At 43.4% G+C, this 144,179-nt stretch overlaps 2 protein-coding genes and 1 non-coding gene across 7 annotated transcripts; 1 reads left to right on the top strand and 2 right to left on the bottom strand.

Annotated features, from left to right (window-relative positions):
- Nucleotides 1–23,534: 23,534 nt before the first annotated feature.
- MRPS6 (mitochondrial ribosomal protein S6) lies at nucleotides 23,535–87,857 on the bottom strand. 2 transcript variants are annotated; one of them, XM_025281278.2, is made up of 3 exons: nucleotides 87,730–87,857; nucleotides 39,833–39,972; nucleotides 23,535–24,097 (listed from the first exon to the last, which is right to left on the bottom strand). In XM_025281278.2, the coding sequence occupies exons 1-3, from the start codon at nucleotides 87,772–87,774 to the stop codon at nucleotides 23,908–23,910; spliced, it is 375 nt and encodes a 124-aa protein (XP_025137063.1). In that variant the 5' UTR covers nucleotides 87,775–87,857; the 3' UTR covers nucleotides 23,535–23,907. The 2 variants fall into 2 exon arrangements, with proteins under 2 accessions (XP_025137063.1, XP_044795326.1); XM_044939391.1 differs by lacking the exon at nucleotides 87,730–87,857 and adding an exon at nucleotides 72,995–73,021.
- Nucleotides 54,366–101,136, bottom strand: SLC5A3 (solute carrier family 5 member 3). 4 transcript variants are annotated; one of them, XM_006048220.3, is made up of 2 exons: nucleotides 101,116–101,136; nucleotides 54,366–65,661 (listed from the first exon to the last, which is right to left on the bottom strand). In XM_006048220.3, the coding sequence occupies exon 2, from the start codon at nucleotides 65,319–65,321 to the stop codon at nucleotides 63,165–63,167; it is 2,157 nt and encodes a 718-aa protein (XP_006048282.1). In that variant the 5' UTR covers nucleotides 65,322–65,661; nucleotides 101,116–101,136; the 3' UTR covers nucleotides 54,366–63,164. The 4 variants fall into 4 exon arrangements, with proteins under 4 accessions (XP_006048282.1, XP_025137047.1, XP_044795308.1 ...); XM_025281262.2 differs by lacking the exon at nucleotides 101,116–101,136 and adding an exon at nucleotides 87,730–87,861; XM_044939373.1 differs by lacking the exon at nucleotides 101,116–101,136 and adding an exon at nucleotides 72,995–73,133.
- Nucleotides 101,137–105,851: 4,715 nt separating this feature from the next.
- LOC112587526 lies at nucleotides 105,852–105,958 on the top strand. Its single transcript, XR_003112053.1, has one exon. It is a non-coding gene; the product is annotated as a U6 spliceosomal RNA (small nuclear RNA).
- The last annotated feature ends 38,221 nt before the right edge of the window (nucleotides 105,959–144,179 follow it).

Here is a 144,179-nt window from a genome sequence, read left to right on the forward strand (position 1 = left end):
CAAGAAGTATCTTTAGCATGAAGTCTTTCGGGGGGAGTTGTTAGGGGTAACACACTGACTGAAGCCGCCCACCCTGACCAGGCACCATAGTTACCATCTGCATGAGTTATTTTATGACAGGAGGTCCTGGTAAGGAACATGGAACTAATAAGCCACCACCAACCGGAAGAGTTCAGGAAAGGTCAAAAGGTGACACCACGTGCCCAACCACCTCCCAGAATCCTTCTTGCTGGCATCCATCTTGGCTGAGTAATGCGTGTGCCACCAGGAAGGGCTCTGAATCAGAACAATTGGCCAAAGACAACCTGGAAATTAATCCCATCACCATAAAACCCAAGACTGTGAGCCACACGGCAAAGCAGTTCCCCTGGGTTCCCTTACCCTACTGCTCTCCACCGGGGCTCCCCTTTCCAATAAAATCTCTTGCTTTGTCAGCACATGTGTCTCCTCAGACAATTCATTTCTGAGTGTTAGACAAGAGCCCACTTTTGGGCCCTGGAAGGGATCCCCCTTCCTGCAACAGAAGGATTGACACTGAAGTTGAAGTTCCAATACTTTGGCCACCTGATGCGAAGAGCCAACTCATTGCAAAAGACCCTGATGCTGGGAAAGATTGAGGGCAGGAGGAGAAGGGGACAATAGAGGATGAGATGGTTGGGTGGCATCAGTGACTCAATGAACATGAGTTTGAGCAAAGTCCGGGAAATAGTGAAGGACAGGGGAGCCTGTTATGGGGTCACAAAGAGTCAGACATGACTTAGAGACTGAACAACAACAAAAAAGACAATAAAGAGATAGTTCATATAATTTATCTTAGGAAAGCATTTGCTGTCTTTTGCATTACAATCTGCTTGAAAATGAATATAGGGAAAGAGAACACATTGGGAAACTTTCATTTAGGTACTCAACAAACCTTTACTGAACATCTACTACACACCAAGCCTGCACTAAGCTCCAGGGATATGTGAAGCACTGAACTGTGTGCTCCAAACTCATGTTACAGCCTCAATATTCAATATGTCAGAATGTGATTCTTTAAAGACGTAAATAAGGTTAAATGAGGTCATTAGGGTGGGCCCTGATTCAATCTGATTGGTTCTTTAAAAGAAGAGGAAATTTGGACACACAGAGAGACACCAGGAACATGCACACATGGAGGAAAGATCATGTGAGGGCACAGTAAGAAGATACCATCTGCAAGCCAAGGAGAGAGGCCCCCCAAAACCAGCCCTGCCAACACCTTGATCTTGGACTTCCAGCCTCCATTTGTGAGAAGGTTCTGTTGTTTAAGCCACCTGGTTTGTGGTCCTTTTGGAGAAGGAAATGGCAACCCACTCCAGTACTCTTACCTGGAAAATCCCGTGGATGGAGGAGCCTGGTAGGCTACAGTCCATGGGGTCGCAAAGAGCTGGCCATGACTGAACGACTAATACAGGTGGGAGGTGAATAGAGGTTACAGGATCAAGAGGAAGCTGGCCCTGGGACAAGAGATCACAATACCCAGAATATAGGGTGGGGTGATGACCAAGCCTGTGGGCCCATAAACAGAGCACAGAGGGAGAAAAGACATGATCCCAGGAAATAACTAAGACAATCAAAGAATAAACTCAACTTCAAAACTGTCAACACCACTACCTCCTCTAGAAACTGGATCCATCCTGGGCTTGGTCAGACTGAAAAATGCCATCTGAATCTGAAACTGTCCCCTTGCTGACATAAGTCTCCCAGTCAAGAGGTTTGAGATCCTCTTGCCTTCCAGGTGTAAACCATCCCCAAGCAAGTACTGTAAAAAGTGCTAACAGTTTCTATCCCTCCCCAGCCTTGAACTTTCTCATGGTGATGCCAGTAAACAAGTTGATCTGCATGATCAATAATCTGACTGACCCCAGAACATAGAGCATAAATTCAATAAAATGAGAATCATGAATAAAATACAAGAGCTAGGGAGTATATCCTCAAGAATATTACGTACTGGGAGAATATTGGCAATTGAATATTGGGAATTCCAAAAAAGGAGAGAAAAATAATATGGAGAAGCAAACTTGAAAAACAATTAGAAGAAAACAACTAAATAAAGACCAACTTTTGGGCCAGAATGTAAGTAAACTCTAAGTACCAACTAAGAGAGATAAATAAAAATCACTTGAAAAGCAAAAAAAAAAGAAAAAGAAAGAAAGAATCAAACCTGGGGAAAATCTGGTAAATTCCCAAACTCCAACTACTAGAGAACAAAAATAAATTATTAACATAAGGGAAGTTATGATGCTGAAGCTGAAATTCCAATACTTTGGCCACCTGATGCAAAGAGCTGACTCACTGGATAAGACCCTGATGCTGGGAAAGATTGAGGACAGGAGGAGAAGGGATGAGATGGTTGGATGGCATCATCAACTCAATGGACATGAGTCTGAGCAAAATCTGGGGGATAGTGAAAGACAGGAATGCCCGGCATGCTGCAACCAATGGGGTCCCAAAGAGTCAGAAACGACTTAGTGACTAAACACATAGGGAAGGGAATTTGAATGGTACTGGATCCTCCTGGAAGCAGTTGGAGCCCCAGATAGTGGAGCCAGGCTTACAGCTTTTGAGAGATAAGACTGATCCAGGATACCTCTGCCGGCTAATATCACACATACAGGAAGCCAAGAAAAGAGACTTTGGCACTTTGCAAGGACTTAACAAATATCCACCCATGTCCCATTTTTAAGAAAAGATTATGAGGACTCAGGATTAGGAAAAATCAAATTATCAAAAAAGATACACAGGTGAGCTTCTAATTACCAGTGAGGATGGGGGCAAAATGGGTAGAAGAGCTAAAGAGAAAAGAAACAAAAAAACCTGACTCCTCCAGGAAAAATAAGGAAAGTAAAAATACACAAGAAGCTTTAGCATATGGTTTAAAAAAACAGAGAGAGAGACAAGATGAAAAATAAGACCAAAGACATCAGACATCTTAATAAATGTGACTAAATCCTCCACTAAATGAAATATTCTGAAATAGTTTTTTTAAATAATTTTATTTACCTATTTACCATTATTTTTTGGCTTACTGATTGTTGCTGTGTGAGCTTTTCTCTACTTGCAGCTCCCAGGCTCTAGAGCACAGGATCAATAGTTGTGGTGCTCAGGTTTTTAGTTGCTCTGCAGCACATGGGATCTTCCTGGATCAGGGATTGAACCTGTGTCTCCTGCACTGGCAGGCAGATTCTTCACCACTGAGCCACCAGGGAGGCCCTGAAATAGTTTTAAAGCACTATTTGTTATATGCTCTTTATGAGAAACAGCTAAACAAAATTACAAAGAAAACTTCAAAAGAAAGAGATGGGAAAATATACCAATCAAGACTAAACAAAAGAAGGAGACAACCTGAAGTTTAGATAAAGTGGAATTTAAGACCAACAGCTTTAAAGAGGACAAAATGCAATGTTTTATAATGATAATAGGTATAACTCAGAATGTTATAAGCCATTATACATTCTTTATGACATTATTTCTAAATATATAGGGCAAAACTTTCCCAAAATTAAAAAAAAAAATGGATGAATCCATAGTCCTAGTAGGATATATATATATATTTTTTTTTTTTTTTTTAATGGCTCTCTTCAAAATTACCAGATCAAGTTGTCAAAGTGAAGACGTGGAGACACTGAGTAACCAATAAGCTGCATGTCATCTGCTGAGAAGTTCAGACTAAATTTAGAAAAATTCTTTTCAAACTCTTATAAATGATTTGACAAAAACAGACTGATGAGCATATTAGTTCAGGCTGCTACAACAGAATAGGACAGACTGGGCAGCTTAAACAACAAGCATTCATCTCTCAGTGCTCTGGAGGCTGAAGTCCAAGATCAGAGGGCCAGATGGTCAGGCTCTTGGTAAGAGCTGATTTCTCGTTGTAGGAGGGAGAGAAAGAGGCCAGGGGCTATAGCGGGGGAGGAATAGAGAGGGAGGCCTTTTGTCTCTTATAAACGCACTAACGCCGTTCATGAAGGCTCCATCCTCATGACCTAATCACCTCCCAAACCCCCTTCCCTGGCCCTCCCCGGCCAATTAATAGCATCACACTGGAGATGAGGGCTTCAACATATGAACTTTAAGGGACGCAGACATTCAGTCCGTAACAATTAGGCCACAAAGGAAAAGGTAAAAATAGATAAAAACATCCTGTTCAGTGTGGAAGACTGAGATAATAAGAAAGGATGACCTGCTCCAAATGGATGGAAATACAACTGTATTTTGTTACATAGCTGAGCTCAAAACCGAACAGAGACCGGAACAAAAGGGCGGTGACATAGAACAGTGAGCAGTAGCTAAACTATTAAAGCAGTCCGAGGCCTCACAGAGTCAAACATGGGTCTGAACATCTGGGCTGGGATTGGGGGGCCATGCTGGAGGGTCAGGCGAGGTGGGGAGCCAGAGGAGCCACCGGCATGGAGCCACAAGTTACTAAGAGTGATCTGTCTCCAGAGACCAAACTATTAATAGAAGAACTCTCTACCCATGGATCCAGGAAGCTTATCTCAGGCCCAGACCAAGCCATGGATGGAAAAAGAATGACCCATGAGTAACTGGAATAAATGAATATATGACAAAGTTTCCTCCCGTCCATGAGATCAGAACTGTCCCCACACTCATTATCTGGGTGCAGGAGCAAGACTACTTCTTGGTGCCTAAATCTTTTACCTATTTATCAACTTCAACGGTATGTATCAGAGCTACAGAAACTGCATGTGTCTATGTGTTCTGCTTCTTCACCCGAGGACATAGTTGTTGGAGAAGGTGAAACCACACTGTAACAGGTTCTTTTCATCATTACCCTCACCCGGCTCTGCTAGCTGGAGGTTAAGCGCATCCTTCAGGAGATGAATGCCTCACCACTTCTGCCACTTCTGTGCTCGGCATCTCACGTTTTGGAAACTCTCAGGAGGCAGGGCTTTGGGAACAGAAGAGCTGGGGGCTGCAGAATATATTCTTTAAACCTCAGTTTCCTCATTTGAAAATGGGAATGATAAGAGCTATTTTTGAAGATTATCATGAGAATCAAATGAGATATGTAGAATAACTATAATAAACAAATGAATGCTATCATTATTATTATTTAGATATAAATAGTTTCCTTGATTTGAAGTAAAAATTGCCCCCGATGATTTATTTTTGGTTTACATAGCTTGTTAAAATTCTTTTTTACTGCCAAATTTTATTCCATTGTATGGATGTATCACATGATATTTATTCATTTATCACTTGAAGGACATTTGGGTTGTTTCTACTTTTTGGTTATTATGACTAATGCTGCTATGAACATTTGTGTCCAAGTTTCTGTGTGGACATAAGTTTTTCAGTTCTCTTGGGTAGATTTCTACAAATAGGGTTGCTGAGTTATATGTATGTATGTATATGGTATGGGGCTTCCCTCATAGCTCAGTTGGTAAAGAATCTACCTGCAATGCAGGAGACCCCAGTTCAATTCCTGGGTCAGGAAGATCCCCTGGAGAAGGAATAGGCTACCCACTCCAGTATTCTTGGGCTTCCCTTGTGGCTCAGCTGGTAAAGAATCTGCTGGCAATGCAAGAGACCTGGGTTCAATCCCTGGGTTGGAAAGATCTTCTGGAGAAGGGAAAGGCTACCCACTCCAATATTGTGGCCTGGAGAATTCCATGGACTATGGCTAATTTTTGAGGAACTGCCAGACTCTTTTCCAAAGCAGCTGCAGCAGCTTAAATTCCCACCAGCAGTGTATAAGGGTTCCAATTTCTCCATGTCAGTAGGACACTTTAACCAAGGCACAGCTGAACTACAGAAAAATGGGATATTCAGCATCCCCAACTCTTTCCTAGAGAGCATCACAAGTTGATAAGGATCTGCTTCCCTTTTATTTGTATAAATTGAAGCAGAAACAGTAAAGTTCGATCAAAGTCTTCCTCCTAAATTGTGCAGATTCCAGGCAAGGCAAGCACCCTCCTCTGTGATTCCATTTTCTCTCCCAGAAATGAAGACAGAGGCAGAAGCAGCTCATTAAGTACCTGTTTAGTCCAACACAGTAGAAAACACAGTAGAAAACAGTAAGAAATACGGGTTCAAACCTAAGATTAGAACATGTAACAAGGCTTCCTGTGACATACAGCCAGATCTTCTGCAAGTCTGCCTGAGCAATGAAGGAAGCTTCTTGGTTCCAAGGAGAGAGGTTTTTCTTATTCCCTTTCTAGGACTAAGAAAGCAAACACCAGGGAAGTAAGCTGGAGAGCCAAGGTGGCTATAACCAAAGGGTGGTAGCAAAATGCCTAGTTAAGTAATGTCTTCAACTGGTTTCACTAGAAAGAAAAGCAAAAGGAATAGCAGGTCGAGACTCCTCTTAGCCAAAAAAAAAAAAAAAAAAAAAAAAAAAAAAAAAACCTTCATTCTCTAAACACTGCATCCTTGGAGACTATCATCAACCAAGGAAGAAATGGACTTTGTATGTGATGCATGGGGTCAGCCATACTTTGAACCTTATCTCCACTTGCATTGAATTGAAAGGGTTCATACAGAGAATTCTTTTGAGTGTAAAATGTAATTCCGTTGGTCACAGGCAAAAAACCATCGCAGTACAGAATGACTAATCGGATGCTACACTTTTTTTCTGCAATCAACTACAGGAGGAAAAAAACAAAAAAGACACAATGGAGTATTCTTTGATGCATTCCTTCCCCTGTGCAATTCAAAACACAAGGTGGTACAGTAATAAAATTACAGATGCCATAATGGAAAAAGACATTTCACTATCACGAAGCCGTATTATTCCATCCAAGAGAAAAAACAGGGGGCTAGAGAGCCTGTGCCTCTCCCTTTCAAAACCAAACAGTAATCAAAAGCAAACAGGTTCAAAAACACAACAGAGATAAAACTGGAATTTGCAGCTGTGAAGAGGGATGCCCCTGGGGGTGAAAGAGCCCACACACAACGGATGTGCAGAAGTGTGGCGTTTTGTTTTATTCGAGACACGACTATGAGGGGCTCGGACCCCAAACACTCCACAGTTGGGACCTGCCGTGTGACACGGCATCTGAGCCTTGGACTGGGGTCAGGTGAGCAGCCCCACCGTGGTGGGGGAGCAGAGTGCGGGGTCACTGCATCCTGCGTGACACCCAGCCCTGCAGGTCCGAAGCCCTCAGGAGCTGTGTGTTGCCTTGTAAGGCCTGAAAGGGTGGGTCAGTGTCTCCTTGAGAGAGGGAGGAGGCTGCTTTCTTTTTTTAATTTTGTTAACTTTTAAATTTATTTATTTCAGTTGGAGGATAATTACTCTACAATATTATGATGATTTTTGCCATACATGCATGTCCTCTCTCCTGATCCCTCTCTCACCTCCCTCCCCATCCATTCTTCCAGGTTGTCACAGAGCACCGCCTTTGGGTTCCCTGCGTCATACATCAGACTCCCATTCAGAGAGGCCTCCGTTCAGCCCAGTCACTCAGTCGTGTTCAATTCTTTGCGACCCCATTGCCTGCAGCACGCCAGGCCTCCCTGTCCATCACCAACTCCTGGAGTTTACTCAAACTCATGTCCATTTAGTCGGTGATGCCATCCAACCATCTCATCCTCTGTCGTCCCCTTCTCCTCCCGCCGTCAATCTTTCCCAGCATCAGGGTCTTTTCCAAAGAGTCAGTTTTTCACATCAGGTGGCCAAAGTATTGGAGTTTCAGCATCAACATCAGTCCTTCCAATGAATATTCAGAACTGATTTCATTTAGGATGGACTGGTTGGATGTCCTTGCAGTCCAAGGGACTCTCAAGAGTCTTCTCCAACACCACAGTTCAAAAGCATCCATTTTTTGGCACTCAGCTTTCTTTATAGTCCAACTCTCACATCCATATGTGACCACTGGAAAAACCATAGCTTTGACTAGACGGACCTTTGTCGGTAAAGTAACGTCTCTGCTTTTTTATATGCTGTCTAGGTTGGCTATTGCTTTTCTTCCAAGGAGCAATTGTCTTTTAACTTCATGGCTGCAGTCACCATCTGCAGTGATTTTGAAGCCCAAGAAAAGAGAGGCCTAGAAAGTGAAAATGAGCATGTTAACCGCTCAGTCTCGTCCACTCTTTTGCGACCCCATGGACTATAGCCCGCCAGGCTCCTCTGTCCATGGCTGCAGAGGCCGAGCTGAAGAATAGGATTTCAGAGGCAGAGAGGTTCAGGGGAGGTTAAGGTCCTCATGTGAATGTGGGGGAAGGTGGCTGCCGCTCACTGGGGTGAGGGGGGAGAGCAGAGGGTGGCCAGGAGCCACTTCTCTGTCTCCTCCAGGCACGAATACTGGAGTGGGTGGCCATTCCCTTCTCCAGGGATCTTTCAGACCCAGAGATGGAACCCAGGTCTCCTGGATTGCAGGCAGATTCTTCACTGTCTGAGCCACCAAGGAAGCCTGCTGGCAGTTTCCTGAGAAAAGCCTAGAAGGAGATGTCAATGCCATACAAGGTGGGCTCTAGGTTTGCCTGTGTCTGTGCCTCGGGGCAGGGCAGGCAGGGACCTTCCTCGGACACCCTGCCCCTTGGGTCACCTGAGTAATTTGTACGATGCTTAAGCCTCTCAGGGCTGACCTCCTTCCCTCCTGCCTTCACCCTGGAAGCTGTTGGCACAGCCTGAGTTGTTGGTTCCTCGGCTCACCTGTTCTCTCCTAGACCCTCAATGGCTCCCCTACAGAGCTCTGGTGATAGCCTGCCCCCATGCCAGCCCCACTCTGTTTAAAGGGGCCTTTCCTTGGCCCTCCCCACGGAAGTCATTCTCTGGCCATGGCCGAGGCCTGGCCCTCCTCCAGCCCGGTCCCCTCCAGCACCCCAGGACTGGTGCTCCTGTCGCCACTGCCGGGCTCTGCCACCGTCAGGGAGGAGCCGTCACGGGTAGCTTCTTTGGCTCCTGGCCACCCTCTGCCTTAACCCCTCACCCCAGTGAGCAACAGCCACCTTCTCCCACATCAGGACCTTGACCTCCTCTTTTAACCCCTCTGCCTCTGAAATCCTATTCTCCAGTTTGGCCTCTGCATCCACCAGGGTTCTCACTCCAGAATCCTAATCGTCCTGTCGCTTGGAATTCCCTCCTTTTGATTCCGGCAGCAACAACTTCACCCGCACCCAATCCTACAGACCTCGCTCTCAGCTAGCCTCAGTTAAGGCTGGAAAAAATCCAGTCATCTTTTGCTCACCAAGTATTGGCTCATCATGAATTACACAAGAACTGACGAATCCTTCTCCTTCCAATAATGACCAGAGAAACCTCTATACAGAGAGAATCAGCGTTATGCTCTTAAAGTTGTTCTCCTAGCGGGACTTCTGTTTCCTCTCAAAGTATTCATCTTCAAAAAGCGAAGCCTGTGATTCCCACAAAGACATAAAAGGAACACATGCCCAAGATTTATTTAACTTGTGAAAATGAGCCAATCAGTAGGATAGGAAAGACGGTGCAAAGGTCATTGGTGGACTTTCCTGACCTTTAAAAACAAAACAGAATGCCAGAAGGATGGCTGGATCATTTGATAGATACTCTACCAAACTGATGAATGCCCTAGATGAGAAGAAAACCATAACCTTTGTGGTTTTCATTTCTAAGGGACAGAAATGGACAAGTTAACATGTCCCACTACTGTGTCTGGGTTTCTCAACTAGTAAATGGTGACAGAAGACACAGATAAATTCCCTCAAGAATTAAGTGATTCCTGGGTGAGCCTGTCCAACAATGCCCCTAGTTGACATGGGGAGGGCATGCCCTCTTGCCTTATTTCTGAGTGCTGAGTAATTTTTCTTGACCATCTCTAAAAGAAATTCTGAACTAGTTATGTCAAAATCTCCACATTTATTTCTTCTCGAACATAAGAGAAAAGAAAAAAATCCTAAGTGCATCACTCACACTCCATTGGGCTCTTGATGACCAAACAATGGCTGTCACTTGGTGGCGTTTCCGACGGCGGCTCAGCAGGGTGGCCGCTGGCAGCACTGGCATCACACATGGCCAGCAGCGCCCCAAGACCAGTCCCGGCCAAGAGCACAGACGCTGCACGTCCCAGGGCAGGTTGTTCAGGAATGGACTCAGTAAGCTTATACTTTCATGGAGACATCATAGGACTGGAACTTCAAGGAACCTTCTGGAAAGTCTCCCCCAGATTTTCTAGGACGGATGGTGTTTCCTATATTTAGTTCTCCCGGGACTGAGTGAGCCCACACTCAGGTCAGCCCAGGCCAGGCTCTCAACAGCCTCCCTAGCGAGGATCTCTTCTTCAAACTCTCAACCAATTCCAGGCCATTTCTTCTTCTGCCCTCTGTGCAAATGATTTAGAATTGATCAGTGGCTTCATCTAAAACCTCTTGACTTACTTAAGCTTTTTAAGCCCCAATTTCTTTTATGCTAAATAATCTAAACTGTTATGATCTTCTTAATTCTGTTATTAGCTGTGCTTTGCTGAGCCCTCTTGGGTCTCTTCTAAGACCTGGACGAGCCTAATAAAGCTCCCAGGGACCATGACTTCACAAACCAGGTCTAACATCCCCTGTGACATACGAGCTTTCTCTAAATCACATGTTCGCAGAAAACATGGGAAAGTCGCTGTGATGACCTCTTGGGTTGTTTCTCCTGCTGTTTTGCTTGCTCTTTGTTGTTATTGGTAATATTTCTACTGTGTGCTTCAGCACATGACTGTTTTTTTTTTTTTAATTAGCAATTATAGTTAGCAGAAAGAAGAAAATTAGAAATACCATCATGACACTTCTCAGAGGCACCTGCTGCTGGTAGGTTGGTCCTGAGCACTTCAGGCGTTGTTGTTGTTGTTGTTCAGGCACTCTTCTTGTCAGACTCTTTGCGACCCCATGGACTGCAGCACACCAGGCTGCCCTGTCCTCCACTATCTCCCGGAGTTTGCTCAAATTCATGTCCACTGAGTCAGTGACGCTATCTCACCATCTCATCCTCCGCTGCCCCCTTCTCCTTTTGCTGTCAACCTTCCCCAGCCTCAGGGTCTTTTCCAATGAGTCGGCTCTTTGCATCAGTGACCAAAATATTGGAACTTCAACTTCAGCATCAGTTCTTCCAGTGAATAGTCAAGTCTTTTATCCTGATCTCTTAAGATGAGATCAGACTGGACTAGACTGCTCTTAAGCACCTTTTTTCATCCAGTAACAGCCGGGGTGCTATGCTCACCCCTGGTCGGGGCTGTCTCACTCATTTAGGGCTGTTGAGTCCCCATCGCTACAACCAATTTAAAACAAAAGCAGCTCCTAGTCTCGGAATCAGTCATAGCAGCAGTTCAGATTGGCTTAGGGGTCAAAATAAAATGAATCTACCAACACTGATTTAACCTGAAGAAAAGCCAGCCCAGTAAGTGGGGGAAAACACCAGCAAACACTCAAGACCTGGGCTGACGTATTTATTCAAACCCCAAACTCTCCTTTGTTCTGTCTTCTGAGTCCACCCAGGTTTACATGAGAGACCTTCTCTGGGGCACTGTGGCCCCCACAGTGGGTTTTCTAGGCCACCATGTAAGGGCCCCAACACGAGCACCGGCAGATCATTGCTGTTGTCCTAGACAAGCTTGCCAAATGCCTACCTGGTCCTTCTTTATGGATGACCCCCATGCTGGTTGCTGTTCTTCCAAATTGGTGCCAATCTAATGCCCTTTCTGTGCTCAAAATTATACCAGACACTGATTTCCTATTACATCCATGAGCTCTCATTGATATTATTAATACTGACCCATCCATATATTTATTACTATCTTTGTAAAGCTGTTTCTCTTTTTTGGTACAATTCTACTTTCATGTTAAGCTTCTGTATCTAAGACACCACTTCATTTTACCTTCATTGAGATATCACTAATATTTTCCCATGCTGTTATATGTTTTTAATGGTGGCATAGTAAGTTGATAGGGCCTCCCTGGTGGCTCGGGGGTAAAGAATCCGCCTGCAATACAGGAAACCCATGCAGGAGACGGAGGATGAGATGGTTGGATGGCATCACTGACTGGATGGACATGAGTTTGAGTAAGCTTGAAGAGTTGGTGATGGACAGGGAAGCCAGGTGTGCTGCAGTCCATGGGGTCGCAAAGAGTCGGACACGACTGAACGACTGAACTGAACTGATCCAGGACACGTGGGTTCAATCCTTGGGTCAAGAAGATCCACTGGAGAAGGAAACGGCAACCCACTCCAGTATTCTTGCCTGAAAAATCCCATGGACAGAGGAGCCTGGTGGGCTACAGTCCGTGGGGTCGCAAAAAAGTCAGACACGAGTTAGCAACTAAATGATGAATAAGTTGATACACAATTTAGCAGTATCCTACTGTAGAACATTCAGGTGATTTTCAACATTTTGATTTTATCAAAGAATAATGTGGTGATTCTCTGTGCCAAGCATGATTCAAAGTAAATGCTTACAAGTGGAATTGCTCGGCCACAAGCCATGCATTTATTGGTGGCTTTTGTTACCTACTGCCAACTCACTCTTGGTAGGTCATGATTTTACATCTATTTTGCTGGACTCATCCTTATCCAGTTTTGACCAATCCATTCTTCCCCTGAGACATATGGGTGACAGGGCCATTGAAGCTGGCTCTCGGGATGGGAGGTTTCAAAGTCTAGGACACTAACTTTAGATCCCCATGTTCTCTTGGAAAATTCCTCTTCGTTCATCCAACCGCAATGTTCCAGGCACCACTCCATGAACCAGCCAGATAAAATTCATACCCCAACGGAGCTTACATTCCATCTGGGAGGAGACAGTATGTGTGTGCTCAGTTGCTAGGACTCTTTGTGACCCCATGGACAGTAGCCCACCAGGCTCCTCTGACCATGGGATTCTCCAGGCAAGAAAACTGGAGTGGGTGGCTATTTTCTTCTGGGGATCTTCCTGACCCAAGGATCGAACCTGGGTCTCCTACATTGGCAGGCAGATTCTTTACCATCTGAGCCACCAGGGAAGCCCAAACAATGCGTATATCAGATGGCAAAGTAAACACAGTGGTGAAACATATAGCAGGGGAAGGAGGAGGGGAAAGCAGGGATGTGAGCTGCATTTCAAAGAAAGGTGGTCAGGAAAGAGCCCACAGGAAAGGTGATGCTTGGCCAAGCCCTCAAGGAGAGGGGGTGCTGTGCCCCCATCAGGACTGGGCACTCTGATCATGCACACAAGACAGGTGGTCTTGAGACAGTCGCTTAACTCCTCTGTACCTGCATTGTCTCCACATGGTGTAAGGATGTTAAGAGATCGAAAAGAATGAAGTAATGTTAATGTTCATAAAATACTTGGAACTGGCATATAATGGGGCTTCTCTGGTGGATCAGACAGTAAAGAATCTGCCTGCCAGTGCAGGAGACCTGGGTTCTATCCCTAGGTCAGGAAGATCCCTTGGAGAAGGAAATGGCTATCCACTCAAGTATTCTTGCCTGCCAGCAATTTCACTACAGCTTTGCTTGAAACACTGTAAATTTAGACATGCCCATTAAGAGGAAAGTGGCCACAGTCCTCTGCAGTCACACAAGGCACCTGATATAACATAAGAGATCAATGAACTAGATCTCCATGACAGGGCACAAGATGATACTGTTGAAGGAAAAAGACCATGTTGCTGAAGCCTCCATATCCAGTCAGTTCATTAAAAATCTAGTTGGTTCATTCAAAATCCACAAAGCAGTATTATGAAATTATGATAATATATATGTACATATGGGATTCCCTGGTGGCTCAGAGGGTAAAGACTTTGCCTGCAATGCAGGAGACCAGGGTTCAATCCCTGGGTCAGGAAGATACCCTGGAGAAGTGAATGGCTACCCATTCCACTATTCTTGCCCAGAAAATCCCACTGACAGAGGGTCCTGGCAGGCTACAGTCCATGGGGTCACAGAGTTGGACACAACTGAGCAACTGTGTATATACATATACATATATATATAGTAAAACATAAAAGATGGATATAAATGATACACACTGACTTGAGAATGATGGCTACTTCTTGGGAAGGAAGGAATAGATGAGAAGAGATACAAAAAAAAAAAAAAAGAACTTCAACTATATCTAATATTTTATTTCTTGAAAATAAAAGACCTGAAAGAAATACAACAAAAATACATCTGTTCAATCTGAGTGATAAGGACCTCAAGTCTGTTATAGTATCTTCTGTTCTTTTAGGGATGTTTGAATTTTTTTCAAGTAGACTACTTCTAGTGTATCAGTCCATGTACAAGTTTTAAGAAAGCAAACAGCGTATGGTTGGTGCCATAAAGTGAGGGCAATCATGATTAGAGCATCATGTTTCACTGCAATGGAGATTCAACCCAGAACCATCATGGGATGAGGAGGGATAAGGGAGCATTAAGTAAACAGAGATTCCCTAGCCATTTTGCAAATTAGACTATGTAACTTGTTCCACATTATTATATATACACTTGGAAAGAAATAAATAGAAGGGACTTCTCTGGTGGTCCAGCGGTTAAGAATCTACCTGCCGATGAGGGAGGCACAGGTTTGATCCCTGGTCGGGGAAGATCCCACATGCCTCTGAGCAACTAAGTCTGTGCCCCACAACTACTGAGCCTGTGCTCCAGAGCCCGGGAGCCGCGACTGCTGAGCCTGCGCTCCAGAGCCCGGGAGCCGTGACTTCTGAAGCCCTCACAATCTAGAGCCCGTGCTCCACAATAAGAGGCCTGTGCACCACAGCTAGAGAGGAGGGATTAGGGGGGATAAGGGATAAGGGATAAGGCAAGCTCCCCACTTGCCACAAGGAGAGCAAACCTGCACACAGCCACAAAGACCCAGTGCAGCCAGAAATAAATAAATAAATATATATATATATATATATTTTTTTTTTTTTTTAAAGAAATGAATGGAAGAGGAACAAGCTTTCAGAACACTGGCTGTAACTGCCTACTTTATAAAATCAGCCCCTTTTTGCGGTTGTTTTAAAGGTAATTAAAACATATTTGATTCAGAGCATGTGATGAAAACCCTTGAGATATAGAGCCCAAGGAAGGGGGCAGGGGCTGCTCTACTGCCGATCTAATTATCCCTTTTCATGGCCTTAACTAAACCCACCAAATTGCCTGCTTCTAAGGCTGAGACACAAATGGACAGTGTCCAGGCTTTTGCTGGCCACATCGCCAAACCCTTCTGCCAAGGTTCTTTTAAAGTGTTCCTTTCAAAGAGCGGGTCCCTGGCACACGTAGATGTGTGGCACTCTAGCGGATGGGAGCTGGTGAAGGAGAATGCAAGTGTGATGAGAAGGGAAGGCAGGACAGTGAAAGACGAGCCAGACACACAGAGTAAGAACAAGGGTGGGAATAAAAATCGTCATTGCAGATAAAAGTTGGAGAACTACTGGACGACCAAAGAGGTGCTCAGCAGAAAAAGCACAAACTCGCATCAAATACAGTCCATTCTCATCGTCCATGATATTTCTGTCATATAAAGTAGCTGCTAGTGCTGATTTAGAGAACTGGAGAGCTCTGTTCCTAGGGCAGATGCAGGGCTAGGCTCCTGTGAGCCTTGGGTCACAACAGCCGTGTCACCCACCAATAGATAACCTTGCTTTATGTGTGTTTCATTTTAATAGCATCTTCGTAGGAGTAGTGTTCATCATTCAGTCGTATCAGACTCTTTGCGACCCCACTTACTGTAGCCCGCCAGGCTCCTCTGTCCATGGGATTCTCCAGGCAAGAATACTGGAGTGGGTTGCCATGCCCTTCTCCAGAGGACCTTCCTGACCCAGGGATCAAACCTTGGTCTCCTGAATTGCAGGTAGATTCTTTACTGTCTGAGCTACAAGGAAGTCCCTTAATGACATCTTACTTAATATATGTTGTTGATCCATATATAGGAAAAGAATTCCCCCCCCAAAAAAGTGGATATACAGATACGTATAACTGACTCACTTTGTTGTATACCTGAAACTAACACAACATTTTAAGTCAACTATATGCCAGTAAAAGTTAAAACCAAAAACATTGGACAAAGCCAACAGCACCATAACTTGGGCCTGAACAAAGCCAACCTCACACACACATTTTTTCCATAAGGCACCTCCCAGCCTTTTTGTGCTTAGGGACACTAGACAGCATTTCTGCATTAATGGTGGGTGGAGGGGACATTTTACACAGGAAAATCACCAACAAAAAGCAGGTAAATGCAAGAATCACAACACTAAATTGACTGAGGAAAAGACACTTATTCACAGCATAAGAGCTGAAGCAAGAAGTCACCTGTTCATCCTTGCCTGGGAACAGACACATTGGGAGACTCAAAATTTAAATTCATAAAAACAGAATCTTTGGATAATGAACCCCCTTCCCACCTCCCTCCCCGTCCATTCTTCCAGGTTGTCACAGAGCACCACCTTTGGGCTCCCTGCGTCATACATCAGACTCCCACTCAGAGAGGCCTCGGTTCAGTTCAGTCGCTCAGTCATGTCCAACTCTTTGTGACCCCATGGACTGCAGCATGCCAGGTCTCCCTGTCCATCACCAACTCCTGGAGTTTACTCAAACTCATGTCCATTGAGTCGGTGATGCCATCCAACCATCTCATCTTCTGTCGTCCCCTTCTCCTCCTGCCTTCAATATTTCCCAGTAACAGGGTCTTTTCCAAGAAGTCAGTTCTTCGCATCAGGCGGCCCAAGTAATGGAGCTTCAGCTTCAGCATCGGTCCTATAAATGAATATTCAGGATTGATTTCCTTCAGGATTGACTGGTTTGATCTCCTTGCAGTCCAAGGGACTCTCAAGAGTCTTCTCTAACACAATAGTTCAAAAAGTATCAATTCTTCGGCACTCAGCTTTCTAGGGAGAAGGCAATGGCAACCCACTCTAGTACTCTTGCCTGGAGAATCCCAGGGACAGAGGAGCCTGTGGGCTGTCGTCTATGGGATCGCACAATCGGACATGACTGAAGCGACTTAGCAGCAGCAGCAGTAGCAGCTTTCTTCATGGTCCAACTCTCACATCCATACATGACTACTGGAAAAACCATAGCTTTGACTAGACAGACCTTGGGCGGCAAAGTAAATAGTAGCAGTTACCCTCCATCCAAAAAGCAAAATCTCATCTTCCACAAAGAGGTGCGTACACTTTGGGATCCACAGGGACACACAGTGCTCCACCCAAGTCAGATTAATACGAGTTTATGGACACAGCGGAGTCTCCCACTTGGCATGGAGAGCTCAAGAACCCATTTTGTATTAATACAATCCTCACTTCTGGCATTATCCACTGGACAATGCATCCTTGTCTTTTCCACTCACAAGGCAACCACAGCTTAGGGCGAAATCTCCAGGAAATGAAGTGAAATCACAATTCCCGCCCCAGAAGGGGCAAGCTTAGCCCCAAGTGTTCTGGAGAAAGGGGTTCAATTGCAATATGCAGATGACAACTCTGCTCCCTTGCAGCACCCCAAAGGTCTTGAGGACTCTGGACACGTGGTCTGGCTTCAGGAGCTCCACTTTTGCTAATCTCCCTGTTGGGTCAAGAGGAGCTGGAAGCATACAAGGTTATCAAGCTATTGCTGCTGGTACTATAAACAGGAAATCAACCCTGTATTCATTGGAAGACCTGATGCTGAAGCTGAAGCTCCAATACTTTGGCCACCTGATGCGAAGAGCTGACTCCTCATTGGAAGAGACTCGGATGCTGGGAAAGGCTGAAGGCAAAGGAGACGGGGGCGGCAGAGGATGAGATGGTTCGATAGCATCACTGACTCAGTGGATGTGAATCTAAGTAAACTCTGAGATAGTGAAGGAGAGAGGAGCCTGGTAGGCTGCAGTCCGTGGGGTCACAGAGAGTTGGACACGACTTAGTGACTGAACAACAACAACTATAAATTTAGGGGCTGATATAGGTAGTTATGGGGCAGCTCTCCCAAAACCAGACCTCACCACCACCCAGGGACTTCCTGGTCACACCATTGTCCACCCATGTACTAACGGGATGCCTCGCATTTGTGTTTGGGTCTAAGTCACATGCCTTAAAGCTTTGTTCTCAGAGCCAAAAAGAATGCTGGCAATTCAAGGGCAGCCAATGGCCATGCTGGCCTCAGAGGCTCCCTTGGCTGTTTCCCTGTGGTCAAGTACAGCGCCTATTCTGTCTAGAATTAGAGCGACAGCCCCACCGAACCCCCTGGCAGGCTACGGGAACAACAGGCATCCTTACCCGAAGACGAAGAGTGTGCAAAGAAGAGGCCTCTGAGAAACTCTCCCCATCTCTGCATCCCACCAGTCAGCAGGTTCTCAAGTCACTGACCGAACACCCCAAGCCCCAGCAGACTGTGCAGTGGGACCTGGGCCAGGGCCGGACAAACTTGGAAGGACTCTTCAAAAGCAGCTCATGCAATGGAGGCTGAAAGAAGAAACAGTCCGTGATCACACAGTCCATGCGGGTCTCTAAGCCCAACTGCTACGCTCATTCCACTACTACGTTTGCGTTTTCTCCACAGTGACAGTCTCGCAAACAGACCTGGACACCTGCCACCACCAGCACCACGGCAGCCTGTTCCCAGGTCCACTCTGCTGCTGGAGGACACCCGGAAACCTTGCTCAGCCCTCTTGGTACTTCTCCGTGAGGAACTGGTAGAATCATGTCTTTCTAACCAACGTGTGGGCACCATGTGGGCTGGCCCACCACGAGGCTCATTGCGTAAGAATATGCGCAGGACTCATTCTTGGCTCTTGGAAGTCATCCCTTCAGTTCAAGAGACCCTTGGCAGCCATGAGAGGCCTCTCCACCAGCTGATGGCAACTCGGACCCTCCCTGAATCTGCAGGGTGTCCCACACCCCACGCCTCTCTCGCCATCACACCACACCTGCCCGCTCCCAGGTGTTTCCAAAACACATTTTTGGCACCTCCCATCTCCACCACCCAGGGACTTCCTGGTCACACCATTGTCCACCCATGTACTAACGGGATGCCTTGCATTTGTGTTTGTCCACCCCTGCTCCACACGAGACGTCCCGTGCCTGCTCGAAGGCCGTCTTTGCTGGAAAACTACCCCACCCCCACTCCCTGGACTAAGGAATCCAGTTCTTTGTTCGTATAGCACTCAGTTTGCATCTCATATCAGGGCAGAATAATTTCCACCTTCCCCGATCCGTGACAACCTCGAGGTTAGGGTCACGGCCCACTCATCTTTGTATCCTGCCCAGGGCAGCGCCTGCCCTGCGCGTCGCCCATACACACACCCCTCGGGGAATGCGGAGAGGAAAAAGCTCTGTGGGAAATGACAGAGCAGTTTGGAAAAAAACAGGACAAAAGGAGGCCTGGTCTCCAGGGTACACACTAACTTTGCTTCCGATGCTCTCAGGACTTCCCTTTGAAGACCTGAGATTAAAGCAGGTCCCAGGAGTCCCAGCTCCACTCTCCCTCCTACAGGGATGAAGCCAGGGGCCCTGGTCTGGTGGCGGGATGGGAAGGGCCCGGGGCAGAGGTCATTCAGAGCACAGTCTGGGCTGCAGAGACTGGCAGTGTCTACCTCTGGAAGGGTGTGGCGTGCCCAAAATGGACGTTTAAATGACCAGTCCCAACTCTTCCAGTAATCATCTCGGGGTGTATGTGTGCACACACTTAGCTGCTCAGTTGTCTGATCCCGTGGACTGGAGCCCACCAGGCTCCTCTGTCCATGGAATCTTTCAGGCAAGAATACTGAAGTGGGTTGCTATTTTCTTCTCCAGGGGATCTTTCCCACCCAGGTAATGAATCTGTGTCTCCTGTATTGCAGGCAGTTTCTTAACCTGCTGAGCCTTTGGGTTGCCTTGGAAGAGTCACTTATCTTAGCACTTGGGTGCCCCATCTGCAAAATGGGTATAATATGCGCCTTAGGGTGTTGAGGAGGGTAAAGGAATAATGCCCACACTGAGCTTTTGCTGAAGCTGTGTTTTGTGTCCCTCAGCTGTGTCAGGATGGATGGATCACTGCTCTTCTGGAGTAGCTCATGCTTCCAACACCTCTTATCATCAGCATTTCACCTTCATCAACACAAACCTGGTCTTTCGGCAAAAAGCTCGCTTGGGCTCAGTGGTTCTTACTTGCGGACATTTCAGGGTATAGGACTTGATTGTCTCAAGCTCAGATGCTTGCCCAGTGCTTCCCTGACTCGTGTCTCTGCGAAGCAGCTTCCAGGGCACACCTGGGACTAGCTTTCTGGCCTACAGTCTCCCTTTCATTCTCCGCCTTCGAGCCCACCTCGTGCAAAGAAAACAAAAACAAAAAGCAGTGCTTCTAGAAGTTCAATCCTGTTCAAAGTGGACCACGAATAGGGTGACAAGTGTGAGAAAGAGGCCCCCAGAGGCAGCGCTCCAGAATTGTGGAGTCACCCCAAGGCCTGGCTTCTTTGGCTTCTGCAGTTCACTTCAGATGGCAGACTCCTACCCCTTTGCGTTTATTCTCGAGGGTGTCCCATCAGCCTCCCAGATCTGGCCCGACTCCTCATCACACCCCCTCAGCTCACAGGTCCAGGTGTCTGCAGGCGCTGCGCCCTCTGCCGGAACCACCACATCACGTGACTGGCTCCATATCCCGCGGGTCTCAGCACCCCCCGCCCCCTCCCACCCACATCCTCTGCCCTTTCCCTTCAGGGCAGCGCCCACAGTTCTTTGCCTTCCGAACTATCAGCCCCCAGGACCGTCTTGTTCACAGCTCCATCCCCAGCACGCTGCAAGTCACCATCCACTGAAGGGGGTGGGCCACCCAAACATCACCCCTGCCCACCACCCACCTGAGCAAGAGGACCCCTCCCCCAGCCCAGGGACGACCTGCAAACGAGCCCTGCTGCAACAGGCAAGGGTCGCCCTCAGCGCTGAGAGTCCAGCTATGAATCAGCGTCTGGGGGGGCAGGGGGCGGCAGCAGAGAAGGGACAGTGGCTTCATTCCGGAGCTTCCAAGGAGGGGAACTGGCACACGCACTGCTGTCCTACTTAGCCAGCCTCCTTCCGAACACTCTCTAAACTGTGCCGTGAGATTCCACACACCCAGTGACCTGGAATGCCCAACAGCGTCCATCCATCTTCCTGGGGACCAGCAAGTGCAGGAAAAGGAAGTGGCAGTACCACCCCCAGGCCCCAAGGGTGGCTGCTTACCACCTGCATGGCACGTGGCACACGCTAACCCCAGAGTACCTTGTTTATAACCAGAGAGGACAGACAGCCTCCACGCTACCAGAGGGATAAGACAACATGGTGTCAGGGTCCCCAGCTCAAGATCTGAGCAGTCACTCGGAAGTTGCAGGGTCAAGGTCAAACCTCTTGGGAGTCTTCTTTCCTCATCCAGATAACAAGGGTACTGCTCCTCTTATCACTGAGCTGAAGAGGCTAAATGAGGTACAGACTGTGTGTGTGCAGCATGGCGCACACACGTAACAAACACACTCTAGGAAAACGCAAGCTTGCACCTCAGTCATGAGCACCTGAGTGAAACTGTGAGACCCAGACCATTGGTAGAGAATCTGTGCTCCCTCCAGCCTTGGCTGAGCGCCTGCACTCTCAGGAAATTCCTAATGAAACAGGAAGTAGCCCATTTTCCCAGATAATCTCTACTTTATCCCTTTTATTTCCAGTGTCCAGTTCTTAATGACCCTCTTTACTGAACTATTGCTCTTCAAAGAGACTTTTTTTTATAGCTTTTTATGCCTCTGGAGAAAGTGGAAGTTGGCTCTTTTAAGAGAAAGCAACTTGAGGAATCCGAGGATCCAGGGCAGCATCACGGAGGGAGGCAGCCCCAGGCGAGTTCAGAGCTGGGCGAGTCAGGCACCTGTTTGCTCATCTGTCAGTGCTTCAGCGTCACCGTGGTTAGAAGAGGCAGAGGCCCAGTCTCCGCCCTCTCCACCCCTACCAGGATCTGTCTGTATAATCAGTACAACCGGAGATCTACCTTGGCAACTGACACTTCTCCCAACAACCTAGGTGCAGAAGCTTTGGGTTGTGGGCAAGACACCCTGTGCAGGGCCCTGCTCTGGGAAGATGGAAAGGCTGGGCAACTTCTTCCAATGCACCAGCCGCTGGGAGGAGATACAGAGACTTTTCCATCTTCACCCATCCTCACTCGCCACGGAAGGTATCCCACTGCCAGGGAACCTGGGCCCTCAGCTCGCCAGGCCTGGGGCAGAGACCAAGAAAGTCAAGATGTGAGTTGCTCACACATGTTCTACTCTTTGCGACCCCAGGGACTCTAGCCGGCCAGGCCCCTCCATCCATGGGATTCTCCAGGCAAGAATACTGGAGTGGGTTGCCATTCCTTCTCGAGGGGATCCTTCCTGACCCAGGGATTGAACCCGGTCTCCTGCGTTGCAAGTGAATTTTTTGCCATCTAAGCCACCAGGGACATACATGCAACTTGGTGAAGGAGAATTCTCAGACTGGGGTGTAAATTCAGGCTCAAAGAACAAATTCTCTGGGACTGACCAGACATGAAATCTCAGTTGGTCTCCTGATCGGTTTTCTAGTAGGTTGAGAGAAGAAGGGCTTGAGGCAAATTAGAGCATGCCTGCTGTGTTCTCGTCTGTCATTTGCCTCCCTGCCAATGTAGTCAGCCGAGAAGTCAGAATGCTGGACGCTGACTTCATTTGCTTCTCAGCTTTGCTTTCTCTGGCTTGGTATTGTTTATTCTTTTATGTGAGTTCTACTAAAGCTAACCACACAGAATATACAGGACACCCAGGTAAATCTGAATGTCAAATAGACACAAATAGACAATGCATCATTTTTTTTTGGTATAAGTGTATTACCATGTAATATTGGGGGCATACTTAATGTGAAAGCTGACTTGTCATTTAGCTGAAATTCACATTTAATTGGCCATCCTGCATTTTGATTTGCTAAGTAAATTAATTCAATCAATTTCAAGCAAAGACTGGTTGCTTCTAAGTCTCAAAGTATAACATTTCAAAAACCCAACTTCTCCTCTGCCAACATAAAGAAACTCTTCAAGCTTATGTTTTTACTTCCAGGACGTTTTTTTTTTTTTTAAAAAAAAAAAAAGGTCTATAAGTATCAAATAAAAACAACAACAAAAAAGATGCATCTTCTAATAAGTGCCCCAGACTTAAGAGTTCAGCGTGCCGCCGGCCACAGGCACTGGCACCAGCTAGCACTTCAGGCATCTCCAACTCAACAGCAATCAGCCTCCAGGCCATCAGGGTGGCGGGGAAAAGCGACGGGGTGCAGAATTCAGAGGTGACGACTTCCCCAAAGAGGCCTGTGGGGCTGAGGGGTGGGGAGCGGGCAGTGCTAGTGGCAGAGAAACAACAGGACGCAGGGCCACCGCCAACTGCCACCCGGCACGCGCCCCTTCCCCAAGAGCAGCGCCCGCCGCAAGGATGAGCAGAGGAGCAGGCACTGCCCAGGGGTCAAGGAGCAGACGCACCCTACCTGCCCGCGCCCCGGCTTCTCCCAGGCTTGAACCTGGGCTCCTCCCAACACTACCAGCAGTCTGGGCGGACTGGAGCTGTGTCTGAGGCCTCAGCTGGTGCACAGTGCCATGGAGGGCCAAGAGGCGAAGGGTCTTTAAAAAAATCACACACTTTCACTCAGATCGAAAGTGACACGTATAATACAGTGGTCTTAAAATTTTATTTTGCATGGGTGTATACAGTGTGAATAATGACCATGCAATCCAAAGTAGTTTTTATGAGCTTTGCTCTTCAAACTGGGGTTAGTGTTGCTGTTGGGCAGGAAGTTCTCACTGACAAATTATACTCATGAAGTGAAAGCAAGGAGGACGTGCTGGTGCCAAAGATTACCAAGCGGCCCTAAGGAAGTCAGCCCCCAGTTCTCATAGCAAAGAGGACCAAGAGCTAAAAGTACCTCGGGAAAATCCAACCGTGCCAACAGCACCCTCAGATATAAAGATCAAGCCTGTACATTATCTATCCTTGGTGCTCAAAAGTGAGAGAATTAAACAGGAGGCTAAAGTGTAGTGCCTTCTCACTTCCTCTTCTTGGTGGAATACAGCTTTTCTTCAAGTGGCACCGGGACGATCCCTTCACATTCTTTCACTTCCTGGGTCAGAGGGTGTTTTACAACATTTGGTCTAATCACGTCAATGTCTCTAGACAAGTGCTCCATTATGCTTGCAACAGTTGTTGTTGGTGCATAAAAGTCCACCAAGAAGTACCTGCAATAAAATAAACATGTGTGAACGGCTGCATTCGGAAATACAGCGATTTCACAATCTTGGTCAATGTTTTCATTTTATGTCTCCCCACATAAAGACATCAACTACCCACAGATACCCATCTTTGTCACAAAAGAAACTGCCAGCGGACCAGTTAAACGCAAGTGCAGCAGCATGCCCAACCTCCCTTTCCCATTCACTCTACTGAATTTTCCAAACCATGAGTTGACACTTTTTGTGAAAACATCTACAAGTCTTCTCATTTCCCAAAGAATTTTACAAGTGACTTGATGCACCTATGAGAACCATAAGCCATATTCACAAACAAGGAGAATGATTAAGAGAGGCCTAAGACTCATCTATGGAGAAGGACATGGCAACCCACTCCAGTACTCTTGCCTGGAGAATCCCATGGACGGAGGAGCCTGGTGGGCTACAGTCCATGGGGTCGCTAAGACTTCCCTGGTGGCTCAGATGGTAAAGCGTCCGTCTACAATGTGGGAGACCCAGGTTCGATCCCTGAGTCTCATGGACCCAGGCTACAGTCCATGGGGTCGCAAAGAGTCAGACACGACTGAGCGACTTCACTTATTCACTTACTCACTTAGTACTCATCTAAGGCCATTCGGTACCTTCAAGAACTGACAAGGAACAAAAAGAAAATAACTTGAATCGTGGTGAGAGAAAAGAATTTAACATTCATCTACTCAGACCAGACTAACAACAGATAAGGATCTCTTACAGCTCACTGGTCTTAAAAGATGAATAACTTTATCAGGGGTTGTCTGTACGCGGATACAAAGGAAGAAGCGTCTCTATTCCCTGCCCACCCCACCCCTCAGTTCTAAAAATTTAAGCCTCCCTTGTGCTATTTAGTTTGGACCACAGTGCTGTTAAACGGACAGTTTTCAGGGTGGTATTTCAGAATTCTTCAGTGTTCCAGCTGGCTACGATGACCTCTGACATCACTTACTTGGTTCCGGCCACACTCTCCTCCCAGGCATATTCCTATCCAAGGTCTCTGCAGGCACTGTGCCTCTGCCGGAAATGCTCTTCGCCCAGGTCCACACGGCCCGTCCCTCACTTTCACCGCATCTCGGTCCAAGAGTCACCTTGTCTGAGAGGCCTGCTGCCCCACCCACCCGGCCTCGGTTGCTCTCCCCTCCCTTTCTGACGCTGTGGTTCTGTTACCCCCACCCGCACCTGATCACCACCGATAGTGTGTTTGTTTACAGTCGGGCTCACTGCACTAAAACAGAATGGCCCTAGGAAGGAGGACTTTGTCACTACACCCCCAGCACCCTGAACACAGGCTAACACACGTCAGATCCACAGTGAATACCTCACCGTGATGTGTTAGCCTGAAGGGTGGAATTCTCGCAGAAAGCAGGAAAGACCAAACTGAAAATGAACAAACTCAGCAAGGAAGAAAGTTATTAGACTAACTATGGCATTTTGTGTAATTCTGCACAAACTCAGCGTTCAAAACTTGTAAGGAAACTTCCTAACCTCACATGTGACCATTCACAAGCTTGGTGGGAAAGCCAATCAAGTAAAAATAATTAAAAGTTAAAGGATAGAAAAACATATCATGCAAAAACACTAATCAAAAGAAAGTTCAAGTAGCTACAGTAATATCAGACCAAGGAGACCGCTGAACAACAACAAAAAATTATCAGGGGAAAAAGGAGACAATACAGAAAGATGGGTGCCCCAAGAAGACACAATAACCCTCCATGTGTACGTAGAGGTAACAGTTTCAACATACAGTAAGTAACAACTAACAGAAACGAAGAAAAGAGACAAGTCCACAACTAGAGCTGAAAACTTCTAACATGCCTCTCAGTGACTGACAGATCTAGTACACAGAACATCAGCAAGGATACAGAACAAGCGAACACCACTCAACCAACTGGATCTGATATTTATTGAACCCTCCACCCAACAACAGCAAGATATTACACATACCTGTTCTCAGGGCGTATAAAACATTTACTAAGGATGACCATATTCTGGGCCATAAAATGAGTCTCAGTAAATCTAAAGGGACTTGAGTCATGCAGATCTTGAGAAAAATCCCCCAAACACGTGGAAACTAAACATGCATCTAAACAACCTATGGGTCAGAGAAGAAATCAAAAGGAAAATTACAAAGGACTCTGAATGAAAATAAAACAACACATGAAAATTTGGAGAATGCCACTAAAGTAGTGCTTAGCAATAAATTTACAGCACTAAACGTGTAGGTAAGAAAAGAAAAAAGATCTCAAATTAATGATTTCAGCTTCCACCTTGAGAAAATGGAAAAAGAAGAGCAAATTAAATACAAATAAGACCAAAAAAACAAAATAAAAATCAGAGCAGAAACCTCTGAAACACGAAAGAGAACATCAGTGAAACCAAACACTAGCTCACTGAGAAGATCGATAAAACTGATACAACTCCAATCAGATTGATTAGGAAAAAGAGTTAAGATACAGATCACTGATATTTGGGAATAAGAAAGGTGAAATGACTTGAAAAAATACTATCAAAACTCACTCAAGAAGAAACAGATGACCTGACCAGCCCTGTATCTATCAATGAAATTAAATTTGTAATTTAAAATCTTCCCATAAAGATTACAGGCACAAATAGTTTCACTGGTGAGCTCCACCAAATATTTAAGAAAAAAATATCAATTCTGACACAAACTGACCTGGGAAGTAGGAAAACACTTTTGAACTTGTCCTAAGAAGTCAGCATTACCCTGGAAGCAAGATCAGACAAAGACACTTTTTTAAAAAGAAAAGAAAAACAGACCAGTGTCCCTCATAAACATAAATGAAAAAATTCTAAACAAACCTCTAGCAAATTGACTACTATAATAAATAAAAAGAACAATATATCCTGACCAAGTAGGATTTAGTTCAAGAAGGCAAGATTGGCTTAAACATCTGAACATGAATGAAATCAATCATATTAACAAGCTTAAAAGCCATGTGATCACTCCAATAGATGCAAAAAGGATTTAGCAAAACCCCATATCCATTCCTGATAAAACCCTCAGCACACTACAGAAAGATGGAATCTTCTATGACCTTATATAGAGCATCTGTGGAAAACCCCACATCCAACATCATACTAACTGGTCAAAGTCTAGGTGCCTTCCCCCTAAGAAAGGGAACAAGCAAGAATGTCTACTCTCACTGCTTCCATCCAACATTTTACTGAAGTGCAAAAGAGTAAAAGGCATCTAGATCGATACGGAAAAAGGAAAACCATCTTTTTTGCAGATGTCATAATTATGTATACAGAAAAATCTGAAGCTTATAAAAAAGATATCAAAACTCTAGTTTAGCAAGATACAAGATCAATAAACAAAAATCAACTGTATTTCTATATACTAGCAACAAATAACCAGACCTTGAAATTATAAATGAAATATTTAGCAATAAATCTGACAAAAGATGTGCAAGACTTCTACACTAAAATTACAGAACACTGCTGAAAGAAGTTAAAGAAAATCTACATAAATGGAGAGGTATACTTTGCTCATAGGTAGAAGATTCATTTTATTTAGATGTCTATTCTCCCAAACTGATCTAAAGAGCCAAAAATATCCCAGTCAAAATCCTAAGACTTTTTGTTAGAAATTTACAACTGATTCTTAAGTTCATAAGGAAATTCAAAAGACCAAGAACAGCCAACACAACTTTGATAAAGAATAAAGTTGAAGGACTAACATTACCTGATTTCAAGACTTACTATGAAGCTGTGGTAATCAAGGCAGTAAGGTACCTGCATGAAGATAAGACAAACAGATCAATAGAAAAGAGTTCGGAATTAGATCCATACACGTAAGTATGCTGATTCGTGACAAAGGTGCCAAGGCAACTCAAAAAATAAAGGACAGACCCTTTCAACAAAAGATACAGGAACAATTTGATATCCACAGACCAAAAAATGAACTCTTTGATCCATACTTGTACCATACACAAAAATTAACTCAAAATAGAACACAGATCTAAACATAAAACATAACGTTATAGAACTAGAAGAGAACCTGAGACAAAATCCTTGTGACCCTGGATTAAGCAAAGATTCTTTAGACAAGACACCAAAAGCACAATTTCCATAAAAGAAAAATTTGATATTTTAGGCCTCGGCAAAATTAAAAACTGCTCTTTGAAAGAGACTCTTTAAGATAATAGAAAGATAAGCCATACACTGGGACTTGCAAATCTCATATTTGATAGAGGGCTATTTCTAGAATATTAAAACCTCTCCAAGTTTAATTTAAAATTATTCTAAAAAAATGCACCAACAATTTGAAGAGGCATTTCGCTGAAGATATACAATGGCAAAGAAGTGTATGAAAAGATGCTTAACACCACTACTCATCAGAGAAATACAAACTAAAACTACAAAGAGTTACCTACGAGAATGGCCCAATGGATAAACCACAAAGAATGACCTATTAGAACGACCATAGCAAGTGCTGGTGAGCAGGCAGAGGAATGGGCACGTTCATACACTGCCAGTGGGAATGCAAAATGATGTGACCAACTTCAGAAAACAGCTTGGCATTCTCTTAAAAAATAAAACATATATCTGCCATTATGATCCAGAGAAGGCAATGGCACCCCACTCCAGTACTCTCGGCTGGAAAATCCCATGGATGGAGGAGCCTGGTGGGCTGCAGTCCATGGGGTCGCTAAGAGTCGGACACGACTGAGCGACTTCACTTTCACTTTTCACTTTCCTGCATTGGAGAAGGAAATGGCAACCCACTCCAGTGTTCTTGCCTGGAGAATCCCAGGGACGGGGGAGCCTGGTGGGCTGCCATCTATGGGGTCGCACAGAGTCGGACACGACTGAAGCAACTTAGCAGTAGCAGCAGCAGCCATTATGATCAAGCCATTCCATTCCGAGATTTACATTCCTAGATACACCCAAAGAACAACTCGTATATTGATGTTTATAGCAGCTTAACTTTTAACAACCCCAAACTAGAAATAACACAAATATTCATTAACATGTAAACTGATAAGCAAACTGTGGTATATCCATAAAATGGCATACTACTCGGCAATAAAAAGGAATAAACTGTTCATAAATACCAGTGATGAATCTCATAATAATTTTGCAGAGTAAAAGAAACTACATCTTGATTGTGGAGGTTTCGTGGGTTTACACGTATGCACAGTTCACTGTGTGCCATTTCTACCTCTATAAGGCTGCTGAGTTTTAAACAGTATGCAGAAGTTGAATGAGCAAGATTTGGTGAATGACTTGACGCAGAGTGGTGGGAGTAATAACAGCTGATGAAGATACCAAAGGTTTTTCAAGAAATGAAATATTAATAAAAACACCAATTCCTCCACTACCTGGGCAAACTTCTTGAAGCACTGCATTGCACATTTGCTCAATGAGGAGACCACCATTTGGGCTTCCTCTAAACGTTACACACCAACCTGGCCACACTTTCCAAGGTTTAGCTCTACTTGTTTATTTCTACTCCACATAGCAGGCAACAGTACTGCAATCACCCAACTGAAGAACTGCTCGTTTGTTCAACGGCTAATTACTGATTACTTATCTTGATAAGGCTCTGAATTAGAGCCTAAGAAATAAGTGCGGAAAGAGTTAGTCGCTCAGTCTTTTCCAACTCTCTGCGACCCCATGGACTGGAGCCCACCAGGCTCCTCTGTCCATGGGATTCCCCAGGCAAGAATACTGGAGTGGGGTGCCATTTCCTTCTCCAGGGGATCTTCCTGACCCAGGGATCGAACCTGCATCTCTTGCATTGCAGGTGGATCCTTTACCATCTGAGCCACCAGGGAAGCCCAAAGTAAGTGTGCTAAGTCACTTCAGTCGTATCCGACTCTGTGCGACCCCACAGACGGCAGCCCACCAGGCTCCCCCATCCCTGGGATTCTCCAGGCAAGAACACTGGAGTGGGTTGCCATTTCCTTCTCCAATGCAGGAAAGTGAAAAGTGAAAGTGAAGTCACTCAGTCGTGTCCGGCTCTAGCGACCCCATGGGCTCAAGCAGCCCACCAGGCTCCTTGGGATTTTCCAGGCAACAGTACTGGAGTGGGGTGCCACTGTCTTCTCCAAAAGTAAGTGTAATCGCCCTTAAATTACCTTCTCCTTGTCCACCCCCAGCACAGTACCCACTCCTCCAACCCCCAAATAATTATGCCACCTGGTGGCCAGGGCTGGGAACTCACTCGCTCAGCATGGCCTCCAGCATCTCTCTTCCCTTGTAATCCATTCGTTCTTTCATCCTGTAGTCATCAGAATGCCATGGACAAGCTGTGACCTCACCCTGTGCCAGTCAATATCCCACTGTGCTTAATCCTACAGCAGGGAGTTTTACTTTAAATATATACGCATATGCTCTCTAAGCTCCCTTTTGCTCAGGGTCCCCTAGAAGTGTCCTCTTTTTGCTTTGCTCCACTTAAAGCCCTGATGGCCTGATAAGTGCACTGTGAACTGCCATCTCCTATACGGGGTAATCTATGGAAGGAGATGCTTATGAGCAAGGGACTGACAGGCTCTGGGCACACAGCAACCCCGGCAGCTACCACAACCAGCTCCCAAGTGTCCCAAGTCCCCTCCCTCCAGAAAAGTACACAGAGATCTCTTGCACTAGTGAGTTAAGCCTACCCTTCCTTATGGTCAAGTCATTCAAATACCATATCTGGGGTTCAGAAGTATTGTTTTCTTCCGTTTTCCATTCTACTAGGCGTTTCTGTGGGCTCGCCTCCAAGTCTCAACAGTTTCTGAGAGAGAGTTTGTTTACGACAGCCAGCGACCAGCCCAGCCGCCACCAGTCACTTCTCATGCAGGCTTCCTGGGCAGGGCTCCCCGTCCACCGGCACTCGTCAGATAATGCCGAGAAATAACCCCAGCCTTCGGATGCCACTTTGTGATAAGGGGAAAGACGATCCCCAAGGATGGAAACCAGAGGCCAGATGGATCAGACACCTCTCATTTCAGAAACGGAAAGGAAAACGTCTCAGGTAGAACTTTGTTTTGAACAGCTCCTGAAGAAGAGCTAGGAAGTGGACGCTCCACTCCACGTGGCAACTCAGGGAGTGCGAGCAACGGAAGCGTGCTGTGCATGGCTGGGGCCCACGAGCCTCTCCCCAGCAACAACCAGCGCTCCAGCCTCTCTCAACATGGTTTCCTACGCCATACCCTCCTTTGAATTTCACACCGATTAAGTCATTCATTCAAGGTCACTCAGCTTACTAAGTGGCCACTGCCAGAATTCTAACAGCCACCGAGAGCTCTGGAACCTGAGGGTTAAAGAATCAGAGAACGGAAGGGCTGGAGGAGACCACGGAGACGATGCAGTCCAACCCCTGCCGCTGCTTTCGAGACAGCTGAGCTGCACTGGGTCACAGGGTGAGAGGCAGGCTCCAGACCCCCATGGCTCCCTCTCAGTCCAAATTACAGCAACCAGCCTTTTGGAGGGTTCTCAAGGATAAAGAAAAAGCCCAAGAAAAAGGCCTGGAGAGCCTAAGCTTGGCTTTGTGCGGCAGGGGTGAGGCTCTGTGACTTCCAAACCCCCCAGCCTTCACCTTCTTTTTACCTATTCTGCCTTCCCTCTCCCAGTCACACGCACCCAGCAATCAACTCCAGACAAAAGCACTGGCCAAGATGCAAATGGGCTTGTGCCCACAACCACAGCTGTGACACTCATTTCACGCTTATCACCCTGCTCATCTACGCCCGGGGCCCATGTGGGCAAAGACAGCTTCCACTCCCATGCTCCTCATTACATCATGGAAATTTCCACCAAAAGGAAACACCACCACCACAGGGAAGGGGAGGCGTGGCTCACAGATGGGCAGGTCTTGCTGCAGTCAACACTCCTGGGCCAGAGCTGAACCTCTGATCTCCTCCATCTCCCCCCACCCCGATCCTACCCCCTGGGAACCAAGCTGCCGCTCCCCACCACAAGGGAACCAAGCCAGGGTCCAGAACAATCTCTGTCTGCCTTAGCAGTCCAAGCTCATAAATCAACAGTCCACCGTGGCTTCTCCACACAGGGGTGCCCTGACCAGTTCTGCCAGGACATACTCTTTTTCTCACTGACTTGTCTTGGGCAAACTTAACTTGTCAGTGACCATCGATGATGGACAAAGCTCAGCAGACTAAAAAGATGAGGCACTCATGGCCTTGACCTGAGTCCGACTGGGCACAGAAGTCACAGGACCGCTGTGCTGGCGGAGACCCAGTCTTCCACAACCCGCGCACATCTTCCTGTCCTGCCGAAGGCTGTGGAAGGGACACATCGGTCATGGACACCGACTCCTGGCTGCTGGGGTTTCTAACCACAGGAGACCTGAGGAATGACCGTGGGACTTGCTATACGTGAGGACGTGAGGCTCAGCAACAGCCTACTCAGGGTTGTAGGCCTGGGCAGCTTCTGATGCCTGCAAGGATCCTTCTCCCGTGAAAGCACAGGTCCAGGACAGACCTGTAGAGATGGGAGTGTGGCTAACAAAATGACCTCAGCACACCCTCCCACTGAAATCCGCCATGGAGAGGCCATTCTGAAATTCAGATGAGAAGCTGTTCTCATTCTTGTTCAGTCATATCCATCTCTTTGCGACCCCATGGACTACAGCATGCCAGGCTTCCCTGTCCTTCCCCATCTCCCAGAGTTTGCTCAAACTCATGGCCATTGAGTCGACGATGCCATCCAACCATCTCATCCTCTGTCAGCCTCTTCTGCCCTAATCTTTCCCAGCATCAGAGTCTTTTCCAATGAGTTGGGGTGTTTGCATCAGGTGGCCAAAGTATTGGAGCTTCAGCTTCAGGGCTGTTCTAAGGAAGGCGCCAAAAGAGGGGCTCCATGTCTCCAGAGGAATCTTTGCCCCTCTTTTACCCACAATGAGATTATCCACGTGGGCTACCTGCCCTAAACCAGCTAGGCAGGGTCAGAACGCAGACCCCCAATGTCACATCACATGGTGACTCTTTCGTCACCTCCATTCTCACGATAAACTCCTCGCTCAAGGAAGTTCAGAATTATGACTGTAACTGCCTGGTCTCGACGGGCCCCAAAGCTGACATTTCAATAAGGGGGGAAAAAAGAAATCAAGTTCTCCAAATAGCTAGTTCTCCCTTCTCCCCATTTACTCCAATCAGTGATGAAATCAATAAAATGAATGGATCACTTTGGAAAAATCCAGTGTAGTAATCTGAAGTCTAATCATAGTGCATACTCCCAGGATCTTCAACCATGCTTTCAGTGACACCAGGGAAATGGTTCTGTGTACCAGGTAGGCAGGGTAAGTACTGCCCTTGCCTTCAACACAAAACCCGGTGGTGCTGGCACTTCAAGGTGTGTTTTTCCCACGTGTGGTTCTAATGATAGGATCACTTTATCCGCAAGGCAGACACGAGCTTAATCCCAGCATCTCGCCTTTCCACAGAAAAGCACTAGGGTTTTATGCGGCACCAGCTCTGCAGAAGTAGAGCCAGGAGATGACTGATACCAGACAGGGAGAGAAAGGGGCTTCCCTGGTGGCTCAGACAGCAGAGAATCTGAAATGCAGGAGACCTGGGTTCGATCTCTGGGTTGGGAAGATCCCCTGGAGAAGGGAATGGCCACCCACTCCAGGATTCTGGCCTGGAGAATGCCATGGACAGAGGAGCCTAGTGGGCTAAAGTCTATGGGGTCGCAAAGAGTCAGATACGAGTGAACGATTAACACTTTCACTTTCAAGGAGAGAAAAGGCAAAAAACGGTCCAATACAAGAGTGCATTTCTCATCACAGAGTCCCATGTTCCAAAGCTGGAGAAACGGGGGAGCCGTCTCGTGGGCAGAACTGCCCACATGGTCTTGAAGGTGATAATTCACCCTCCTGTGTATTTCTGAAGACACTCACTACAAAGCTCTCCACTACAAAACCCCACAGAGACCAGAGAAGACCCCATCAACAAGGGCTTCCCCAGGACGGGCTGAGCCCAGCACCACCAGGACGCTCCAGCCCAGCCCGGTTTCTGGAGGGAGCCAGCAGCCCCGAGCATCCTTTCGGCTCCTCCTTTCTATGTGATGAGCCCGGGGACCACTCAGTCGCCTCCTGACACAAGGCTCAGCTGGCTGCCAGCCCCCGGCCCACCCAAGGGGCGGGGGGAAGAAACGTGCCTTCCTGCCATGCTCCTGTATGGAAAGGGTGTATTTGGTTTTCATTTCACTTTTGTCTTCACCCTGCATTTACAAGTTTTCCATAAAAAGTGCCTGCTTGAGTGTGAGTTACGTTCTTTGTCTGTCTCTCTCAGACAGAGCCACACACGCGCTCACGGCCTCCCCTTCCCCCCCGGCAGACGAGTGGAAATTTCCAGTGAAGCGCGCAGCCGCTCACAGCGAGTGGGGTGGGTGAGGGGGTGGGGGGAGGAGAGGGCTCTGCAGCCTAGCCGTGCAGCGTCGTCAAGCCTTTCTGAAGAGAAGAAACAGATCCAAGTGAGCGCCACTGCCTAGACTGCATGGGTTAAGCCTGCCGGATTCAGGCTTCCCTGAGGCAGTGGACTGTTGGCCTTCAAACCACCCTCGGCATGGAAAAGCCCCCGTTTCTTCTGATATCTATTGGGTCTCGTACATTTGAAAAACCACTAAACCTGCTGCAGAACGCTTACACATCTTGGGACACTGCCACCGAAAAAGAGAGCGAGACCAGAACAGTCCTGCCTTGAGACCCCGTCATGAAGCACCTACATGCAAGAACGGGGTCAGGGTGCTGGCCTGGGCCTGATGCTGGCAGCAAAGCACAAGAACAGGGAAACGTTAGCGAACGGAAAAACTACAGGGGAGAATCAATCTCGAGAGAGAGGGTGCCAGCGCTCCTGGAGGACGCTGCAGACGCATTTGGGGAGCGAGTCAGTAAAATTCCACTGATTCACCATAGAGCCAGTTATTTTTATCGTTCTGCTTACCCGTAAATAGAAGGGCATCTTATATGTAGGCCAGAAGATCTCTGCTGTAAGCACCTACTCACCTTTTACAGCAGATGAGAACAGAGAAAGAAGGGACAAAACAGGCCAGGAAAACCCCCTTCACTACTTAAGCATTCATATACACACGTGTTCTGGAGTCAGCCCAGTGGCACTGCAGGAAAATCAGACGCGGTAGAAAACAGTCAAAACCAGCTGGGGCATTGGGGAGAGGGGGGTTCTTTTACACACGAGCTGAGGCCCGACGCTGCCATACGGACCAGGGTTTCTTCTAAGGTTCCCTCTCCCGCATGAGGAATCGCTGAGTCTCAGTCCAGCCCCATCTAGTGGAAAGAGAGCCTTAAGCCAGGCTGTGTGGCCCGGAAGGAAGACGCTGTGAGGCTGCAGGCGGAGGGTGATGGACGCATGCTACGCCTCGGTGCGGTGCCTGACCCTTCTGAACAAGGGTCTAAACGAGCAAGTACTCCCGTGGCTCCCTTCTGAGCATGTCACACTGGACCCTTGTAGACATCAAGGAACACGGGGAAGAATTTTCCGTAACACCAAACTTGCATTTCCCACAAAGTCGACACGGGTACAAAGTTGAGTGTGTAAAGGCACAAAGCAAAGAGAATCTGCGCCCCCCCCATCCCGCCCCGCCCCACCTCCAAGACTCAGGCAAAGCCTAGCTGGGACTAAATCCCAGGCCTTCTCGGACCTTCCTCACCCAGCTCCTAACCACGCTCCCTTCAGAGGTTTCCAGACACTGCCTGGTGAAACAGGGCTGGGGGGCTGGGGGCTGGGGGCTGGTGACTGAGGCTGGAAGCGGCCATCTAGAGAGCTGGCCCAGGAGACCCAAACTCCCCAACCATCCCAACCCGGCCCAAACAGCGACAGGGCGTCTGGTCAACAGCCTCCCAGTTCCTAATGTCACATCACTGGGGGACAAAAGTGATGCGTCCAACTCTACCAACCCTCAGAGATGATGAGTTTAAAAGTAAGTTCCTATGGATCAGCCTAGGGAACTTAACCATCCAGTTGTTCCAGTGAGAAAACAGGTCCCCAGTTATAAACAATAAACACAAATTCCTGGAATGTAACCTGCTCCCAAAGTCAGGACTAAGTTAGTATCTGGAATACAACGATTACATGTTTGGGGGCATAAACTGGTAATAGACTTGCTATAATAATAAACACCGGGTACCACCTCCTCCTTTTGGAAAACTCCCGAAATCACCTAGAGAAGCCCTACGTCTCCCACCTAAGCACTCTCTCATTCTTCTTTCAGGCCTACTTGGCATGTGTGCAGCAGGGGTGCGGATCTGGGGGAAGGAGGTGAGGGTGGCAGGTGATCGCTCAACATGAGGCAAGTAACTGGAAGAGGGACGGCTGGCAGGCAGCCTGGCCGGGAGGACCCTTCCACACCGAGCCCCTGCATCGACGCACCCTTGGCTGGTGCCCAGATTAGCAATAGGCAGACAAGTCCTCAATTCAACTGAAAACTCCCTGAGATGAGGAACCATGACGATCACAAGAACCATCCTGAGACCTAGGAAGACCACTAGGATATTATCACTTCTTCCCATAAAATGTAAAGGCAACAAGCCATTAAGACCCACAGCACCACAACACAACGTGGATTCTTGGGGGCATCAGGGCTCACTTGTCAACCAGCCAAAACCTGGCTCTCACACATCAACTTCAGGATTCAAATCAGCACGTGCATGTTCAGTCGTGTCTGACTCTGTGACCCCATGGACTGTAGCCCGCTAGGCTCCTCTGTCCATGCGATTTCCCAAGCAAGAATGCTGGAGTTGGTTGCCATGTCTTCCTCCTGGAGATCTTCCCAACCCAGGGATCAAACCTGTGTCTCCTGCATCTCCTGCATTGGCAGGCAGATTGCCTACCACTGCGCCACAGGGCCCCAGGAAAATTACAGATCCATTTCACAGCCTCCAGGGCTGTTTGGAGAGAAAAACTTCTGATGCTGATAAACGTGTAACGAACAAGTCTGCTCTGTCTCTTCTCAACCACATCCTAAAAGCAAGCCTTGACTGTACCTAACACACCCTGGCACTCGGTCTGCTAAGCACACATCTGTAACGCCTCCTCTGGCTATGCCAGTGCACAGAAAGAACTCTCCAAGTGAACGTCATGCCCACTACAAGTGTTGCTGGGGTCAAGAACCATGGAGCACAGCAGACCGAAATGAAGCTCCCCACTACAGACATCTGGCACGTCGCTCAATTCTAAATCTCCGACCCGGGGACTCCAGACTACACGAGCCCCCCCATCTCATTACCAAGAGCCACTGTGAAGAGTATCAGCGAGTGTTACAAAAACAAAAGAAACGTGGTCAAGTAAAACTGACAAACGGAGGCATCTTACGAAGGGGACTCTTGCCATTTACACAGTAAGGTATGTTGTCAACCTCCAGGAGGATTAGATCATGCAAGGTTTCCCATCTTTTTTTAAACAAACAAACCAACCTAGTGACATGTGGAATCTTAGTTCCCCGACCAGGGATCAAACCCTTGCCCCTTGCGCTAGAGGCGCAGAGTCTTAACCACTGGACCAGCAGGGAAGCCCCCTAACCCCCTTTCTTTAAGGCTTCCCACATCTGACTGATCACACACAGCCTCCATTTTTTGGCGGAGCGTATCTGTATCACTCGAGTTTCAGAGACCGCACTTTGGAAAATATTACCTCAGACAATTAAACCCCACATACTGCTTTATCCTCAGCAAAGCAAGCTTAAAAAACATGACCCACCCCGCCTTCCCCCGACTGGTGCTGGGCAATGCCTTTCTGTGGAGACGTGAAACAGACACGGCCTGATACACGTCAAGGATGCTACTTCTCCTTTCCTAAGGAGTTTGAAAGTAAAAACAAACACACCCTCAACCCCCACCCCAGAAATAAAGTCCTTAACTGTAAATGACCCCAGAGTCCTCGAGGGGCACAGGCACCTTGACAGGAACCCGGGATGTGCAGCCAGTCTTGTCAGCCCTCTGGCTTAATTTCAGGTGAGCTCTTTTCAGAGCTGAATTTATTCTACCCTTGAAGGAGACAGAGAACCACCCTACCCCAGCACGGCACACAGAGGCCGGGAAACAGTAAGTCAGTGCCGTGGCTCTCAGAACGCGCTCTGCAGCACCCTGAGAAACGCAAATTCTAGGGTGCTGGACGCACCAGCCCTCAACAAGGTCAGAATCCTCTACGTGGAAAGGGGTTTGTGCTGTGCTTAGCTGCTCAGTCTTGTTAAGACTCTTTGCGACCCCATGGACTCTGGCCCGCCAGGCTCCTCTGTCATGGGGACTCTGCAGGCAAGAATACTGGAGTGGGTTGCCATGCCCTCCTCAACAAGGTCAGAATCCTCTACGTAGAAAGGAGTCAGAGGAAAGCATTCCTACTGTACATTCCTGCAAGTAAATAAGGAGGAAACTGGCTTTTCTCCCTGTTCAGTACCTCTCACCACAGAACCTCGCTAGTAAGTCTTGGCCAAGTTTTATCGGCTTCTCTTAAAAAAGAAAAAGTGGGGAGGTGGGCGGTTGGCAAAAGGATTCATAGCCTGGCTATTAAGACCAAACTCCTTTTTGGTTAAGCTAAAAAAAAAAAAAATTCAGACACACAATCTCGATCGCTCACTGCTGTTATGATGGTGGAGAGAATTAAGCCACCCTGCATTTCCTGTTGCCTAGCAACACCTCAGGCACGCTCTTCAGAGGTGTTCTGAACACTAGCACAGAACGAGGGGAAGCAATCAAAAGATGGCACGTGCCGTCCGCGCCACATCTCGGCTGAAGGTTTACAGGCGAGGAAGAACGCCCGAGGTGAGATGAGACTCCGCCTGGGCCGTCACATGCATCGCACCTGCACAAGGCCACATGCCCCACGTGACTAAGGGCAGTGTCATATGACACGCCGTGTGTCCCACAGAGCACGTCCTTCGAGGTCATCTCGTTCCACCCCTGTGGCAGCGTGGATGGGAGAACGACCACCTGAGTTTCTTCCAGAGAAGCTGAGTGGCCTGCTTTAGGCCACACAGCTGGGAGAGCCAGAATCAGGTCTAGTCCAAGGCTTTCCCAGCAAAGCTAAAAACTGATTCCCATGTCTCCATCAACCTACTTCTAGGAAACACAACAATGTAAGATTCCTCCTCCAAACAGAAACCAGGGGCACAACTTTAGAGACGCGTCAAACCAACCCAACAAACAAACTGACCTCAGAGCATTTCTCCAAGACAGTTACTGCTACAAAATTGAACCCTTGACATGTTTGAGGAACTTGCTATATACTATATGGGAAAAAAAAAAAAAAACCCATTACAAAATATTGTGATTAAAATTGGTTGGAGTAGGTAAAACCATTCTTTTGGGGATTTTAAGCTCTAGTTATATACATTGGTATTAAGAAACGCATCTTGCTTGTTATCTGCAATCTTCGTAATTACAAAGGAAGCACTGAGTAGGTGGACAGCATGTTGCTCAATGAGGCGTTTTAAAGGCAAAAGTTAAAGAACTATCAAGGGAAGACAGTGCTTATGCTGACAACAAAGGGCTCCCGCAATCAGAAGCTTATGAACGTCTTTTCCCTGGCATGGCCCCTTTTGGGGCTCTGGTTAGTTCACTGTGAGTGAGCATGCATGCATCCCATTTGCAACAGAACATGCTGGGGTACACAACCTGCACGCCACCTGGCACAGTGGGGTGGGCCTGTGAGCACCTCGTCACCTCTGAGATGAGCTCCACAGTGCTCCTGACGGCGTCAGGCACGGGTCTATGACCCGCGGAGGACTTACCCTCCCCTGGTGTGCCGCTGACTGTGGGCTGACATCTTATAAGGAAGCGTGCGTTCGCCCAGGTTCTCCAGGCTCCTCACCACCGCCCCTCTGTCCATCAGGGCTTCCAGCGTCCGCTTCAAGGCCGCAGCAGTCTCAGGCTGGGTTTTGTTTTGGTTTTTAAAAAGAAGAAGAAGAAAAAAACACATGAGAATCAGTGTAAGAAGCAGAATGATTAAAGTCTGGTCAGTTCCGATCATAACAGCTCTATCGGAAGGGATCTTTGGGTAAAATCAACAGAAACTATTTCTGGCTAATTTAAAGTTTTTTTTTTAAAAAAAAAGAGAGAAAGAAAGACACATTATTGTAAGGATACGAATAGCTCACAGATACGGAGGAAAATCTGGAGAGGCAGGCCTCGGAGAGTTCAGGGACCACAGCAGCTCCAGGGGTCTGGGAGGCAGGGACTAACCAGTGGCTTCTTCAGAGCACCTTGGCCAGGGTGAGTCAGCACCAGTCACTGCCAGTCCTTGCAGCCCAGGACTCAATATTCAAACTCCGGGGAAAGGGCATCCTCTCGGCAGGACGCTTGGACCGGCTGTCCCACCAGAACCATAGACAGCCAGTGGGGAAAGGGGCTGTCTCCCAAAGAAAAAGTAAGAGACTGTAAACCAGGGGAAAGGATGAGTAAGACCCAATCTCTGCCCGCATGGAGCTTACAATCTAATGAAGACATGAACACCAAAAACCCACATTAAGAAGACCAGAGGGCAGGAGGCAGGAAGTGACACGGGGGCCAAAGAGCTTGTGAAAAGAGAAGACACACTCGGCTGGGAGAAGGGCTCCACTGAGGAAGGAGGTCTGGACAGGAGCCCTGAGAAATGGCCATGGGGGACGCAGGAGCACACCACGCGGGCACTGAGGAAAGGAGCAGACAGAAAGAACGAGAGACAGCTCGGAGCCCCACCGGACGAGGTTCAAGACGAGGGAGGGCTGAAAGGCGAAGACTGCCGGCTGCATCCAAGTACAGAAACAACTAAGATCTGTGACCAAGACCCCAAATTGAAATGATAAGAAACTCCATCATCCAGAGATAAAAGATTTTCAACACTGTGATGAATTTTTTTCAGGTTTCTATGCATATGTATATACCAAAAGCTTTTGGAAGAAGAGACACTTCACAGGGGTAAACTTAAGAAGACAACTAAATAAAGGAAGGTGGAAAATGGGGGAGAGATGAGGCCGAAGAGAGGCCCCAGACATGGTAGCTGGGAGAATGGGGTTACTGTTAACAGCTAAGGGAACAGCTGATCTCTCAAGATGCAAGCATTCAGCTGAAAACCACAGGGCAGGCTATAGGGTTATGTTTCAGCGTCATCAGCAGAGAAGGGCTACCTGAGACCCGGGAGCAGGGAGGGCACAAGAGAGGGCGTGGGGCGAGCAGGAGAGACCGAAAGAGCCTCGGGAAGCACAGACACTCGGGGGCTAAGACAAGGATTCCAAGTGAGAGAAGCAAAGAGCAACAGGAAAACCAGACCAGCTTTATCACAGAAACTAAGGGAACAGGCAGCTGCCAGAGAAACAGCATGGAGAAGGAAAGGCCACAGTACGGGGACCACACGGTCACTCAACAATCTTGCCAGAAGCTGTACTGCCAAGGTAGAGACGTGACGGAAAGAGAAAACACCAGAGTCTGAGGTGCAGACAAATCTGACCAGTGTCTAAGGAGAGAAAACAACGAGCAAGTCAGCAGTTAAAGGGGAATGGACCAGCCAAAGGATAACAAGATGGATGTTTTCATACATTGCCAACACAATGTGTTGCATAACTGCTACATGACCTGGTCTAGTGTTTTACTGTTACATATATTTAATTTTCATCAGGACCAAAAAAAAAGGGAGCAAAGAAGGTTTACAGATTTGGCAATTGGGCCTTTGAGAGATGTCATGACTTAGAGACCATGTGGCCATTAACAACTGGAAGAGCCTGATGCGAAGAAAAGGAACACAGAAAAAGCTGAGTCAGGGGAAGAAGGTCAGAGGACGAGGAACATGACAGTCAGACATGACTGAAGGAACGCAAGCAAAGAAATCTTGAAATGCAGGAGTGAACTTCAGAAAAGGCTACCTTCCGGTGGCTTGTTTTGGATCAAATGAAAAGAAAACTGCAAAAAAAAGTTTAAAGTGTACAACCTGAAGAAAACCCACCACGTACCTGTGTAATTTCTTTCTGACAAACACTGCTAAAATGCTGTGAATGCACTAAGTGTTAGCTCAAGGTTTAGAAATAAAAGTTCTACTTGAATTTCATATTGTAGCCCACTAGGGATTTTTTTTTTTAATTCCTACTAATGAAAATTATGTGTATTTACATACTTAACCAACCTTATGATAAACAGAAATTTCCTGGAAAAAAAAAAGGGGGGGCCAAAATCTGCTTGTATTAACACTGGGTAAAAATCTATGGCAATTTCTCCATAGACATTTTTGTATAGCTCTAATCGAGTGGAGCCTAAATTCTTCTCACATTTCATTAGTTCACAGACATTTCCATGTTCTGCAGAAACCTCATATCTAACAGGAGGGGAATATTTCATTTCATTAAAAATGCTATTTCTTGACTTGGTATTACATCAATTAACTTATGATAAGACAGATGAACAGTCTATACAAATTAAGAACGAATAAGGGAAACACACACACACACACACACTCTAATTACAGTCTTCTGACTAGCTCCTCAAATCATAAATTTTAATTCAGCTTTGCCTGATTAGAAAGGAATATATCTCAATGCCTCTTGCCTTGTTTAAACTCCAACTGAAGAGTTTACAGTATGAAACATGGAGCACCTCTTCTGAAGTATGAGCTTGTAAAATCAAAGATTTTCTTCTGTCCAAAAAAGGGGAAAGGCTACCTAACAAGAATGTAGCTCAGGAAAACATCAAAACACACTCTAACTTTGGCACGTCAAGGTCAAATGGCCAAATGGCAGATTGCTTGAATGGCCACATTCATTTCACTGTAATTCATGTTACCAAAAGTTAAAAAAAAAAAAAAAGACAAAGGAGGGGTTTAAAGTCTTGTTTGTGAAGAGAGTTGCTCAATTTGTCCTATATACCTGCCTCATCAACTTGAAGTCTGGGCCTGAGGGCTGAATCTTAGCACGCCAGAATTGCAAATAAAGTTTTAGTGGCACATAGCCAGCTCAGGCATTTTACATAGTGTCCATGGCTGCTTCCACGCTAAAAGCAGCCTTGAAGTTACAGCCGAGACTGTATGACCTGCTAAGTGAAAACTAATCTGGCTGACCCCTGCTCCACTGTTACTGGGTTGAGGGGAAGCGGGCAAGATGGGAAGCGGGCAAGACCTCAACCCACTCTCCCTAAAAAGTGCGGCAGCCAGTATGGTGAGCCTGGGCCGCTGAGCTCCAGACCCCCCAGGATGGGTCCTCAGGTGGACGCACTGGGCACCAACGTGCTGAGGGACATCAGCCTCACCGCACAAGCACGCCGGGATGCAGACGGGTTTCTGCAAAATCCACCACTCTCCATTCACCGGCTCCTTATCTAATCAACCCATGAGCCCAGGCATCCAACTTTCCTCATTTGGTGAAACTCAGAAGTCTATTAAAATAAAAATGTTAGGATTCTTAAAAAAAAAAAAAAAAAGTTCTGTTCAACAAAGCACAATGTTCAATTTGTTAAAAAAAAAAAAAAAAGAAAAAAACACCATATGTCTACAGGAAGCACAGGACCCTGCTGGCGTAATTCTCCTTTACAAGGCTTCTGAACCCTTTAATTCCAACTATTCTGAGAGAGGTTGTGCGCACGTGCTTCTTGCGGGCTTCTCTCACCCTATCTGTAAAGCAGCTCCTTAAGACTTTCCTCCAACCCACCATATGTCAATGAAACACAGTTCTGTTACGGCACAGACTGGGAAGCCGAAAACGTTCACTTGAGAAAAAAAATATGGAAACGAAACAGTGAATGAATGTGAATGGGAACTAGGAAAACTGAATTCCAGTCACAATTCCTTCACCAATACTACACAACTCAGGATAAATTATTAAAATCTATCCATTTTAAAGCTGTGCTTCAGTTTCCTCAGGTGCTAAGTCAGTGGCTCTCAACCACTTTTCTGTCTCTGTTGAGTTTCACACAAACAATACTTATGCCACAATTCTCAAAATATCCTGGGGGCACATAAAAGTTTTGTGTGTGTGTGTGTGTGTTTACCAAGTCTTTTCCCCCAGTGTTCCTCCTTCTGATACCCTATCATCCAGAGGTGCCCATCCCAACCCCAGACTCTTTAAGTCATTCTCCTTCTTGCCTGGAGAACCCCATGGAGCCTGGCAGGCTACAGTCCACGGGGTAGCAAAGAGTGGGACACGACTGAGCGACTATCACTCACTCCACTCACTGATTCAATACAGCAACGTGAGATTCAGGCGAGCATGCACATCTGTCCATCGTGCACACGACTGTTACAACAGTCCGTATCACTAGAACAGGCGCCAGAAACGGGCTGTTAAATTAACTACCGCACCTCCTCCCAAGGGGGCCTCTTGCTTACCTATTCCCAGTTTTACCCCGGAGGGACATGAAGTTTCCTCTTTTCTCTAATACAGTCTGAAGCCGCTTTTCACATACAACACAGCTTACTGTCAGGGCAGTGACTGTAACACCGAAGCAACATTTCAGCGTGGGTGTTTTCTGCACCTGTCTCGTGTATGCCAAAGTGCTGCTAACACTAATACTACAGTTTAAAGGAACCCAGAATTCATTTAATACAAGTGAAACTAAATAGCTCATGTACTTTAGGAATAGAAAGTTCACATGTACATAATCACAAATGTTAAATTTGGACTGTTCTAATAATCTGCTGGTAAGATACAGTATTATCCAAGAAATTTACACTAAACAATACTTTAAAAAATAAAGTTCATCCTAGACAAAATTAAAACTTAAGTTAAAATTTTGAACTATTATTAATTACTGGAACTACTGGTGTTCAGCCTACCGAAGACGACTTAGGGCGAAACTTCAAATATTTACAGGGCTACTATGTAAAAGATAGACATGTTTTGATTGGGCCCCAAGACTTAGACTGGAATCAAAAGATAAAAATTACAGAGAAACAGAGCCTTGATGTATAACAAGAACACATTTCTGAAAATTACAGCCTTGATGTATAAACAAGAACACATTTCTGAAAATTACAGCTACATGAAAGTGAAACAGGCTGCCTTGTGAAGCACTGACCTACCCATCACTCAAAATGCAAAGACATCAGGTGACCAGCAGATCACTCCTTGGACCAGGTGGAAGGTTAGACCTGTCCCAGGCAGGAATCCTAGAGTGGGTTGTCATTTCCTCTTCCAGGGGATCTTCCTGACCCAGGGATGGAACGTGCGTCTCCTGCATCGCCTGGCTGACTCTCTAGCGCTGTTGTCACCTGGGAAGCCCCCTAAAGCCCCTGCTGAGATTAAATTCCACTACTACTCTGGCACCACTAATCATTCTGAAGGACACTAGGAAGTAAAATGGCATTTTTAAAAACACTCCAATTGCATGGTGGTAAGGAATACATTGACTACGAGTAAAGTCTGGTGGTGCCTAGATTTATACTAAGGCAACAGCTGTTTTACCCACTGTTGTCTTTGCACCGATCCCCTGAAAAGGTCCCTGGGAAGCCCAAGGCTCCTCAGATCACAATTTGAAACCTGCAGCTCTAAGGACTCTGATAGGCAAAGCTGCTATAATAAACAAAGAGCAAGGAGATGAGGAAAACAAAGGAAGAGCATCTCCACTTGCCATCAGCAGCGTTATTTAAGCTGAATTCACGGGAGTACCATGAGCAGCACCATCAGTCAATGGCCAGTGTTTAATTGAATGTATTTTCATCCCAAAAGAGAAGCCTGTCAACAAAACTATCTCATAAATTAGATTCTCTGGCAAACATGGCTTTGAATCAGTGGTATACGCAGCTATCACAACAACACCCTCACGTCCCACCAGAAAACCATACAGAAGACACAATATTTCTTTTAAACATTTATTTATTTTGCTGCACCAGGTCTTAGTGGCAGCATGTGGGATCTAGTTCCCTGACCAGGAATGGAACCTGGGCGCTCTGCACCGGGACAGTGGGGTCTTAGCCACTGGACCACCAGAGAAATCCCCAGGAAATCACAATATTTAATGGCATACAGCACCCACTCATATCTCACCTTTCTCACTCTACAAAGAGTAGCCCAATTCCTGGGAGCAAGGAGGATTTAGGGAAGGCAGAGCCAAGTCAGAAAACTGGCAAAACCTGTGAAAATGTAAATGTAAAAAAGCCTTTCCCTATCTTTGCTGCACCTTAATTCCAAGGTTTGTCTCCTTAAAATAATTTCCTTGAAATTTACATTTCCAAATAGAGAGACTTGTGCCTGGAAATTCTGCATTGAGATTCTCACAACAGTTGGAAAAACAAAATCTGTGAGCACCTTCCAACAGAAGAACCAGGTTCCAAGGAAGCTCTGTCACTGGCAATCCTGGGTTAGAAAAGAGAGCAGACACCACTTACCTCCAGCCCTGCCTAGCATCCACAGAGCCCGACTCTGGGTATGAGTCCATGGGAACTGTTTCATCAGATATTTTTTATGACTCAAGAAAATCTCTTTGCCCCACAATTTATTGACTCAAGAGCTGCAGTCCTCACAGTAATTAAGGATTAAAACTGTTAAATACAGAAGCTATTTTAAAAATCTGAATAAAATTCGGTAAGGACAAATGTAAACTAAAAAAAATTTTTTAATGTAAAGATATATAAATATATGCTGGAACATGATTATACTTATCTATAATGGACTATTATACACTATATAACTTGTAGGTTAAAGTGGCTAGAAAAGTAACTCTTGGAGAACTTTTAAAGGTCAAAGACAGAAAACACTTTAGAGATCTTAACTGCTCTACTACTTTGTCCATGAATCATATTTAATAAGACCATTTTAAAAAAATGTAAAATAACTATGAACAAAAGACTCAACAGACTTTAAAAGGCAGAGAAGAGGATGGGAGAAGAGACGGGAACCAAAACACATCAAGTGTAGCAGGAAAGTAACAAATACTGTAACGCTGTGAAAAACTATTTCTTTTTATATGCCTCTGCTGTGTGCTTTGCAAAACCGAAAATACCTCAAAATTTTAAAATATTGGTATTAAATACATTCACAGTTCAGACATTCCAAGTGGTCATTTAGCCATTAAAGCAAAAGCACCCTAAGAGCTGCTGAAGAATGTGCTAAGTGAAAAAGCCTTCGTGATTATGAGATTCAATGTTTTACATAATCATCTTTTATGGTAAACAATTATTGTGGGGGGGGGCATCTAGAAATCTCTACTGGGGAACAACTTCAAGATAATTTTAATGGCATAAATCAGCTGTAAGAGAGAAGGTGTAGACATTCACATCTGGAAATGGAGTGAGAATAAATTGGATAGATCTCCCATACATACAACACTCTGTGGGTATCAGAAATACAGGTTGAACCTTGTGAAACTGCCATTTGGGGAGGATCAAGCAGTCCAAATAGTGACTATTTCCTAAGGTTCAACCTCATATTTACCCACCCACATTCCTCTCCAAGTGCCTCCCTCAGGACAAGGATTTCCAAGTCACTCATCGGGTAATCCACCTCCAAAAGAAATGCCACAGGATAAGAGACACAGAGCCCCCGCCCTTCAGAGGGCTGTGAGGGGGACATGCAGACACACACGAGTAACTAACGAAAGGGGCGCGGTTAGAGCTGGCGGACTTCAGCCAGACTCCGACGGCTGAGCACCTCTTCAAGACGTGGGTGAGGGTTAGCTAGGGTCCTCTCGGAGCACGTGTGGGATAACAGTTCAACAAGCAGCAGCTTCTGATGGAATTTGCATTTGGGACGGAATCCACGTGGGCACTTTACTCAGTACAGGTGGAAGCCTTGCTTTTTTCCACTAATGGCCATTTTTGGCCTAGAACACTTAAGACTTCAGTTTCTTTGAACACACTTTCGGTAAAAACATAAACTTTCTGGAGGGCCATTTTGGCAATATATATTAGTTTAAAATGTGTACACCTTCAATCCTACAGTCACTCCTAGGAAATTACTCTAAGAAAACTACGATACCCATGCACAAGAATTTAGCTACCAAAATACCACAAAATTATTAAGACAGTAAATAGATGAAAACATAGTTGTCCATTAATAGGAGTTTGGTTCAATAAGTTATTTTCATTGATTGAACAAGTACTATGCAGCCATTAAAAAAGTGCTGACCCTAATATCCTTAAATACTGACATAAAAACATTTTAATAAAATAAAGAAAAAAATCAGCATGCAGGGTCAATACACAGCTTCTTCCGGAAGAAAAAAGTACTAAAATATACATATATAGCTTCTGGATGAATATACACCTAAATTGTATTAGTTTTCCTTAAGTAGTAAGATGAGAGCATTCCAGTCTCTCTCTTTTTATATTTCATTATATTACCTAATTCCTTTTAAAATGAAAAGGTGTTTTAAAAACAAACTTTTAGGATGGGGGTGAAGGGCAAATTCAGTTTTAAGAAGAATTTATTCCCCTAAGCCTATGCCAACTACTATCTTCTTAGATGCCATAGTTTGTGAATTCTGTGTCAAAGCCTTGAAACTATGCCTCAACACTGGGAACTCCACCGACTCCATATCCATACAACATTCTAAATATTTTAACAATCAGGGTGGTACAGATAGCTTTTCCGGGTTTACTGAAAGAGTCTTGCAAACTGTACTTCAAGCATCACAAGCGCTTGCAACTGGCTGCTCCGTCTTTGGGGAATGAGAGGGAAAACTGGATCCCTGAGATCTCTGAGTCTAGAATCAGGGCAGACTGAAGAGATGTGATGGGGAAAGGCCAAGTGTGGCCTTGAAAAACACAACAGTCAAGGAAAGCAAGAGAATGAGAGCAGTTAAGACAAGCTGCCCATTCTACAGCCAGGCAGCCAGGGCTGAGATTCTTGAGGATCTGGGAAAGCTAACACCAAAATGTATTCTTTGGACGATATGAGGAAAATAGAAAGAACCCAGGAAAGAATGGAAGAAAAAAAAATCAGAGTGGTCAGTGTCCAATGACTGCCAAGTTCAGCACAGATGAACGCTGTGTCGACAGCAGAGTGCAAATAGTAAAGTCGGGTCACGGTCCGCGGCACGGTCGAACGTGCGGGTATAAAAGGGTTAGCCGCAAGATTGGCGCCATGCCTTTAAATCACAAACTGGACTTACTTTAAATGCAGTGGGCGTCCAAACGACCCCTGCAGCTAGTCTGTGCAGAGACATCAATACCGGCATTGGTGTCAAAGGTTATAAATGAATAAATTTAAAGAACGAGCAAGAAAGAACCTATGATTACAAGACAGCCAGAGAATGGCTACCCACTCCAATATTCCTGCCTGGAGAATCCCATGGACAGAGGAGCCTGGTGGGCTACAGTCCATGGGGTCGCAAAGAGTTGGACACAACTGAGCAAAACACACGAAATGACTAGTTGTCGGCTATTTATGTGCCTGGGTTATCAGTGAACATGGGCTTCCCTGGTGTCTCTGATGGTAAAGAAATCTGCCTGTTATGCAGGAGACCCAAGTTCGATCCCTGGGTTGAGAAGATCCCCTGGAGAAGAGAATAGCTACCCACTCCAGAATTCCTGCCTGGAGAATCCGAACAGAGGAGCCTGGCGGACCCCAGCCCATGGGATCACAGAGAGTTGGACACGATTAAGCAACTAGCACTTTTTTTTTCACTCATCAGGAAACGTGAGTAGTTCAACCGCAATGTACTTTTTGTTCCTTAATAAACCTACTTGTGTCCAAGGTCTCAACTCAAAAAAGAATGTCATTCAGAGGTCACTTAGGGCCAAAGTGGGGGCTCATTTGCCCATAACCAACCATTCCCTTTGTGATTCCGGTTAGTCAAAGGAAAAGGGCGGAATCCCCAAGGCATTGCTCTAGATCTCATCAGAATCATCTGGGGAGTCTTTAAAGGGCACTCCGTTTCACCCTGATATGCTGATTCAGTTAGACTGGGGGTTCAAAACCTTGGGCATTACAATTCTTCAGAGTGCCCCAGGTGTGAACAAAGGTGAGAATGACATTCTAGTAGCAAGTTGGCTGGCTTCTCATCACTCCAAAGATGAATGATCCTGGCTGAACTATAGTTAACAGAGGATTTTCAGCAATGCTCTCCTCCAACTTTAAGAAGCATAAAAGCTCCACTTTTCTCCCAGTAATAATGGAGCCCTCCCTGAATGTGAAATGACAATTTTAATAGGTGACTACTTGTGGTTAATACTACCTGAAAAGGTGGGAAAATGCCAAAATTGAAGTATCCATGTTTGCTATTCTGAGAACATTGAAAACCCACAATCCTTTTAAAACTGGGGGATTTCCATTTCGGTCCTCCTCATTCCCCCTCCAGACGCACTTACAGATGAATAAAAGATGGGAATCAAGAAGACTGGCAGGAGTCCTGGTTACCATGGCAGCAAGCAGATGAGATGCCACAGCTCATGAAACTGATAGTGAGAGCAGGCATCAGGTGGACAGCATGGAGCGGCACCTGGCTTATTGACTGCTCTCCTTCATGCACAATTCAGTGCACGGCCTTCGCCTTATATTTCAACCCATTCAGGGCGCAGGAGGGGACGCAGCACTGGAATGACAGGGAGACCAGGGAGATAAGAATCAGCAAAGGGCTTTGATAGTAGAGAACAAGGGTTATCAGCAGAGTCAGTTTAGCTTCTGTGAATCTTCTAAGTGTCACTGTATGTATGGGTTTAGCAAAAATATCAGCCGACTGGTTTAAGGGAAATTTTTTTAAAATATGCCTCGAAAAGAGGCAGATACGTGGGCTTTGGCAAGAGAGTCAGATTTGTGTTATCTTGGTGAACAGACCCAAACTGTGACTATCCTGCAGGGGTGCTTAATTCAAGCAATGGGAGGAAGGTTCTTACAGGACTACATTGCTCTAAAGAGAAGAGAAAGGGCTTAAAAGCATAGAGGAATTCAAGAAATCAAAACACCCTTCAAGAGTCAGCTACTTCCAAGGAAAAGTGTGCCTCTCCTTCCCTAATCCTGTGTGTGTGTGTCTCACTCCACATGCATCTTGAGAGTGCCATTATTTAGGACACCCTCTTCCCCAACCAAGCCTCTCCAAGTGGCTTTCTGTTCCATCGTCACCAGCTGCTGGAGATCCAAAGAACCTGGAGCACAGGATGCAGCCGACCAAAGTCTGATGAATAAGTGCATCAGAGAGTATGTGGAAAGACAGACGGACGTTACTAACTGTACTTAATTCAACTAGAATGGAAAAAATGGCTTCAACTAAAAAATGAAAATTCAAGGAGAAATAAGATCTTCATTGCAAAAAGGCAAACAGCACACACATACACATATATACAACTACACATTATATATATAATGTATGTATATAAAGGTAGAGACGTGTAAGAAAGTTAAGCATATCTTGTTAGTCAAAATCAGAGACGTACAGTCAAGGAACTAGGAACAAACAGGTGGAGGGTAGAAATAAAGACACAGTGGGAGACTCAAAATGGTGCCTCCAAACTTCTGAAGATTCTTGGGATGCAATAAAACCAGTGGACATTCGACTCGTAGAGTGTACCAGAGAACAGTACAACAAAACTGAGACTCCAAACACCTATCAAAACTTATGTTAATGAGTCAGCAAGCCCCGTGTGAAGACAATAGTATTTTACAGAGAATCTGCTATAGGGCATGACAATAAAATCTCAAATGAGAGCTAGAAGGAGTAAAATCCAAAGTTAACGACAGACCTCATTCTGTTCTATTTCCTTTCCTGTCAGTCTAAAATCAGCAGGATCTACCCTGGAGTACTGCATTCAAACTTGGAGGTCACATATAAAAGTTGTCTAACTCCCAAGGTAAGCAGAATTTCTCAGTTCCCTCTGTGCTTCTGGTTGACAACATGTTCTTTTAGGATAAGGCAGAAATGGGCACCAGGCCCTGAAATTTCAAGCTTCAAAAGCTAAGTGAAGAGTGGATACCACGATTCCCCAGCAAGTTGGGAGGATTCAACAGAAGCATATTTCGCCCCCTCTTGAAAACCTACAAGGACTCCTGTGAAAGTGTTGCTGCTAACACACAACTCTACAAGAATGAGGGAGAGGAGGGGAAAACAGCAGTATGATTTTAAGAAAAAGAAAGCAGGTGGAGAAAAAGCACCAGTGGGGAAAATCAAGAGTCAACCATACTTACACTGTAGAATTCCCAAGACCTGGGGACCGGCAACACGGAGTACACCTTTGAAAATGAGGGTGAGTCAGGAACTAAAATAAAGCTGCTTGAAAGTTTATGGAGTAGTTGGAGCCCTAGATGCATGTTTGGAGGCTGAGTCTCTGGAGTGGATAAAACAGAAATACATGGACTGGAGGGCACAGACACAGCTGTTAAGAGGCGATATCATGCACACTCAGTCATGTCTGACTCTGTGACTCCGTGGCGTGGACTGCAGCTCTCCAGGCACCTCTGTCCACGGGATTCTCCAGGCAAGAATACTGGAGTGGGTTGCCATTTCCTCCTCTAAGAGATCTTCCCAACCCAGGGATCAAACCCACATTCGTGTCTCCTGCATTGTCAGGCAGATTCTTTTACCACTGTGCCAGTAAGTACTCAAGAAACAACGGAACGTGCCACAGAGAACCCAAACTAGCTTGAAGGGACACCTGCTAGCTAAATCTGGAAACATCTGAGCAAAACAATGACAGTAATGAATCATAACCTACTAAATAAGGCAGTACATGAGTTCAAACTGATAGATAAAAGGCAGTACATGAGTTCAAACTGATAGATAAACAGGGAGAAGAGGAAATTCTTGATTTCAGTATAGTAAAAAAAGGAAAAAGAAAGAAAAATCACTGTTTTACACCACCACAGGAATAACTTGCTCAGGCAAGAATTATCAATGGATTCTAAAACTATGGGCTAGTTTGATGAGGAATAATAAGTTATTTATGTGAACTCTGTGAAAGCCACTCAGTCATGTCCAACTCCTTGCAACCCCATGGTCTATACAGTCCATGGAATTCTCCAGGCCAGAATACTTAAGTGGGTAGCCTTTCCCTTCTCCAGGGGATGTTCCCAACCCAGGGATCAAACCCAGGTCTCCCACATTGCAGGTGGATTCTTTACCAGCTGAGCCACAAGGGAAGCCCAAGAATACTGGAGTGGATAGCCTATTCCTTCTCCAGCAAATCTTTCCAACCCAGGAATTGAACTGGGGTCTCCCGCATTGCAGGCGATTCTTTACAAACTGAGCTATCAGGGAAGCCCAAATTAGAGTTTATCAGGGAAAGTGAAAGTTAAGTCGCTCAGTCATGTCCAACTCTTTGCAGCCCCATGGACTGTAGCCCACCAGGCTTCTCTGTCCACGAGACTCTCCAGGCAAGCATACTGGAATGGGTTGCCATTTCCTTCTCCAGGGGATCTTCCTGACCCAGGGATCGAACCCAGGTCTCACGCACTGCAGACAGACACTGTAACCTCTTGTGCCACCAGGGAAGCCCAGGGAGATACACTCAATTATCTCCCCCACAACTTACTTATTACCAAAAGGGAAGATGTTTACTAGATAGTGGAGAGACACAGTACGTACCACTTGAATCAAGTATCAAAGTTAATGTCAACAATAATGAGACAATACATCACACACCTCCCAATGTGAGGCTTTGTGGACCTATTATTATTGTTTATGTTGTAGTCAAAATGTAACCAAAAATGCATACTGAGTCAAGTCATGAGGAGAACAACCCTAAATAGGAGTGGAATTCACAAAATGACTGGCATCTAAACTTCAAAAATATCAGTACTACAAAAGACAAAAAGAACAGCTGGGAAACTATTTCAGACTAAAAAAGATAGACATTAAAGCTAAATGCAGTGAACTGGTTTCCAAACTTAAAAATAAAAAATAAAAAGTTGCTATAAAAGGACATTTAACAGAGTAACATTTGAATAAAAGCTTTAGATTAAAATATTGTACCACTGTTTTCAGATTTTGATAATTATTTTATGCTTATATGGGTGACTGTCCTTGTTTTAAGAACTATACCCCCAAGTACTTAAGAGGGTAAAGGGGAGTGAGGTCTGCAACTTATGTTTTCAAATGGTTCATGAAAGTGTCTGATGAGAGAAATGACAAAGAAGTTGTGGCCAAATGTTAACTACTATAAATCTGGATGAAAACGATTTCTGGGTTCTTCACACTATCCTTACAATTGTCCTACAATCTGCAATTATTTCAGAATCAGAAGTGAAAACACTGAGCATATTTTTATTTACTCTATATTATCAGTTAATACTTGCGAGTCCATGCTTACCAAGGTGAAGAGGAGCAATAAGCGGTAGGGGAAATGCACTGGAACTCTTCATGAGCCAAGAGAAAAGGAACTGAGGCGCAACCTCGAGGACGGGCGTGTGTTCGTACTGAAAATACTCAGTCACAGAAATGTAAATTTTTCATTTTATTCAAAGTTGGTACAGAAGTGCTAACGTTTCCATAAAATAATTACTATACTTCAGTTACAGGACAAAATACCACAGAAAGGAATATACTTTGCAAGAAATGTAGTTCATCTTAAGTTTCCAAATACTTTTAAAGGCTAATGCAGCAGCTGGCAAAATAACACACAGTACACAGAGAACAGTGTATTTTACAGAGTCAGTAATGAAAACTGACAGCTCTTTAGCAGATTTGCTTCATTTTTTTTTTTAAACAATAACACTTTTAAAAACACATTAAACCAAGATCATATATGTCTACAATTTAAAAAATCAGATTGCATACAATAGAAGAGTCAAGTTAGAATTGTCATGTATGGTTAACAATCCTAAATCTACAATTTCAATTGTATTCCTTTCAATATGGAAGTTACCTGGTTTATACCAAATTCTACTTTCTGTTCGCAACTAAAACATTATACAATGAGATGGACTTGGTAAGTCAAACCTTAAAAAAGAAAAAAAAAAAAAAAAACACGCTGCAGACAATGAACGGTACACTGGAAATCAGTTTACAATTCAAAAAACTCACCAATAACTCAACAACTTCATTTAACATCACATTTGGTCTACAATGCATAACTGACAAAACAATCCATGTACACAATACACACCCCAGTGCACAGACTGGTCTCATAGAACGTGTGAACAAAGCTTTAATAGGCAGGACACTGGGAAAAACATTTTTCAATGTAGACATCTGTTAAAAATGCGTTAATACTTACATATCAAAATTACTAGATAGAAGGCAGCAGTACTCTGCTGACATTTGGCTTAAAAATAAAGGAATGAATGAAGCAATTTCACAGGATATTAGAAAAGGAATTGGTTTTCTTCTTGAAGAAGACTACTAACTTTTGCACAGCAACTATTTTTGATATCCACCTTATCAAAAAAAAAAAAAAAAAAAAAGGAGCAGCAGCAGCAGCAGCACTGAGAAACATAGCACAGTTCACATGTGACTGCCAACACAGGCCCAGGCAGCAGAAATGGGACATTCAAGCAAAGAACGGGTAAATCCTCGCTTTCATTTCTGAACTCTGTTGGCAATCCATCAACTGAAGCAATATTGGTGGGGGGAAGCAGGGCAACAGGTTCCATACCATCATCTGACACGAATGTAATATTCATTATTTAAAAAGAAAATAATAAAGCTTTTGCATATTAACAACCCCACAGAAAAGTCCATGAACAAAAAAGACTAGTTGATCTGTTTGCCACTCAAGAGAGATCTCACAGTGAAATGAAAAAGTTCTAACTGTACGTATTTACACCGCGACAGCCACGTGCACCTAGACTAAAGCAATCGTTCATGGAAATTAGAGATGAAAGATACTCTGCCAAAGGCATCTTCAAAAGCATCCTTTAAGTTCTTAAAAACAATTGTAGATTTAAAAACAAAATTTAAAGGTACAGAGCACATTCTATATAGTATATAGAACTAACAGGTTATTACTGCTTTGCCTTATCACACATGGCTAAGCCAAAGATGTTCCTCACACCTCTCCTTTTCCCTGTATTTCTCGTTCCTCTCAACTCCACCAAAGCCTGAGGTGCTACATTCTTAAAAACTGCTGTAGGGACACACCTGCTGGCTTTTTGCTGTGGGCCATACTCTCTCCCTCAAAGTGCTCAGGCTAATTCTTCTAAACCATGTTCCATTAGTCTACACCAGCTTGAATCTTCTTTCCATATTATTATTAAAGTTGACTATCCCTAAGATAAATATATGAAACAGAGGAGAGTGGGAAAAAGGTAGTCACTTGTCTCCATTCTGAGAGTTTTCCTATCTTTTGATGTATAGGCAAGATCCAAGAGAGAGATCTATTTATTCATTGCCGATAAACAGGGGCTAACTATTCAAATGAAGAAAGTGAGGAGTAAAACAAGGGCAATGCCGAGTGCAAGAAAACACATTATTTTTTCTTCTTTTGCAGGCATATTCATAGATTTCATCTAACCTAGTCTTGTAACACAACAGGCAAAAGAATCCTTTAGACCCTTACAATCAATGTGAAAAGCAAAAAGTAGTTGATTTGGCAGATGTCTCACTTTGTTTGATGCTTGTGACACCTGGATCGAATTCTGCTCTATTAAAATGAAGGTAGTCAGGCATATGAAAAAATACCTTCATTAAGCTTATTAAACTTACACAAAGATTAAAGATTAGTATTTGCCCTATTAAAATATGAGATTTCTCCATGCTCTCAGGGTGCTATTGACAGGAGGTAAAATTTCCTACAGATTTATGATTAAAAAAAATAACCCAAAGGCTCTACAGCTTAAAGCATGTTTGTCAAAATGCTCCACCCACAGAAACCTACAAGTCTGTTCCTGTTTCTCCAGTTCAATCGTAGGGAAGAGCCCACAGGCCCCGTTTTAGCTGGTAACCCCCCAGTACAACTGCAGCAGTCCTGACACTAGTATTCTCTCCTCCACCAAAGCAGAACACAGGCCCTCAGACTAGGACACTGACCCTCTTATGACTGAGGACCCCCGATTCAGGTACCTCTCACCGGCCAGGGCTTGCAGCACTGCGGTGCTCATCCCGACAACTCCGGAGACGACCCATGGCGGGCTTCTTATGCTGGGCACTTGCGGGATACTGAGAGTACTGTTAGCCTTGTGCTTTCCACACGTGGAGTTACACACATGAGGGAACATGGTTTTGTGCTTTCTATAAAACTTACTTTAAGCTTTGTTATCATGGAATGTGAAACTCTTGTCACATGTATGCTCTCAGACATGCCTACCCAACCTACACTGGAAAATGATAAAAGTTAAAACATACTCACAGAATAAGTAACCTTAAATCTTTATTTAAGGATATAAAGGAAACAAACACAGATGAATAAATAACATTTAAGCTGCAACACAAGTTAGACCTACCTGGTTCTTTGAACCTAAATAAAGGCTGCATGTAAAATACGTAAATATAAATGTATTTTCTTTACTAGTCATAGCAAAATTTAAAAAGAGGAATTATGTAAGAGTTATGTTTCAAGAAAGGGAAAGGTGTGAACTAGCAGATTAAATATCAGCAACTGAAAGGCGCTAATCAAAACATAAATTTCAGAAGCTGATTATATTAAGGAATACCCTACAGAATGGCCTGTGCCACTTTGGGATTTCAATACTCTACATAGCAATGAGCTTTATTTCAGTTTCCAACTACTAAAACAAAAAAGTGAGTTATTAGTGAACATTCCACTTACAGAGGTATAGGCGACACTGATATACTGAAAAATTATCCAGACAAGTTTCTCCAGAGGCAATAAAAAAAGTAAACACTCCTTTACCCAGCAGCACTTGGGTATACAAGGTGAATTTACCAGGGAAAATACAAGTCTCCAATAAAGATGTGGTTAGCTACTCTCGATCTGTGCTGTTGCCGAAATCACTGAAAAATGTACTTCCCTCACTGATAGAGTTCACTCTCTGTAAACTGTCTGGGGGTGCGGGGGGGGGGGGTGCGGAGGCTCCATTATCGGGGAAACAATTACAATCCAGGGCTTCTCTGAGGAGAGCAGGGCACTGCACCTACACTAACAAGAATCTGAGGCCACTGTGCTTTGTCTGATTTATTCTAGCATCCCTCTACCCAAACACACCATAAATCCAGGTAGCCAAATCGAACCTCAGAAGTCATTACATAAATTAAGGTTACTGGTTTAAGTCAAGTCTCAGATTATGGTCCTCCCTCCAAAAAATAAAGTGCATGAGATGAGAAATGATGCAGATGTATCAAACCTTGGTGTTTACTTCTGAACAAAAGACTACATGCCAATGGTTAAGGCTATTAGTTACCAGATAAATGGGGTGCTTAACCCGAAACAAAAAGCTAAACCCTATCTTTTATAAAGGATTTGAGATGGAAACAAACATATAAAATTATATCAATTCACACAACATTCCTTTAAAGGTGAATCAGTAATTTAAAGCCTTATTCCTGCATTGGAGAGAGAAGTTTAAATAAAAACATTTATATGACAACGTGAATAATGGTGTGAGACTGAGCACTGGCAAAGCCTATCAATTATTTTGAACCTTAGCTAAATTCTGTTCTGCAGTCAAAGTAACTGAAAGTAACTCTTCCATCAGAGGTGAGAGTTTGACCAAAAAAAATACCAAATTAGGAGAAGTTAGCTTAATGGAGGAAAAGGGGGTTGGCAGCCCTGAGTTAAGTCAACTAAGAAAACCAAGCGTAGTGATTAAAACATCAACCGTAGTGATTAAAAGATTACTTCTTACATAATCCAGCTTCACACCTAACTAGTACAGAAGAGTTTCTCTCTATGCCAACTGACTAGTTCCAACTTTTTACCTTTAATTGCTGCAACAAGGCTTTTTGGCATCAAAACAAACCCCATTCCTCTCTACATTGCGATACCATCATTTCCAAGGGACTGGTGTGAATTTTAACTACTTCTGCCTAATTTTTGAAAAGTGAGCTTCGAGAATAAAATTCTGATAAATTATTAGGGCTTTTGTTATTAGTGAACACTCTGGAGCATTAACAGTTTAAGCTAATAGGTATTTTAGTACATTTAAACACAACTACTATTTAGCGAATCCTTCTCTGGGTCCAGGCCTTCAAATCTGGGGCAGAGCACCACTTGTGCACACTGTGGCAATAAGCCTGAGAGTGAATTAAGCTGACAAAAGATCAAAATAGGAATATGTTAAGTGTTCAAACAAGAATAGGTGAATTAATTAAAGCAATGTGAGAGAAGACAAATCAAGGGGAAAACCAGTCTCTTTGAATGGTAGGTGGGCCGACACATAAACAGGAATAAGTCCTATCTCTGACGTCTGCTCAGGCTAATGTCAACATTAAAAGGACAAGCAACTTAACACCCAGCTAATGAGAAATCTTAGGAATACTGACGCCTAGGGCTGCTACACCCAGGTACTTCTCAGCATCTCATCTAGCAGTTTTTCCGACTTCTTCAGAAAATCTTGTCCTGGCAGGTCTCTGTAGTAACATAATTTAACAGCAATGGTCTTTAAACATCTCTCAACCCAAACTCGGAAATGCAGAGGTGTCACTGCTAAATACCTGTGGGGTCATTTTCAGCCATCATAACTCAGATGAAAATGACACAGGGGAGTACAGGGTAAACAAAGGAATGCCAAGTGCGAACATTAATGGGTCTAACTTTTTAATAGCTAATAATATAGCAGGTCTACAGGGTGGTGAAGAATGAAAGTAACCTGTATTACGTGATCTCTAAAGAGAGAGGATCCACAAAACTCAATATAGAGAAGATAACAAGGGACTGAGAAATGTAGAGACTTAAAGGTTCTAACCACCCTGGACAAGACTTTTTAAGCCCCTACTCAGCCTCAGGTTAGAGAACTGAGTAGCAACCTTCCTCCCCAATTCTTAAAATGTGAAATTTCATCAAGCAACAGGCCCCTGTTAATTACTTCATGTGCCATCCCTAAGAGTTCGGGCTTTGTGACCCAGGCCAGCCTCTTTCTGCAAAAAGACAATGGCGCCTTTGAGCCAAGTGAAAAAGAAGCCTTGGGAGATCAGATCTGCTGGACGGAGGCCAAAGGACACAGCAGCACTGCTACTGCTTGATGCTTCTCTAACCAGAAGATAAGAGTGATAACTTCACTAGGAAAGAAAGGCTGGGGAAAAGATTGGCTCTGCTGTTTCAAAAGCCACTTACTATCTCAGGGTAGAAAGACAAAATATTCTTCAACAGGGAAATGAGACATTCCACAAAGAAACCCATAATCACTCTGCATGCCAGGGCAACAAGCTCTTCTCATCAGATCTTGAGACTAAGACTGCCCGAGAGGACAAAATCTAAGAACTGGGGATACCAGATGAGACAGTAATTTTCTCCACCTTTGAATACCAGTGTCCTCACTTCATTCTGACTTTTAGCTAACTATTTCAGTCAATCACTCTTAGCCAGTTCTCAATCTTAGCTTGAGCCAATAAGAAAATATATACATATTAACGTCTAGGTATCAATGTCATCACTTAGGACCCATTTAGTGTAAAGTATGACTATTTTGCTAGCTTTAGGAGAGACTATGTATCATTCCATGATCATTCTAACGAAGTAACGACTGAAGAATGGTCCCTTGAAATGAAGCGGCAATCAGGAATTCACATACTCATTCAAGCATATTATCTATTACTGGGAAGCAATAAGAAGGGCAAGCTTCAGGGACTTCAGTCTAAATAAAGTGATGTTTACACTGGCAAGAATAAACAATCCTAATGGATATGCTAACAACCATTCCTTATTTACAAACATTAGTACTCTAAACTTGACCTACTGCTATATACACACAAATAAGACACAAGATGATGTATTTTATGTACCATACTAAGACAACAGCAGAGAGAAGGCAGGGGGATGCTAAGACCCCAAACTATTAGGAGTCAACATTAAACAAAGCGGGGGAAATCCACTTAAGACACCACCTATTCATTTATGCTTTTAACAGAAGGAATAAGAAGGCTGCTCAGCCAATATGTCAAATCTCACTGCTGAGTTACACAGCAATGTGTTCAAAGAAAAATTTTAATTTCTACAACTTAATGGCAATTTTAAAAATCTGAGATCTTATTATTTCCCCAAATACCAAAAGGCTGTCTCAAAAGAAGAACAGTTCCTTTGAGAAAAGAAGAGGACAAACCATAAGTCCAGATTTGGACACCTGGTTTGCTGTTCTTCCCAACAGACTTTGTAACCTTGGATATGTCACAGCCTCGGCCTCCACTTGAGGACGGTCCTTACTTTCATTTGGCCCCCAGCTTATTAAATCTTAAGAATGAAACTAAAAAAAATTCCACAAGGCACTCTAATAAGCTCTCAGAAATCATACTATTCAAACACAAATTATTTTCTCAACTACAGATTCAGTCCATCACAAAGCCTCCTGGAGATGGGAAGACATTATGCTACCTAGTAATTTCTAAAAATCAACTTTGAACTAATCAAGTCCATCATAATGAACTTAGTTTACAAATACAAAAAAATTTAAAGTCATCATGACTGAGTTTTGATCCAAAATCTACAAAAGTATCTAAAAAAGTAATAATTTTCCCCTAAAGAATACAAGGTTAATAAAACCATGCAATTTAAAAAATATCAGAGATTACAGAAAAGTCAAAGAAAGTAGATACAAAATTAGTTTCCTTCATGTGCCATGGAGGAAAAAGGACAGCATGCACAAAGAACGACATCATGTGGAGAGCTTTTCTCAAACGTCTTTTGTACCCTGTGCTCATGAAGGGGAATCCACCTGTGAAAAATGGATTCTCTTCCAGGAACGCTGAAACTGGATACTGAGCCATGCCAAGACAGAGGATCCTACAATTACACAAGTCCTGTAATCTCCATAGGACACAGTACTAAATCCGTAGAAGCTCTCTTGAATCTGCCATCCATTCTACAGAAAGGCTATACTGCAACCCCACCAGTGGCAAAGCATGCACTCTTCTGAGTTTCCTGTTACTGATGGCCTGTTTGCAATGAAATATCCTCATGCTCTAAGTCACTGTAACTGTTTAAACAAAAATGCAGAGGCTGCGTACATACGTTATCTTAAAAAAAAATTTGGAAAAAAACTTATGAAGGATACATTATGATCTCAGAATGATATTTTCACTCTAAAAACTCAACTTCAACGTATCACGATCTAATCAAGTGGGGCAACCCAACACAAAAGCCAAGTTAAAATTTTTCTTCAAATTTCCAGACATATTTTCCAATGGATCCACTCAGGAAGGTTAACTAGTTAATAAAGAATGTTACCAAATGACAAGAACAAAGCTAGAGAATTAATGGTGTACAAGGAGTCACCTGTTCAGCTTAACTGATCAAACACTGCTTTAGGGGATGCTAATTTTCAAACTATATAAACGATCTTAACTTGGTCAGTAAATTTGGGGATCATCAGCAATGTTAACTTCATTTTCTCCCCCCCATAATCATTTACAATACAGTCATATGACATACAACTTTATAAAGACAAGACTACTTGGTGACCATTTGAGTGTGGTTCACTTAAACTTCAGAGGAGGAAAAAAAAGAAAAAAGAAAACAAAAACAGCTGGAACTTTTCCCCAACATTCCATATACTGGTGGTACAGGAACAGCTACAAAAAACATTCCTCTTCCTTTCTTCCAGCATACAGAATCCATAGGCTCATGCTAACAAAACGAACCTGGCAAACGAACTTGCCCTGAAACAAGTACTCCACAAGCACATGTTAGATTTTCAGTACATAATGGATTATACAATGTACAAATTCAGTTCTTTAAAATGGGAGTAGGGATTACAGAGACAGAGAAAAAACTTTAAAATGAGCAAGTCTTCTATTTCAGGGTAAGAAGGTCTACCAAGATTTGGCAGTGCGGACAGTGTATCTTACTCATGATACCTTAGCATATAACTCTGCTCTAAGTGCTCTATGAGAATAATTGGTCTCTCCTTACTTTGGTATGGAAAATTTTAAACCATATTTGCACTATTCAGTCTGTTTAAACAAGTTTTACTTCATTTAGGTTGAAAATTTACTTTCATCCATCTCTGGGAAAATAAAAGTCTTGCAAATAGATGATTTTTCTGCTAAGTAAAATTTGGCTAAAACCTACAGCGTAAACAATGCCTGAGAGATGCAACAGTTACATAAGTTTGCAGGATTTTTTTGTTGTTGTTGTTGTTTTCCAAAGACCAGTATTTTCTTAAGTTAGTGTCTCATCATATCCTTAAAAGTTCATAAGGAGAAATAAACAAACATGAAAATTCCAAGTGAACACACAGCAAAAAGTCCAATATTGAGTATTACTTTAACTTGTGGAGGTTCTTCCAACATTTGTAAACAAACAGCCTCCTCCTCCATCAGGTCTCTGAGACTCCTCTTGCTGAGGCTCTTACTTTTAAAGCCACAAAACCAATCGATGAACTTCCAGTACTGGCTTCCGTCCTCTGCTTCTTTCTTTCTCTCTTTCTCACCCATGAGCGCTGCCTGCCCGTTGGAATACGCATCCACGGGTGTTTCTGCCTCCGAATGACCTAAGGAAGCCACTGGGTTGCCCTCCTCTCTGCAGGTCACCAACAGATTCACATCTTCCGGCTGCAGGCCCTTGATGCTGTCCTCAGACTTCCCATTGGGGATGACGTGGTTGATGGCCTCGCTATTCTCACTGCATCTCAGAATGCTCTTCTCTTGCATTTTGTACGGTTCATCTTTTGGGGAGCAGCTCTCCTTGACCACCAGGCTCTTCTTAGACCAAAAGGTGGTGGTGCGAATCTGTTCCTTCGTAGGAGGTGGTGTGAGAAGACTAACAATTACAGTAATGAGTCCTGTGATCCAAAACAACGCTGTGGCCACATACATGTAATGGATGTCTTTAATGAAGACTGGCCTGTTATCAGGTTGGTCACATTCCGGGGCACGGTAGGCAAAGGCCAGTGTCAAGCGGACTGCTCCAAGGATAAAGCCCGCCATTCCACCATAGAAAGCCCCTTGTTCATTGCAGCGCTTCCAGAAAATGGCCAGAAGGAACAGGGCTGCAACTGGGGGCGTCAGGTAGTCAGCTACCTCCTGGATGTAAAGGTACATCTGGCCTCCTTGCATCTCCACGATGATGGGCACCCACGCGATGCTGATCACCACCATGAAGGCCACAAATATCCTGCCCACGATCATCAGTTCCCGGGAGCTGGCGCTCTTGCGGATGAGTTTGTACACGTCGAGGGTGAATATGGTGCTGGCGCTGTTGAAGATGGAGTCCAAGTCACTCATCAGAGCGGCAATCATCACGGCCATCATCAGGCCCCGGAGGCCCACGGGAACCAGCTTCATCACGAGGCGCGGGTAGGCAATGTTAGAGCACCCAGCTCTGCTTCCACACACCTGCATGCAGTGCTCGGGGTTGATGCAAGCTATGTCATCGGCAAACAGTATCCGGGAAATCATTCCGGGGACCACTATGATAAACATTGGCAGAAGCTTCAGGAAGCCGGCCATCAGGGTGGAGCCTTTGGCATGAGCAATGTTTTTGGCTGCTAGGACCCTCTGCACGATGACCTGGTCAGCACACCAGTACCAGACTGAAGCCGGGGTCTGCCCAAGGATGAATCCAGGCCAAGGAACGTCTTCATCTGTTGGGTTCCGCAACATTTTCAGTGCGTCTTTCTTGGGGTGGACATTACAAGAATTTGTGTTGGAAAGGTTGTACGTCAGCAGGATGGAAGTGACATTGGGTGAGGCCAACATGTACCTTCTCTTAACTTCCTCAAACCCGCCAATCTCCATCATGCTAATCACCATAAGTGTGAGTGCCCCAACGATCATGAGCAGAGCCTGCAAGGTGTCTGTGTAGATTACTGCGACAAGGCCTCCGGTGACGGTCAGCAAAGCGGTCATGCCAATGAGCAGGATGACAGACACATAGAGGTTCCAACCCAAAGACTCCTGGATAAAGAGGGCACCCGAATACAGATCCACAGAGAGCTTGGTGAAGATATAGAGAATCAGAGACAACGCTGCAAAATAGACCTGAATCCTATGGCCACCAAATCGCTTGGACAAATATTCAGGCATGGTGTATACCCCCGACCGGATGTAAATCGGGATGAAAACCCATCCCAGAAGTTGCAAAAGCAGCAAGGCATTGAACTCCCATGCGCCCACTGCAAATCCACTTGCGGCTCCAGATCCTGCCAGCCCAATGAAGTGCTCACTCCCAATATTGCTCACAAATAGAGAGGCACCAATTGCTACCCAGGTCATAGAGCGCCCCGCCAAGAAGTATCCACTCACGGTGCTTCTATTAGATTTCCACATGGCAAAAAAACCAATGCACATGACCAGGATAAAATACAGGGCCACTATGGCAATGTCTGCTGTCTCCAGTACAGCCCTCATGTTTGGTAACTTTGCAAATAAAAGCGTCCAATGACAGAAGTGTCCGACTTTTTATTTACTCATGAGTAACCCCAGCCAAGTCTGGAAACCATACGTGAACTGGACTACACAGAGCAACACAGCAGGTCAAAGTCTTTGTCCTTTGGTTTGCTGTCTTGATGGTGGTGGTTGTGATAAACTTTGAAGGAGACAGTTTAAATTTTCCTCCGCTTCTTAATTGGGATTGAGAACTTAGCTCGTCCTCTTAATCCACTCTCCACAAGACCATCAGCATTTACTCAGGGGCTGGAGGAGACATTCTGAGTTGCAGCTAAGTCTAGTGAAGCCTACTGTACCAACCCTGCAAGGCAGCAAAGACAAAAGACAAAGATTGAATTAGAGGAGGGGCTCACCAAGCGATGAGGAAACTTTCAGTCTAACAAAACGGCGCAACAAGACATTATTAAAAAAAAAAAAACTTTAAAAATATATATACTTTAGTTCCACAGGAAAGAGCAATCCATGCTATCACTTAATGTCAGGAAGAATATTTATCATTTTAAACTGAAAACAAAAATATACTGTCCTAAATAAGTGGTCTAACTTCTCTGGCAACCGACAACTGCCCATCATGACACTGCACTTTCTTCTCTTACTGTGGTAGTCTCAGACTGGAAAAGCACCGAGGTCGTAAAGCAACCTGGGGGAGGGGGACTCTAATTATTCATAATAAATAAGGTCACCTAAATGAATCTTCAGTCTTCCCAGGTGGCTCAGTGGTAAATAATCCGTCTGCCAATGCAGGAGACACAGGTCGATCCTTGCGTCGGGAAGATCCTCTGGAGGAGGAAATGGCAACCCACTCCAGTATTCTTGCCTGGAAAATCCCATGGACAGAGGAATCTGATGGGCTACAATCCATGGGGTCGCGCACAGTTGGACACGACTTAATGACTAAACGACAACAAAATGAATCTTCAGATACTGCTGAGTTCTAAGAGTAATGTATTTTGTAGCTAAATTAGGGTCCTGGATAGAACAGGTATTGACTAGGTATTATCATCCACTCCCAAACACAATACCAAGTATTGCTTAATCTAGGTAGACTACTGTCACAAAACTTCCCTAAATTCCTACCACAAATGTACATCTGTGCTAGTCATCACACAGTAACCTAGAAACTTGACGTGACTCCTGCCTCAAAGGGAACCAGATGTTCCTACAAAGACAGGAACATACAATTTATAAACAACCCTAAATTTTTATTCTGCTAGCTAGAAGGAAGACACTGAAAAAAGTGTTTTTTCTTGTTGAAGGGTATACAAGGCAAGGAGAGGAGGGAAAAAGAGAAAAATTTTCTGGAAGACTGAAAAACAACATCATTATTGTTATATCTTCCAAACCTAAACAAAATAGACATCTGTAAGCCATTAGGTAACAAATTATTGTCAATATTAATCAGATTTTTTCAGTCCTGGATTAAGAAAATCACTGAAAAACCGACATTTAAATTTACCTAAAATTTAGTTTATGAATATGACAGGTTTTCTCCTGGAAAAAGAGAGAAATTCTGAACCTTCAAAGTAATTATAATTGGAGCTGAGGAACAATATGAAAAACATTTTGTTATTCAACCTAATGCCTTCCACATGTTAACTCCTAAAGTGATTTCTCCTTTTGAGATAAGGCAACCTCAGAGTGAAATGTTTTTCTATGCTTGACAAAGCAGATGCTTTTTGATGAACCTAGATTATTTTCCTTTAAAAATTAGTAGCAAAGTTATCAAGTCCTATAAATGATACTAAAGCCATCTCTTTTCAAAACAGACCACAGTACAAGTCACTTAACAGCATACCTCTTAAGGAGCTGGGGAAAAAGCTTAAACATAAATGCTCTACTGTATTAGTTATTAAGTCTAATTAATAACAGTGCCACATAGAAATGTCTTAAACCCTTCTCTATGCCTTTTTGAAGTTGAACACACTACAACAATTATACTAAAAAAAACTGACCGAATAAAATCCTTCGTCCTAAAACTCAGTGTCAATAATGACTGGCATGAGTAAAACTGCCACAAACAAAAACACACTAAAAGCTGGGACTTGTTTCGCTTTATTCTTGCCAAATCCTGAAACTGGTAGTATTTCTATGACTACTTTCTCTGACCCTGAAACATTCCAGTTATTTAAAAAAAAAAAAAAAAAAACCTGGATACTATTTAGGAAGAATTACCTAAATTTCAAACAAAATCTAATCAAATAACTAATTAACAATTATTATTTATAAAGGCACCTTTAGTGTTTCAGTGTAAGAATTAGGTCCTCAACTACAAAGACAACTGTAGCTGGCAGTTACGAGATTCTTCCCTGTCATCAACAGAGCTCCCACTGCCACCCAACATCCAGCCACACCCCTGTGATTCTCTTCCAACTTACACATAGATAAGCCTAGTTCACTGGTCCAAGGGCCAAGTGTCTCTCTTCTCAAAGGCAGTCGTTGGCCATCTCCTCAAGAAGGGACAAACACCCAGTGTGTTTATTTTTGTTTGGAGGGAAAGTGGAGTGGGGTACGCATTGTAGTGGCCACTACAGCAGCTTATTCGTTCAAAGAACAAAGCGCTCAGACACAAAATAAGCCCTTCCTTCTCCAATCACTAGGAAGCACTGCAAATCGACCACACTGTTTCCCATTGTCAAACATGATGCAAGTCAGACATCTAACCCATACTGCGCTCCCTCATGAACGCTTAGGCTGGTCTAACCCCTAACTTCCCTAGAACAGCAAGTGGGTCAGCTAGAGAAAAGATGTTCTTTCTGCCCAGAGCAGGGGTGGCAGGAAGAGGCAAACACTAGCTCAGGGCTTGAGTTCGCAACGCTTTCTGCCTCCTCAGATCCTTCAAAAGCCACTGCCGGCAGCCCCCATCTCACAGGACACCGTCAGTCTGTGGACAGACTTAAGATTTTTCCAATTTAAACAAAAAACATCCAGAAATCAGCACCTAGTTAAGACCGGAAAAGGAAAATAAAAATAGGTCAAATCAGTTTATAGAAAGATGTAAAATACTACAATGCAATGCACCAAATTCATATCTAGCCATTTAGAGATTGTCACAGCCTTGACCTTCAGCCTTTCAGAAAATGAACTGTGCAATTCCTAAAAATGGTCTCAAATAAAACATAGAGTAGGTTTTGCATATTTTTTCCCACTCTTTTTAAAAAGCAAACATTTCTACAACAAAAATATAATGAACACTATCCAGAGTTCCTTTACTGTTAGAAAGAAGCCACATGGAAAAATTTTTTCTCCAGCTGCTAAAAAGAAGCCTTTTAATTTATGTTTTCATATTTCTAGGACTAAGCTGGTTCACAGTTGAGAGAAATCCCTTAAGTGAGAAATGTAGGACAAGGAATAAAGTAGGTATAGTAATGATAAGTATGTGAGCTGGTTCCTTCCTACTGCATTTTTAGGAAAACAATATAATGTAAGTAATAGTCACAGAATGTATAAAGAAATAGTCCCCTAGTTATAATGGCCACTGTAATAAATTTAGCCAATTTCAATCAAACACAAGGGTGTCGTGAAACAGAGAGACTCCTCCCAACAGGAGGGGGCTTCCTTCTCAAAAAGCAGTGTTTTATTGGGAGTTCTGCACAAAATTAGAATACAATCTTGTACATGAAAGCACTATTTCATGTACTTGGATGAACTAAATTACAACTGAAGAATTAATCCAGATAGAGAAGCATACATAAATATTTGCTGTTTGAACTAGAATCAAATAGGAAAGACCAAATTAACATCATCTATTAAACTCCTTCATAATATATCAAAACATAATTAGTTATAATGACCAAATCTAACATCTCTCTTCTATTATCTAGGGAGACCATACAATTTATCTTCCAAACTAGGAAGTTATTCTGGGACAGTCCATCAAAATAGGATGTATGGTCACTCTAAAAAGAAAATCATCTGCTATAGAAACCAAAGAACAAGTAAAACAATTCCTAAAGCCATCAGGGCTCCAAGTCATAATCAACTCAATGAGGCATGTGGACTGACAAAGAGTAGAACCCAATGACTCTCAAAGTGACCAAACCATGATCTTTTTAGCTTTGGGCTCAAAATGACCATCTGAACAGGCAAAATCCAGTACTGTCAAAAGTAGGCTTGCCAAGTCTTGTGCATTTGCTGACCCAATGGTCTGATAAGGAGTAAGTAACACCTAGGAAGTATGTCATCTTGCCCAGTGCAACAGACAGGTGTTCAGTGAATGTCACTTCACCATCTACAACTTGCATAGACTGGAAGTGGTGCTATAAGCCTCTTTCAAAGTAAAGTGCCAACGATACCCCCGGCATTTTAGGAGCTTCTTGTGCTGTGCCTGCTACATGCTCAGTTGCTCAGTCATGTCCGACTCTTGGGACCCCATAGGCTGTAGCCCACCAGGCTCCTCTGTCCATGGGATTCTCCAGACAAGAATACTGGAGTGGGCTGTCATTTCCTCCTCCAGTCCAACTCTTTAGGACCCCATAGACTGTAGCCCTACAGGCTGTTCTGTCCATGGAATTTTCTAGGCAAGAATACTGGAGTGGGTTGCCATTGCCTTCTCCACAGGAACATCTTAGAAATTATTTATTGATAAAAGATGAAATAATGTATTAAATACGCAGTTCTCTCACAAATATTTTAAACTGACTCCCAACCACCTCATCAACTATTAGTGCCTATCTACATCACTTCATTCAAATAAAACTCACTCAAGTAAAACTCAAGAAAACAAAAAACTCACTAAATGTATATAAAAATCTACTTTTCAGACATATTTTTCACCTTGACTCGAAGTCCAATAAACCCAATTCCACTAGTGGAACAGGTTACTCGTCTTGGTACGTAAATGCTCGTAACAGGACCTTTTGTTGCCCAATCCCTGCTTACCTTAAAAACGTAGAGCTTGGCTATGAGGGCAGTTTATCAGTGACACCAAAACGAAAGTTGAGTGCTTCTAACAGAACTTAGATCAATTCCAGCCTATTCAAAATTACAAGTGGAGCTGGAGATATTATCTGTAGTCATATAACAGTCCCTAAAACTTTTAAGGAGTCTGCCCTTAAATTTCTTTGGCAAAGTATTTCAAGTATGCCAACAATCTCGCTGAGCTTTTCGAAGTATATAAGAAATGTTCAAAGCCCTGAATTAAACTCAAATGGCTTATTCTGAGGGTTTATATTCTGAGGGTTCCTAGTCCCCGTGTCCCATCACAGGGGAGGGAGGTGAGGCGGAATGAGCAGGGATTAAAGCCCCACTCCAGCAGCCTCGACCAAGCAGAACTTTTCAGCAAAGTACTGGTGGGAAGGGGATTAGGAGGGATGGCTTCCCAGGTAAGTAAACTAAATCTTCAAATAAAATCTTCTTCATCTAGGAAAGTTCATAAACCACCAGACTTATCACTTCATCCATATACAAAAATCCCCTGAGATGTAGTCATTTTTATTTGTTTCTACCACTGCAGAAGTGTGGCTCACAACGGCTCTTTTTGGTTTTGCTTGTTCTTCTAAAGAAGTCTCAGAGAATGAAGAAGGGCTTTTGGGTATGGGGGCAACTTTGAAACTACCACGGGTTTCAACCTTTATTGGATGATACTAGATATTTGTGTATGGAGCAAACTCCAATAACCTATTTCTTTGAGAGAAATGAAAATGTAAAATAACAGAGCTGTAGTGCCTATGGTACCGTATCATGTAATCCCAACAACTAAACATTGGTGTTAACTTTGAATGGGGAAGAATTCAAGAGGTTCAGCGCGGTTTGCTTATAAAAGATTGATTATCATGTAAGTTATACATAATGGAGATTAAAAAATAAAACCCTGGCACTAAGTCCTGACACCTTGCAGGTACTGTGCTTTAAGTGCTTTCTGCATTACTTTAATCCTCACAATAATTGTAGGAGAAGTACAATTATTATGATATTACACACAAGAAAACTGAAACCAGTGAGGTAGTGTAACACCCCAAGATACAGTTATTTGTGTTTACATCTGGATTTGTACTCCCATCTGGATTTGTACTCCCATCTGTGTCTAAACTGCTTCTTCACTTAATCACCACACAATACTACCTTTAACGAAAAGGGCAATTTAATAACAGAAACAATATTAATAAAAGATTGTTCAACATCATCATCAAAAAGTTTTAAAATTTTTGAGCTTGCAGAGAAAACACCTGAGATGTATAAATAACAAATGTTAACAGAAAAAGTACATAGGAGAAAGTCCAACTTAAATATCTATGTATGATCATACGTGATAGATATATGTACAAAGAAAATAAAGAGATTAAAACAAAAAGAAGTCCCAGGTACAGGCTTCCTATATAAGTACAAACATGCAGATCAGAAAATCCAGCTAGAAGACCAAGGTTTAACCAGTTTCTCATCCAAGATGAAGGCTTTTGCCTCCATTCTGTTTTTCAGCATTAGAATTAAAAAATTAAGTCTCAAAGTCTATTCTACACCTGACCTTGTTACCATGGCTATATGAGTCTCAGTCTGCTAACTTCCATCTTTAAGACATTAGACTGAAAAAGTCAGCTCTATGATCTATAAACATGAGTTCTCATAGTAAAACCTACAGACCACTTTTCTTACTGAATGAACTGTTTGTAACCACCTATCCTTTTCTCAGAGTACGCACAATTTGGCTCATCAACTCTGAAACCACTGAATTCTTCCTCATCTCAGAGAATGTCAATTCCATCCTTACTATTATTGCTCCAGTCAAAAATTAACAGCGATCTTTGAAGGCTTGGGCTTCCCTTGTGGCTCAGACGGTAGGTAAAGAATCCACCTGCAATGCAGGTGATCCAGGTTCAATCCCTGGGTTGGGGAGATCCCCTGGAGAAGGGAAAGGCTCCCCACTCCAGTATTCTGGCCTGGAGAATCCTATGAACTGCAAAGACCATGGGGTTGCAAAGTCGGACATGACTGAGTCACTTTCACTTGAAGGCTTGCTCACTTTCCCTCCCCCCACACACAATCAATCATCAGCAAAATCTGCTGGCTTCATGTCAAAAATATACCCACAATCAGAACATATAATCTCAACTGCTAGCACCCTGACCATTTCCCTAATCATCTCTATCTCTCCTTATCCTGATTTATATTTTCCCCCACAGCACACAACACCTTCTAACATACTTTAATAAATCTTCCTTATGTTTACTGTCACCTCACTACCAGAATGTAAATTCCATGAGGGCAGAGGCTAGTCTCTCAGGTTCACAGATGTGGCTGGTCTGTCTAGAACATCATCTTACACACTACAGGGCTCAAATGTTTGTTAAATGAATCCAATATTAATGAGTAAGCACCTGATCAAGAGTGTTAAACTTCCAATAGTCTATACAGTCATCAACAACTGGGTTTTAAAGCAGTAAAAGAAGGTAGATTAAAAGGCCAAGAAGTAGGTGAGCATTTCCTCCCTGAGGAAAGTGATTTGCAATCTCAAACAGCACTGGTTGAGAGTGTACAGAATGACAAGGTAAATCAGACTAGGCAAGCATGCTGCCCTTTGTTCCGATAAAACCTCAACAGGCCATGACACAACAGAAACCTGTCTGGAGCCACCATCTCATCTACCTGCCTGCAGTCCTTCATTGTGCTAACTCCACTTCAGAACGTGTCCCAGATCTCACCTCTGCAACCATCAACGGCCGCTTCACCGTGAGCAGTGACACGTGCTTCGTGTGTTACAGCTGTTTCCATGCTGGTGTGGGCAAGCAGCACCTCCCTCAGCTCCCTCGACACAGGCCCCAGCGTCCTGCTGATGTCAACGCAGGAAGAATCTTTCCCATCTCTGCCTCTCCACTAACACCTGAAAAGTTCATTAAAAACTTACTTTAATAACTGCTACTGCTACTGCTGCTAAATCACTTCAGTCGTGTCCGACTCTGTGTGACCCCATAGACAGCAGCCCACCAGGCTCCCATCCCTGGGATTCTCCAGGCAAGAACACTGGAGTGGGTTGCCATGGCCTTCTCCAATGCGTGAAAGTGAAAAGTGAAAGTGAAGTCGCTCAGTCGTATCCGACTCTTAGCGACCCCATGGACTGCAGCCTACCGGGCTCCTCCGTCCATGGGATTTTCCAGGCAAGAGTACTGGAGTGGGGTGCCTTTGCCTTCTCCGACTTTAATAACTAGCACTTCCCAACACGAGTGCCAGGCACCACTTTTATACAACACGCACCAGGTCACTTAATCCTCACAAGAGGTAGGCATGATGACTGCTCCCAATTTACAGATGAGAAAATTTGAGGACATATTAAAAGAATTACTAAGGAAGTCCAGAACCATCCTCTGTGAAGTAAAGATGAAGAATGTATCCTTTCACAACACTCCCCAGGAAGATATACGTAAAAAGTAGAAATAAATACAACTCAGAAAAAAAAAAAAATCTGCTAATCAATTCAGAGGAAATGAGGCCATCTGAGAATCATCTTCTGTAATCCCTAATGAAATAATGTTCTGAGGCAATGATTATGGTTGATGCTAAAAGGTGAAAACGTCTGATGGGGACTTCAGAACAGACGGATGAAGTTGACAACAGCTGCCTCCTGACATGATGCTATACCCCAGAACTCTTGCAAAAACATCAAGTAAATACAACCTGTAGACGCTGGGATTCAGATTTAAGCAAGTCAACTGTAGTGACACATCTAAGCCAATTTAGGGCACTTGTATATAGACATCACACGTTAAGGGGTTATAGTTGTTCTTAAGCCCTTACCTTTTAGATATACACTAAATATTTACAGGGGAATTTTTGTATCTGCATTTGCTTTGAAGGACTCCAGCAAAAACTGATTTAGTATGTGCATGCACATACACACGTGTGTGTGTGAGTTGCTCAGTTGTGTCCAACTCTTTGTAACCCCAACTGATTCAGAATTATCAATAAATGCTAAATCCAATGGAAGACTGCTGGAGAAAAGAATATTCAGTATCAAGTTTGTCACTCCATAAACCACTTAATAATTTCTAAAGGAAAAAAAGCACATTAATAATGCAACAATCTGGTGGCTATCACCCTAACCGAATGATTGCGTGACACCCCCAAGAGTGGGACAAACTGGCCTGTCTCCTGGTGTAACACACTGGTCTCCCTGTGTAATGTTCCTGCCAAAAATGTTTAACCTATCTCTAATCATGAGACAACAACTAGACAAATTCAAATCGAGGGACTCTCCAGACCAGAGGGCCTGGACTCTTCAAAGTAACAATGTCTTTAATGACAAAGAATGGTTCAAGATCTGTTCAAGATCAAGTAGACTACATAACAACCAAATGCATGAACCTTGATTGAATACTGAATTAAAGAACTAAAGGCTAACACTGGAATAAGGTAACCTTGAACACAAACTGAACATTCTGCAATTGCATTGTAGTAATGTCAAACCTGATTGTAATGGTCATGCTATGGTTAGAAAGTCCTTATTCCTAAGAAAGGCATGTCAACAATACCTGCAACAAATGGTACAGATAAAGAGCCAATAGGGCAAATTTTAATCCCCAGTGATCTAGGGGGAAGGCATACAAGTGTTAACTGAATGGTTCTTATAACTCTTCTAAAAGTGTAAAATTTTCAGATGAAAAAATATAAAGTACTCCAGCAAAAAATAAACGAATAAAAGGAAGGGGTGGTGGAGATAAAGCAAGAGTGGTAAACATTGATAACTGTTGAAGCTGGGTGATAGGTACAATATAGAGATTCGTTAAACGAGTTACTTCTGTGTATGCTCGAGCCCACGTCTTAATTCTCACTTCTACAAAACGGAAAAAAACATGTACTTCAAGTCAACATCATCAAGACATTACTAATCAAGGTAGATTACTAGGTAAAAGTCCTGCGGGAAAGAAGCAAGCATTAAACAACCATCATATACTGTCAATTCTTTTGGGAAAGGCTTGGAGATGACCTATAACAAGAGAAGCCTGCTAAACTGAATGCATGTTAATATAATCACCCCAACATGTCTGCACTCATCTCTGCTCTTCTGCCCACAGCTAGTGGCCAAGGCTCGCTAAAGTCTCAGCCTTGCCTGAGCACTGTAACAAAAATACATTATGCCACATTTTGTCCCTTCATCTTGATGTTTCTCTTCACAGCATCTACTAGTCTGTCTCCCTCATTAGGATGTAAGCTCCAGGAAAGCTGGAACTTTTTCCTATAGTTTACAACACAGGGTAGTGGTAGGCACTCAAAATAGATGTGAAACACTTCCTTCAGTCTAAAGCAACTTTTTAGCTCTAATACTATTACAGTGGATGCAGTGATCAAAAGTTTAGCTTCTAGCTTTGAGACTGCCTTTAGGATCCTAACTTGGTACCTTACTGAGCTATGTGGTCCTGGGTACCTTTCTGCTTCAGTGTTTTCATGTGTAAAATGGAGAATACACACACATACACACACATATAATACACACACACACAATACACACACCTTGCTTAAACCAGCCACTGAGGATTAGGTATTACAAGCCATAAGTTTTATAGATGTGGGACATCCAACCATGTCAACTTGTAGTGGTTTACCTTCATGTTTTCCATCTTATCTTACTTGGTTCCAATTTTATGTTCCTAGAAAAACTGTTCCTAGAAGCAGAGAGGCCAAGAAGTTTCTCATTTTTCCATGAGACTGAGGCCAGAAAATGTAAACACAAGAGTCTTCCTGGTAAACCAGATTCTAACTCCCAGGAGGCCAAGTCATAAAACAGAAGATCCTGAAATTGGGATGATTCCTCAGGCAGATGCTTTTGGTTAGAAAACTTTTAAATCTTCTAATCTTCTCAAAGGTTTGGGGAATACAGAATTTTCAAGAAATAAACAACAGGACCATAAACAGGCTAACAGTTTTTGGAAGGAATGGTCGAGATTATGCCCTGAACAGAACCTAAGAAGTGAACATAAAACTGAGGCATGGTTTTGTAGATTACAAATCCAGCTGATTTTTCTCTTACATTTCAAAGATAGAACAAGTAAAATACAGAGAAATAAGATCAGAAATGCTTTCCTTGGATGTCAGAAGGCAGGAGATCTTGAAATTGTAAGTAGCTTCCAATTATTTCATCCAAATCAGGTAAAATATTTAATAAAGGAAAGGGTATTAGGAGGAATTTCTTTACTCTAATCTTCTTAAACTGGATTTGCACAAACTCCTGGTCCTCAGTCTACACATAAGAACGCATTCCTGAAACCAATCAGGCTACGAGAGTCAACGTTACAAAACTGCACTCTCATGTCACTGCCAACAAAACAGGAAACAGTATACCAGCACAAAGAATGAGAATCAGAACCACCTACTACTGGGTCATAGACTTACCTTGGTTGAAGCCAACTTTTTTAAAACGACACTTAAGTACACCTTCCCTGTAATATATACCTGACAAAGATCCTACCTCCAAACTTAGTTGACCACCACACAGCCAAGGTGTTCTCGTACTAAACTGCTGCTGCTGCTAAGTCGCTTCAGTCGTGTCCGACTCTGCGACCCCATAGATGGCAGCTCGCCAGGCTCATAGCAATCTGGCTGTTATAGCTGCCCTTGGGTTTCTACACCTGACAAAATCAAAGCATTTTAATAGCCAAGGAGACATTTTAAACACTGAAGTCTAAACAAAGTTACAAAACCAGGAATTTTTTATTTTTTTGGCTGCACCACGGGGCTCATAGGATCTTCATTCCCTGGCCAGGCATAAAACCCGCACACTCGGCAGTGATAGCTCAGAGTCCTAACAACTGGACCACCAGGGAATTCAAAACCAGGAATTCTTGATGCTAGGGCAGAAACAGGCAAATGCCAGTTTATAAGCATTGAGTGCTTCAGATGGAGGTTTTAAGAAGTCTCTGCTTTCACTTGCGATTTCATTTTTAAGCTCTCATCCATGTCAATCTCTACTGAAATGTTCCCAAAGTGGGTAGGGATTCCCTTAACTAGGGCACTGTAATCGTAATAAAAATGATGAGGGAGATGAGTGGGAACAAGTCAATTGTACCCTGGACTTGAAAGGTAGGGAAGAACAAACTGGACCCGAGTTTATCTGCAATCTGCTGTCGAGTACCTGGAGTGGGAGTGGGGAAGCAACAAAGACAAAGAGGGAAAGTCAGTCAGGGTAATGACTTGGCTTCCGTCCTATGGAAACATGAAGCCTGGCCAAAAATTGTAACGTCACATCATCCCCTTGATCTACACTGACTAGAGGAACACCTAATTTTTTTTCATAGTAATACTATATTCCAAGGGTCATGTGTCATATAAGCTAACGTGAGGAAAAATGTCATCTTCTAGATAAAGCCGACTCTTTCAAGAAGCATTATTTCAAACCTGTAGGACTTCAGTACAGCAGTTGTAAACCAAACTGTACTAAGGTATCCTTAAAATAAGCAATCACCCAGATGTCTAAAGACAAAGTGGACTATGAATACCAATTTCTGACAGTTCATACTAAGTCATACCTCAGTCTTTGTGTGACTCTCTGAAGTCTGTACACTTGGCCTAAATGGGCATACATAATCCACTAGTCCAAATAAACTGATACTCGTTTTAAAGACCTGGATGTGTTTGCCATTTACTATTAGTCCTATTGTAAATCAATGGTCAATTAATTAGATGGGTTCTGTCAATGTGAGCAGCAATTTCTGTAAGCTCAATGCTGAAAGAGGTCCAAAGGCAATTAAGGATGTCTTTAAAGAACATCTAAAACCCATTATCTAAATCAGAAATTACAAGATGTTAGCCAAACCTGACCAACAGATACATTTCCTTAGATCCATGGCGCTTCAATACCATGGTGCAAACATCTAAAAATGTAACAAAGACAAAAAGTAACCCCAAAAAATCAACTTCCTGTAATATCTGGAGTTTTCGCTAAGAATAGGATAGATAAAGACAAGCTGGCAAAACCAGGCCCGCACTCCCCATGGCAGTAATACACAGCGGTAGTAGGCACCAGCACCACCAGCACGAGCGAGCACGCACGTGCGCGTGCACACACACACCCCTGTAGCAGCTCCACCATTTTGCCACAGGCCCACTAACCCCTTTCAGTCTCTGAATTACAACATTACAAACTCCAACAAAATAATCTAAGGCTAATTCATACTTACCAGTTTTAACACACCAAAGTCAAGAGAATTCAACACATAACCTTTCTATTCCTCAGACAACTTTGTTAACAGTTTTCATTGACTCATGAACATATTTACTTCACACTGCCATCTCCAAACACAATGAAAATGATTTTAAAAATACCAGTATTACTATTCAATCTTCTTAGTCACATTCTTATCTCTTCATCCACTATTATACACTCACACACATTTCTCAAATCTGCTTCATAAGTGTTCGATATTTTGTATCATCCAGTATCTCATTATGGAGCTTCAGAGTAAAATAATCCAGTACAAAAAAAGTCACAAATTAAGTCTGAAACAAAGTTGGGCTTAAGAGGCTGACAGTTAAATATACATCAAAATAAAATGTGCATTCTCTTGTAAATGGTCTTGAAGATTTGGATCATAGGTACCTCTGGCTTACAAGATAATTATTTAAAATTCAATCATGTTAATGATATATATACATTCCAGCAACATATGCTATAATGCAAAATACTGTTTTATTTTAATTCTTTTATAAAAATAAAATCTGTACCAATAGGAATGGGAAAAAAAAACTCTTTTAAAAAATCAACTATTAAATGGAAAGATGTAGTCTTATAATACATTGCTCCATCAGAAATTAAAAGTTAAAAAAAATAAATGAAAAGAAAAATACTAACTGAAGGTATCACATGGCAACAGAAATCGATTAGGCTATGATCCACCAGCTCCATGCGTCGATTCTACTGAAACAGGGTCATCCCTGAAGTTTCAGCAGCAATTTGGAAAATAGCAATCAAAATTTACTTGAAGATTAAGATACTAAGCTTTCCCCTCACCTGCCTCAAATCATTTTGACACTTACAAGCCTATCTAAAGTAATTCTTTTCTTTAGATTTTCTTCACTTTCTCCAACCTTTTCTTCACTTAAAATACACGTAAGTCTAAGTACTAGTTATACAAGGTCAGATGAGAGACAGGGATGAACACAAAGTCCAGCTTCAAATAGTTTAGTTCTTGATGAGGAATCCCACCCAGGGCACTCAGCCTGGCAAAGGCTGGCAGCTGCTGAATCAACGCTGCACATCTGTCTGACAGAAAGGCTGTTCCATGCGGTGGAGTTCATTCACCAGACCCCTCACATACATTCTACATTTCACGGAGGCAAAAGCTCAGCCTTACTTAATCAGCATGCAAGCTATTAGGAAGCATGGCTCATGTTCACTTCTAAAACTTTCACGTTCAATTCAAAAACTTTTGAGCAAGTGCTATATGTCAGGTTTGACTCAAGTCTTGGATTCTGGTAACTTAACACATTAACAAAATTTATCTTCTGGAGTCTCTTCATTAATAAAGTGGGAATAATGGGAAATTACACAGTAAAGTTTAATACCTTGCCTGAAAGCACAAAGGTACCTTAATGACACACTGAACACCTACTGCCTCCAAGGTTATGTTACCAACTTATCTTCAAAGACCCTCCAACTGACTGATCACTCCCATTTCACAGACAGAAATGAGGATCCAAGAGGGTTACGATTCCTTGTAGGCAGGTGCCAGGAACCAAACCCAGGTTCAATGTCCCCAAAGTTCTTTCTGCTGCCCCAGTGTCAGTTCTTTGTTTATTCCAACGTAACACAACCAGGACCTTCATTTCGGACCTTTTGCTCTTCTATTCATTGAGAAAACAAAAACTGGAGCACTGACTGAAGTGGAAGCGTCTGTATCCAAAACAATCATACACAAAAGTATTAAGTAAAAAAGGGATTAAAGCTGCCAGAGCAAATTTTTAAAAAATCATACATACCTTAAACATTTTACCTACATTTAACATATAAGTGTATTTCCCAATCTTAGTATGGGGCCAAGCCCTTGAAAGAACGGGACTGATGACGTAGAGCTCCTTGCTGAAGTTCCTTCTGCTTGATCTAAAGCAGTATCTATAAATCCATCATCTACCATCTTCATTCCAGTTTCACCAAAGTGCAAAGCTTTAAGGAGTCCTTGTAATGCAGTCTACATACAGAATCATCCTGGACTATTGTTATCTTCTCTCCAACACTTTATGACAGCTATATCTGATTCTACAGCCATTATTTTAGGGACTCACCTTCAGCATGTTTTTCCAAAGAATCCAACTTGGTTTTCAGGAGAGGAAAAAAAAAGTTTGTACTCATTTAATCAGTTTACATATTTAAATTATTATAAGAGCAAGACTACCTGCCATGAAATAGTCATGGAAACCAACACAACTTCTGGTAAGCATACAACTCCCTCAGTGCAACACGCACTGATCTGAAAGCAACTTACTAGCACCAGAGGTCAGCACGCTGTCTCATAGTCAAGAACTGCTTCAGACTGATGAGAACAGGAAACCCCAAGGCAGCTAAATAAGCATCAACCTTGTGGGTAAAGCAGAGCAGACATGAAACAGACCTGTCCCTCAAGCACATGTACCCTACCAAAGGGGATATGAAACATTCACCAATAAACTGTAACACTAACGAGAAAGCTGTCCACGAGATAAGACACAGAAACACGCCGTGCAAGTTCAAAAGAAAGATCACAATTCATAACAGTGCAGGTCCACAGTATTTGTTTCATATACCGAGTCAAAATGAACTTGAGGTATGTTTTCTTGGAGACGATCATTCCAAGAAAAGCAATGTCACACAAACACCAAAGGAAATTAAAGGGAATGATATTTATAGGGATATACAGCAATTTTCTTTACTCAGTACTGTACAAAAATGGAGAATGAAAGAAATTAAAAGATGAGGTTAAAATAAAAGACTGGAGTCGTATTACAGGTGGCCTTGGATGTCAGACTTCATTCCGAATATCTCTGAGAAAGAGCACATTTCTGAATGTGCTGTAATTTGGCAATGGTGTTGACACAGTCAACTGATATGGGAAGGTGATGAAGTAATCAAAAAGGCATCACTACACAATGCTTTGTAACAGTGGTTTGTATTATTTCCCTAAAAATGCATCCCAATTTAACTCTTTCAAAGTATTTCAAGAACTTGTATCTCTGCACCCCAGAAAGCATATTTATAGGCATGAATTACCCTCCCCTCAGCAGTATGTTAGAGATCATCTAAGAAACTGCAAGAATCTAAGCAAGAAACCTAAGTAGCTCAGCTAGGGCAGAGTGGAGACTATATGGGAATGAGACTGCAGGAACAAAGAGTTGGATTGGTTTAGTCCCATGTGACAGAAAACAGGAGCCACAAACAGAAACAACTCAGGCAAGTTTGGGGGTAGGCGACTCATTAAGTTTGAACCAAACCAAGTTAGCAGTGCCATGGGAATATACCAGCACAGAAAAGCACAAAATGCCAGAGTTCTTGGCTTGTTACCAAAGAAAGGCAAACCATATGAAGGTCAAACCATACGAAGGCAAAGGTACAGTATAGAAAGAGGAGGGAAAGGAAGGGATCAAAGCAGAAATCTCAGGATATAGCACCGTAAGAAGTTAAGACAAATGGTGAACCTAGGAAATTATAACTGTTTCCTCTAAATCAGGGGTCAGCAAACTTTTTTGTTGTTGTTGTAAAGGACCAGATAATAAATATAAACAAATGAATATAGTTATGTTCCAACACACCTGTATTTATGGACTCTGATATTTGAATTTCATATAACTTCCATAAGAACTTTTAATTTTTTCCCAACTACTTAAAAATGTAAAATCCTTCCTTAATCCCACAGGCCACACAAATGCAGGCAACAGGTTGGATTTGGCCTGTGAGCCATACAGTTCGCCAACTGCTATTTGGAGCACAACAAGGATATCAGGACTGGATTAACTGTCTTTTTCCAAACTTCTGATGGTAGTTTTTCCTTCAGATAAATTGGTAACTTACCAGATATTCATTAAATGTTAATGACTTCTTTAAATCTGACTAATTCCTTCAATTTGATTCCCCTGAGAAAGATTAACTACATGTGTTGGCAAACAGTCCCTGTTGGTTTAGAATTGCCTTCCACTGAACAGATGCATTCCTCATGATGAACAGATAAATCCTACCTGTACTACAAATACAATGAAGGTACTAGATGAAAAACATTAGTCTAGAATTTCTTCATTGCTTTCCAACTTAAGTTTTCCTTAGAGTGATTTTATAAGCTAAAGGTTGAGAAGCTTCAATGGTAGTCTGCATTGTGAAAACATCTAGATTTTGAAAGGCAATAAATATCTGCACTGAATGTGCGAGTCACAAAGAAAAAAAACAAAGTTTAGTACAGAAAGTCAACTTATGACCAGCAATCTTCACACATACAAACCATGTCTGTTGAGGAAGGCTTCCTCAGCCCCCAGCCACTCCTTGTACCTTAGCTGTAGCTCAGGGGCAGGGACAGCATTCCTTCTTCAATCGCTTGCTGCAGCAATGAGCTGGAACCCAAGAAAACTTTGGTACCAAGTCAAAGTACGACACTGCTTGCCCACAAGGCTCAGTTCTTTCCTTACTGGGTAACTGTTTTAAGTGATCTGATTGCAAGTAGACAAAGCACAAAGGGTGGCTACTGAAGATAAAGATTACAAGCTAAGCTGTTAAGGGCAGGCTGGTGAGGAGGAAAAAAAAAAAAAAAGACCCAACAGTCATCTGACAACTAGAACAAGGATGTTTCCATTTGAACTTCTGTCTGCCACCACCTGACAGCAAAAATACCCCTAGTTCCTAGTTATCAAATATTGCCAAGCAAGCCAAGCTACAATGACCTACGGTCGGCCAGTCTCATACTGAGTTCCCGGCTAGACCCTATGCCTCCAGAAGTATCTAAAATGCTAACAGTTTGCGGAACCTACTTTCACAAGACACTAAACTTGGGGTGCTGCTGCTGCTGCTAAGTCGCTTCAGTCGTGTCCGACTCTGTGCGACCCCATGGACTGCAGCCTACCAGGCTCCTCCGTCCATGGGATTTTCCAGGCAAGAGTACTGGAGTGGGGTGCCATTGCCTTCTCCTCAACTTGGGGTACAACTCTAGAATACACTTTAGCCAGGTCTTCTAATCAAAAAAACCTGACTGAAGAAAAATATGACAAACTCTTCCCTGCATTATCAGAAAACCTATTGCTTTGTACAATTATAGAAACTAGAATATAATCATACTTCTTTTTCTAAATGTATAAAACCCAAGTCATAAACTCGGCACATCATAAAACTCTGTACTTGCAAAGAACTATTTCAATGGGCTACCTTAAAATTTAAAATATAATCTGACTTTCAATGAAATATGAAAGATATTGAACATAAAATAACTTGTGAAATCTGTTTTAATAAAAAATATTTTCAAAGTAGCCATCTGCTTTTACTTCTATTTGAAAAAATACACAAGAGGATATATAAATGCTGTTTTATTGTACACACCTATATTTACTTAGAACTAAACTAAGAATTAGAACTAATTATTGTTTAAACCATTAACCTTTAATTCTTCATGGAAAAATTCCTGAGTAGCAATGAGAAGAGTTCAGGAAAAAATATTTTCCCAGGGCTTTTACAACTCTAAATATTCCAACTGGTTATCATCCTTTGGGCAAATGTGATAACACATGTTAAGTGTTCCTAAACTAAGTAACCAAAAAATATAAATGTTCTGCATAGATCTCTTTTTAACCTCAAAATTCCTCTTCCTAAGCCTATCCCAAATGTACAAATTTTTCTACAAAGTTCAGTTTTTCAACACAGTACATGCCTTTCAAGTTAAAAAACTGTCGATTCATTCTTTTACCTAGCTTAAATGAAGTGCCAATCTTTTATATCAAATTTCAAAGTGAACTCAACAGACATAACCCATTTCTCAAACTCTCAAGAGAAGGGACCTCAGAAATCAGAGTCATATCTCACTCATCGAAGTCAGGACCTCTCATCGCCTCTATCTACCTAAACTTCCCACAGCAAGAGGTCAGCGGGAACGTGAAGAGAAAACTCATCATCTCACAGGTAATCTGTTAATTTTTCAGTTGTTGAAAAATGTCTTCCAGAGGCTGGACTGAGACTGCTTGCAGTGTATGGTCTTTCCTCTGCAGCTATGTCCTTCCACACTACAGCCTTGAATACTGTGTTTGCAAGAAGTTAATGTAACTCTCACAATGCTAATCTATGATAAGCTTCTCAAAACCTTTTTATTCTGGAAACTCTTCTACATAATGGTCTAATACTGGTCTAAGCATCCATCTTCTCAAATGGCGTTAATCATGACCTTTAAAAGTCTAATTTCACCACGTCCATGACTTTACTGCATCAATTTTCAGAATTAAAGTTATCTACTTTTCACATCAGATTATGGAAATAAGACAACTTTATATATACACGTTTAATAAAACTCAAGCTAAATGGTACCTGCAAATAAATTTCTTCTTGGGAGGTCTGGCATCTACATTCCTAAGTGCACAGACTTGCAAGTGCAAAAAAAGACCCACAGACTCCCAACTGCAAACAGAGAAAAGACACTGAAACGTTTAAGTGACTAACACACAACTGAATATAGTTCAATAAGGATTCATTCTACCTACTACACCCTGAAATCTTCCAACTGGGACTCATAGAGAGACTGCTACAATGCAGTGGGGCTCCAACAAAAGAAATGATCTGCCTCTTAAATTCAACACCTCTTCTATGCTCAATTTTTAGGACTCTGAGCTAGGGAGTCAAAGGAAATGCAAAAGTTGGGAGAAGGAAAAGTAATACACCCTAAAGAGAGGAGGAATACTCTTCAGGCCTATGGTGGTGGTTTAGTCACTAAGTCACGTCCAGCTCTTTTGCAACCGCATGGACTGTAGCCAACCAGGCTCAAACGCTCTTCAGGCCTATAGAATATCCCCCCGAAAAACAAACAGGAAAATCTCTCTGGGAATCTATGAAAAGACTGCAAAAATGAGTCTCAATATCCACATCTAAGAATTACCTAGAGTATTCCCTCCATTGCAAAATACATAAATGACTTGAAGGAGGTGGAAATTAAATCAAAAAGGTACACCATAAGAGACATACACATTTCATCTAAAAATATAAAAGATATGTTACTTAAAATTGGGGAGTTACAACACGCTACCTACAGCAGAACCACAAAACTGCTGCATATTAGAAAGGTTTCCCTAAAGCCTGTCAAAGTTCATCGTCGCATTTTTCATTTATTTCCCCCAAAGTATTGATCTTATTTTAGAACTCAATTTTCCCAAATTGAAAGCAAACAGAACTTGGAAGACAGGAAGTTTTATGTTTATTACTCAAATTGACAACCTACTCAAAAGCAAGTTTTATGAATACAAAAAAGAGAGGGTTTTGTTGTTGTTTAATCTTACTTTATTTAGGTCAAGGATCTCTTCAACACAACTTCATCACTGTTACAATGTCCTTATCTGCAGCCATGGAGGCCTGCGCCTCCAGGCAGGAGTTCACCTTGATTATCTGCAAAGCACCCCCACACCACACTTGCCAGGATTTCAAGAAAGGTTAATTGAATTATTATTTTAAACTGCACTATGTAGCTTATCTGGAATAAAAATATGTGTGCTCCACACCACAGATGATCGAATAGTGGTTGTTACAGGATACCAAAAAAAAAAAAAAGTATATAACATAATAAATACATTTAACATACTAGAAGCTCTGTGAACATATGTACAGTACTCGGCAGCTATGCTAAACATAAAGAAGAGTTCTGAATTTTCATTTCAAAGGTTTATAGAATAAACAAACACTATACACATTGACTCATGATACTGGCTTTCTCCCTAAAACAAGGTTAAACAAAAGAAATTTCAATACATTTCCCAGGTTCTGATACCTCCTAAAACGGGTAGGTTAAAAGGAAGATTTTTTTTCATTGTTCCTATTCTCTTTAAGCACTATATTTTAGAGGGAAGTGGGCCAAGAAAGCGGTAGTACTTAAGAGGCTAAACAATGCAACCTTATCGTCTCCCAAATTCAGGAAGAACAAGCTTGAGGCCAGAGCAGCATGCCTGACCAGTCTCTCCAGACCTGATCCAGAGACACTGGTGCCTTCCCAGCTCATAGTGTGCCAAGAACGTAAAAATTTCCTAATGCTCTGGGATTGGTAGTTTTCCAATAGCCCTAAATTTAAGTACCACCTAACTTTCTAACAGCTCGTTTTCAAAACTGACCCGAAATATACCATGTGCCCAAGTCTCTGGCGCTGTTAAGAAGCTAGCTATGTTCCCAAAGTCCAAACATTAATTTTTGTTGTTGTTGTCGTTATCTATACCTGCAAGGGAAGGGGGGGAGGGGAGGAAAAAAAAAGCATACACCACACGCTACGTTACCAAATTCACAGAAGAATGGGGGTTTCGGCGACGGCTTGAGGAGCACCTGACCCAGAACAGAGAACGAAGAGCGGCTCCGGGCTGCGGGGTCCCTGTCCTCGGCCACACCATTCCCTGGAGTGGAAAGGGCTTGCAGGATCGCTTAGCATCCCTCCAAATCTGAAATCCCCTACCTCAAGAGCAATCAAAAGCAGGGCGAGGGGAAGGTGGGGAAGCCAAGTTTCTTCCGGAAGGCGCAAAAATAAAAAATAAATAAATAAGGCCACAACTTGGATGAATGAAAACTGGGCTAAGGGTACCCGGAGCAGGACTGCCGCTGAAGTCAGAAAAAGAGAAAGTCAAAGAATTTTTTTTTTTTTTTTTACGTGAGAGCCGGTTCTACGCGACCGTGGTCCAGACACAACCGCGCGCGCACGCACGCACGCACACACACACACACACACGCTTTGGAGAAGGTTTTATTGAGCACGGACGGTTCCGGGGCGGCCGGCGGGCGCTACAGTGGAAGGCGGGCGGGCGGGCGGCGGAGGCAGGCTGAGGCGAGTGGGCGGCGGCGGAGCGGGGCCGGCGACGAGGCAGCTTCGCGACGGCGGGCGCGCGGGGGGCCCCGGGCTCCGGGCCCGCGCTGGCGCGTGTCCTCCCCGCGGACCTTCTCACTGGGATCCCGAGGGCCGGCCCGTCCCCCCACCTCCCGCCACCCGCCCGCCCGCCCGCCCGGCGAGGCCGCGTGCGAGGCACACACCCTCCCGCGCCGGCACACCCCCGCCTCCCGCGCGCACGCGGCCTCGCCCGGCCGGCGGGGGCCTCCCCCCCTCCACAAGCGCCCCCTCAAGCGAGAACGCCCCCCGCCCCGGTCCCCCCGCCTCCCTCCTCAACCTCCGGCCGCGCGGGGACTGAGGGAAGAGGCGGCGGCGGCGGCCTAGCGGGGAAGGCGGGCTCTGAGGAGAGGTGAGGTGGTGGGGGGGGCGGTGGGAAGGTCACTTACCCGCTGCATGGCTTTCAGGATCAAAGCCAGCTCGTAGCGGGGCATGCCCGAATGGACGGCGCGCGGCTTCCGCACCGAGCCGGCTCCCGGGACACCGGAGGGGTTGGAGGGATGGGCTGACCCGCGCGGAGAAGCTGACGGGCTCGAATGACTGGGCCGGAAGGCTCCCGGGCGGCGACAGCACGCTACGGCCGCGCGAGCCCGGGCTTAAAGGCGCTGGCAGCTGCGCAGACGGGACTGCCACGCCCCCTCGGCGGGCCACACCCCCCACACGGGCGCCAGGCCACGCCCCCTCCTTAAGGCGGCCGCGCCGCGCCCCCATCGAAAAGCCCGGCTCTCGGCGGCGCGCGGGTCCCATAGGGGCCCCTCCCCCGCCCCACCCCAGCTCCCAGCCCCCTGGCCGGGCCGGCGCGACGGAGCGGAGACGCGCCGCGGGTCTCTCCGGCCGGAAGCTGCAGGCAGCCGCCGTCAGCCACCGATAGCCCCCCTCCGACCCTGCGCTGGCTACGTCTGCTTCTCGAACCAGCTGGAACTTTCCAGGCCTCCCGTCGCGTCCTGGGCAGCGGGCGAGCCTGCCCCCCCATGTGCGCGTGCGCTGCGGTGCGGTGCGATGCGGTCCGTGCGCGCGCGCGCGCGCGCGTTTCTACTCCGCGACTCCGGGGCGCGAGGGGCCTGGTCCACGGTCACGCTTCTCCGTGCGGAAATGTCTGCGGGACACGGGGTTCTCTTTCCCCGCACCCCCCGCCCCACCCCCGGCCACTCACCCAGGTTCTGGAACGTTCTGCGGCTTGGATCTGCGCCCCCCTCCACACACCACCACCCCTCACTCCGCAGGGGATGCTACCCGGGTGGGCTGCCCTAAGCGCCCTTGCCCACAAGCTCTCCTTTTCCAGCGTGGCTGCCCAGGGGCGGCTTCCCGAGACCCCTTCGCCGGGAAAAGTGAGAGCCCGGCGCCGGCAGTGGCGGGAGGACTCCCCTATTCGCCCCATCCCTCGTGGGCTGCCTGACCTTGGGGCCGGCTCCTGCATAAAAGGGGGATGTGAAGGGCACCTACTTTCTAGGGGCCGTGATAACCTGCGAGTGACTTGATGCTCATAAACCGCTGAGAACGATGCCTGGCACACACTGGCATTTGTTGTTGTGTCGCATAGCCTGACCCACGTGTTGTTGCTAAGGACAGGCTAATACTCCGGCTCAAACCGATATTCTTTCAATGTTTACTGGGCGTTCACTTAAGAGAACCAAGCTGAAAGCTTGGAAGGCCGTTTAGTAACCATCTGGGATCGTGCGTGCCCTGGACGCAGTGCCACTCCACCCCCCCCAAACATGCACACAGCTCACTGCCCAACAGCCTTGGCTGTGCTCGCCCTGGCACGTGGTGGTGGTGGTGGTTTAGTCGCTAAGTCGTGTCCAACTCTTGTGACCGCATGGACTGTAGCCCGCCAGGCTCCTCTGTCCGTGGGATTTTCCAGGCAAGGATACTGGAGTGGGTTGCCATTTCCTTCCCCGGGGCATCTGCCAGACCCAGGAATAAAACCAGGAAGGGAACCGGGGGTCTCCTGCATCACAGGCGGATTCCTGCATTGCAGGCAGATTCTTTGCCAACTGAGGAAGGAGTTGGACTCAATGCATCTTTCTCAAGCTAAGCTCCTGATACACCTGCAACTGTCGCCCCTGCCCATGCTTGCCCCATTAAAAGGGTCTGTAGGCATGATGTTTGTCAACATTTCAGTGCTTTAACAATAAGGAAAGCTTACTGAGCGCTTACTATGTGCCAGGCACCACAATGCGGCTTTTTATGTGTCTTATTGGTGCAGGCCACTATCCGTGGGGTCACAAAGAGTCGGGCACGACTGAGCGACATCACTTTCACTTTTCACTTTCACTTTATCAGTCTCCTAACAGCTCTATGAGGCAAGAACTATTATGGTAACCCCTCCTTTGGGATTTAGAAACGGGCACGCAAGACCAGCCCCAGGTCTGATAGAAACAGGGACCGAGTTTGGAGCCAGACTGACTATATGGAGGCTGAGCTCATACTGTTTTGCAGTAGGTCTACCATGTACTCTGTGTAAACCAAAATTGAGACTCCATTTACCACCTTATCCAGACACCTTATTGGTTCTTATCCCCAACCTCCCATCCACCACCAAAGGTGAGGATGGTTTGAATACAACCGCTTCTGTGATACCTGGATTTTGACATTTTCTTCGACCTCTCCATCACCTTGTCCTTTCAGGGAGAAACCATGGAGGCAGTAGTACAAATTACCTGGTTAGTGTAATTTCGCCTTTGGTTAAAGAGAGTAGGATAGTGTAAATAAATAAAAAGAAGGAAGTAAGAAATTTCTGAACCTTCAGAAGTGAATTAGGTACAGGTTTCCCAGGATGGTTCCTACCTCAGCTGTCCCTCCTGATATGAACCACATGTCCAAGTTTAAATGAGAAAATGTGGACCCCCAAAGGATGTGCCAAGCCAAAGACCAGGGCAATACCATGAGCTGACTTCAACTTTTAGCATCTCCTCTTGAGTCGCCATAATTTCCCCTAATGCCCAGGGTTGCTTGAGAATCTGGTGTCCTCCCCTCCTCCTCCCTCTAACCTGAAAAGTAGCATAAGGAAATTAGCCTGATTGCATAATATTTCAACAGTCAGCACCCCCAACTCTCCCAATCTGGTGACTGACTGCCTGAGGGCTCATCGGTTTCTTCTGAGAAGGAGAAAAAAGAGTTGTACTCCTTTGATTACTTGAAATGTTGATTAAAACATGCTTACTGCAGTTGAAACATGTAAATAAGAAAATATATTCAGTAGCTGTTTACTGTTCCTTCTTTTTTGGTTGTTAGTAAATTTTCTGCTGTGTGCTCAGTTGCTTCGCTGTGTCTGACTCTTTGCAACCTCATAGACTGTAGCCCGCCAGGCTCATCTGTCCATGGGATTGTCCAGGCAAGAAATACTGGAGTGGGTTGCCATGTCCTCCTCCAGGGGATCTTCCCCACCCAGGGATCGAACCTGAGACTACTGTATCTCCTGCGTTGCAGGCGTATTCTTTTACTGCTGAGCCACTGGGAAAGTCCCATTAATACATTTTACAATCCTTCAAAAAAATGTTTAAGCACAGTAGCAGAATACTGGTGGGTTCATTTAAAATAATAATAAAATCAGAGAATGCTGCTGCAAATTGAGTGTCTTCCTATGATAACTATAAGTGTTAATTCACCAAAAAAGATTTTTTGAATTTTGTACTATGTGTAGACAGTTAGTGGGCTTCCCGTGGTAGCTCAGATGGTAAAGAATCTGCCTGCAGTGCAAGGAATCCAGGTTCAGTCCTTGAGTTGGAAAGATGCCCTGGAGAAGGGGATAGCTATCCACTCCAGTATTCTTGCCTGGGAAATCCCATGGACAGGGGAACCCGGTGGGCTACAGTCCAAGGAGTTGCAAAGAGTCACACACAACTGAGCGACTAATACACACACACACAGAGTCATTTAGAATTACAAAATGTTTCTGCAGTATTCATTTATTAATTTTAAAAATTGCTCTGATACTTAGAAATAAGCTTAACCAAAAAAGGTGAAATGTCGATGTACTGAGAACTACAGAACACTAATGAGAAAAATTAAAGCAGACACAAATAAATGGAAAGAGATCCATGTTCATGAGTTGGAAGAATTAATATTGTTAAGATGCCAGTACTACCCAAAGCAATCTACAGATTCAATGCAATTCTTATCAAAATCTCAATAATAATTTTACAAAATTTTGAAAAACCAATCCTAAAATTCATATGGAATTTAAAAAACAAAACAAACAAACAAAAAAACCTGAAAAGCCAAAGCAATTTTGAGCAAGAAGAACAAAGCTGGAGGCATTGTACTTCCTGATTTCAAACTGTATTACAAAATTATCGTAAGCAAAATAGTACTAGCATAGAAACAGACATATATACCAGTGGAACAGAATAGAGTGACCTGAAATAAACCCACAAGTATAAGGCCAACCAATGACCTTAGCAGGGATCCAGGAATACATAATGGGAAAAGGATAGTTTCTTCAGTATATTGTGCTGGAAAAACTGCATGTCCACTTGCAAAAGAATAAAATTGGACTTGTCTTATAGCACCCACACATGTGCTGGGTGCTAAGTCAATTCAGCTGTGTCCAATTCTTTGCGACCCTATGGACTGCAGCCCGCCAGACTCCTCTGTCTATGGGATTCTCCAGGCAAGAATACTGGAGTGGGTTGCCATTTCTTCCTCCAGGGGATCTTCCTGACCCAGGGATCGAACCCGCATCTCCTGTGGCTCGTGCATTGCAGGCAGATTCTTTACCGCTGAGCCACAGGGGGAGCTTCATACCACCCACACAAATCAACTCAAAACAGATTAAATATATATATATATATATTTGAACTGTGGTGTTGGAGAAGACTCTTGAGAGTCCCTTGGACTGCAAGGAGATCCAACCAGTCCATTCTAAAGGAGATCAGTTCTGGGTGTTCTTTGGAAGGAATGATGCTAAAGCTGAAACTCCAGTACTTTGGCCACCTCATGCAAAGAGTTGACTCATTGGAAAAGACTCTGATGCTGGGAGGGATTGGGGGCAGGAGGAGAAGGGGACGACAGAGGATGAGATGGCTGGATGGCATCACTGACTCGATGGACGTGAGTCTGAGTGAACTCTGGGAGTTGGTGATGGACAGGGAGGCCTGGCGTGCCTGGCAATCTTGGGGTCGCAAAGAGTCAGACACGACTGAGTGACTGAACTGAAGACTTGAAACCATAAAGCTCCTAGAATAAAACATGGAAGAAGCTTCTTAACATTGGCTTTGGTAACAATTTCTTGGGGACTTCCGTGGTGGCCCCATGGTTAAGAATCTACCTGCCAATGCAGGGAACCTGGGTTTGATCCCTGGTCTGGGAAGATCCTTGGGATTATCATCTGGGAAATGCAAATCAAAGCCGCAATGAGATGTTACCTCACACCTGCTGAAAGGACTGTTACCAAAAAGCCAAGAGAACACGGTTATGGCAAGAGCCTGGAGAAAAGAGAACGCTATACACTATTGGTGAGAATGTAAATTGGTGCAGCCACTATGGAAAACAGTGTGGATGCTCTGCAAAAAAAAAAAAATAATAGAAGTAACATATGACCCAGAATCCTTCTTCTGATTCTATATCTAAAAGAATTAAAATCAAAGTGTTAAAGAGATATCTCACTTAACAGTGAAGACAGGAAATAAAATGTTGAAGAATGGGGCTTCCCTGGTGGTCCAGTGGTTAAGAATCCAGCTCCCAACGCAGGAGATATGGGTTCGATCCCCGCTCCAGGAAGATGCTGCAGACCAACTAAGTCTGGGTACCACAGCTACTGAGCCCACTCTGGAACTACATAAGCCCAAATGCCTGGAACTACATAAGCCCAAATGCCTGGAACCTGTGGTCCCCAGCAAGAGAAGAGGGCACAGTGAGAAGCCCAGGCACCACAACAAACAATAGTCCTGGCTCACCGCAACTATAGAAAGTCCACACGCAGCAACAAAGACCCAGCACAGCCAAAAAACAAGTAAGTAAATCTTTTTTAAAAAAATGTCCAAGAGTAGATAAAGAATATGTGGTAAATGGGATATTATTCAGCCTTGAAAAAGAGAAACTGCTGTTTGTTTGCAAAGATGGGCTCAATAAAGGACAGAAATGGTATGGACCTAAAAGAAGCAGAAGATATTAAGAAGAGTTGGCAAGAATACACAGAAAACTGTACAAAAATGATCTCCATGGATGAACCTGGAGGATATTATGTAAGTGAAATAATCCAGACACAGAAAGACGAATGCTATACGATGCCACTTACATGAAATATCTAAGGTAGTGAAACACACAGAAGCATACATGGGAAGTGATTGGCAGGAGCTGCGAGAAGTGAGGAACCAGGAAGTATTAGTCAAAGAATACAAAGTCTCAGTTTGACAAGAAAAAAAAATTTTTTTTCTGTAATTTAGAGTTTCCTCAAAGTTCTCCAAGCCAGGCTTCAGCAGTACATGAACCGTGAACTTCCAGATGTTCAAGCTGGTTTTAGAAAAGGCAGAGGAACCAGAGATCAAATTGCCAACATCCGCTGGATCATGGAAACAGCAAGAGAGTTCCAGAAAAACATCTACTTCTGCTTTATTGACTATGCCAAAGCCTCTGACTGTGTGGATCACAATGAACTGTGGAAAATTCTGAGAGATGGGAATATCAGACCACCTGACCTGCCTCTTGAGAAACCTGTATGCAGGTCAGGAAGCAACAGTTAGAACTGGACACAGAACAACAGATTGCTTCCAAATAGGAAAAGAAGTATGTCAAGGCTGTATATTGTCACACTGCTTTTTTAACTTATATGCAGAGCATATCATGAGAAACGCTGAGCTGGAAGAAGCACAAGCTGGAATTAAGATTGCCAGGAGAAATATCAATAACCTCAGATACGCAGATGACACCACCCTTATAGCAGAAAGTGAAGAGGAACTAAAAAGCCTCCTGATGAAAGTGAAAGAGGAGATTGAAAAAGTTGGCTTAAAGCTCAACATTCAGAAAATGAAGATCATGGCATCTGGTCCCATCACTTCATGGGAAATAGATGAGGAAACAGTGGAAACAGTGTCAGACTTTATTTTTGGGGGCTCCAAAATCACTGCAGATGGTGACTGCAGCCATGAAATTAAAAGACGCTTACTCCTTGGAAGGAAAGTTATGACCAACCTAGATAGCATATTGAAAAGCAGAGACATTACTTTGCCAACAAAGGTCCATCTAGTCAAGGCTATGATTTTCCCAGTGGTCATGTGTGGATGTGAGAGTTGGACTGTGAATAAAGCTGAGCGCCAAAGAATTGATGCTTTTGAACTGTGGTGTTGGAGAAGACTCTTGAGAGTCCCTTGGACTGCAAGGAGATCCAACCAGTCCATTCTGAAGGAGATCAGTCCTGGGTGTGCATTGGAAGGACTGATGCTGAAGCTGAAACTCCAGTACTTTGGCCACCTCATGCGAAGAGTTGACTCATTGGAAAAGACTCTGATGCTGGAAGGGATTGGGGGCAGGAGGAGAAGGGGATGACCGAGGATGAGATGGCTGGATGGCATCACAGACTCGATGGACATGGGTTTGGGTGAACTCCAGGAGTTGGTGATGGACAGGGAGGCCTGGCATGCTGCAATTCATGGGGTCACAAAAAGTCAGACACGACTGAGCGACTGAACTGAACTGGATTGTAACATTTTATATGGTATATGTTTAAGATTCAATTAGCCAGAAATTGTAATTCATTTTCAACTAAGTTTTTGTGATAGGGAATAAGTGGTGCAGTGGTAAAGAATCCACCTGCCAATGCAGGAGATGTAAAAGACTCAGGTTTGATCCCTGGGTTGGGAAGATCCCCTGGAGAAGGAAATGACAACCCACTCCAGTATTCTTGTCTGGAGAGTCCCATGGACAGAGGAGCCTGGTGGGCTATAGTCCACAGAGTAGAAAAGAGTGAGATACGACTGAGCACACACACTACATTACATTATTAGAAAAGAAAAAATAAGGGAAGTCAAGAGAGTTCCCTGGTGGTCAGTGGCTACTCCGTCCTCTCAGTGCAAGGGACACAGGTTCGACCCCTTGTCACAAAGCTAGATCCCACGTCACAACTAAAGATCCCACGTGTGACAGCCGACACCTGGTACAGCCAAAAAGAAGCCCAGGTGTCAAAATCTGATTCTTTTCCAAAAAATAACTTCAGTGCATGCCCTAGGCCAGTATAATCACCTCTGCCTTCTTACTTTATATTCCTGTATAAGGAGACTTACCTTGAGTTCACACGAGATCATTAATTCTCAAAGATACCTCAAAAATAGACCTGAGTTTCTAACTACAGCCCTTAGAAAGTGAAGAAATGTGAATGTTTCCAATCAATGGAGAAAAAAAATCCCATGGTGTCACCAAGTCATATTTAAAGCTGTCAATCATCGCTCTCATCAGCCTATCAGCTTCTCCGTGGTGAAAAAGGGAGCCACCATTTCTGGCAAATTCAAGCTCTGTCTCCCAAATCCCTCCTCACTGAGACCTGGGGCTGTTTTCATCGCTAATTGCTCAGAGCCAGACTGTGGCCCTGTAAAATCTTGTGTCTCTGCCTGGCTGCTCAGTACCACCTTTGTTCCTCAAACAGTGGCTCATACCCAAGTCACAACATTTCAAATGTATCCTGTTCCTAAATGTTTTACCAGTAAGCCAGTGAAAGAAAAAAAAAAAAGTGTTAGTCACTCAATCATGTCCAACTCTTTGTGACCCGTGGACCATAGCCCACCAGGCTCCTCTGTCCATGGAAGTCTCCTGGCAAGAATACTGGAGTGGGTTGCCATTCCCTTCTCCAGGGGGATCTTCCTGACTTAGGGATCAAACCCAAGTCTCTTGCATTGCAGGCAGATTCTTTACCGTGTAAGCACCCAGGAAGCCCCGTGAACCAGTAATGTTTCCTGTCCCCCACTCCCCACACCCTTGCCCCCATGTTTAGATCCTTTTAGCAGTGTTGATTTGCCTGCAGTTGTCTGTCTTCTCAGCAAGCCTCCTGGAAATATCTAGACTAATCTTTACCTCTCTCACCCCATCAACTTGCATGTGCTATTGGTTGTGTGCCTTGCGGAATGAAACCCTGTAGGCAACATACATTATTAGGTCAGGCATTAGGCAGTTCCCTAAACATTTTCCTCCCTTTTGATCCACCAATTTCAAGTTATTTTTTAATTTTGAAAAAATAAGGGTGTTTTTTTTTTTAATTTTTTTGGAAGCTCAACTCTGGGCTTCACTTACAAAGAAAAATAAAAAGATAAAGCAAAAGTTTGCCTAAATGAAATGTCGGAGAAGGCAGTGGCACCCCACTCCAGTACTCTTGCCTGGAAAATCCCATAGACGGAGGAGCCTGGTAGGCTGCAGCCCATGGGGTCACACGGAGTCGGACACGACTGAAGCGACTAAGCAGCAGCAGCAAATGGAATGTTCTCTTATTTTCACCTTTTCCCACCCTCTCCTGCACATAAATTATGGGATGTTTGTGGGAGACGCTCTCCTTAGCACAGTATCTTTATTTTTTTTAGGAAACAAATACTTAATGTATTTTTTAATTTTATGATTGTAAAGAGACAATACTTCCTGTATCTCCACTTACTGAAGCAGTTAGTTTTTCTTCTAACTTTATCGTGAAATATCCTCAACTGCCTATTGGAGGCCTTTAACTGTTCTTAATGTTAAACGTCAATAATGTGGGAGGTATTAAACAGCTTTGTGTTCTTTCTCCACAAGTGCAAAGTCCAAAAGAACACATATAGGAAGATTTTAGATTTATAATAGTAAAATGAACAAAGGCCATGAGCTGGAGAAGGTTGCAGATGGATCAGACAGCATCTGCAGGGATCTTAGAGGGGTCAGGCTTCTGGGGTGAGGTGAGAGCACCCAGAAGAATAAACTAGGGGCTTCTTAGATGGCTCAACAGGTAAAGAATCTGCCTGCCAATGCAGGAGACACGAGAGACGCAGGTTTGATACCTGGATTGGGAAGATTCCCTAGAGGAGGAAATGGCAACCACTCCCATATTTTTGCCTGGAAAATTCCACGGACAGAGGAGCCTGGTGGGCTACAGTCCACGAGGTCAGAAAGAGTTGGACGTGACTGAGCATGCACACACGATAAGATCTTAGATGTATATTAATAAAATGAACAAAGGCCATGAGCTGGAGAAGGTTGCAGATGGATCAGACAGCATCTGCAGAGGTCTTGGAGGGGCCAGGCTTCCAGGGTGAGGTGAGAGCACTGAGAAAAATAAACTAGGGGGTCAGTCATTCAAGGGGAGGCCTGCTCAGCACGGGGGAGTTTCTCAGCTGGAGGTAATTGGGGCTAAATGGATTCAAAGGGAGCAGGTGTACAAGTGTGCACCTGTGTAAGCAGGAACACACTCAGAGGTCACCATGAACCGGGCTCGTGGAGGTTGAAGGAAGGAGTGTGAGGGATGGAACCTGTCAGATTGGGAGACTGACAGGATATTTGAGGGGCAGCTAGAAAGGCAAGGGTCAAGAATAGCGAAAACATTCTAGACTGGCTTCCCCTTGTTTTGGTCATACTCCCGGGTGATGTTTCCTCAGCTCCTAATTCATCACGCTTATATTACAACTCAGCGTGTTGGTGTTTTTTCCTCTGGTTGTTTTATCTTCATAAATGTTAATAGCAAGTGTATAATCTTCTGTAGAGCCCAGGTGATGTCTTTTACTGCTCAGAATAGTCTCCCCATTCAGAGAACTTTAACCAAAGGAAGGAAGATGATAGTCCTGAAGCCTGCTCGAGAAGCACCCCCAAAATGACCTGGCCACCCGAGGGATGTCGAAAGGTGGATGTTGTGACACCATGGGTCAGCACTTCCCGTGGTAAGAAAGTCAACATACAAGCACCATCTCAAAGTCTAGCCCTCTGGGAGGAGCATCGCCCCCTGTGTTGCTTGGGCTCTGTTGATGGACATTGGTGAGAATGTCCCCATTATCATCAGACAGGACTGAAGAGAGATTTAGTAAAAAAGGCAAAGCACATAGGCACTAGATTATAAGTAATAGCTCTGCAGCCCCCTGCTGGCTCAGGGTCAAGTTTGCCTTGGCAAAACAGATCTATGCCCTTGATCTGAACTTCGTTGACCATCCTTTTATAAAGGAAGAGGAGGACAGCCAGCTGAGAGGGTGTAGGAGGCAGAGGGGATTCCAACAGAGAACATGTTCAGAAGGTAAATGATTATTTTTACTGGAGAAGGTATTTAGTAAGTAGCCAGCTTCCTCAAAAGCTGCTATGAGGAAGATTCTGTACTTCAGAATGTATCAAATCTAGATAGAATGTTTTCCTATTAGATTGTATCTATTTTTTCAGATTGCCCATATTTTTTTGAAAGTCTCCAAAAGAAATTCATTAACTTTATAATGCTTGAAGTTATTTTCTTTGAAAGTGAAAACTGCTCAATTGTGTCCAACTCTTTAGGACCCCATGGACTGTAGCCTGCCAGCTCCTCTGTCCGTGGGATGCTCCAGGCCAGAATACTGAGATGGGTAGACATTCCCTTCTCCAGGGGATCTTCCCAACCCACGGATCAACCCAGGTCTCCTGCGTTGCAGGCAGATTCTTTACCACCCAAGCCACTAGGGAAGCCCAAGAATACTAGACTGGGTAGACTATCCCTTCTCCAGGGGATCTTCCTGACCAGGGGATTGAACCAGGGCCTCCTGAATTGCAGGCAGATTCTTTACCAGCTGAGCTACCAAATACTGGAGTGGGTTGCCGTGCCCTCCTCCAGGGAAACTTCCCAACCCAAGGATCCAACCCAGGTCTCCCGCATTGCAGTTAGATTCTTTACCGTCTGAGCCTTATAAAATCGTAGCATATTATTAGCTTCTACAGGTAAACCTCCTTCCTTGTGCTGCTGTGCTGTGCTGTCTTTTTAGTCGTGTCCAACTCTTTGCGACCCTAGGGACCATAGCCCATCAGGCTCCACTGTCCATGGGATTCTCCAGGCAAGAATACTGGAGTAGGTTGCCTTGCTCTCCTCCAGGGGATCTTCCCAACTCAGGGATCAAACTCTGCTGTCTCTTGTGTCTCCTGCATTGGCAGGTGGGTTCTTTACCACTAGCGCAACCTGGGAAGCCCAACCTCTTTCCTTACAAAACTGTAAACCAGGGGTTGGTTTGCAAACCCTAAGCAGTGGGCCAAATCTGTTCTGCTGTCTGTGTAAATAAGGCTTTATTACAAGAATACAGCTAGGTGACTTTTTCACACATTTTCAAGGGGCTGCTTTCATGCTATAACTGCAGAGTTTAGTTCTCAACAATTTTACAGGCCACAAAGCCTAGAATATTAAGTATCTAACCTTTAACAGAATGTTTGCTGACCGCTGTTACAGATAAAAAGACACATAAGAAACATGCCAACAAAATACAACCTGTGGAACTTTTCTGAATCCTGATTTGAACAAACCAAAGATAAGAAAACATTTTTAAGACAGGAAAATGGACATGGGCAGATAGATTATAATAAAGAAATATTGTTAATTTCATCAAATTGGCCATATTTAAAAAATAAATACAGTGGCAACAATAGCAACTATTTATGCTGCCAGAAGGAAAATAATTTTCCTCACATGCAATTAAGATTACAGGATAATTGGGAGCCATTAGGTGGTTCCTCCCACATTACATCAGCTTGAACTTTCAGCCTAGGTTTACTGAGGTCTTAGGAGAACATGCAGGAATTTGGAGTTAGCTATAAAGTTCATTCCGGAGAAGGCAATAGCACCCCACTCCAGTACTCTTGCCTGGAAAATCCCATGGATGGAGGAGCCTGGTAGGCTGCAGTCCATGGGGTCGCTAAGAGTCAGATACAACTGAGCGACTTCACTTTCACTTTTCACTTTCATGCATTGGAGAAGGAAATGGCAACCCACTCCAGTGTTCTTGCCTGGAGAGTCCCAGGGACGGGGGAGCCCGGTGGGCTGCCGTCTATGGGGTCGCACAGAGTTGGACATGACTGACATGACTTAGTGGTAGTAGTATAAAGTTCATTCAGGTTTTTCCATAAGATGTTACCGAAAAACCCAGACTTTTTGGATTGGCCAATATCTTGGGAATTCAGTTTCTGACTTGAATAAAGAAGTCCACAACTGACCTTAAAATCAAATATGTAATCACTAAAAAAAAAATCCCCATGTTAACTAAACACTCATCTATAATATTATTGCAGATGCAACAAGTCTTTTTAGCGATAAAGAATTGTTACATACAACGCTATTATTAAATGATTCCTACAAAGGGTGAACTTTTGGGATGATTGCTGCTGCTGCTGCTCCTGCTAAATCGCTTTAGTCGTGTCCGACTCTGTGCGACCCCATAGACAGCAGCCCACCAGGCTCCCCTGTCCCTGGGATTCTCTAGGCAAGAACACTGGAGTGGGATGTCAGTTCCTTCTCCAATGCATGAAAGTGAAAAGTGAAAGTGAAGGCGTTCAGTCGTGTCCGACTCGGTGCGACCCCGTAGACCGCATTAGTTACTTACAAATCCTTTCGCTTGTTTTTCTTTACCCCTCTCCACCAAAATGTCCAGCATGTAAATGAGAGGGCCCTTGGGACCCAAAATTACAGTTCACCTCCATCAGTAATATTCCTGATTGACCTTGGAGAGTAGCCAGGAGGGGCTCTCCTCTGGTTACAAAATGATTCTGTGATTAAGAAATGACAAGTCCCTGGATGCAGCAGAGCAGAGCAGTTGGCCTGATGGTGAAGAAGACCAGCCACTGGCTACAGCGAGGACCAGGCACCCTCCTCCTTTCCCCAGCTCATCCCCACTCACCTGGATCTCTGAGGCACATCCTCATGCCAGGGCCAAAGGATCTTTCTGGAAATAGATCTCATTCCGTTTCTCCACAGCTTAAATACTTCAGTGGCTCCCTATTGCCCTCCGGTTCAAACTCCTCCGTCTGCGGGGTCCTCCATCTACCTCTGTCACCTGCCACTCCTCACCTCGTCACCCCACTGGATTTGCAAGTCCCTAACCCCTGCATGCACCTCCCCTCCTGTCCTTTGCCCTCTGCTTGGAACACACTGTACTTCCTCCACGTAGCCTACTCCTATCCTCCTTCCTTTTTTAAAAAAAAGAAAAAACTACGAGTTATACAGACAGAGATTGCATGAAGCCCATATGAAGAATTTAGGGAAAAATTATTCAAGACAAGTATCCTGGATTCCCCCATCCCAGAATCCTCTTCTGTGCCTCTCCAGAAACATAGCCCCAACTTGCCCCCACTTTCCCTGCTTTTCTTTCTTTCTTTTTTTTTTTTTTTGTTTTTGATATTTATTTATTTTATCACCGCAGATCTTAGTTACAGGGATCAGGCTTAGTTACTTTGAGGCATGTGGGATCTTGGTTACCGGACCAGGGATCAAACCCAGGTGCCCAGCACTGCAAGACAGATTCTTAATCACTGGACCACTAGGGAAGTCCCTCCTTGTATTTCTTTATGGTCTTACCATCTATGCATATATTCCCTAAGCAGTATCTTATTTCTGCCTCCTTTTAAAATGTTGCATTCGTGACTTGATTTCCACCCCCCAACATTGTGTTCGTGATCCAAGTTATTGAGTGTAGCCATAAATCCACTTCCTTTCCTTGCTGATACTATTCCATTGGACCACAAGTCTTCTGTTCTGCTGATGGACATGGACTGTTTCCTTTGTGGGTGCCGAGTACCAGTGATACTGCTGGGCACATTTTTGTACACACAGACCAGAGCATCCATGTGCATGGGCAAAGATTTCCTCTAACTGCCATCCCCAGGAGTGGAGCGCTACCGCCCAGGCCATGCAAATACTTCAGCTTCCTACATACCGCCAGTGGTTTTCCCAAGCTGTGGTACCAGTATGCACCTGCATTAGCAGCATGTGTGGTTTTGCTAATTCCTCTTCTCTGCTCCTGTGTCAGTTTTGACCACTGCACTGCAGAAAAGGAAAGGAAAGTGAAGTCGCTCCGTCATGTCCGACTCTTTGCTACCCCATGGACTGTAGCCTACAAGGCTCCTCCGTCCATGGGATTTTCCAGGCAAAGGTCCTGGAGTGGGTTGCCATTTCCTTCTCCAGGGGGGTCTTCCAACCCAGGGAATGAACTCGGGCCTCCCACATTGCAGGCAAATGCTTTACAGTCTGAGCCACCAGGGAAGCACTGCAGAAAGCTTTGCCCTCATCCTGAAAGTCTGGATTAGATGCCTTTGTGCTCCTTTAGCACCTGTGCTCACCTCATGGCCACAGGAATCCGACCCTAGGGCATATGCATGACAGATGTGAAAAGATGCAGCTCAGATCCCTAGCTGCTGGCCCCCGGGAGCCCCTCCTCCACTCGTGCTAAGACCACACGTCCCTCAGACTGCTCCCAGCCAAGGACTGAGCACAGTGGGGTACCATTCCAGGCTCAGTTCTATTACCCCCAGGACTCCTCTGATGGATGACGCGGGCTCGAGGACTTCTCGGTGAGCTGGAACGTCCTTTCTTGGAGTTGCACGGCAGCACAACGCTCTCTGTCCCCACCTCCTCTCCCCCGCCTTGCACAGATGTCCTGTAATGCAATCTGAAAGCTCTCCCACCTTCTCTGGTTCCCTCCTTCATAGGTCTGTCCTTGATAGGCATTTCCTCCAAGAAATCTCTTACGTGAACATGTTTCTACTGTCATCTGAGGGCAGAAGAAAATTGCTCGGCCCAACCTGGATACCTCTTTTATTTCCATGGGTGTAGTCTGAAACTATACTTCCTTAATTAAAAGGTGTGGCCAGTGTGCAGCAGTGAATGAAGGAGCTAAGATTCTCTTTCTTTTCAGGAGGAGAAAGCAAAGTCTCCTCCTAGGTCATTGGCTCGGGAATGCTCTGACCTCTCATTCCACAGTTCAAAATCCTCTGAGCACAACCCCACCTATCAGACTTGTAAGAATCCTAGAAAGGGGAAGGGGCCAGTCATCAGTGGCCTCTCAGCTGGCTCCTGTGATCCCCACCTACTGGTGTTATACTTTAGATAATTCCCTGTCCTTGAGTGTGAGCCAGATTTAAAGACTAGCTTCTAGAGTAGTGAATACAGCAGAAATGACAGAACATGACTTTGGAGATTAGGTTATAGAAAGACTGAGGCCTCCATTATAGTCTCAGAGATGGAGTAGAAAAGACGCTAGGTTCTGTATCAGAAGACTTAAGTGTAGTTTTTCTCTGTATGACATGGCCAATACTGATAATACCTCTTTTCATCTTAAGTTCTTTATCTGTTAAAAGGAAAAATAATACCTAACTAGCTCCTATGATTGTTTTATACAGGAAGTTATATAAGAGAAAACTTTCATTGAATGTTGCTCTATATACTTTTTTTGGACCAACACAAGGATCACAGCAATCTGATGAGTGGATACTGTCATCATCCCCATTTTATAGATGAGTAAACTGAGGCACAGAGATATTAAAGAATTTGCCTAAAGTAATATCTGGAGAAAGGAAAGACTACCCACTCCAGTATTCTGGCCTGGAGAATTCCATGGACTGTATAGTCCATGTGGTTGCAGAGTCAGGCACGGCTGAGTGATTTTCACTTTTCAAAATAATATAACCAGTGGGCTTGCCTGTTGGCTCAGCAGTAAAGAATCTGCCTGCAATCCAGGAGCTGCAGGAGATGTGGGTTTGATCCCTGAAGAAAGATCCCCTGGAGGAGGGCATGGCAACTTACTCCAGCATTCTTGCCTGGAGAATCCCATGGACAAAAGAGACTGGTAGGCTATAGTCCATAGGGTCACAAAGAGTTGGACATGACTGAAGCAACTTAGCACGCGTGCATGATATAGCCAACAGTGCTAGAGCCAGGATGTGCCCGTAAGTAATTTGGCTCCAGAGTCCACATCATGAACACAACCCTATTATCTATGGGTGAAAGCACTTTATCTAAAATATTATAGGAATATAAATCATGCACTGACATATTGGTATAAAGATAAACACAACAACCATTGGAGCAGAATAGAGTCCATAAACAGACCCACACACATATGGTTAACTGATTTTCAACACGCTTGCAAAGGCAATCCAGTGGAGAAAGGATCATCTTTTCAACAGATGATTCTGGAGAAACTTAATGTTTTTATTTGAAAAAATGAACCTCAATCAGTACCTCACACCATAGGCAAAAATTAACTAAAAAAATTTATCATAAATCTATTTAGGTAAAACTTAAAGCTATAAAACTTTCAGAAGAAGAAAATCTTTGTGACCTTGAGTTAAAGATTTCTCAGTTGCGATACCAAAAGCACAACTCATAAAAGAGAATAGTAATAAACTGGACTTTATCAATATTTAAACCTCCTACAACTTGAAAAGACATAGTTAAAAAGCAAGCCAGGGACCATGAGAAAATATTTCCAAGTCATGTGTATGATAAAAAATTGTGTCCAGAATCTACAGAGAAACTTGAAACACAACAGTAAGAAAACAACACAGTTTTAAAAATGGACAAAAGATATGAACAAACGCTTTGTCAAAGAAGATGATGAATGAGCTCGTGAAAAGATGTTCTTCATTAGTCATTAGGAAAATGCTAATTGAAACCACAGTCAGCTACCACTGCTACAATGGCCTGAGTTTGTTTTTTAAAGCAACTATTGGTGAGGAGAAGGAGCAACCACAATTCTCCTGCATTGCTGATGGGAATGAAAATGGTGCAATCATTTTGGTAATTCCTTAAAATGTTACATATAGACCTAGCCTAAGGCCCAGGCATTCTACTATTGGGTGTAAATACCCAGTGTAAATACCTAAGATGAATGAAAACATATGTCCACATGAAAAGACCTGTATAAATAAATGTTCATAGCAGCTTAACTTGTAATAGCCAAATACTTGAAACAACTAAACAACTCAAATGACCATCAATAGACAAATAAATTGTGGTATGCTCATGCAATGGAATACTACTCAGCAATAAAAAGAATAAGAGCGAGCTATTGATCTGTTCAAAAACATGGGTGACTCTCATTATGTGGAGTGAAAGAAACCAGACAAAAAGAGTACATACTGAATGGTTCTGTTTATATAAAATTGTAGGAAATTCAAACCATAGTGACAGAAAACAAATCAGCAGTTGCTTGAAGGCTTGAAGTAGAAGTGAACGAAAGAGTCTATGAAGGGGCATAAGGAAACTTTTGGGAGGAGATAGATATATTTGTTATCTTGATTAGGGCAGTGGTTTCATGGATGTATACATATGTCAAAACTTAACAAATATGTGCAGTTTTGCATATCAATTATAACTCAAAAAAGCTGTAAAGCATAAATCACTCACAACATTATTATAGCCTAAGAAGTAATTGTAAGTCATTGCCTGACTTACCTTTCCCTCATCTTCTGCTTCCTCTTCCCCAAATTCCTGGATAAGGAGTCAAGACCATATTCACCTCTGGTATTCATATCAATTAAGGAAGGAAAAAGTCCATGTGGAAAGAATTTTGTTAAGTTCACAGGAGATACAAAGTTGGATAAGAAATAGTTCATGTCTTCAAGAAGTTATAATCCAGTGCTCACTTCAGCAGCACGTATACTAAAACTGGAATGATACAGAGAAGATTAGCATGGCCCCTGTGCAAGGATGACACGCAAATTCGTGAAGCGTTCCATATTTTTAGAAAAACACCGATACAGTATACTAACGCATATATATGGAATTTAGAAAGATGGTAACGATAACCCTGTACGCGAGACAGCAAAAGAGACACAGATGTAAAGAACAGTCTTTTGGACTCTGTGGGAGAGGGAGGGGGTGGATGATTTGGGAGAATGGCATTGAAACATGTATAATATCATATAAGAAACGAATCGCCAGTCCAGGTTTGATGCAGGATACAGGATGCTTGGAGCTGGTGCACTGGGATGACCCAGAGGGATGGTATGGGGAGGGAGGTGGGAGGGGGGTTCAGGATTAGGAACACGTGTACACCCATGGCAGATTCATGTTGATGTATGGCAAAACCAATACAATATTGTAAAGTAGTTAGCCTCTAATTAAAATAAATAAATTTAAATTTTAAAAAAAGAAGTTATAATCCAGATAGAAAGGATATAAGTATGTTTAAAGTTAAATTATCTAATAAAGTATAAATATCAATTCTAAAAAATAGAAAACATTTAAAAAGAGAATGATTAAATGCCTAGTGAAGCATACAGGCAAACGATTTCCAAAGAATTACTTTGAGCTGGGATGGTTCAGGAATGTTTCGTGTAGGATGTGGGATCTGAGCTGGAATGTGAAGAATGGGTAACATTTAGATAGACAGGAGAAGTAAGGAGAATAAACATAAGATGTTTTGATGGGGTCAGAGGATGGTGACATTGAGTGAATAAGTTGGATGGGAAGAAAGTCTTTTATAGAAGAATCACAGAATTTAACTGTTCAAAAGTAGAACCAGAGTTGGAGGGTCTTGAGTGTCAGGCAGTCTAAACTCCCAGCCTTTATTTCATCTTAACATGAAGAAGAACTTGTGAACTAGTGAATTTTTCAGTGTTGGAATCATTCAGCAGAGAGTATACAAGCATATGTGAGGAATATAGAACAGAGATAACTTCCCTGAACAGACAAGTTCTTCCCAATCACAAGACATGGGTCACAAATTCACAGACTTTTCAAGAATCATTAGGGGTGGCCCTGGAAATTTGTCTGATAGTATCTTGGTTCCTCCTGGAGGTGGTGCCTGACTTCCACGTGAGAGTCAACAGGGACCTTTTTTTCCCCTAATCCACCCTGCCTTCCTTCAGCTGGGGAATGGATGATCTAGGTGCAACCATAAGACTCTCTCCCATGATTCTGACTCCTGAATGAATGACTCAGGGACATGAGGACCAGTTAGAAGTCATTCATCATTCTGGTCAAACCTTGGTCTGCTCCATGGCTGTGGCTATTCTTCCTGCTAACCAGCACTCAGGATACTATTGATCCCTGGCCAGTACTCTGTGTGCTGAGTTGCTCAGTCATGTCCAACCCTTTACCACCCTTTGGGCTGTAGGCCACCAGGCTCCTCTGTCCTTGGGATTTTCCAGGTAAGAATACTGCAGTGGGCTACCATTTCCTTCTGCAGGGGAATCTTCCCAACCCAGGGATTGAACCCTCATCTCCAGTGTCTCCTGCATTGTACGCAAATTCTTTACCTGCTGAGCCATTGGAGGCCAGTACTCTGGTATATGGTTAACTCTGTGATTCCCTCCCAAATACCATTCCAGCAAGTTTTGTTTTTGCCTAAGACATTAGAGTCTGTTTCTATTGCTTAAAGCCAAGAACCAGAACTGACATGGAAACCTTTGGATCTTAGTGCTTCACTTCCCTACATGCTTTACTGGCCTTACTTCAGCCACCTTAGATCATATGGAGCAGATGGAGCTATTCTCTTTTCCACATGAGTTCTTCCTAAGTCTTACGACAGCTCTCCAACCTATCCTAACCTTTTCCCTCCCTAGGCTAAATGGTCCATGTTCTTTTGGGCGCTTCTCATTTTGTATGAGCTGGATTGCTTCACTAGCCTGCACACTTTTTCCAAGGGTACTTCACATTCACATTTAGACCCCTGTGACTCAATAAATCTTTGTTGAATGAGTGTTTCACGAATTTAAAGTTTTACTTTTGGCTGCACTTCTTTTGTAGAAAACTATGTAAAGACTGTGTTATAGTTAAGGGACTGGCTCAGCTGCTGAAACATAAGTCAAAATAATAGGGACTTAAAGAAAATGGTTTATTTCTCTCACATGGAAAGGTCTAAATGTAAGTTGGTCTGGGGACCCTAGCTCTTTCTAGATTTTTGATCTCTATTTACAATACATTACTTTCATCTTGAGTTCCAGCATGGCTGGACCTGCTGCCAGAACCATGTTCAAATTCCAGGAGAAAGAAGGGAAAAAGAAGAAAAGGACATTCCTTTAAGGAATGTTCTGAAAGTTACTCCTGTCATGTCCACTCCTTTTTTAATGGGTCAGAACTTAGTCTTATGGCCTTGCCTTGCCTTCAAGAGGGGCTGGGATATGTAGTTTTTGCTGGGAGAGAATGGTGAACTAACAGCTTTAACTACAGATTATGCAATGCAATTTGGGGATCTCCCAGTAGACTAAGTATAATGAGATGCTATACAAGTCACAAGTGGTTAATTGACTGTAACTTTCTTACACCAGTTCTGGGCATTTTGCAAGTGAAGAACTGACTCATTGGAAAAAACCTTGATTCTGGGACAGATTGAAGGCGGGAGGAGAAGGGGACAACAGAGGTTGAGATGGTTGGATGGCATCACCAACTCAATGGACATGAGTTTGAGCAAGCTCTGGGAGTTGGTGACGGACAGGGAGGCCTGGCATGCTGCAGTCCATGGGATTGCAAAGAGTTGTATATGACTGAGCCACTGAACTAAACTGAACTGTCAGAAGTCACAAGTGGTTAATTGACTGTAACTTTCTTATACTCAGCATTGGGTATTCTGCAAGAATTATCAGGCCAGAGTTACTCTAATAAATGAGTTTTAGGTAAATGCAATTTTGTGAACTTTTCAGGGGACCCACCTTGGACCAGTACTTATAACCCTAAGGTCAGATCCACACCGGAAAGTTCCTCTCATTGAGACAACCAAGTAGCTATTTCTTTTTAAAATAAAACCCTTGAGTTTGCTTAGTATGAAGAGTATATTTTCAGGCATATTATGTAGCATTTTTTGGTCACAAATAATAGAAACTGTTTTGTTCAGAAGGGGGAGATGAATTATTATTAGTGTACCAGATGCCTCCCAAGACTCCAGGCTATGTGCGGCTGACTGGGCTTCAGGAACAGACTAGAATCCAAAGGCTCCCCATCTATCTTTGTTTCAGCCTCTCTGCCATGAGCTTGATTCTTCTGTCTCTAAAAGGACCCTTTGCACCTGCTCTCCAGTCTCCAAGAGTAGACGAGAGCTAGTCCCAGTTCCTACATATGATCCTTCTAGCCACCTAGAGAGAGTCTGAGGCTCTCTTTCAACTGGCACTCTTATTAACCTTGCTTAGGTCAGTGGTCACCTTGGACCAAGGTGGACCAAATCATATCATTATGACAGCTAAGATACCTCTGAACTCTGTAGACATGGGGATTTGGAGTGGGGAGAAACAGTATGCAGCCAGGAGAAGCCTAGACAAGCATCCCAATAGGCATCTTGTCCCCCCATGTGTGCGTGGAGGAGTATCATAAGCAGAATGAAATTTAGAAATATGACCATGAGATCTATGACACAGACAAACTGGAAACATGATGTAATGGGGTTAGGGAAGAAACTGAATCTCCCTCAAGACATTCTTGGTTGTAAATAACAGAACCTATTGAAAGGCTCATAAACATGGCACTCGAGATTTTTTTAATATCTGATGAAGGCTTTTACGTGTCAAGGACCAAGCTTCCCTGGTGGCTCAGTGGTCAAGAATCTGCCTGCCGGTGCAGGAGACATGGGTTCAAGCCCTGATCTGGGAAGCTCCCACGTGCCACAGAGCAAATAACCCTGTGCACCACAACTATTGAGCCTGTGTTCTAGGGCCCGTGAGCCACAATTACTGTGCCCATGTGCCTCAGCTACTGAAGCCTGAGCACCCTAGAGCCTGTGCTCTGCAACAAGAGAAACCACCGCAGTGAGGAGCCCATACATCACAGCTAGAGAGTAGCCCCCTCTCGCCGCAACTGGGGAAAGCCCACCTACGGCAACGAAAACCCCAGTACAGCCAAAAATAAAATAAATATATGCAGAGAATCACCTATACCTACTTGTTTTAATTAATATTCAAATTGTTGGATTTTTTAGATTCCTGGAACTTATTTATCTTAGATTCCTTGTACTTTGGAGAAGGAAATGGCAACCCATTCCAGTATTCTTGCCTGGGAAATCCCATGGCAGAGGACCCTGATGGACTGCAGTCCACGGAATCGCAAAGAGTTGGACATGACTTAGCAAATGAGCATGCCTAGTACTTACTTATCTTATAACTGGAAGTTTCTGCCTTTTGGCTACCTTCATCCAATTCAACTTCCCCCAGCAGCCACCCCTGGTAACCACAAATCTATATTTTTGTTTATGAGCTTGTTTGTTTGTTTTTGAGGTGTAATTGACCTACAAAACTATGTTATTTCCTGTTATACAACATAATGAGTTGAAATTCCTATCTCAAAGAGATCACCATAAGCCTAGTTATGATCTGTCAGCATATAAAAATATTACATAATTACAAAGATATTATAATTATTCTCCACATTGTACATTTTATATGTGTGACTCATTTATTTCACAAATGGAAGTTTGTACCTCTTAATTTCCCTCACTTATTTATTTCCTCCCTCACTCTCCCCTCTGGCAACCATCTGTTTATTCTCTATAACACTGTTTCTGTTTTGTTCTGTCTGTTCATTTGGTTTATTTTTTCAGATTCTCCATATAAGTGAAATCATGTAGTATTTGTCTTTTTCTGCCTGATTTGTCTCACTGAATATAATACTCTGTAGGTCCATCCACATTGTCATAAAGGACAAGATTTCATTCTTTTTATGGCTGAGTAATATTTCACACACACACACACACACACACACTCCATATCTTCTTTATCCATTCATCTATTCATGAGCATCTGGTTGCTTCCACAACTTGGCTATTGTAAATAATGCTACAATGAACATAGGGGTGCATATACCTTTTCATATTAGTGTTTTTGTTTTCTTCAGATGAATACCCAGGAGTGGAATTGCTTGATCACATGTTAGTTCTATTTTAATTTTGGGGTGGTCTCCATACTGTTTTCCATAATGGATGCACCAATTTACATTCCCACCAACAGTGCATGAGGACCCGCCTTACTCCAAATCCTCTCCAGCACTTGTTGTTTCTTGTTTTTTTTGATAATTGCCAGTCTGACAGGCATGAGGTATTCTACAGTAATGGAAGTTCAAAGAAAGCTGGACTAATAATACTTACATCAAGCAAAATACATTTTAAAACAAAGACTGTGACAAGAGACAAAGAAAGATATTATATAATGATCAAGGGATCAACCCAAGAAGAAGATATAGCAATTGTAAATATATGTGTGCCCAACATAGGAGCACCTAAATACATAAAGCAAATATTAACTGACAGAGAGAAACTGACAATAACACAGTAATAATAATAGGACTTTAACACCCTGCTTACATCAATGTGACATCAATGTGACAGATCATCCACACAGAAAAATCTAAGGAAACACTGGTTTTAAACAACACATTAGGACTTCCTCAGTGGTCCAGTGGTTAAGAATCCTCCTGCTAGTGCAGGGGACACAGGTTCAATCCTTGATTCAGGAAGATTCCACATACTGTGAAGCAACAAAGCTCATATGCCACAGTTGCTGAGCCTGCTCTCCAGAGCCTGTGAGTTGCACAAACTACTGAAGTCTGCATGCCCTGGGGCTCGTGCTCCACAGCAAAAAAAGCCACCACAATGAGAAGGCCATGAATTGCAATGAAGGCCCAGCACACAGCCTCCTCCCTCAAGTTAGACCCAATGGACTGTATATATAGGGAGACAGCATTTCATTTAGAAGAATACACATTCTTTGCAAGTGCTCCTGGGAATATTCTCCAGGATAGATCACATGCTAAGTTACAAAACAACTCTCAGTAATTTTTAAGAAAATTGAAATCACATCAAGCATCTTTTCCAAACACAACACTGTGAGACTAGAAATCAACTATAGGAAAAAAAAAAAAAAAAAAACCTGCAAAAAACACAAACAATTGGAGGCTAAAAATGTGCTACTAAACAAGCAATGTTTCACTAAAGAAACCAAAGAAGAAATTCAAAAATACCTAGAGAGAAATGAACATGAAAACACACTGATCCAAAATCTAGGGAACACAGTAAAAGTGATTCTAAGAGGGAAATTTATAGCAATACAAGCCTACCTCAGTTCAGTTCAGTCACTCAGTCATGTCCGATTCTTTCCGACCCCATGGGCTGCAGCATGCCAGGCCTCCCTGTCCACCACCAGCTCCCAGAGTTTACTCAAACTCATGTCCATCAAGTCGGTGATGCCCTCCAACCATCTTATCCTCTGTCATCCTCTTATTCTTCCACCTTCAATCTTTCCCAGTGTCAAGGTCTTTTGCAATGAGTCAGTTCTTCACACCAGGTGGCCAAAATATTGGAGGTTCAGCTTCAGCATCAGTCCTTCCAATGACTACTCAGGACTGATTTCCTTTAGGATGGACTGGATCTCCTTGCAGTCCAAGGGACTCTCAAGAGTCTTCTCCCACACCACATTTCAAAAGCATCAATTCTTTGGTGCTCAGCTTTCTTTATAGTTCAACTCTCACATCCATACATGATTGCTGGAAAAGCCATAGCTTTGACTAGATGGACCTTTGTTGACAAAGTAATGTCTCTGCTTTTTAATATGCTGTCTAGGTTGGTCATAACTTTTCTCCCAAGGAGCAAGTGTCTTTTAATTCCATGGCTGCAATCACCATCTGCAGTGATTTTGGAGCCCCCCAAAATAATCTGTCACTATTTCCACTGTTTCCCCATCTGTTTGCCATGAAGTAATGGGACCAGACGCCATGATCTTCGTTTTTTGAATGTTGAGTTTTAAGCCAACTTTTTCACTCTCCTCTTTCACTTTCATCAAAAGAGGCTCTTTAGTTCTTCTTCGCTTTCTGCCGTAAGGGTGGTGTCATCTGCATATCTGAGGTTATTGGTATTTCTCCCAGCAATCTTGATTCCAGCTTGTGCTTCATCCAGTCCAGCACTTCTCATGATGTACTCTGCATATAATTTAAATAAGCAGGGTGACAATATACAGCCTTGACATACTCCTTTCCCGATTTGGAACCAGTCTATTGTTCCATGTCCAGTTCTAACTGTTGCTTCTTGACCAGCATACAGATTTCTCAGGAGGCAGGTCAGGTGGTCTGGTATTCCCATCTCTTTAAGCCTACCTCAGAAACAATAAAAATCTCATAATAATTTAACCTTACACCTAAAAAAACTAGAAAAAGAATTACAAACCAAAGTTAGAAGGAAATAAATCATAAAGATCAGAGCAGCAATAAATGAAATAGAGGTTAAAAAACAATAGAAAAGATCAAAGAGCCAGTTCTTTGAAAAGTTAAACAAAATTAGTAAACTTTTAGCTCGACTCTTCAAGAAGAAAAAGAGTCAAATTAATAAAATCGGAAATAAAAAAAGAGAAGTTACAACTGAAACCTCAGAAATACAGAGAATTATAAGAGATTACTACAATTATATGTCAATAAAATGGACATCCTAGGAGAAATGGATGAATTCCTAGAAATGTACACTCTCCTGAGACTGAACCAAGAAGAAACAGAAAATACGAAGGGAGACTAATTACCAGTAATGAAACTGAATCAGTAATTTAAAAAATTCCCAGCAATGTAAGTTCAGGGCCAGAAGACCTCACAGGCAATATTTATTAAGATTATTTCTTTAGAGCTGTTTTCGATTCATAGAAAAATTGAACAGAAGGTACAGAGATTCCTCATAGACTCCCTGACCTCACACATACATAGCCTCCAGCAGAGTCAACACCCCCCACCAGAGGAGTACTTTTGTTATAACTGATAAACCTGCATTAACACATCATCACCCAAAGTCCAGAGTTGTATTCAAGTTCACTCCTGGTATTATACCTTCTATGGGATTGGACAAATGTGTAATGCCAATGTTTTCACCGTTACAGTATCATACAGAGTATTTTCACTTCTCTAAAAAGCCTTGTGCTCTGCCTATTCATCCTTTCTTCCTTTCTAACCTGTGGCAATCATTGATTTTTTTTTTTACTGTCTCCATAATTTTACCTTTTCCAGAATGTCACGTAATTGAAATAATACAGTGTGTAGCCTCTTTAACAGAGAAAGCAATGGCACCCCACTGCACTACTCTTGCCTGAAAAATCCCATGGACAGAGGAGCCTGGTAGGCTGCAGTCTATGGGATCGTACAGAGTCGGACACGACTGAAGTGACTTAGCAGCAGCAGCAGCCTCTTTAAACACAATACCAAAGGCACAGTCTATGAAAGAAAGAACAACTCAGTTGTGAAATAGGCCCAAGACCTTAACAGACACTCTATCAAAGAAGATATACACACGGCAAAAAAGCATGAACATATGCTCTACATCATGGGTTACAGGAAAATGCAAATTAAAATAATAGGAAAATATTACAACACACAGATTAGAATGGTCAAAATCCAGAACATTGAGAGCGTCAGATGTTGGTGAGGATATGAAGCAATAGGAAATGTAGGAATTCAAAATCATACCAATCATACAGCCAGTATGGAAGACGGTATGGTGATTTCTTATAAATCTAAACATATTTTTAACAATCCATCGTATTTCTTGGTGTTTACCCAAAGGAGTTAAAAGCTTATATCCACACAAAAACCTGCACATGAATTCTTATAGCAGCTTTATTCAAAACTTGGAGCAACCAAGATGTCCCACAGCAAGTGAATGAATGAAGACACTGTGAACTAAAATGGAGCAGCTTTTATAAAAGGGTTTTTAAATGAAGCTGAGAGAACATTAGCATCATACATACTCATCCTCCCCAGGTGGAGCCATGAACTTTTGAACTGGGCCAAAACACAATTATTCCAAGGACTCTGCAAAAACACCTGCAACTTATCACATTAATGAACTTTTTCTTCCCTCTAGCAATCAATCATGTCTAGCCAAGACTTACTTCTGCCTCCAACTCCAGATAAAATTCTTTGTAATGCAAACTTCTCTTCTTTACCTTTAAACGCCCCTGACTTTTACTCCCCAGTGCGACTCTGTTTGGATTGCTAACTGAACTTGTGTGTCTTGAATTGCAATTCTTCAATCCCCAATAAACACTTTTTGTTTGATTATTGCCTCCTAAGTTTATTTAGGTTGACAAAACTATGGTACATCCAAACAATTGGATATTATTCAGCAATAAAACATACATGGACTGTGAAGCCACGAATAGACATAGAGGAAATGTAAATGCTATTAATAAGTCTAAGACGTCCATCTGAAAAGATGTAACATTTTTAAAAGTTAGGATTTTTGTAACCATTTATGATGGTGACTGCAGCCATGAAATTAAAAGACGCTTACTCCTTGGAAGAAAGGTTATGACCAAACTAGATAGCGTATAGAAAAGCAGAGACATTACTTTGCCAACAAAGGTCCAGCTAGTCAAGGCTATGGTTTTTCCAGTAGTCATGTATGGATGTGAGAGTGGGACTGTGAAGAAAGCTGAGCACCAAAGAATTGATGCTTTTGAACTGTGGTGTTGGAGAAGACTCTTGAGAGTCCCTTGGACTGCAAGGAGATCCAACCAGTCCATTCTGAAGGAGATCAGCCCTGGGATTTCTTTGGAAGGAATGATGTTAAAGCTGAAACTCCAATACTTTGGCCACCTCAAGCAAAGAGCTGACTCATTGGAAAAGACTCTGATGCTGGGAGGGATTGGGGGCAGGAGGAGAAGGGGACAACAGAGGATGAGATGGCTGGATGGCATCACCGACTCGATGGATGTGAGTCTGAATGAACTCCGGGAGTTGGTGATGGACAGGGAGGCCTGGCATGATGCGATTCACAGGCTTGCAAAGAGTCGGACACGACTGAGCGACTGAAATGAACTGAACAGAACTGATGATTGAAGGGAGAAATATCAATAACATCGGATATGCAGATGACCCCATCCTTAGGGCAGGAAGTGAAGAGAAATTAAAGAGCCTCTTGATGAAGGTGAAAGAGGAGAGTGAAAAAGCTGGCTTAAAACTCAACATTCAAAAAACGAAGATCATGACATATGGTCCCATCACTTCATGGCAAATAGATGGGGAAACAGTGGAAACAGTGGCAGACTTTATTTTCTTGGGCTCCAAAATCACTTTGGACAGTGACCGCAGCTATGAAATTAAAAGACACTCCTGTGAAGAAAAGGCATGACAAATCTAGACCATGTGTTAAAAAGCAGAGACATCACTTTGCTGACAGAGGTCCATCGAGTCAAAGCTATGGTTTTTCCGGTAGTCATATATGGATGTGAGAGCTGGACAATAAAAATCACTGAGCGCTGAAAGGTTGATGCCTTTGAACTGGTGTTGGAGAAGACTCTTGAGAGTCCCTTGGACTGCAAGGAGATAAAACTAGTCAATCATAAAGGAAATCAGTCCTGAATATTCACTGAAAGGACTGAAGCTGAAGCAGAAGCTCCAATACTTTGGCCACCTGATGCAAAGAGCCGACTCATTGGAAATGACCCTGATGCTGGGAATGATTGAAGCAGGAGGAGAAGGGGACGACAGAGGATAAGATGGTTGGATGGCATCACCAACTCGATGTACATGACTTTGAGCAAACTCCGATAGTTGGTGATGGACAGGGAGGCCTGGCGTGCTGCAGTTCATGGGATCACAAAGAGTTGGACATGACAGAGTGACTGGACAACAAATGTTTAACACAGAATTTTTTCTTAATTAAAATAACATTAATTGTTTCCACTTTTCTCTGATTAATATTGAACTGACTCTTATATTTAACATAGTTCTGTTCAGTTCAGTTGCTCAGTCATCTCCGACTCTTTGTGACCTCATGAATTGCAGCATGCCAGGCCTCCCTGTCCATCATGAACTCCTTCGAGTCGGTGATGCCATCCAGCCATCTCATCCTCTGTTGTCCCCTTCTCCTCCTGCCCCCAATCCCTCCCAGCATCAGAGTCTTTTCCAATGAGTCAACCCTTCACATGAGGTGGCCAAAGTACTGGAGTTTCAGCTTCAGCATCAGTCCTTCCAATGAACACCCAGGACTCTCACATCCTTTAGGATGGACTGGTTGGATCTCCTTGCAGTCCAAGGGACTCTCAAGAGTCTTCTCCAACACCACAGTTCAAAAGCATCAATTCATTGGTGCTCAGCTTTCTTCACAGTCCAACTCTCACATCCATACATGACCACAGGAAAAACCATAGCCTTGACTAGCCGGACCTTTGTTGGCAAAGTAATGTCTCTGCTTTTCAATATGCTATCCAGATTGGTCATAACTTTCCTTCCAAGGAGTAAGCGTCTTTTAATTTCATGGCTGCAGTCACCATCTGCAGTGATTTTGGAGCCCCCAAAAATAAAGTCTGACACTGTTTCCACTGTTTCCCCATCTATTTGCCATGAAGTGATGGGACCAGATGCCATGATCTTCGTTTTCTGAATGTTGAGCTTTAAGCCAACTTTTTCACTCTCCACTTTCACTTTCATCAAGAGGCTCTTTAGTTCCTCTTCACTTTCTGCCTTAAGGGTGGTGTCATCTGCATATCTGAGGTTATTCATATTTCTCCCAGCCATCTTGATTTCAGCTTGTGCTTCTTCCAGCTCAGCATTTCTCATGATGTACTCTGCATATAAGTTAAATAAGCAGGGTGACAATATACAACCTTGACATACTCCTTTTCCTATTTGGAAGCAGTCTGTTTTCCATGTCCAGTTCTAACCGTTGCTTCATGAGCTGCATACAGATTTCTCAAGAGGCAGGCCAGGTGGTCTGGTATTCCCATCTCTTTTAGAATTTTCCACAGTTTATTGTGATCTACACAGTCAAAGGCTTTTGCATAGTCAATAAAGCAGAAATAGATGTTTTTCTGGAACTCTCTTGCTTTTTTCATGATCCAGCAGATGTTTTCCTAAATAATCAACCCTATTTATAAACTTATAATTTAATTTCCTGAAACATTTTAAGTGCATTTAAAATTAAAATATATCTGTCTCTCTAAAACACTTAAACATCTGCCATGACAAATGTATAAAACTGACAAGTGAAATCTTTCTACGTCTTTAAGCAATTACTGAAATTTAATAATTTAATCTACTCAGTGAAGTTTCTTAAGACTCATGGTGGATGACTGCCAAATATTTCCTCTTGTTAATTCTCCCATTTCTTCCTTTAGCTAAAATCCCTGGATTTCAGCTGGACACATGTCCACCCAGCCGTAGGGTGCGTTTTGCAGCTAGTGTGACCATGTGACCAATGAGACATGAGCAGACATGATGTGTGCTCCTTTAACATTCTTGCCCTGGACTCACTTCTTTCCCACTTCCCTTGGATGTCGTGGTGTGCCAACATTATCCAGGTTGATAAAGATAACCCCTCAGGCCATGGCAGCGCCAAAGTACAGAAGGACCCAATTTCCTAGAGACCTCACATAGCAAAGTTGCTTGGTGCACCGCTCTGGACCACATACCACCTGACTGTTACAGGAGCATGAAGTAAACTTCTATCATCTTTTCGCTATTGTACTTTAGGAAGCCCCTTCCCTGATAGCCTAGCTTATTCACAAATGAACGGCTTCCCTGATAGCTCAGTTGGTAAACAATCTGCTTGCAGTGCAGGAGACCCCGCTTTGATTCCTGGGTCAGGAAGATCCGCTGAGGAAGGGATAGGCTACCTACTCCAGTATTCTGGCCTGGAGAATTCCATGAACTATATAGTCCATGGAGTCACAAAGAGTTGGACACAACTGAATGACTTTCACATACACAAATGAACAAATTGTTCTAAAACATTTATGTCATACAGTATTAGAGTCACAGTGATAATCCAGTATTGGAAACATCATTACCTTCTTTAAAAAACACTAACCTGTGAAGATAGGTTGATACACAATTTCTCCAATTACAAAGGAGAAGGGCGTTCTGTAAGACAATGTAATTCTTTTGAAAGTAAAGTGGTAAAACAGTAAGAAAACTAAGGTATTACTAATTTGATGTTTGCTATCACTCACCCTATGTCCACGTAAGGAGAGGCTATCCACTTCTATATTAGTCTTGTCCATGATGTTCTACATGATGAACACTTAGGCCATGATAATGGCATGAAAGTGTTCCACACAGTTCTTGATGCACAGTTATTAGATTTTCATACAAAGACACTCACATACACACAAAAGATATGTTCATGAACTGTATGGCTTGATGATTGTTTACTGTACATTAAGTGGAAGTGAATCATCATAAAGGTCTTTGTCCTTGTTGTCTTCATGTTGAAGAGGCCAAGAAGAAGAGGAGGAAGAGGCAGCAGAGGCAGAAGAGGTGGAGAAGTGAGGAGGGGAGCAAGGAAGTGCAGACACACATGGTGTAACTTTCTGGAAATACATCCTGAGTTCTGTCTGACTTCTTTGTTTTTTCATTTCTCTAAAAGTGTTTCTACCTGGTTCTAATCATTCTCCCACTGTTTGTTTCAGTTTTGTCCATATCATAAGAGGATACACATCGTAAAAGAAGTCAAAAGCAGTCTTCAATAATCAGAACTCTTTTATTCTTCTACCAGATTGTCTGATGCCAACTTGTTTTCTGGCACTGTCTTTTCGGTCTTCTTCTTCATCATCTGACACTCATCTCCATCAAGTCATCTTCTGTTCATTCCTCTGGTGTGGTGCCTATTAACACTTGAATTTCTCCAAGACCCATATCTTGGAACCCTTCATCCCAACTTTTTTTTTTTTAATTTTTCCATATCCACAATCTCTTTCATGATCTCCTTGATTGGCTCTGTCATAAGTCTTGTGAAGTCATGCACAACATCTGGATGGAGTTTCCTCCAGCAGGAATCCTGTGAAGTCATGCACAACATCTGGACGGAGTTTCCTCCAGCAGGAATTCATTGTTTCATGATGGCTGTCGCAGATTTCACTACAAAAATGACGCCATCTCCAATGATGTAATCCTTCCAGATGGTCATGATGATCTTCCTACTGGGGGTCTCTTCCATAGCACTGACAATCCCTTCCATAGAGTACTGCATATAATGATACTTCAAGGTTCTTATGATCTAGAGGCTGAATTAGAAAGGTGGCAAATAGACCAATTCAGCACCTTCATGGTGAGTTCATGGGGTTCTGGGTGGCCAGGAGCACTGTCCAATTAACAAAAGAATTTTAAAAGGCAGTCCCTTACTGGCAAGGCAACTTCCTAACTTTAGGGATAACACACTGGTGGAACCAATTCCGGAAAAAAGGGTGGTTGTTCAAGTTTTTTTGTACAACCAGCAGTCCTGATCAGAAACCCAACTGCATTTGCACAAAACACTAGAGTTGGTTAGTCTATCACTTCCTACCTTAAATCATGGTGCTCACTTCTCTTCTTTAGTAATAAATGTTCTTTGTGGCATTTTATCCCAGAATAGGGCACTTTCATCTGCATTTAAGACCTTCTCAGGCACATTTCTTTCTCCTCAATGATGTCTGGGAAGTCATCTACCTCTTGGTCAGCAGAAGTTGCTTCTTCTGTTATCTTGACCTTTTTTACGCAAAGTCTCTTTCTAAAATGATCAAACCATCCTTTGCTGGCATTAAATCCTCCTGTTTTAGATCTTTCACCTTTCTTTTGCTTTAAGGTGTCATACAATGACTATGCCTTTTCTCAAACTATCTTAGAGTCCATAGGAATGCTAATCCTGCATTCCCACAACAGCTGCATTTTCAATACCAGATAAAAAGATACTTCATAAACCTCAAGGTTTTCACACGCACTGATGTAGCTTTTTTTTTTTTAACCAGAGTCCTTACATTGCATTCATTTATCTTGAAATGGTGGGCCACTGCCATCTCCATGGCACATGTCAAGCAAGTCAACCTTTTCTTGTAATGTCATGGCTTTCCTCTGCTTCTTGGGAGCACTTCCAACATCACCAGTGGCACTTTGTATGGGCCCCAGTGTGTTATTCAAGGTTTACAGTATTGCCCTAAACCCAATGAAAAGTGAGCCAGAACCATGGTCACTTTTTACTTTGAAACACAATATATTTGAGAGAGGAACTGCTCACTTGGAGATGATAAGCATCACATGGTGTTTTAACCGGATATCACAGCTCTTGAGCTCACATACAACAGAAAGTGGCTATGAAATTGTTACAGTAGCACAGTATGCACCACAGTTTACTTTATGCAGCTATGATTTATTACTGTATCTTTACATTTGCTTATATTTCTCTTAGCAGCAAATGGTACCATGTGTGGTCTGTAAGTGCTGGTGTACATGCTTTGATAAAATTTAACTCTTTATAATAGATTTTTGCATATTTTACTGTACAAGAGAGATCTTCACTATCCAGATAATCACGATGGTGTGATCACTCACCTAGAGCCAGACATCCTGGAATGTGAAGTCAAGTGGGCCTTAGGAAGCATCACTATGAACAAAGCTAGTGGAGGTGATGGAATTCCAGGGGAGCTATTTCAAATCCTCAAAGATGATGCTGTGAAAGTGCTGCACTCAATATGCCAGCAAATTTGGAAAACTCAGCAGTGGCCACAGGACTAGAAAAGGTCAGTTTTCATTGCAATCCCAAAGAAAGGCAATGCCAAAGAATGCTCAAACTACTGCACAGTTGCACTCATCTCACACGCTAGTAAAATAATGCTCAAAATTCTCCAAGCCAGGCTTCAGCAATATGTGAACTGTGAACTTCCAGATGTTCAAGCTGGTTTTAGAAAAGGCAGAGGAACCAGAGACCAAATTGCCAACATATGCTGGATCATCGAAAAAGCAAGAGAGTTCCAGAAAAACATCTATTTCTGCTTTATTGACTATGCAAAAGCCTTTGACTGTGTGGATCACAATAAACTGGAAAATTCTGAAAGAGATGGGAATACCAGACCACCTGACCTACCTCTTGAGAAATTTGTATGCAGGTCAGGAGGCAACAGTTAGAAATGGACATGGAACAACAGACTGCTTCCAAATAGGAAAAGGAGTACATCAAGGCTGTATATTGTCACAGTGCTTATTTAACTTCTATGCAGAGTACATCATGAGAAACGCTGAGCTGGAAGAAGCACAAGCTGGAATCAAGATTGCTGGGAGAAATATGAATAACCTCAGATATGCAGATGACACCACCCTTATAGCAGAAAGTGAAGAAGAACTAAAGAGCCTCTTGATGGAAGCGAAGAGGAGAGTGAAAAAGTTGGCTTAAAGCTCAACATTCAGAAAACGAAGATCATGCCATCCGGTACTATCACTTCATGGGAAATAGATGGGGAAACAGTGGAAACAGTGTCAGACTTTATTTTGGGGGGCTCCAAAATCACTGCAGATGGTGACTGCAGCCATGAAATTAAAAGACGCTTATTCCTTGGAAGGAAAGTTATGACCAACCTGGATAGCATATTGAAAAGCAGAGACATTACTTTGCCAACAAAGGTCCAGCTAGTCAAGGCTATGGTTTTTCCTGTGGTCATGTATGGATGTGAGAGTTGGACTGTGAAGAAAGCTGAGCACCAATGAATTGATGCTTTTGAACTGTGGTGTTGGAGAAAACTCTTGAGAGTCCCTTGGACTGCAAGGAGATCCAACCAGTCCATTCTGAAGGAGATCAGCCCTGGGATTTCTTTGGAAGGAATGATGCTAAAGCTGAAACTCCAGTACTTTGGCCACCTCATGTGAAGAGTTGACTCATTGGGAAAGACTCTGATGCTGGGAGGGATTGGGGGCAGGAGGAGAAGGGGACAACAGAGGATGAGATGGCTGGATGACATCACCGACTCGATGGACGTGAGTCTGAGTGAACTCCGGGAGTTGGTGATGGACAGGGAGGCCTGGCATGCTGCGATTCATGGGGTCACAAAGAGTTGGACACAACTGAGCAACTGAACTGAACTGAACTGATGGTAATAAATGATCAAATGGACTAGCATCTATGTGTATTTTGTACATTTATGACTTACCTTTTCCTTTCTGTCTTTTTTTTTCTTTGGGCTATGCAATTTACAGAAAAATTATGTAAAATTTTCAATTTGTTGCAAATATCAAGAAAAAAATCTTCCAATGTATTTATTGAAAAAAATCCACATATAAGTGAACCTGTGCAGTTTGAATCCGTGTTGTTCAAAGGTCAACAATATTTCATAGGATCTAAGATATCTTCAATTATAAGATGTAACATTATTTTAATATCACTCAGTTCAGTTCAGTCGCTCAGTTATGTCCGACTCTTTGTGACCCCATGGACTGCAGCACACCTGGCTTCCCTGTCCATCACCAACTCCCGGAGTTTAATATCCTAGAGCTCTTAATATCATTAAGAAAGAAGAAATAGCACCATTTATAATTATATGATGTCATTGACTGTAGAATACACTCCAATTTCCAAGATGCTAAAATGGATAAAATACAGCAGTACTCTGGTCTTGATTAGTTCATTTTCTATTCTGATCTCCACATTTTCCAGAGGTTACAAAATCACTAACCCAACAACCAAGAAGAGGATATTTGCTATCTCAGGCCAACTGAGTCTAGTTGTGAAAAATTCAGGACCTTGAAGTAGTTACAGATTCAAGTTTTTGGTAGAGATGTGGAGACTGGTAGTGGACGTGGGAGCATGGTAATTCTAAAATGATTCTTCCTGAGCAGCTGTGAAAACTAGGGTTGAGATATTAGAGTTGGAATCTATCTGCTGGGTCAAAAGGAATTTCCTTGCCTACACCTTTCACCTACAATTTTGTTTTCATTAACACTATATCATGTGTTCTCTGGGTGGCTTTCAAGTTTCTCCTTTGTACTATTTTAATTGAAGTCTCTTTCAACTTTTTGTCCCCTGATATGAGTAGACATACCCTATAAATATATGCAGACTCACACCCACATACAGACAGGAGATTGCAGCTCATCACTTATCTGTAAGATGAGAGTTAATTGAATGCTGAAATTCTTTTTATGTTTTTGCCTGTCTCATTGACCATCATTTTGTAATTATTACAACGAAGAAGCAAAACCCAGGAATTTACTAAAGGATTCCAGAGTATATCCTAGAATCCATAAACAGAATGTGAAGCTGAGGCTACTAGAACTAGATGAGACTAAGGAACTAGATGTGACAGTCTTGGTGTTTCTGGGACTACATATATCCTCCCTGCTCCAGAAGTATCTGACGCTGTCTCCCCCTTCCCCTACCCCATCTTGTCTCTCTGCTTTTCCACCCAGCCCAAACTCCCACTGTGGAAGGTGGCTGTCCCATAGCCCGACTTCCCTGACGACACGTGTGCTGAGTTCAAGTGACTGCTGACATTGATCATCATCTTTGGTCTGAAGAAGGAAACTCACTTGAGATCCACCTTGGGAGATACCTCCACCTTGAATCCAAGGGAGTGTGGCCATGAAATTCAAATACTTGATCCTCAGGAAAGAGCTGTTCTCGGCGGTTTGGGGATAGTAGAACTTGCCGGTAAAGGGTATGGTGCCAAAGCTAGACTTTCTGGATCCAAACTCATGGTCCCACTGTGTGGCCTTGGCCAAGTGGGCAGATTTTCTGGGTCTCAGTTTCCCCATCTATAACACAATCAGGCCCAAGGCAAAGGACGGTGGTGAGGATTATATGGTAGCATGTGGAAAGCATGGAAAACCTGCCTGCCGTGTAGGAAGTGTTTCATAGCTGTTTGCTGTGTATTCTGATCAAAAAGACAGACAAGAAAACAGATGGAAATTGCATGAATTTACTCCCCATCACAGGCACTAGAATTATTGCATTCACAAATTAACCTATCTACATACATATTAATCTAAATCAGATTCTCTGGTTTGGCTCCCACCACCAAGCCTGACAAGGGACTCTATCTCAGTCATGACTTGCCCCTGGGATGTCCATTCTCCATCTAGAGCAAAGGGATGAATCCAAAGGCAGCAAAGCCCCAGGCCAAGCACTAGTGTGGAGTTCACTGATGGACTCACCATGGAGTGGTCAGTTTACATGCTGGGGGGCTGGACCCAATGACGACCAAAACCACACACCTTTCTGCCTCCTGAAGAAAAACATACAAGGTAAAATCAGCAAGGCTTATTGATTGAGTGGACGTGGAGGGTGAGGCAGAAGAAGGTGTCAACAGGGACTTCTGGGCTCTGATTCTCTCATTGGATGGATACTGGTGACATTAGGGAGATGACATGAAAGGGAAATCACAATTTCTATTTAAGGCAAAAAACAGGAAGTTTGGTAGTGTACAGAATCAGGCTGCCTGGGTTCCAATCCAGTTCTGCACCCACTAACTGCACATCCAGGCAAGCCCCTTGGCCCCTTTCTCAGGTTTCTTCTCTGACAGTGAGGAAGGTACTGTTGTGAAGATGAAATCTGTGTCCATGTGCGAAGCCTCTGAGACAGTGCCTGGCTCCATCAGCATCAGCCTACAGAACATAACGGGTTTGTGGTGCCTCTGGGACGTCAGAAGGATGCCAGCTTCACGGAGCAGGGGCTTAGTCTAACTGCTGCTGGTCCTGGCTCCTGTAGGACGCCCAACACACAGAGGGCATCCATTAAGTATCTGTCGACAGCACAAGGCAGCGTTTCTAGCATTTTGTCCAGGGGAAGGCTGTGGGTGTCAACCTGTGAGTCCCGGGATGGGAGGTACCCGAGCCTTTAGCTCAGTGAAGCTCCCGGGAACGGAGACTAGAGGAAGAAGAGCATCAAACTTGAGGCAATGTGTTCCATTTGGGACACAGATCACGGCCATTTCTGCCCCCAGGCTCCTTCCCCCTAAGGAGTCCCATGACATGCTCAGTCGTGTCCGATTCTTTGCGACCCCATGGACTATACAGTCCATGGAATTCTCCAGGCCAGAATACTGGAGTGGGTAGCCTTTCCTGTCTCCAGGGGATCTTCCCAACCCAGGGATCGAACCCAGGTCTCCCAGATTGCAGGCGGATTCTTTACCAGCTGAGCCCCAAGGGAAGCTAAGGGGTCCCTTCAGGGGGCCTAAATTAAGAATATTCTAGGAGGAATTCCAAGACAGCTCAGTCTTCAGACAAATGGCGGCCTCCCCATCCTGGTGTCGTCTGGGGGAGGGGGGCATTCTCCTTTCTTGGGTCCACAGCTGTGCAAAACAACAAGGCGACCCCGTGGGCGTTTCATGTCCCTGATAATCCAGCCCCCAGAGTGCGTGCGCGCGTGCTCAGTCGCCGAAGTCGTGTCAGACTCTTTGCAACCCCATGGACTGTAGCCCGCTATTCTGCTCTGTCCATGGGATTATCCAGACAAGAATCCTGGAGTGGGCTGCCATTTCCTTTGGTGTTTTATGTCCCCCGTAATTCGTCCGGCAGAGAGTCAGCTCTAACGCCGGCTGGCTGCCCTGTTCCTGCGGTCCCGTCCTGCTTTACCGCTCCCCCCAGTCCCCGCTCCTCTTCCTGCCTCTGCCGCCATCCGCGCACCTCCCGGGTGGAGAAACAGGCCTCGGAGCCTGCTGCTGCGCCTTCCTGGGCCAGCTGTCTGCTGGCTTGCCGCTCCAGAGCCTCCTGTGATACCATCCCCCTGCCTTTTAAACTGGAGGATAATTGCTTTACAATGTTGCATTCGTTTCTGCTGTACAACGAAGTGGATCAGCTGTATGTGTATCTACATCGCCTACCCCCCATCCCACCGCCTGCCATGCCACCCCTCTAGGACATCACAGAGCACGAAGCCGAGCTCCCTGTGTCATGCAGCCCCTTCCCACTACAGCAGCTTTACACATGCAAGTGCAATCTTAATCTCCCAGTTCGTCCCACCCTTCGGTCCCCACCCCCAACTGTGTCCTCAAGTTCATTCTGTCTGCGGCTCTATTCCGGCCCTGTAAATAGGCATCTGTGTATCATTTTTCTAGATTCCGCATATATGCGTCCATATGCGATATATGTCTTTCTCTTTCTGACTTTGCTGTGTATGGATGGCCTGGGAGTCCACTATGGGTGAGCCAGGGTAGTGTGCTAAGGGGCTCCAGACTGGCCCCAGGAGGCTGAGTGCTCCACCCCCAGGAGTGTACCGGGGTGTGACTTAGTGACAGGTGTCAGGGACAGGGTGTGGGAACGGCCCTCAGGAACTTTCTGGTAGTTCTCCCTGCTCAGTGTGCTCTTCACAGCCTGTGTTTAATAGCTTTTGCACATTCTGAATGCCAACACCCTAGGACAGAGCCCTATCTGCCCCACCTCAAGAAGGGGGTCTAGTCTCCAGGGGACGCCCTGCCTAGAAGGTTCGAGCCTACTTCCGTAAACTTCCCCAGATAAATAGACAAATCCCAGGCCACAGAGGACAGAGGGAGTCGAAGGAAGCCCGGGACAGCTCTGTTCTTGAAAAGCCTGAGAAGAGAAGATAGCTTTCCGATTAGACTTCAGGGCTTTTAAAGTTATTTTTATTATGTGTATTTTCCATTGCAAGATCAATATAACCTCATTACAGATAAATTGGGAAATAGTAAAAAAACAAACAAAAAAAAAAGCCCATAATCCCACAATCCAAACCCAGCCACTGTTGACATTTTAGAGTTTCCTTTTCTAGACTTCTTGTGCATTTTTATTTACATAATTTTAATCACACTACACACATCATTTTGTATTCCCTTTCCTTCCTTAATATCTTACCAGCAACATTTTCAGGTTCTTTAATTATCTTTGTGACTATTCTAAAAACTGTTGCATTAGGGACTTCCCTGGTGGCCAGTGGCTAAGACTCCACACTTCCAACGCAGGGGGCCTGGGTGTGATCCCTGGACAGGGAACTCTATTCCACATACTGCAACTAAGACCCTCCAGAGCCAAATAAATAAATATTTTTTTACACTGATGTGTTATATTCCATCCAAGGAAATGCCATTGTCCTCTTAATCATTCCCCTGCTTTTGGCCATTTTGCTTCACCATTTTTCATGCTTCATTCTTTTTTTTTTTTAATTGGCGGCTAATTACTTTACAATATTGTATTGGTTTTTGCCATACATTGACATGAATCAGCCACGGGTGTACATGTGTTCCCCATCCTGAACCCCCCTCCCACTTCCCTCCCATCCCACCCCTCAGGGTCATCCCAGTGCACCAGCCCTGAGCGACCTGTCTCATGCATCGAACTGGGACTAGCCATCTATTTCACATATGGTAATATACATGTTTCAGTGCTATTTTCATGCTTCATTCTTAAAACCAATCCAAAGATGAACATCTTTGGGCATCGGTTTTTTTCTGTATTTTGGAAGGCCTCCTTCACTCAGCATCCCAAAGAAGAATTTCCTGAACTATTTATGGTCTTAAGGTCACACGGTTTTTCCAAAGAGGGCACAGCGGGTGGAGCAGCCCTCAGAGGAAAGCCAGAACTGGGGGGAAAATGAGGCCCAAATTGCAAGTATCCTAAATTCTCAGTCTCCAAGAAACTACAACCAAACTTCCCCAGAACTAGGGAAAGAGGTCAGAGGACCCAGGAAGAGGAACTGGGAATGGCTGAAAACACCTGATTTATGTGGAGATCTGTGCCAGAGAATGTGAGTAATGAGTCTAGACGTGGTAATTGCCCACGTGTGCAGACGGTGCACTTGGACCTGCACCGCCCTGAATTGCTCAAGTGCTCTGCTGCAGAGGCTGGGCGTGGGAGAAGGATGGGTGAAGGCCATGATCCCAGGGGCATGACACTTAGAGAAGCTCTACTCTCCTGGGAGATGGCATCCAAAGTTACAAAAAGACAGAAACCGCCCCAACCCAATGGTTCCTGGAAGTCACCCCACCTAGCACCTCACCCAGGGTGAAAAGTATTAGTCACTCCGTCGCGTCTGACACTTTGCGACCCCATGGTCTGTAGCCCTGCCAGGCTCCTCTGTCAATGGGATTTCCCAGGCAAGAATACTGGAGTGGGCTGCCGCTCTCTTCTCCAGGGGATCTTTCCAACCCAGGGATCAAACCTGGATTTCCTGCATTGCAGGCAGATTCTTTTTTTTTTTTTTATTTTTTTTTATTTTTTAAATTTTATTTTATTTTTAAACTTTACATAACTGTATTAGTTTTGCCAAGTATCAAAATGAATCCGCCACAGGTATACATGTGTTCCCCATCCTGAACCCTCCTCCCTCCCCCCTCCCCATTCCTTCCCTCAGGCAGATTCTTAACCTTCTGAGCCACCAGGGAAGCCCTGACCTCACCCAGGGCATCATGTAAAGAGGGAGCCCCTGCTTGTGCCAGGCTGCTTGCCTTGGTCCGTTCCTTCAGGCCACACTCCATCCTGGATTTTATCCTTTCAACTTTCATTCTTACTGGTCATTCTTGCATGCTTCAACTGTGTTCATAGGCAAAATCCTTTTGCTTTGGACTTTGGTTCCTTCAAATTGTAATTCACCATCCACCAACATCTCTGAGCCCATCGTGGGCACCTCTCTGCTTCGCCCTTTCACATGGCTCCAGGACCTCTGCAGTACCCACCCTGGAGGGCCCCCTTCCTGGGTTGTCTCCTCACCCACAGGCTCCATGCACTACCTCGACACTGCTGGCACCTAGAGAGATCTTCCAGCCCAGATCTCTCTCTTGGGCTCCAGGCCCACATTTTGGCTGACTATTGACATCTCTACCAGGACGTTCCAAAGCGACTCAGACTCAAGACTCCAGCTGAATCCAGTAACTCCTCTTTGGGTTCTGTGTCTTGTGCGTGACACTAACAAACATCTAGTTCTTAAGCCAGAAATTTTCAACCCTTCTAGCCTTGACTCTGGAGAAGGCGATGGCACCCCACTCCAGTACTGTTGCCTGGAAAATCCCATGGATGGAGGAGCCTGGTAGGCTGCAGTCCATGGGGTCGCTAAGAGTCAGATACGACTGAGCGACTTCACTTTCACTTTTCACTTTCATGCATTGGAGGAGGAAATGGCAACCCACTCCAGTGTTCTTGCCTGAAGAATCCCAGGGACGGGGGAGCCTGGTGGGCTGCCATCTATGGGGTCGCACAGAGTAGGACACGTCTGAAGCGACTTAGCAGCAGCAGCAGCCTTAACCCTACTTCTTACTTCCCATCATTTAATCAGTTGCCAAGTAACACTCAAATCCATCTCATCCTTCTGATCTACCTCACTCCAGGGTCCTTAAATTCACTCCTGATCACCCCTCACTGACTTGAGTCTTCTTCTGCTTCCAGAGTGGTCTATCTCAAATGGCATTCTGAGCAGGTCGCCCCCTACTGACACTCTCACTGGCTCCTGGATACTCTGGAGTAACATTCCAAATCCATTCACTCATTCAAAAAATATTTACTGAGGTCCTACCATCTGACAGGCACTGAGCCAGCAGTGGGTATACATTGGTAAATAGAGAAGACATGGTGATATAAAATTCAGTGAAATCCAAAGTCATCTGTGAATGGCTCTTCCACATACCCAGCTTAACCTCTCAGTGCATCCCTGCCTTGCACTGGACTGTTCCCCCAAAGTACCACTTCCTTGCTTTTAGTAAGTTGGTGCCCTTTACAAGCTTCCCCACATATTTGGATGATTATGGTCCTCTTAACTCAGCTGCATTCTCAGCTCCTCTTGAAAGCTTTCCCTCACACCCCACTATAATCCTGTTCATATTCACCTGCCCTTCCTCTATGCCACCAGCATCTGTTTAACTCTACAGTTGACTTACTACACAGTGTAGTATTCTCTTTCCCACCCACACCCTCTACACACACATACACATACTTAGAAGCTCCTTAAGTAATGGTTATTTTTTTCACCCATACCCAACGATGTGTGGTACATAATCAGCATTTGGTAAATGAACTAGATAGATAACAGACTTCATTCTTGTTATTGAATTAATATCATATTTAATATTAATATGACTCTTGAACAACCCAAAGTTGAACTGTGGGAGTCTACTTATACACAGATTTTTTTTTCATTAAATATACTACATATCTGGGGGAGATTGACAACAGTTTGAAAAAACTCACAAACTGTGTAGCCAGCCAAGAAAGATTTTAAAAATTAAGAAAAAGTTAGGTATGTCATGAATGCATAAAATATATGTAGGTATACATACAACATACAATATATGTATTAACTGACAATTATTTTATCAGCAATGCCTCTGGTCAACGAGGCTGCTCGTAGTTAAGTTGAGGGGGAGTGAAAAATTATACACAGATTTTTTGAATGTTGCAGGGCATCAGTGTCCCTAACCCCAGTGTTATTCAAAGGGTAACTCTTTTATTTACATAATTCATTATAAATGCAAGCAACTATATTAATCACTTTGGATGTAACGTAATAAGCTCCAGAGGGACTAGCATTAAGCTCACCTGTTCAGTGCTTAGTGAACAGTTTTCTTGACTGCCCACCATATGTCAGGCATCATTCTGGCACTTGGGATACTGCAAAGTTAGCAAGTCCATCTCCTATTGAAGCTTGTATTTGTATAAATGTATAAATATGTATAAATATGTGCTGTTGTTCTTGTTTAGTCACTAAGTTGTGTCTGACTCTTTTGGGACCCCATAAACTGTGGCCCTCCGGGCTCCTCTATCCATGGGATTCTCCAGGCAAGAATACTAGAGCGGGTTGCCATGCTCTCCTCCAGGGGATCTTCCCAACACAGCATAGAATCCACATCTCTTACGTCTCCTGCATTGAAGGTGGGTTCTTTACCACCTGTACCACCTGGAAAGCCCCTATAAAAACATTTTGTTGTTCACTTATGCAGTCGTGTCTGACTCTTGTGACCCCATGGACTTCAGCACACCAAGCTTCCCTGTCCATCATCATCTCCCAGAGCTTGCTCAAACTCAGGTCCATTGAGTTGGTGATGCCATCCAACCATCTCATCCTCTGTCGTCCTCTTCTCCTCTTGCCTTCTCTCTTTCCCAGAATTAAAGTCTTTTCCAATGATTAAGTTCTTTGCGTCAGGTGGCCAAATGATTGGAGTTTCAACTTTAGCAACAGTCCTTACAATGAATACTCAGGACTGATTTCCTTTAGGATGGACTGGTTGGATCTCCTTGCAGTCCAAGGGACTCACAAGAGTCTTCTCCAACACCACAGTTCAAAAGCATCAATTCTTTGGCACTCAGCCTTCTTTATGGTCCAGTTCTCACATCTCTATGGACATTTGTTGGCAAAGTGATGTCTGCTTTTTAATACACTGTCTAGGCTTATCATAGCTTTTCCTCCAAGGAGCAAGCATCTTTTTAATGCCATGAAGAAAATCTCAGAATAATGGGAGAGAGCACTGAAGGAGGCAATGGAGAGGCACTCATAATTAGCTAAAGGATTCATGAAGACCAGACTGGAAAAGGTCAGTTTTCATTCCAGTCCCAAAGAAAGGCAATGCCAAAGAATACTCAAACTACTGCACAATTGCACTCATCTCACACACTAGCAAAGTAATGCTCAAAATTCTCCAAGCCAGGCTTCAACATTATGTGAACCGTGAGCTTCCTGATGTTCAAGCAGGATTTAGAAAAGGCAGAGGGACCAGAGATCAAATTGCCAACATCTGTTGGATCAATGAAAAAGCAAGAGAATTCCAGAAAAACATTTACTTCTGTTTTATCGACTATGCCAAAGCCTTTGATTGTGTGGATCAAAACAAACTGTGGATAATTCTTCAAGAGATGGGAATACCAGACCACTTGACCTACCTCTTGAGAAATCTGTATGCAGCTCAGGAAGTAACAGTTAGAACCGGGCATGGAACAACAGACTGGTTCCAAATAGGGAAAGGAGTATATTGTCACCCTGCTTATTTAACTTATATGCAGAGTACATCATGAGAAATGCTGAACTGGATGAAGTACAAGTTGGAATCAGGATTACTGGGAGGAATATCAATAACCTCAGATATGCAGATGACACCATCCTTATGGCAGAAAGTGAAGAAGAACTAAAGAGGCTCATGATGAAAGTGAAAGAGGAGAGTGAAAAAGTTGGCTTAAAACTCAAAATTCAGGAAACTAAGATCATGGTACCTGGTCCCATCACTTCATGGGAAATAGATGGGGAAACAGTGGAAACAGTGGCAGACTTTATTTTGGGAGCTGCAAAATCACTGCAGATGGTGACTGCAGCCATGAAATTAAAAGATCCTTGCTCTTTGGACGAAAAGTTATGATTGACCTAGACAACATATTAAAAAGCAGAGATGCTACTTTGCCAACAAAGGTCCGTCTAGTCAAAGCCATGGTTTTTCCAGTAGTCATGTATGGATGTGAGAGTTGGACTATAAAGAAAGCTGAGTGCTGAAGAATTGATGCTTTTGAACTGTGGTATTGGTGAAGACTCTTGAGAGTCCCTTGGACTGCAAGGAGATCCAACCAGTCCATCCTAAAGGAAATCAGTCCTGAATATTCTCTGGAAGGACTGATGCTGAAGTTGAAACTCCAGTACTTTGGCCATCTGATGCGAGGAACTGACTCATTTGAAGTCTGTGATGCTGGGAATGATTGAAGGCAGGAGGAAAAGGGGACAACAGAGGGTGAGATGGTTGGATGGCATCACTGACTCGATGAACAAGAGTTTGAATAAACTCTGGGAGTTGGTGATGGACAGGGAGACCTGGTGTGCTGCAGCCCATGAGGTCTCAAAGAGTCCAACACAACTGAGCAACTGAACTGAACTCTTTATCTCAACTTCCTCATCTGTAAGGTGGGAATCTTAAGAACAGCTCCAATATCAGGGTGCTTGAAGGACTGAATGAGAAAATATGGACGCAGCAGTGACATTTCATAAAAGTCACCTTATTGAAGGGTTTGAAGCCAGGGAGAGAGGTAATCTAATTTTTGCTCTGACAGGAATACCCAACTGCAGATGGGAAATTGTTTGCATGACCAGGAGGGGCATCATGGAGACCACACAGGGGCTATTGTGATGGCAAGGTGAAGTTTCTGACTTCAGGTCTCTGGAAGCCGCTCTCATTAGCTGTCCCTGTGCTTTACTGACACATCCCACGACAAAGGCAAGTTAAGAAGATTTCCTGCTGGGTACGACAAGCATGTCTGTGCCCAATGGGATGTGTGAGAACAAGCCTGGGTTTCCAGCAGCTCCTGGGAATCACACACTTGTCCAGCGTCAAGCTCTGTGTGGATCACACCTAGGCAGATGTTCACATCTGGCTCTCCAGTGTGCTTGTGTCTCTGCTGTTCCTTTCCTGTCTTCTTGGAGTTTCAAATCTGTCACTGTGTCTATTTGGATCCATAACATTTGGACATTTCCCCTAGAGTTTCCCAGAGTTCTAGAAGCTCCTCTGCCATCACTGCACTTTTAAGACTTTTAAAGCTTTGATGAACTGAATGAAGGAGAACATGTGCAATCTTAGATTGGCTAACTAAACACTCAGAAATGCACACATTTCTTATAAACATGATCTACCTGTCATCTGTTAATGGTGAAGTTTTTGAATGTCATCAGGGTGCCATGCTATGATTAAATACTTGCCCGTTCAGTGGTTGGACTGAAACATGAAAATTACAAACACATTTACTTCAGGAAACACAATAATTTATTTGCTTGTTGAATGAATGAATGAACTAATTCTTGACTAACGGCACCCCCAAGAGTGGAAGTAAGAAAGAAGGTACTACAACTTCTGCTTCTCTACTTCTGCTTCATTGACTATGCTGAAGCCTTTGTGTGGATCACAACAAACTGTGTAAAATTCACCAAGAGATAGGAATACCAGACATACCTTACCTGCCTCCTGAGAAACCTGTGTGCAGGTCAAGAAGCAACAGTTAGAACTGGACATGGAACAACAGACTGGTTCCAAATAGAAAAGGGAGTACGTCAAGGCTGTATATTGTCACCCTGCTTATTTAACTTATATGCAGAGTACATCATGAGAAACACTGGGCTGGAAAAGCACAAGCTGGAATCAAGATTGCCAGGAGAAATATCAATAACTTCAGATATACAGATGACACCATCCTATGGCAAAATAGAAGAAGAACTAAAGAGCCTCTTGATGAAAGTGAAAGAGGAGAGTGAAAAAGTTGGCTTAAAGCTCAACATTCAGAAAACTAAGATCATGGCATCCAGTCCCATCACTTCAAGGTAAATATATGGGGAAAAAGTGGAAACAGAGGCAGACTTTTTTTTGGACTCCAAAATCACTGCAGCGGCTGCAGTCACAAAATTAAAAGACGCTGCTCCTTGGAAGGAAAGCTATGACCAACCTAGACAGTGTATTAAAAAGTAGAGACACTACTCTGGCAACAAAGGTCCATCTAGTCAAGGGTATGGTTTTTCTAGTAGTCATTTATGGGTGTGAGAGTCGGACCTTAAAGAAGGCTGATTGCTAAAGACCTGATGCTTTTGAACTGTGGTGTTGGAGAAGACTCTTGAGAGTCCCTTGGACTGCAAGGAGATCCAACCAGTCCATCCTAAAGGAAATCAGTCCTGAGTGGAAGGACTGATGCTGAAGCTGAAGCCCCAATCCTTTGGCCATCTTATGCGAATAACTGACTCATTGGAAAAGACCCTGATGCTGGGAAAGATTGAAGGCAGGAGGACAAGGGGACAACAGAGGATGAGATGGTTGGATAGCATCATGGACTCGATGGACATGAGCTTGAATGAGCTCTGGGAGTTGGTGATGGACAGGGAGGCCTGGCATGCTGCAGTTCATGGGGTTACCTGGAGTCGGACATGACTGTGTGACTGAACTGAACTGAACTGAAGAAAGAATCAACTAGTGAAGCTGCTCTAAACTATCTCCACTTTAATCTTGTGTGACTTGGTCCAAATTTCTGGGCTTGGTCCTTCCTTCCTCCCTCCCTCGCTTCCACCTTTGTTTACTTTTAGTTGTGCAAGTGATACATACAGCATCCACACACCAACAAGGACTCAGGCCTCTCCCTAGAAGTCACCACTGTTTTTAGATTTATATAAATACTTCCGAAATTATTTCTATGTACTATAGAAGTATATGTAGTTGGATATGTATGTATGTACTACAAAAGTGCATGTATGAATGTACATACAAAAATATATAATAATGTTTTGTTTGATATAAATGTATCACATTGTGTGCATCATTATGAAATTTGCTTAGTTTTCTCAAGGGTAATCGTATGTCTTCAAAAGCTCTCCAATGTCAATATGTATAGTTCTACTTCATTTTGTTAAACTGAGGCTCAGCATCACTAGACACTGTCATTTACATGTATCTTAACATATTTAATCATTCTTTTTTCTTTTTGTAATTGTGTGTGTGTGTGTGTATGAGAGAGAGAACCCAAGTACAGAAAAGGGGAAAAAAACAAAAACATATGGCTTAATTGTTTAAGTGAACATCTCTTTAGTTCAAAACAGAATATTACCAGCCGCCTAGAAGTCTCCTCAATATCCCAATCATCATACCTGTTTGATAAGAGTAGCCATTATCCTGGCTTTTATGGAAGTCACTTCCGAATTTTAAAAAGTTTTTAACCTCCTAAGCTTATATCCCTAAACACTATAGTTTAGTTTCACTTGATTTTTGAATTTCATATAAATGGAAACTTGTCGTGTGCCTTCCTTTGCATTTGGTTTCTTACTTCATTTATGTTTATGACAGTAATCCATGTTGTTACATACAGCTGAAGTTCATTCATTTTCATTGCTCACTTTATTTTGTGAATATGTTCTCATTCATTTATGCACCCCACTGTTACAGGACTTTTTGACTGTTTACAGTTTGAGGTTCCTGGGAACTTTTTCCTGGACATTCTTGTGCATACACATGTGCATGTATTTCTATTGGGCATAGATATAGGGATGGAACTGTAGGAATATAATGTGTGTGTACTTTCAAATTCAGAAGTAATGCTAAACTGTTTTTCAAAGTGGTTGCAGCATTTATTCTCTTATTAGCCGTGTATGAGAGTTCCCTTTGCTTTATTACTTCACCAACACTTAGTATTATCAGTCTTTTTAATCGTAGCCATTTTGATGAATCTGTTAATTCTCACTGTGGTTTTAATGTGCACCTTTTTGATTTAGAGGTATATTGGCCATTTGGATTAATGTCTTTTGCCCATTCAAATTGTTTGCCTCTCACCTAGTTATCTTTTTCTCGTGTGCACATGTGCTCAGTTGCTAAGACTCTTTGTGACCCCATGGAATGTAACCTGCCAACCTCCTCTGTCCATGGAATTCTCCAGGAGAGACTACTGGAGTGGGTAACCATTCCCTTCTCCAGGGGATCTTCCAGATGCAGGGATCGAACCCAGGTCTCTTGCATTGCAGGCAAATTCTTTACCATCTGAGCCACCAGGGAAGCCTTTTCTTATTGGTTTATAAAAGTTGCTTTTAAGAAAAATCTTGAATGGTTGCTTGCCCTTTCTCTATGTTAATGGTATCTTTGGTTGAACAAAAATTCTTAATTTTAATAAAGTACAATTTTTTAATCTTTATTTTGATGGTTAATACATTATGCGCCCTCTTTAGGAAGGTTTTTTTCCTCTCTCAAAGTAGGAAAAGAGTATACTCTATTATCAACTAAAAGCTTGGTTTTATCTTTCACATTTAGATCTAGAATACATCTGAAATTGAATTTTATGTATGATGTGAGATATGGGTTGAACTTTTTTCTTTCCATGTAGATATTCTTTGTCGTATATCATTTGTTGGAGAGAGCTGTGTTAAATACCCAGGCTCCAAATATGCATGAGTGTGTTTCAAGATCTCTTTATATTGTGCCATTGAAACATCTGTCTACCCACCCATGAATACACATTATTTTAATTACTGTGGTTTCATAACTTGATATCCAGTAGAGCAAATCCTTCTGCCTTATTATTCTTCTTAGGAAAGTTTTGCAATTCTCTGTCCTCTGCATTTCAATACCACTAGGTCTTTTTGACACATGGTATGATATTATTTATGAATAATGAGATTTTTATATTTTCCTTTCTAATTCATCTCTCTTTCATTTCCCTATCTTGTTTTCTCTACATTGGCTAGGAGCCCCAGCATAATGCTGAATAGGAGTAAGAGTGGACATTTGTGTCATATTAACATCTTCAAAAGGAAACCTTTTAACATTTCATCCAATAAGTATGATGTTTGCTACTGTAGTTTTTTTTCCTTATATAACTTTTACCACCTTGGGGAAGTTCTCTTCCATTTCCAATTTTCTAAAACAAAATTTTATGGATGATAAATTTTATCAAAAGATTTTTTTTCCAAATCCCTGAGGTAGTCATAATTGTTTTAATCTCTTAATATAGCAAATTACAATGATTATTTTCTAATGTTATTCACAGAATAAGTTTAATTTAGTCAAGATATCATTTTTTCATAATGCTGAATTTGGTTGGCCAGTGTTTGGGTTTTTTTTTTTTTTTTAGTTTTGTCAACTTTATTTATTTTTTAATATAAATATATTTATTTTAATTGGAGGCTAATTACTTTACAATATTGTGTTGGTTTTGCCATACATCAACATGAATCCACCACGGGTGTACACATGGTCCCCATCCTGAACACCCCACCCACCTCCCTCCCTATACCATCCCTCTGGATCATCCCAGTGCACCCAGAGCATCCTGAATCATGCATCAAACCTGGACTGGCGATTCGTTTCACATATGATATTATACATGTTTCAATGCCATTCTTCCAAATCATCCCACCCTCTCCCTCTCCCACAGAGTCCAAAAGACTGTTCTATACATCTGTGTCTCTTTTGCTGTCTCGCATACAGGGTTTTCATTACCATCTTTCTAAATTCCATATATATGTGTTAGTATACTGTATTGGTATTTTTCTTTCTGGCTTACTTCACTCTGTATAATAGGCTCCAGTTTCATCCACCTCATTAGAACTGATTCAAATGTATTCTTTTTAATGGCTGAGTAATACTCCATTGTGTATATGTACCACAGCTTTCTTATCCATTCATCTGCTGTTGGACATCTAGGTTGCTTCCATGTCCTGGCTATCATAAACAGTGCTGCGATGAACATTGGGGTACACATGTCTCTTTCAATTCTGGTTTCCTTGGTGTGTATGCCCAGCGGTGGGATTTCTGGGTCATACAGCAGTTCTATTTCCAATTTTTTAAGGAATCTCCACACTGTTCTCCATAGTGGCTGTACTAGTTTGCATTCCCACCAACAGTGTAAGAGGGTTCCCTTTTCTCCACACCCTCTCCAGCATTTATTGCTTGTAGACTTTTGGATAGCAGCCATTCTGACTGGTGTGAAATGGCACCTCATTGTGGTTTTGATTTACATTTCTCTGATAATGAGTGAGGTTGAGCATCTTTTCATGTGTTTGTTAGCCATCTGTATGTCTTCTTTGGAGAAATGTCTGTTTAGTTCTTTGGCCCATTTTTTGATTGGGCCGTTTATTTTTCTGGAATTGAGCTGCAGGAGTTGCTTGTATATTTTTGAGATTAATTCTTTGTCAGTTGCTTCATTTGCTATTATTTCCTCCCATTCTGAATGTTGTCGTTTCACCTTGTTTATAGTTTCCTTTGTTGTGCAGAAGCTTTTAATTTTGATTAGGTCCCATTTGTTTATTTTTGCTTTTATTTCCAATATTCTGGGAGGTGGGTCATAGAGGATCTTGCTGTGATTTATGTCAGAGATTGTTTTGCCTATGTTCTCCTCTAGGAGTTTTATAGTTTCTGGTCTTACATTTAGATCTTTAATCCGTTTTGAGTTTATTTTTGTGTATGGTGTTAGAAAGTGTTCTAGTTTCATTCTTTTATAAGTAGCTGACCAGTTTTCCCAGCACCACTTGTTAAGGAGATTGTCTTTTCTCCAGTGTATATTCTTGCCTCCTTTGTCAAAGATAAGGTGTCCATATGTGTGTGGATTTATCTCTGGACTTTCTATTTTGTTCCATTGATCTATATTTCTGTCCTTGTGCCAGTACCATACTGTCTTGATGACTGTGGCTCTGTAGTAGAGCCTGAAGTCAGGCAGGTTGATTCCTCTGGTTCCATTCTTCTTTCTCAAGATTGCTTTGGCTATTTGAGGTTGTTTGTATTTCCGTACAAATTGTGAAATTATTTGTTCTAGCTCTGTGAAAAATACCGTTGGTAGCTTGATAGGGATTGCATTGAATCTATATATTGCTTTGGGTGGTATACTCATTTTCACTATATTGATTCTTCTGATCCATGAACATGGCATATTTCTCCATCTATTAGTGTCCTCTTTGATTTCTTTCACCAGTGTTTTGTAGTTTTCCATATATAGGTCTTTAGTTTCCTTAGGTTGATATATTCCTAAGTATTTTATTCTTTTCGTTGCAATGGTGAATGGAATTGTTTCCTTAATTTCTCTTTCTGTTTTCTCATTATTAGTGTATAGGAATGCAAGGGATTTCTGTGTGTTGATTTTATATCCTGCATCTTTACTATATTCATTGATTAGCTCTAGTAATTTTCTGGTGGAGTCGTTAGGGTTTTCTATGTAGAGGATCATGTCATCTGCAAACAGTGAGAGTTTTACTTCTTCTTTTCCAATTTGGATTCCTTTTATTTCTTTTTCTGCTCTGACTGCTGTGGCCAAAACTTCCAAAACTATGTTGAATAGTAGTGGTGAAAGTGGGCACCCTTGTCTTGTTCCTAACTTTAGGGTAAAGGCTTTCAATTTTTCACCATTGAGGATAATGTTTGCTGTGGGTTTGTCATATATCGCTTTTATTATGTTGAGGTATGTTCCTTCTATTCCTGCTTTCTGGAGAGTTTTTATCATAAATGGGTGTTGAATTTTGTCAAAGGCTTTCTCTGCATCTATTGAGATAATCATATGGCTTTTATTTGTCAATTTGTTACTGTGGTGTATTACACTGATTGATTTGCAGATATTGAAGAATCCTTGCATCCCTGTGATAAAGTCCACTTGGTCATGGTGTATGATCTTTTTAATGTGTTGTTGGATTCTGATTGCTAGAATTTTGTTAAAGATTTTTGCATCTATGTTCATCAGTGATATTGGCCTGTAGTTTTCTTTTTTTGTGGCATCTTTGTCAGGTTTTGGTATTAGGGTGATGGTGGCCTCATAGAATGAGTTTGGAAGTTTACCTTCCTCTGCAATTTTCTGGAAGAGTTTGAGTAGAATACATGTTAGCTCTTCTCTAAATTTTTGGTAGAATTCAGCTGTGAAGCTGTCTGGACCTGGGCTTTTGTTTGCTGGAAGATGTCTGACTACAGTTTCAATTTCTATGTTTGTGATAGGTCTGTTAAGATTTTCTATTTCTTCCTGGTTCAGTTTCGGAAAGTTGTACTTTTCTAAAAATTTGTCCGTTTCTTTCAAGTTGTCGATTTTATTGGCATATAATTGCTGATAGTAGTCTCTTATGAGGAGAAGGCAATGGCACCCCACTCCAGTACTCTTGCCTGGAAAATCCCATGGATGGAGGAGCCTGGTGGGCTATAGTCCATGGGGTCGCTGAGGGTAGACACAACTGAGCAACTTCACTTTCACTTTTCACTTTCATGCATTGGAGAAGGAAATGGCAACCCACTCCAGTGTTCTTGCCTGGAGAATGCCAGGGACGGGGGAGCCTGGCGGGCTGCCGTCTATGGGGTCACACAGAGTCGGACACGACTGAAGTGACTTAGCAGTAGTAGCAGTCTCTTATGATCCTTTGTATTTCTGTGTTGTCTGTTGTGATCTCTCCATTTTCATTTCTAATTTTATTGATTTGATTTTTCTCCCTTTGTTTCTTGATGAGTCTGGCTAATGGTTTGTCAATTTTATTTATCCTCTCAAAGAACCAGCTTTTGGCTTTGTTGATTTTTGCTATGGTCTCTTTTGTTTCTTTTGCATTTATTTCTGCCCTAATTTGTAAGATTTCTTTCCTTCTACTAATCCTGGAGTTCTTCATTTCTTCCTTTTCTAGTTGCTTTAGGTGTAGAGTTAGGTTATTTATTTGACTTTTTTCTTATTTCTTGAGGTATACCTGTATTGCTATGAACTTAGCTCTGCTTTTACAATGTCGTGTTTGGGATTTTTGCTTGTGGATTCTAGAGTATAATTGACTTGAATTTTCCTTTCTCATAATGTCCTTGTCAAGTTTTGACATCAAGGTTGTGTTTTCCTCATATAACAAGTTTTGGAGGATTCCTCCTTTTCTATTTTCTAAGACCATACATATAAGACTGGTGTTATTTCTTCATCAAATATTTGAATTCACCACTGAAGATTTCAGGGAACAGATTCTGACTTTCAGGACTGTGGAATTATGTAGTGACTGAGTTTTCTCAATTTAATCCACACGACATCATATCTGGACAATATTATTCAGAGTTTATATTATGTTAGTGAAAGAGTAATTGCAATTTTGGATTATGAATTTTAAATCATTGTAACTAGGCTCAAACACATCTTTACTAGTCAAAATAGGATCCATTACAATGAACACATTTTTGCCAATGAGAAATAATTTTTATTCCTGTAATGTAAAAAAAGCATTTTTAGCATCCTGCTAACTGTGGAAGCGCTTTTCTTGCAAAAAGTTGTAGAGATGCTTGAAGAAGAGGTAGTTGGTTGGCGAGAGATCAGGTGACTATGACAGATGAAGCAAAACTTCACAGTCTAATTTGTTCAACTTTTGAAACATTGGTTGTGCAACGTGCTACGGTTGGGTGTTGTTGTGGAGAGAATTGGGCCCATTCTGTTGACCAATGCCAGCTGCAGGCATTGCAATTTTCAGTGCATTTCATCAATTTGCAGAGGGTACTTACCAGATGTAATGGTTTAACCAGGATTCAGAAACTTGTAGTGGATCAGACAGGCAGCAGACCACCAGACAGTGACCATGACCTTTTCTTGGCACAAGTTTGGCTTTGGGAAGTGCTTTGGAGCTTCTTCTCAGTCCAGCCACCGAGCTGGTGGTTGCCAGTTGTCATATAAAATCCACTTTTTTGTCGCCCGTCACAATCTGAGAAATGGTTCGTTGTCGCACAGAATAAGAGAAGACAACACTTCAAAATGACATTTTTTTTATTTCCAGTCAGCTCACCAGGCTCCCACTTACTGAGGTTTTTCACTTTTCCAATTTGCTTCAAATGCTGGATGGCCATGGAATGGTCAACGCTGATTTCTTCAGGAACACCTCGTGTATTTGTAAGAGAATCAGCTTTGATGATGGCTCTCAATTGAGCGTTGCCAACGTCCGATGGCTGGCCACTACGCTCCTCACCTTCAAGGCTCGTTTCCTTTGCAAAACTTCTTGAACCATCACTGCCCTGAACATTCATTAGCAGTTTCTGGGCCAAATGCATTGTTGGTCTTAAGAGATGTCTCTGCTGCTTTAAGACCCATTTTGAACTCAAAAAAAATGCTCGTTTTTTTTTTTTCCCTAACATCATTTCTATAGTCTAAAATAAATACAAAATAAACATCAAATAACAAGTTATTAGCGAAAACAAAGCTAGAAATGCACATTAAAATGATGTGTAACATAATCACATATATTTAAGAATGTATTCCAGTATCAAATAGCAAAGTTCAACAAAAAAGGGAAATTTTCTTCATCCAGTTAAAAATAATTTCTTCTGTTTGCTTATTTCTTCCTCTACAGTGTTTTAAAATAAACTGTATAGTTAACCTTTTACTACATAAGCTTATTAAACTCATACCTTAATTTTTGTGTCAACAGAGACTACAATGGAGGCTAGTATGATGTTTGGCAGAAACCAACACAATTCTGTAAAGCAATTATCCTTCAATTAAAAAAATAAAAATTTTTAAAGGGTGATGGGTTTTTGTGATCCAACTAGGCCTAGTGCAATGGGACAGGCAAACCTATCTGGAAACCGCTGGAGAAGGAAAAACAAAAAGTCACTACAGAAAACATGAAGGAACTTTCAAAAACATTCTTATTTTCATCCTTATCTTAGTCTGTTCAGGCCACTAAAACAAAAACACCATGGCCTCATCTTCCCAGGTAGCGCTAGTGGTAAAGAACCCAATGTAGGAGACATAAGAGACGTGGGTGCTCTATAGTGACCTCCATGCGAATGGAGTCTAGGAGAAAATGTATATATGTATACGTATGGGCTTCCCAAGTGGCCCTAGTGGTAAAGAACCCACCAGCCACTGTAGGAGATGTAATAGATGTAGGTTCGATCCCTGGGTCAGGAAGATGCCCTGGAGGAG

This window comes from Bubalus bubalis, chromosome 1, assembly GCF_019923935.1.
Source record: "Bubalus bubalis isolate 160015118507 breed Murrah chromosome 1, NDDB_SH_1, whole genome shotgun sequence".
Classification (NCBI taxonomy): domain Eukaryota; kingdom Metazoa; phylum Chordata; class Mammalia; order Artiodactyla; family Bovidae; genus Bubalus; species Bubalus bubalis.

Coding starts and splice junctions, on each gene's coding strand:
- MRPS6 (XM_025281278.2), bottom strand. CDS start 87,774: ATGCCCCGCTACGAGCTGGCTTTGATCCTGAAAGCCATGCAGCGG. Junction 39,973..87,729: donor TCCTGAAAGCCATGCAGCGG/GTAAGTGACCTT, acceptor AACAAAACCCAG/CCTGAGACTGCTGCGGCCTT. Junction 24,098..39,832: donor CAGCGGCACACCAGGGGAGG/GTAAGTCCTCCG, acceptor ATTTTATTGCAG/GTACTTCTTGGTGGACTTTT.
- SLC5A3 (XM_006048220.3), bottom strand. CDS start 65,321: ATGAGGGCTGTACTGGAGACAGCAGACATTGCCATAGTGGCCCTGTAT.